At 45.1% G+C, this 144179-nt stretch overlaps 6 protein-coding genes and 1 long non-coding RNA gene across 7 annotated transcripts; all 7 read right to left on the reverse strand.

The window, feature by feature from the left end:
- Positions 1-14377: 14377 nt before the first annotated feature.
- Positions 14378-21619, reverse strand: LOC120935880 (zinc finger protein OZF-like). Its single transcript, XM_040347915.1, has 3 exons — positions 21584-21619; positions 21290-21428; positions 14378-18134 (listed from the first exon to the last, which is right to left on the reverse strand). The coding sequence occupies exons 2-3, from the start codon at positions 21414-21416 to the stop codon at positions 16834-16836; spliced, it is 1428 nt and encodes a 475-aa protein (XP_040203849.1). The 5' UTR covers positions 21417-21428; positions 21584-21619; the 3' UTR covers positions 14378-16833.
- Positions 21620-38072: 16453 nt separating this feature from the next.
- On the reverse strand, positions 38073-48902 carry LOC120935885 (zinc finger protein OZF-like). The gene is made up of 3 exons (XM_040347921.1): positions 48897-48902; positions 48622-48757; positions 38073-39717 (listed from the first exon to the last, which is right to left on the reverse strand). The coding sequence occupies exons 2-3, from the start codon at positions 48743-48745 to the stop codon at positions 38408-38410; spliced, it is 1434 nt and encodes a 477-aa protein (XP_040203855.1). The 5' UTR covers positions 48746-48757; positions 48897-48902; the 3' UTR covers positions 38073-38407.
- A 690-nt stretch (positions 48903-49592) lies between these two features.
- Positions 49593-54009, reverse strand: LOC120935890. Its single transcript, XR_005748557.1, has 4 exons — positions 53971-54009; positions 51619-51836; positions 49728-49910; positions 49593-49611 (listed from the first exon to the last, which is right to left on the reverse strand). It is a non-coding gene; the product is annotated as an uncharacterized LOC120935890 (long non-coding RNA).
- A 3524-nt stretch (positions 54010-57533) lies between these two features.
- Positions 57534-74210, reverse strand: LOC120935888. Its single transcript, XM_040347924.1, has 3 exons — positions 74072-74210; positions 58653-59153; positions 57534-58394 (listed from the first exon to the last, which is right to left on the reverse strand). Exons 1-3 carry the CDS (start codon positions 74156-74158, stop codon positions 57858-57860), a joined length of 1125 nt encoding a protein of 374 aa, XP_040203858.1. The 5' UTR covers positions 74159-74210; the 3' UTR covers positions 57534-57857.
- Positions 74211-75369: 1159 nt separating this feature from the next.
- On the reverse strand, positions 75370-95226 carry LOC120935511 (zinc finger protein 250-like). Its single transcript, XM_040347561.1, has 6 exons — positions 95180-95226; positions 95013-95085; positions 83490-83615; positions 83097-83232; positions 81241-81707; positions 75370-75606 (listed from the first exon to the last, which is right to left on the reverse strand). Exons 1-6 carry the CDS (start codon positions 95224-95226, stop codon positions 75370-75372), a joined length of 1086 nt encoding a protein of 361 aa, XP_040203495.1.
- A 6132-nt stretch (positions 95227-101358) lies between these two features.
- Positions 101359-120243, reverse strand: LOC120935881 (zinc finger protein 260-like). The gene is made up of 2 exons (XM_040347916.1): positions 120208-120243; positions 101359-104243 (listed from the first exon to the last, which is right to left on the reverse strand). The coding sequence occupies exon 2, from the start codon at positions 104140-104142 to the stop codon at positions 102181-102183; it is 1962 nt and encodes a 653-aa protein (XP_040203850.1). The 5' UTR covers positions 104143-104243; positions 120208-120243; the 3' UTR covers positions 101359-102180.
- Positions 120244-128059: 7816 nt separating this feature from the next.
- Positions 128060-130789, reverse strand: LOC120935512 (gastrula zinc finger protein XlCGF17.1-like). The gene is made up of 2 exons (XM_040347562.1): positions 130451-130789; positions 128060-130315 (listed from the first exon to the last, which is right to left on the reverse strand). The coding sequence occupies exons 1-2, from the start codon at positions 130787-130789 to the stop codon at positions 129584-129586; spliced, it is 1071 nt and encodes a 356-aa protein (XP_040203496.1). The 3' UTR covers positions 128060-129583.
- Between the last annotated feature and the right edge of the window lie 13390 nt (positions 130790-144179).

Raw genomic sequence — 144179 nt, forward strand, 5'->3', positions numbered from 1 at the left:
CTATTATCATTTAATGGACACTTATTTACACGTTACTGTGGTTTAATTGTATTTATCCATGGTTTTTCACTTATGCATTCTTTATAAGTGTTTATACTAGCGCTACAAATTTCTCCACCAGCACACCTTTGTAAGACCATGTTTTCTTCTTCATTCTCCCAGCCAGTGACGTGGTCTATTCCTACCTGTCCCAACATAGGACTCCAAAGTATTTTCAGAAAGTGTTACTGAGCAAATATTTATTTTCCCCAGCTTGTCTCAAGTGGTAATTCTGCACCTTTAAACTTAATTCTTTCCTTGGGCACACAGGGAAGCATCCACATATCACATTGGCCCAGATTCAAGTAGCAATTGCGCCTGTGTAACCATAGGTTACACAGCGCAATTGCTTACTTGCCCCGGCGTTACGAATGCTCCCGATTCAGAAAAATCGTAACGCCGACTGCAGCCTAAAATCTGCGTGGCATAAGGCTCTAATGCCACGCATATCTTAGGCTGCATTCTTGCGATGACCGCTAGGGGGCGTTCCCATTGTGCTCTGCGTATAGTATGCAAATTGCATACTAACACCGATTCACAATGTTGCGCGAGCCCTGCGTACGCAATTTACGTTGTTTCCGTACGGCGCGTTTAGCGTAAGGCTGCCCCTTCTAATAGCAGGGGCAGCCAATGCTAAAGTATACCCGTCGTTCCCGCGTCGCGACGTTCGAATTTTACGTAATTTGCGTAAGTGATTGGTGAATGGCGCTGGACGCCATTCACGTTAAATTTGAAGCAAATGACGTCCTTGCGACATCATTTGCCGCAATGCACGTCGGGAAAGTTTCCCGGCGGAGCATGCGCTCTACGCTCGGCGCGGGAGCGCGCCTAATTTAAATGATTCCCGCCCCCTACGGGATCATTTACATTAGGCGCCCTTACGCAGGGCAAGTTTACACAGCGCACACGCAATTTGCGGAGCTACTGCTCCGTGAATCGCGGGTAGCGCAGTAAATTTGCGGGGGCCCAGGGCAAAAACGCTGCCCTGCGCCTCCGTAAATAAGGGGCAAATCTACCTGAATCCGGGCCAATGTGTGCAGGAGAGGACCGACAATGGCTGTGAAATTAATGGGAAGTGACGTCACCCATAGACTTACTTTGGGGATTCCGTTGTCAATGCCTCTTGTGCACCCGCCTGCACAGAGAAGCTGCCGCTGTCAGCTAAATGGTGGGACCAGACCAGATTGACTGCAGGATAGGTAAGTACAGTGGTTTTTGCTTTACATGATTAGGTTTAGAATGTGGCACAGAGCAGGTTTAACGTTAGTTGGGTTTTGCCTAGAGCTCTCCTTTAAGCTCATCTCTAGTGTCCCATCAGGCAGCATCAGTGTAGGAACAGCAGAAATTCATATCAGATGGGCATGTTGAGGAATCCAGTTTAACCACTTAAGGACCCCTTCACGCCGATATACGTCGGCAGAATGGCATGGCTGGGCACAATCACGTACCTGTACGTGATTCCTTAAGCCCAGCCGTGGGGTTGCGAGCGCGCCGCCGGTGTCACGCTCGCCACCCGGTCTGAAGCTCCGTGACCGTGCCAGCGGAACTCGTGGACCCAATTGCCGCCGGTGTCCCGCGAACGGTCACCGGTGCTGAAGAACGGGGAGAGGTGTGTGCAAACATACCTTCCCTGTTCTTCATTGTGGTAGTGTTATTGATCGTCTGTTCCCTGATATAGGCAAAGATGATCACTGACGTAACACGTCCAGCCCCGCCCCCCTACAGTTAGAAACACATACAAGGTCACACTTAACCCCTACAGTGCCCCCTAGTGGTTAACTCCTAAACTGCAATTGGCATTTTCACAGTCAACAATGCATTTTTATAGGACTTTTTGCTGTAAAAATAACAATGGTCCCAAAAATGTGTCAAAATTGTCCAATGTGTCCGCCATAATGTCGCAGTCATGACGGGAAAAAAAAAAAAAAAAAAAAAAAAAAAAAAAAAAAAAAATCGCTGATCGGCCCCTACTTTGTAAACGCTATAAATTTTGCGCAAACCAATCGATAAACGCTTATTGCGATTTTTTTTTACCAAAAATAGGTAGAAGAATACGTATCAGCCTAAACTGAGGAAACATTTTTTTTTTATATATTTTTGGGGATATTTATTATAGCAAAAAGTAGAAAATATTGCATTTTTTTCAAAATTGTCGCTCTATTTTTGTTTATAACGCAAAAACTAAAAACCGCAGAGGTGATCAAATACCATAAAAAAAAGCTCTATTTGTGAGAAAAAAAGGACGCCAATTTTGTTTGGGAGCCACGTCGCACGACCGTGCAATTGTCAGTTATACCAACGCAGTGCCGAATCGCAAAAAGGGGCAAGGTCCTTTACCTGCATAATGGTCCGGGTCTTAAGTGGTTAAAGAGCCCCCGCTCTCTGCTAAGCACAGCGAGTCCAGCATAGGTGTGCGCAGCCTAATGCATTAGGGTGTGCACCCCAAAGCTCAAATATATTTGCATGTGCATATACAGTATACTGATGGTGTCAGCAGAGCAGTGGACAGTGTCAGAAGTTTTTTTTTTTTTATTATATATTTTTATTTTAGGAGCCACATTAGGGACTTTGGTGAAATATCAGGGGTCTATTTCTGTGTGTTACTGCACGTTTAACGCAGTATATTCCAGTGCGTTACTGCACGTTTAATGCAGTATATTTCTGTGCATTACTGCATGTTTAACGCAGTATATTTCAGTGTGTTATGTGCCATTTAATGCTGTATTTTTCTGTGCAGTAGTGCACATTTAACACTGTATATTTTGGTGCAATCTGTGCCACACAGGATGATTAGGGTGTGCCCAGGCACACCCTGTGCGCACGCCTATGGAGTCCAGTTATAGGGGTGTTGCTGTACTTATCTAGTCCCCATTATTGGCTGGTCTCAGGCCCCCTTTTTTAGTGAGGCGAAAAACTGGGCAAAGGTCCACTTCAGTAAACCCCAAATCCAACCAAATTTCATATCCTGAAAATTGGGGTCAAATTTCAGTACAACACGAATCCGACTCTCATCCCTCGTTACAAGAGACGCTAAGATGAAGAGAATGTTCATGCCCCTAAAGGGGTTAATCTAAGCTTCCACATTATATATGCGTGTATCATCATCTGCTGGAAAACCTGTAAACCTGGCCTGCTGGGGGTACTTGAGGTCAATGTTGAGATCCACTGGGTTACTGGGCGTTAATAGAAAAAAAGATCTTGTTACCTCCTCTGCTGCCACTTCTAAAAAACTTCTCCTCTATTTGCTACCACATGGAATGGTTGCGACTCACATGGAATGTGCCATCTTTACTTGACATCACTTCCTGTCTTTATCTGACATCACTTCCTGTCTTTATCTGACATCACTTCCTGTCTTTTTTTTTTCCATCGAGACTTCCTGTCCGGGTAAAAGTGAGATCACCATCTTGTGGAACTCAGAGAGACTGCAGCCCAGAGAAACGTCTCATAGCGTGAACACAGGGCTAGATTCACGTAGCTGAGCCCATTCGTACGGCGGCGCAGCGTATCGTATTTACGCTGCGCCGCCGTAAGTTTGAGAGGCAAGTGCTGTATTCACAAAGCACTTGCCTCCTAACTTACGGCGGCGTAGCGTAAATGGGGCCGGCGTAAGCGCGCGTCATTCAAATGATGTTGAGAGGGGTGCGTTTTATTTAAATTAGGTTGACCCCGCGTATTTTACGCATGCGCCGTTCGTGAAAGAATGCCAGTGCGCATGCTCGAAATTCCGACGCAAATCGTCATTGCTTTCGACGTGGACGTAAATTACGTCCAGCCCTATTCGCGAACGACATAATAAATTCAAATTTCGAAGCAGGAACGACGTCCATACTTAACATTGGCTGCGCCACCTAATAGCAGGAGCAACCTTACGCCGAAAAAGCCTAGCTTAAACGACGTAAATAAATTGCGCCGGCCGTACGTACGTTTGTGAATCGGCGTATCTAGGTAATTTGCATATTCTACGCCGAAAACAACGGAAGCGCCCCTAGCGGCCAGCGTAATATTGCACACAATTATACGCCGCCGCATTCAAGTTACGTCGGCGGAGGAAGCCTATTTGTTCAACGTATCTGCCTTGGAGAATCGGCGTAAACATACGCCGGCGCAGATTTGAAATTACGGTGGCGTATACCCCCCCCCCCCGGTACCTGCGGCGGTCCCCGTGGCTGTCCGAGCGATCTAGGATGAGGGGGCGGCTGTTTGTTTTTGTCCGCCCCCTCCGGATCGCTCCCAGCCAATCCGCGCGCTCCCCCGTGTGTCACTTCCTCTGCCTGTGTAAACACAGGAAGAGGGAAGTGATGTGATCTCTCCTCTCAGCGGTATTTTCAACCGCCGCTGAGGAGAGATCACATCACACAGTGAGTCTGCACAACACTACACTGACACCAGTACAAGCAGGCACATTAACCCCTTGCGATCACCCCCCTGTCACAGTGTCACTGAATGCAGTGATCATATATGTACTGATCACTGCATTTAGTGTCACTGTGACTGGCAGTTAGTGTTAGGTTCATTGTAGCCCCCGTACCCCCCCTAATAAAGTTTTAACCCCTTGATCACCGCCCTAGTTAACCCTTTCACTCCCTATTTCCAGTGTCACTAAGCGATCATTTTTCTGATCGCTGTATTAGTGTCGCTGTTCCCGCTAGGTAGGTATTTTTTTTTTTATTGCGATTTCTTTTTCACTAAAGACATGTGGCTGAATACATTTTGGCCTAAATGTTTGACCAAAAATTTGTTTATTTGATTTTTCTTATAACAAAAAGTAAAAAATACAGATTTTTTTTTCAAAAATGTCGCTCTATTTTTGTATATAGCGCAAAAAAAAAAAATCGCAGAGGCGATCAAATACCACCAAAAGAAAGCTCTGTTTGTGGGAAGAAAAGGACGCGAATTTTGTTTGGGAGCCACGTCGCACGACCGCGCAATTGTCTGTTAAAGCGACGCAGTGCCGAATTGTAAAAACCCCTTGGGTCATTTAGCAGCATATTAGCCCGGTCCTTAAGTGGTTAATAACTTAAAATGGAATAGCTGACAAGATACAGCGGTGCCTATTTTTTTGCAAATTGCTAAATTTACTATTTTGGTTGAACATTTGGTACCAAAGAGGATGTGAGGGTCTTTGGGGGGACTTAGAATCTAGATGCCCCTTTTATGATAAGGGGTGTCCCCAGATATTAAGTCCCCTCCATGTACATAGTACCAGTTATTATGCATTGGCAAAAAAATTGCGAATGAATACATTTGTGGTGTACCCCAAGGCTTAGTGTTATCACTGGGGGTACATCAAGGTATACTGTTATTTGTGGTGTACCCCAAGGCTTAGTGTTATCACTGGGGGTACATCAAGGTATACTGTTATTTGTGGTGTACCCCAAGGCTTAAGTTTTTTCTCAGTGGTGTACCCCAATGTTAGTTATTAGTGGTCTATCCCAATGTTCAGTGTTATTAGTGGTGTACCCCAAGGTTCAGTGTTATTAGTGGTGTACCCCAAGGTTCAGTGTTATTAGTGGTGTACCCCAAGGTTCAGTGATATTAGTGGTTCACCCCAAGGTTCAGTGATAGTAGTGGTGTACCCCAAGGTTCAGTATTATTAGTGGTGTACCCCAAAGTTCAGTGATATTAGTGCTTTACTCCAAGGTTCAGTGTTATTAGTGGTGTACTCCAAGGTTCAGTGTTATTAGTGGTGTACTCCAAGGTTCAGTGTTATTAGTGGTGTACCCCAAGGTTCAGTGTTATTAGTAGTGTACCCCAAGGTTCAGTGATATTAGTGCCTTACTCCAAGGTTCAGTGTAATTAGTGGTGTACCCCAAGGTCCAGTGTTATTATTGGTGTACCCCAAGGTTCAGTGTTATTAGTGGTGTACCCCAAGGTTCAGTGTTATTAGTGGTGTACCCCAAGGTTCAGTGTTATTAGTGGTGTACCCCAAGGTCCAGTGTTATTATTGGTGTACCCCAAGGTTTAGTGTTATTAGTGGTGTACCCCAAGGTCCAGTGTTATTATTAGTGTACCCCAAGGTTTAGTGTTATTAGTGGTGTACCCCAAGGTTCAGTGTTATTAGTGGTGTACCCCAAGGTTCAGTGTTATTAGTGGTGTACCCCAAGGTCCAGTGTTATTATTGGTGTACCCCAAGGTTTAGTGTTATTAGTGGTGTACCCCAAGGTTCAGTGTTATTAGTGGTGTACTCCAAGGTCCAGTGTTATTATTGGTGTACCCCAAGGTTCAGTGTTATTATTGGTGTACCCCAAGGTCTAGTGATATTAATGGTGTACCCCAAGGTTTAGTGATATTAATAGTGTACCCCAAGGATCAGTGTTATTATTGGTGCACCCTATTGATCAGTGATGTACCCCAAAGTTCAGTGTTATTAGCGCTGTGCCCCATTAGGGGCACACAGCTCTGCCCCCCCATCCATGTATCTGGCCCCCTTATCTACATATCTACATGCAGGGTGCCGGTTGCATGGATTCCATTTTCCTTCTTTTTTTTAAGCACGTGATTAGAGCCAGAGGCTCTAATAGGCTTCAAAAAAGGGTTGGCTTTGAGCACAGAGCACTGCTCCTTGAGCCCAGCGAAAGGGGTTAAAGGCGCACATGCAGCAAGTTACATTATCGGCAAAAAAAACACTATAAAGTAGCCACACACTGATAGAAAATGGCATGTTTTGGTTGTACAGAATCAGATTCTAAAGAACATCAGAATGGTTATATGGGGGGTGCTTGACTCATTGTAACCGGGTTGATGAGCTGGTGTTTCTTTATGTTTTGACTTTTTAAAATGTTGTAATCCGTTTTCCTACAGAGATTGTGGCATTGTGTTACCAGTGTCTGTATGCTCAGTCTTCCTACAGAGATTGTTGCATTGTGTTACCAGTGTCTGTATGCTCAGTCTTCCTACAGAGATTGTTGCATTGTGTTACCAGTGTCTGTATGCTCAGTCTTCCTACAGAGATTGTTGAAGAAAATTTCATGTAATAGGGGGACTTTGACATTTAGGGGCACCTAAGATGTGTTGTGGGGCTCTGAAGTGAAGTTAACCATTTGCCGACCGGCTCACGCCGATATACTTCGGCAGAATGTCACGGGCAGGCAAAGCAACGTACCTGTACGTAGCTTTGAATCTGCCGCCCAGCGAGCGCTCGATGTTCGTCAGTTTTTGCCATCATTAACAGAGTTTATATCCACTTATACCCTCAACAGCAAACACCTTTTGCTGCTCGGGGACTTTAATCTATGGGCTAACTCCGCACAGGATCCCATTGCGGACGCCTGCATCAATCATTTAGAGAGATTAGGGCTACAGCAACTTATATGCGGGCCAACACATGCTTCAGGTCACACACTTGACCAAATTTTCAGACAAAATCTGAAAATAAGCATTTTAGAAAATGAACCATTGCCATGGACAGACCACCATGCAATCAAGTTCATAATTTCCAAAATTCCCCCAGTGTCAAAGGCACCCAAGCCGGTGACAATACACTGGGCTAGATCTCAGAAGAAGCTCCACTCGGAACTCTTCAAATCTACCTTGGGAAACAGAATCAAAACAATCCAGCCTCAGCAAACAGCCGCAGATACACTGGACGCCATAAACGCAGCCTTGCTACACTCAGCCGACTTAGTAGCACCGAAACGCAAAATCGGCATCCGGAGAAAAAAGTCTGGCTGGTTTAACAACCAGCTATCGCTTCTGAAGCAAGAGCGCAGAAGGGCGGAAGCCGCCTGGAAAAGAAACCCTTCAGAGGATAACCTCTTCATCTACAAGGCAATAACAACACGATATCATAAAGAAATCTTCAAAGCCAAGAAACATCATTTTTCTATGGCGATTAACAGCGCCCTTAACCGCCCCCGCAAACTCTTTAAAATGGTCACCCAGACCATGAATCCTGGCTGTCTTGAAGTCCCCAACTCAGACACCCAAGAGTTCTGTAATGAACTATCGGATTTCTTCATTAACAAAATTGAAAGAATCCGGGAAAGTATTCTGCAAAACAATACCCCCCTCAACCCCACTGTCAATCAGCCACAAAATACCCGCAGAAACTTTCTACAATCAACAAAGTTCACTCTGGTACCTATTCCCAGCGATACCACAAAAAATATCATCGGTGCTTTGCGGAACAGCACGTCGCCCAATGATATCATTCCCACCAAACTGTTGAAGGATTGTGCCGACATCCTGGCACCACCCATCACACAGCTTATAAACCAGTCATTTAAGGAAGGCACAGTGCCATCCCTGTTGAAAGAGGGCACAATCCAGCCCATCTTGAAAAAACCTAACCTGGATCCCAAGGACCCAACTCACCGCCGTCCCATAACAGGCCTAAATGTTCTCTCCAAGATAATGGAGAAAGTAGTGGTACAACAGCTGCAACAGCATCTAGATACCCACAATCTACTGGATCCATTACAATCAGGCTTCACGGGACAGAAACGGCCTTACTCAAAATATGGGACGATGCCCTTGAGGCCGCAGACGAATGAGAATATTGTCTCCTGGTTCTGCTGGACCCTATCGCAGCTTTTGACACGGTAGACCACAAACTGTTACTGATGCGACTAGCTTCAGTAGCAGGAGTCGCAGAAGGTGATTTACCATGGTTTTCTTCCTTTCTTGAAAACCGATCACAAACAGTCAAATTGGGCTCTTTCACGTCGGAAAAGCGCACAGTGTCATGTGGAGTCCCCCAAGGATCCCCCCTGTCACCGGTGCTTTTCAACATCTATCTTCGCCCTCTCTTTGATATTATCAGTAGCCAAGAACTACTCTATCACTCTTATGCAGACGATACGCAATTGAACTTGCGCATCTGCAACAAAAAGGATCATCATCCCAGTTTAGAGAAATGTCTCTTTGATTGACAACTGGATGACTAAGAGTTATCTCAAACTCAACAGTTCTAAAACAGAACTCCTTATGTTTCACGCCAGCCGAAAGAGTGAACTGGCAACAACCTGGACACCACCGCCCATTCTGGGCCAAATCATCACCCCTAGCTCCAAAGTCAAAAGTCTCGGGGTCATCTTCGACACCTTCATGACAATGGACGCACAAATAGGGTCAGTAGTCAGCAGAACGCACTACCTGTTGCGCCTACTACGCAGACTTATTCCATTTATCCCCAAAGAAGACGTAGCAGTCGTGGTGGGAACAATCGTGAATTCCAGACTGGACTATGCTAACGCCCTGTACCTCGGACTCCCAAAGTACCAAATCTCCCGTCTGCAAGTCGTTCAGAATACGGCCGCCAGACTGGTGACTGGGAAAAAAAATGGGAATCAATCTCACCTTCGTTGAGAACCCTTCACTGGCTGCCAGTAAAAGACAGAATTGCATTTAAAGCACTCTGTCTGACACATAAGTGCATCCATGGGAAGGCTCCGCAATATCTTTGCGACAAGATAGAACCTCACAACTCGAATCGCATTCTGCGATCCACTGACCAAAATCTGGTCAAGGTACCAAAAACTAAGTACAAGTCCAAAGGAGAAAGAAGGTTTGCTTTCCAGGGTCCTAGACTATGGAACGCTTTACCAACCAGCATTCGGTTGGAGGAAAACCACCTGACTTTCAGAAGACGGATCAAAACTCTGCTCTTTTGATGTTGTGAGACGCAAACAACTACCGCCCAGAAGCGATTCAGTTCGCATGTGCCGCGCTCTATAAGTTTTTCATTCATTCATTCATTCGTCGGTGGCCCACGATTGCCAGAGGCAGAACGGGGAGATGTAAACAAGGCATTTCCCTGTTCTGTTTAGTGACAGGACAGTGATCTACTGCTCTCTGTCATAGTGTGTCCTAGGGAGTGATTCAAACTGTGGGGGGGGGGGGGTGGTCTCACAACAACATGACAGATCACTGCTCCCCATGACAGGGAGCAGTAGATCCCTGTCATGTTGCTAGGCAGAACAGGGAAATGCATTGTTTACATAGGCATCTCCCCGTTCAGGTGCTCTGTGACACGATCGCGGGCCTCCGGCGGACATCGAGTCCACGGGACCTGCAGGAACGCTCAAGGAGCACGCAACGGGTGCGCACACAATACCACGATTTAAGGGGACGTACAGGTACGCCCCTTTGCCCACCGCTGCCATTGTACCAACGTATATCAGTGTGCAGCAGTCGGCATGCGGTTAAAGTGGAAGTAAACCCTCCTATTGTTTTCAGCCAAGGAAGCTGCCATCTTGGCCTCTGTTTGAGCTACAACTGCCATGATGCTGCACATGTGATCAGCTATGACACCAGCCATTGGATGGTTTGACAGTTTGGTTGAGAGCACAACCAATGGGAGTGTTACATTACCGGCATGTGCTGAAAATTTTACTTTTTTAAAACTGTTATATGGATGAGTATACTTCCGCTTTAATGATCACCCCTCAGATGAGAAGTTTCTCCACACAGGTGAGGTCTCAAAGAGCAGAACAAAGACTTCTCATCCACTTGAGAATCACAACATTTCAGAGCTGGATCTTCTAGAATGTTATACAGCCTCTTCCTCTCTTCAGTGAATCTAGGCAGATTATAAACCTAGCAAAAAGATATTTAAAGGGTAGAAATGACAAGAAGAATATAAAAAATGCTAAAATTGCCTATTAATGAAATCAAATCACACTCTCCTTGGTCACAAATCACCAAGAATGTGGTGGTAACCTTATAGAATCCCTGTCAAATCACCTTCCCAATTCTTGATCTAGCACACCCCACGTTGGAGCTGCAGGAGCCCGTCCTCCTCGTAAAACGATGTGGTGACGTCAGAACGCATCCTCCCAGATGCGTTTCGTCATAAGTGACGTTATCAATGGGGAACCTTTTTTTTGGTTTGTTTGTAATGTTTTTATTACATTTTCAGTAAACAAAGATGAAGCACAAATAAAATCAGATACAGAAATACAATGAGCCGTCAACTGGCCATAATTTAAAACAAGTATTTAACAGATATAACAGAGAAAGATACGTAAATGGTAATAGTCCCGGGGGTTCTGTGTAGAGAGCCGATGTTGAAGTCCCTCTCATTTTTTTTTATAGGACAAACTGACAATTTCAACAATGTGTGTTTTCTTCCAACAGAGGACTTTCTCACAGTGTCAAAACACTGTCAGTCAGGTGTCCAATTTGTCCGCCGCAATATCGCAGTCCTGCTAAGTCGCTGATTGTCACCATTACTAGTAAAATAAATAAAAATATCCCATAGTTTGTAGACACTATGGGCCAGATTCAGGTACATTTGCGGCAGCGTAACGTATCGTCTTTACGTTACACCGCCGCAAGTTTTCAGCGCAAGTGCCTGATTCACCAAGCACTTGTGTGTAAACTTACGGCGGTGTAACGTAAAGCCATCTGGCGCAAGCCCGCCTAATTCAAATGGGGCATGTACCATTTAAATTAGGCGCGCTCTCGCTCTGTGCATGCTCCGTTTGGAAATTTCCCGCTGTGCTTTGCGCGAAATTACGGCGCCCCGACGTGTTTGTGAATGGCGACGTGCGTAATGTACTTACGCAAAAAAAAAAAAATTAAATTTGACGCGGGAACGACGGCCATACTTTAACATGGCTGCTCTAAAGTAAAGCCATGAAAAAGCAGGCTTAACTTTGCGTCGGAAAAAAACGACTTGCGACGACGTAACGCACGCGAGTACCTTAGTGGATCGCCGTAAAAGCTAATTTGCATACCCGACGCTGGAAAACGACGCAAACTCCACCCAGCGGCGGCTGAAGTATTGCAGCCTAAGATCCGAAGGCGTACAAAGCCGTAAGCCTGTCGGATCTTAGCCAAATGCCGTTGTATCTTGTTTGTGAATCACAAATTAATGCAGCAAATTTGAAAATACGCCGGAGTATCAGTAGATACTCCGGCGTATTTCTTCTGTGAATCTGGCCCTATGACTTTTGCGCAAACCAATCAATATAGGCTTATTGGGATTTTTTTTTTACAATAAATATGTTGAAGATTTTTTTTTCCATTGGGAATGTTTTATTTAAGAAAGAAAAAAATATTGTTTTTTCTTTTCAAACTTGTCAGTCTTTTTTTATTTATAGCGCAGAAAAAAAAATGCAGAGGTGATCAAATACCACCAAAAGAAAGTTTTATTTGTGAGGAAAAAGAAAGGACTTTCATTTTATTTGGTTACAGTGTTGCATGACTGCACAATTATGCAGTGCTGTATCACAAAAAATGGCCTGGTCAGTAAGGGGGGGGGGGGGTAAACCTTCCGGAGCTGAAGTAGTTAAGGTTTTGTCTCGCCTGCAGACCCCACAACCTCAAGGTCAGGGTTGTGGGGAAAAAGCCCTGATCCTCCTCAACATGGGAATAAGATGCTTTTGGCCAGCCAGGGCTGCATGCTTCAAAAACGGTCAGATGTGGATTGTGGGGGACCCCACACCTTTTTTTGTGTAGAGTTCACTGAGGGGTCTGGTATGGAATTTGGGGGGAACCCCACACTGGGTTTTTTTTCTGTAAAAATCCATTAAAAGGTCCTTATCAAGGATAAAAGTCTGGCATTTATTCTGCAGAGGGGCATGATTTGTATTTGTTTGTTTTCCTTTTTTTCCCCAAGAAAGTCATTGTTTGCTATGGTACACTGAAGCCTCGTACACATGCACGGTTTACTCGGCAAGAACCAGAAAGAAAACTGCAGAGTATACCGCGCGTGTGTATGAGGCTTTCAGGTTTCTCGTCAAGAAAACTGCCCAGAATCTCGACGCGAAAAATTGAGAACCTGCTCTCCATTTTCCTCGTCGTGATTCTCTGCAGTGTTTTTCTGCAGAGAAACCCAAGCATCTGTATACTTACCTGTCGCCGTGGAAACCCGTGCATGCTCGAAATGACTTCTGGCCCGAGTGTACAGGGCTTAAGTCTTGGTTCACACTGGGGCAGCTTCAAAATCGCCCAACTCTGAAGCTGCCCCCCACAGTGTGACTTCAGCGCGGCTTGAAAATTACTTCTTTAATAGAAGTCAATGCAAGCCTCTCTGAAGTCGCCCCCAAGTAGTACAGGAACCTTTTTCTAAGTCGGAACAACTTTAGTCGCTTCGTTTAGAACGGTTCTATTACACTGAATGGAGTGTGACTTGTCAGGCGGCTAAGTCACCTGACAGGTCGCCCCAGTGTGAACCGAGCCTAAAACCAATGACCATATGGCCACCGGTCAACTGTTGCTAAGATGTGGGTGACCATCCTGCACAGTGTCCTTGGTTGCTAGGATGCAGTCATCCTATTTAAAAAAAAATGTGGGGTTCTAAAATTCATATCAGACCCTCATTTAGGTTAAGTATCTGCTATGTATGAAGGGAATTCCCTTTATATACAAACATATGGAAGCAGCCAGCAATTTAAATGTTTATTTTTCTTTGAGTGAGGTCACTTTTGATCATTTACGTTACATGTGTGCCACGTCACAGGTAGATTTAAGGTATCTTCCAAGCAAATGATTTAAAGGAATTATATATTTTTTACATTCCACTTTAAACATTATTATAAGTACTATGTTCAGATTAACATTAAAAGTTTAGAGCAAGTATAGATGCCATAAGCTGTATGCCACCTTTTCATCAATAAATACCGTATTTTCCGACGACTTTCTGGATGCAAAAAAATGCATCCAAAGTCGGGGGTCGTCTTATATGCAGGTGATAGTCTCCGTGCTGTGAGCGTCAATGATTTAAAAGCCGCTCCTTCTCCTCAGAGTGTCCTGTGATAGGCGGAACACAAATCTTCAAAGCAGCGCCTCTGTTCTGTGTTCTTCCTATCACAGATGCCTTCTCATCCTCGGACGAGATGAGAAGATGTCCGTGATAGGCGGAACACAGAACAGAGGTGCTGCTGGGAAAATTTGTGTTCCGCCTATCACAGGACAGTCTGAGGAGAAGGCGCGGCTTTCAAATCATTGACGCTCGCATCACGGAGACTGTCACGGCCTGGTAGTCGATTCAGAAAAACGCGAGTGATTGCACTGTTTGCACAGTGGGGGGCAAGTTCAGGAACAGTGGGGGGCAAGTTCAGGCAAAGTGAGGGGCAAGTTCAGGCACAGTGAGGGGCAAGTGATGGCACAGTGAGGGGCAAGTGATGGCACAGTGAGGGGCAGGTGATGGCACAGTGGGGGCATGTAATGGAATGTAATGGCACAGTGAGATTTGAAAAAGCCTGTTTCTGTCAGCGGTTCTGGCTACCCCTCAGCTTCCAGAAAGACTAGTAGGAAGGGGGTAGTCTTATATGGCGAGTATATCCCAAAACCAACATTTTTGCTGGAAAATCAGGGGGTCGTCTTATATGCCGAGTCATCTTATACGCCGGAAAGTACGATACCTTTTTGTTGGTTAAAAAAAAAAAGCTTAGAGCAAGTTTAGTGACCCTCCCGCAAACTGATCCCAGGTACAGTCAGCTCACCGCCACACCCCTCCATGAGATCTCTGATGTCTAACAAGGTGACAGAAGAGGCCATCATGCCTTTTCCCATGACCATCCAAGAGAATCGGACCTCTGAAAAGTGGCCATCACAGAAAGGTACACACGGATCGCTGCCACCTTCTTACGGTGCGACAACCGAGGGCAAGGAAGGAAGAAGGACAATGTCCTCATTGAAAGGAAAATCTGACACCACCTTCAAAAGGAAAAAAAAGAGGGTGGCTGAAGCACCATCTTGTCCTTGTGTAAAATCAAATAAGGCGGCTTACAGGACAAAACTGCCAAATCCGACACCTGCTGAGCCAAAGCGATAGCGACTAGGAAGGCAACATTCTGCAAGAGAGTAAGCAAGGGAAAATTCCAAATGCTTTCAAACAGTGGCTTCTGTAGAGCCGACAACACCAAATTCAATTCCCACGGTGGCAACAGAGAACGCACAGGGGTCACCATATGACGAACCCCTTGAATGAAAGTGCGAACCAAAGAATGTGTGTCCAAGGGACGCTGAGAGAAAACAGCCAGAGCAGACACTTGACCCTTGATCGTGCTTAAAGTTTCTGATCCACGCCCTGCTGGAGAAAAGCCAACACCCAAGCCACTGAGAATGAGCAAGGATGGAACCCCAAAGCTTCACACCAAATGATGGTGAAAATTCTTCCGAGAAGTAGACTTATGAGCCTTTAACATAGTCGGAAACACAAGGCAGACAACCCCCAACCTTCAAAACCTGGCTTTCAATAGCCACCCAGTCTAAGCCAGCAACGATAAAGCAGGGTGGAATACCAGCCCTTGGGACAGAAGATCCAGTGTCTGAAGGCTGGGATAATTCACTTGCAAGTTTTTGATACATTGAATGTGTACGGCGGACAGAGCTGGAACAAACGTTTTCACGTTTTGTAGGATGGGAGATGCCTCCAGTGCCGCTGCCGCACTTCTCATACCTTATGATTGATATATGCCACCGCAGTGGCATTGTCCGATTGCATCCTGATCAGGAGACCGATAAGGTGAAGCATACCGTGAAGTTCAATTGGATGCTTCGATCAAACCCAGTTCTTGTAGACAAATTTGTCGGAATATGTGGGTTAAGGGAAAACCTTAGCAGCTCACACTGGCTTGTGTATACCAAAGGGAACAGGTACCACATCAGATGCCCCAGCGTAATCCACAGTTTTAGAATCAATGAGAGCGGTGACCAACGCCTTCTCCTGTGCAGCCACAAAGGCAGAGGAACCATCCTCCCCATCCAAGGATTCAGGGGATATGTCACTGGGATTTGCAGAAAATGTGGATCTGGCAGTGGTGAAACTTAACTCAGGCTCAGTACAGTCTGAGGAAAAGGGTGATGGTGGGGGGTGCTTCTTGCTTGCCTTGAGTACAAACGCCGCCTCCACTCGGGAGACAAATTACTCCAGAATGGTAGAGTGAGTTTTCAGACCCACCACCCAATGGGTGCTGCTGCAACCAGGGTCCCCACAAGGCACTAAGAAGGAGAGACCATCTCCAGTATACCTAGCAGAGAGAGAGAGAGAACCACCAGAGGTTGCAAGGAATCACCCACATGCTGTTGCTGCTGTGTCCTGCCCAGAACCATGCTCCATGAGTTCCAAGGCCTGCTGCTACATTCTCTGACCCTCAGAAGGAAGGACATGGTTACAAGAAAATGGCCACTCTGGACCTCCCTCAGCCAGCTCCTATAGCCTATACAGCCAGTCAGTCCCAGGCAAAATTGCCACCGGGCATGGAAAGTACAGAAATCTCTCCAAAACCCAGGAAAAATTTGTCTGCGGCTCCAGAAACATGGCAACATGGTGGCTGCATGCATGCATGTGAGCCCCCCCCCCCCAACAGTACCAATCCACTGGAGCGTAGGGGTAAGGCTCCCATGATAGATCCTCCTATCCACAGAAGTGGGAGGGCTGTTGGCCAGGGATTATTCTGTGACAAGGATTGTGACACTGGTCATATGTGTCGACACAAGGAGTTTAAGTGGGCTGTTGGCCAGGGACTAAAGGACTGTGAAATTGGTCATATGTGTCCCCGCGAGACGTTTAACTTGCTGGTCACCTCTGTTCAGGATGGGGCATGTCGGTGCTGACCCAGAGCTCAGCATGTGCCTGCTGGTCAGACTGGGGTGATCACTGTATGTAGATTATTCAGCCCATTGCCCAGCCCGACTGTTGATGATTCTCTGCAGGAAGGAAAAAATCTCAGGAAAGAAATTAAATGTAAAAAAATATATATATAGGACCACAAGTCCCAACAGAAAACCAGGTCCGTGTTCCTGAAAACACTTGGCTAAATGACTGGGTTGCCTATAGCAGAGTGGGGGTTTTAAACCCAGAGAGAACTGCCCAAAGGACATGCTGAGTTTTTTTTCAGCCTAGTGTCCCACTCCTGTCTGTGGGGCTATAAAACTCTGTTTGGTCATGGATAAAGAAGAGGCTGTGTCTGGCAATGAACATAAGAGAAAGGGCTTTTCCCCAGCATGAGATGGCTGATGCGAAATAATGCTTAATTTCTGTGAAAAACATCTCCCACAGTCGGGGCAGTCATACAGCTTCATCCCCGTGTGAGATCTCTTATGTGAAACAAGACTTGAGTTCTGTGAAAAAGATTTCCCACACTCAGAGCAGGAATATGGCTTCTCTCCAGTGTGAGATCTCTGATGTGAAACAAGACCTGAGGTCTGTGAAAAACATTTCCCACACTCAGGGCAGGAATACGGCTTCTCTCCTGTGTGAGATCTCTGATGTTTAACAAGGTCTGATTTCCTTGCAAAACATTTCCCACACTCAGGGCAGGAGTTTGGCTTCTCCCCCGTGTGCAATATCTGATGTGCAACAAGGTTTGATTTCTGTGAAAAAAAATTCCCACACTCAGTGCAGGAATACGGCTTTACCCCTGTGTGAGATATCTGATGTTTAACAAGGTCTGATTTCCTTGCAAAACATCTCCCACACTCAGGGCAGGAGTTTGGCTTGTCCCCCTTGTGCAATATTTGATGTGCAACAAGGTTTGATTTCTTTGAAAAACATTTTTCGCACTCAGGGCAGTAATACGGTTTCTCCCCCGTGTGAGATCTCTGATGGCTAAAAAGGTGTGATTTATCTGAAAAACGTTTCCCACACTCAGAACAGGAAAATGGCTTCTCCCTCGTGTGAGATCTTTGATGTCTAGTAAGTTTTGATTTAGCTGTAAAACTTTTCCCACACTCAGAACAGGAAAGCGGCTTCTCCCCCGTGTGGGATCTTTGATGTCTAGTAAGTTTTGATTTTGCTGTAAAACATTTATCACACTCAGAGCAGGAATGCATTTTCTCCCCCCTGTGAGATCTGCAATGTATGACCAGTTCTGATTTATGAAGAAAACATTTCCCGCACTCAGAACAGGAATGGAGCTTCTCACTCTGATGTACAGTAAGACTTAATTCAGAGTTAAAACTTTCCCCACGCTCAGGACAGGAAAATTTCTCCTCCCCCTGAATTCCGACACCATCCCTCACAGTACGAGGTTGCTCAGAGTCAGAGGGATTTGATGGTCTATCCACACTGTGAAGTCCTCCATCCATAACTGAGCTTGTGGTCTTTTCTCCTGCACAATCTCTTGTGATGTCCTCATCTTCCATTTTACACCCTGAAGATAAAGTGAGACGATCCTTTGAGGGTTTCTCCATGACATGTCCTAGAAAATATAAAAACATGATCGATAGATAGGAGAAGGTTAGTCCATATAAATTAAGATTCCATCTGGATCAGGTAGATTTTAGTAAGCAGATGTTCTCTGTGGATGTTCCAACCAGCTGTGACTTCCCCTCTTCAGCCAAAGAACCTTTGGTCCTCCTCTCAGATCACTTCTACATTTACACAGCCTTGTCAGAAGAGCAGGAACCAATGGGGACTGGGAGGTGAATGCTCTTCACACAACCACAATCATAGTCACTGGGTCATGTGATCTCTGATAATGTTCAGACTGGTAAAACCTTTAGCATAGAACAAATGACAACAGGACTAAGATTCTGGTGATATGTAGCACTGGAGGGAGCTTGAAGCAGTATTTACTTTAGTGTTTCAGTTTTTGGGCCAGATTCACAAAGAGATACGACGGTGTATCTACAGATACACCATCGTATCTCTGATTTTTACTGGTCCTATCTATGCACCTGATTCATAGAACCAGTTACGCATAGATAGGGCCGAGATCCGACAGTGTCACACTGTGTTACACTGTCGGATCTTTTTTTGGATTTAAAAATTAGCTATAAGTGTGCTTATAAAAGGCTTACTCTGTGTTATTATATTTATACTACTGTAACTAGGAATGAACCAGAATACTGCCAGATGAACCCCCAAAATGTACATACAGTATATCATATCAGAGTATAAAAATTGTGTCTGCAAGACAGAGAAGGGGGTTTATCTGAGAGAAAAAAATGAAATAATGTGTAGGACGTTATCAGTGACAATTGTCAACCTATTATTGGCTTATGTAAAACTCATCTCCCACCCTACTTTGGACTAGGGATGAGCTTCGAGTTCGAGTCAAACTCATGTTCAACTCGAACATTGCCTGTTCGGCGAAAAAACGAACAATTAGGGGTGTTCGCAGCAAATTCGAAAAGCCGCGGAACACCCTGTTAAAGTCTATGGAAGAAATCTAAAGTGTTCATTTTAAAGGCTAATATGCAAGTTATTGTCCTAAAAAGTGTTTGGGGACCTGGGTCCTGTCCCAGGAAACATGTATCAATGCAAAAAAAAAGTTTTAAAAATGGCCGTTTTTTCAGGAGCAGTGAATTTAATAATGCTTAATACATAGAACTGTCCCTGCACAAAGTGTCATTTCTGAAATAAAAAAAGGCATTTAAAACCGGCTTTGCGGCTCTAATGAATTGTCGGCTCTGGCAATTCAGAGATGATTCATTCATAAAAAAAAAAAAGCGTGGGGTCCCCCCAAATTCCATTAACAGGCCCTTCAGGTCTGATATGGATATTAAGGGGAACCCCGCCGTCAATTTAAAAAAAAATTATGTGGGGTTCCCCCCAAATATCCATACCAGACCCTTCAGGTCTGGTGTGGATTTTAAGGGGAACTCCACCCCAAATAAAAAAAAAATGGCGTGGAGTTCCCCCAAAAATCCACACCGGACCCTTATCCGAGCACGTTAACCTGGCCGGCCGCAGAAAACAGGGGGGACAGAGTGCGGCCCCCCCTCTCCTGAACTGCACCAGGCCACATGCCCTCAACATGGGAAGGATGTCCCCATGTTGATGGGGACAAGGGCCTCATCCCCACAACCCTTGCCCGGTGGTTGTGGGGGTCTACGGGCGGGGGGCTTATCAGAATCTGGAAGACCCCTTTAACAAAGGGGACCCCCAGATCCTGCCCCCCCTATGTGAATTGGTAATGGGGTACACTGTACCTCTACCATTTCCCGAAGGAAGTGTAAATAGTTAAAAAAAAACACACAGACACCGTAGAAAAAATCCTTTATTAATAAAAAAAAAAATCCAGCGGTGATAATTCACTCTCGATGCGGCTCCCTGCTCCAACGTTGTCTTCTATCCAGTGACATATGAGGGTGCGTCAGAGGGGGCGGGGTCACGTGACGGGTGGCCGCTTCCCCTATATAAGAAATGACAAAGCTCCAGCGCGTCATTCCGCTGGGCTGTGTCCAGCGGAGAGAGGATCTCGCCTGCTGTGCTCTGGACTGATGGATCTTCTCATCGCTGGACCGGACCGCTGATCACCCGTCGCTGGAGAGATCATCCGTCGCTGGATAGAAGACAACGTTGGAGCAGGGAGCCGCATCGAAAGTGAATTATCACCGCTGGATTTTTTCTTTTTATTAATAAAGGATTTTTTCTAGGGTCTGGTATGGATATTTGGGGGGAACCCCAAGTCATTTTTTTTTTAATTGACGGCGGGGTTCCCCTTAATATCCATATCAGACCTGAAGGGCCTCTTAATGGAATTTGGGGGGACCCCACGCTTTTTTTTTAATGAATGAATCATCTCTGAATTGCCAGAGCCGACAATTCATTAGAGCCGCAAAGCCAGTTTTAAATTCCTTTTTTTCTTTCAGAAATGACACTTTGTGCAGGGACAGTTCTATGTACGGGAAACATGCGCTTTTTCACATGCTGACTTTACACCCCCCTAGGTATGAAATTTAAAGTAATATTACACTTTTAGGCTCCATTCACACCGTTTTGTCGCCGCAAATTGCGGTACAAATAGCGGCGTTTTGTACCGCGATTTGCGGCGACAAAACGACAGTATTGTCTGCCTAGATGTGCCCCAGATTGACCCCCTCTATGGAGATGCTTCCCATCTCCTAGCCGAAAGCCGAAAGCCGCCTGAAAAAAAGGTCCGGGACCTTTTTTCAGGCGGCAGGCGTCCGGCGTTCAGCGTGGAGATGTGAACCATCTCCATAGAGGGACATGGGTTTTCATCCCTCTGGCGGCAGCGGCGTAGCACTACAGGCGTAAAAACGCCTAGGTGTGAATGGGGGCTTAGCATTATTAAATTCACTGCTCCTGAAAAAACGGCCGTTTTTAAAACTTTTTTTTGCATTGATACATGTTTCCTGGGACAGGACCCAGGTCCCCAAACACTTTTTAGGACAATAACTTGCATATTAGCCTTTAAAATTAACACTTTAGATTTCAAATGTTCGAGTCCCATAGACTTTAACGGGGTTCTAAAGTTCACACGAACATTTGGTGTTTTCGCAAGTTCTGATGCAAGCCGAACAGGGGGGTGTTCGGCTCATCCTTACTCTGGACCAATCAGTGTGCAGTAACAGAGCAGAGATAAAAGAAGAATATATGATGGCTCACCTGTGCTGATCTCTGTAGGAGTGTCCTCCTCCTCTTTGAATGTCCTCGTCACTCCAGCCTCCTTCATATATTGCTGATCATCCCTCACATACGTCTCTTCTACTTCACCCTCAACTTTCATGTTCATCAGATCTTCACCCTAAACCAACAGAATGGCAGAAAATAAAATCTGTAACATAGAAGTATTTATGATGTGAGATCACATAGAAAATATCATCTTGTAGAGTCCACACATCATCTCCACATGTCAGAGTGTTCAATCACTTTATGTTCCCGACCCTCAACTCCACCCACCTGATGATGGTGGGGGATGGGGTGACCTTCCTGTGTGGAATCCCCGGGATACAGAGGACGGGGACATCTCTCTGGTTCGTTTCTGTAGATGGATGACTCCACCATGATATGCTGGTACAGATCTTTGTGTCCTTTTAATATTACAGATTCCTCTGTCAAACCATCCATATCCTCCTCCTCTTTTATATCTTCTTTAGTCTCAACTTTAGAATCTCTCAGGTTTCCACTCTGAATATATAATAAAAATTATATCAATTGTAACAATACAGATAATGTACAGATCCTAATGATACTATCAGTGATTGTTCCTCATCTACCTGATGATGGTGGGGGATGGTGTGACCTTCCTGTGTGGAATCCCGGGAATACAGAGGACGGGGACATCTCTCTGGTGGGTTCCCATTACTGGATCCATCTGTAGGAAACACACACACTGACTGAATACATTGTTTCTATGTGTTTATCAGATGATGGGGGATCTAGGTGGAGCCTCCATACTGCGCTCTCCTTTACAATAAAGTCTCCTCTTACCCGGTGATGTGAGGGGCGGCTGATTGTCCATCATGACGTCCTTGTAGAGATCCTTGTGTCCTTCTAAATACTCCCACTCCTCCATGGAGAAATAGACAGTGACATCCTGACACCTTATAGGAACCTGACACACACAATGATACAGTCACCATCCAGACACACCCCTTGTCTGTTACTGGATAATGTCCCAGAATTCCCAGCACTGCTCACCTCTCCTGTCAGCAGCTCCATCATCTTCTTGGTGACTTCTAGAATCTTCTCCATGTCGTGTCTCTCAGGTTTTAGGGAGTCACATGGAGGCACTGTGATGGTCATATGATCTCCTGACTTCACAAGAGGAAATCTCTGTATTGAAGAACCAATAGGAATATCATGTTAGAATCCCAGAACCCTCCTCACCTCTCTGGTCAGGTCTGTTTTTTATTAATAGAGATAAGAGTAATGTCATGTGACCTCCCAGAATCCTCCTCACCACTCCGGTCAGGTCTGTGTTTTATTAATATAGATACCAGAGTAATGTCATGTGACCTCCCAGAATCCTCCTCACCTCTTCGGTCAGGTCTGTTTTTTATTAATATAGATAAGAGTGATTTCATGTGACCTCCCAGAATCCTCCTCACCTCTCCAGTCTGTGTTTTAATAATAGAGATAAGAATGAGGTCATGTGATCTCCCAGAATTCTCCTCACCTCTCCAGTCAGCAGGTAGATGATCTCCAGGGTGAGGTTTAGTATCCTCTCAGTCATGTGACTCCAGTCCTCCTCCATCCTCATTGATGTGGTCATGTAATCCATGCAGGCTTTCTGTAGATGCATACCAGAAAGTTATCTGCAGTGTATTGCTCATACAATTTTTGGATGGTGACATAAAGGGTTAAAAGACACACTGTTGGGGGTTGAGGCTAATGATGATAGCATGAAAAAGCAACAATACAGATCTCTGCATCCCTCAGCCCTTTCAGCCAATGATTCACAACCTTAGTTAAGAACTGCCCACCATCAGGCTGCAGATGCACTTACTTCCCACCAAAGCCAAGCTCAAAGCAGATCGGTATGCCTTTGCGCTACGCATTGAGGGGGCTGTACACAAACAACTTGCCGAAACCCGTGCAGATGTGACACAATTGCACACCAGGGTCATAGCACAGGAATCCTCCCCAACGGTTTTGGAAGCTAGAATTGGGGGCTTTAGAATAATTTTCCCCTTTAAATGTTTTAAATTGAGACTTGCATGCCTATATATCCTCTTTTTATATTACATTGAGGTTTTGTTTTCCCCTTATATTATTTAAAGATCGGCGCCAGTCTTATTTTATATAATCATGTATTATGAATATCTTTCTTTATGTCCGGTATTCTGTCTTTCGATGAACGGCTCTCCTGGTGTTAAAAGTTTCTTTATATGATGAGGGCTATGGTTGGGCCGCTCCATCAAGGAGTCCTATTCGCTGATTGATGGTTGCTATGACAATGTATATTCATCGAGGGCTGTCGATGTGTATCCAACCCCACGCTGAAGAAGTCCCGCCCACGGACATAACGCGTACGGGGGAGTCACGCCTGACGTCACCCACGGCCATCTTTTCGGTTGGAAACTGTTACACGTTTGTATGCCGGCACTCGGTTTGAGTGCTATACATTGTAAGTAGATTTTTTACCTTTTATTAATAAATCGTATATACGGAGAGCACTAGGTTGTCCTCTTCTCTTTTTGTCCATATGCTGTGGAGTCCAACAACAGTACTGAATTGTGATCGATACCCTAGGTGTGGGTCTAACTGCTCAGTGACCTGCTCATCACTGCACCAACGGATTTGTGATTTTTTTTCACATGCACTAATTGTTATTTTCATCATATGGACTATTTATGATTCATTATATGGACTTTTTATGATTTAATTGCGCTGCACTATTTTGTTGTATAGGCTTTAGAATCATCACAAAGGAACTGCGCTCTATGCAATTACTTTTGGAAGATGGAGAAAACAGCAAACGTAACAATAATCTCAGGACCAAAGGAATCCCAGAAGTCACATCTGGCAAAGATCTACAAAGAACGGTAACAGCAACTTTTAATATTCTGTGGGCAAATCATCAACAGATCTAATTGAGATAGACAGGGTCCTTGAAGTTGTTGGCTCACGTGTACCCATGTTCGACTGCCCAAGAGGCATTTTGTGCCACATTCATTTTTATACAATCAAAGAGACATTATGAGACAAAAGGTACCTTCGACTTCAATGGCACCACAGTTTAAGCGCTGCCAGATCTGGTGAGATTGGCCTGATAGCACCGCAGGATTTTGAGATCCCTCCTTGATTTAATTCACTCAGCTGGGGCATTATATATGGGGTCAGGAAATATAACAGACCCTTCCTATTACATCACCCTTCTGAACTCTCTGATCTCTATACCTTTCTAGATGTGAAACCCTATTTCTGTACCTTACTAGTTGGATGTCCATAGCGATAATCCCAGACCACAAAGAAAACAGGGATCCAATTTTAATTGTCCTAACTACCAAAACCTGAGAAGAGACCATGGAAAACCAAAACCATGGTCCTAGGTTGTCGGGTTTGAGGAAAATTTACTTTGACTCCTCTGTAGGCAGAGGAGCAAGGGTTGAGTTAGGAGGTTGTGCAGTGCTTCACAGACTGTGGGCCAGATCCACGAAGCGCGGCGCTTCTCTCCGTCCGGCGTAGTGTATCTCAGATACACTACGCCGCCGTAACTTACATTTTTTTTGTATCCTCAAAGAATTCCAGCCGTAAGTTACGGCGGCGTAGTGTAACTTAGGCGGCGTAAGGGCAAATGTATGTGATGGGGGCGTGTTTTATGTTAATACGTCGTGACCCAACGTAAATGACGTTCTTTTTGAACGGCGCATGCGCCGTCCATGGGGGTATCCCAGTGCGCATGCTCGAAATTAAACCGGAACAAGCCAATGCTTACGACGGTGACGTCATTCTACGCAAAGCCCTATTCGCAAACGACTTACGCAAACGACGTAACATTTTCAAAATTCGACGCGGGAACGACGGCCATACTTAACATAGGATACGCCTCATATAGCAGAGGTAACTATACTCCGGAAAAAGCCAAACGCAAACAACGTAAAAAAATGTGCCGGACGTACGTTCGTGGATCGCTGTATCTAGCTAATTGCATACTCGACGCGGAATTTGACGGAAACGCCACCTAGCGGCCAGCGTAAATAAGCACCTACGATCCGACGGCGTACTAAGACGTACGCCTGTCGGATCGATCCCTCATTCAGTCGTATCTTGTTTTGTGGATACAAAACAAAGATACGACGGGGGAACTTTGAAATTACGTGGCGTATCAATAGATACGCCGGCGTAATTCGTTTGTGGATCTGGCCCTGTGGTTCTGTTCCCTCTACCTGCATTCTGGAACTCACTGGAAGTTTCCAGAACATAGTGGGGGGGGGGGGGACAGAGGCTGCAGCCTGAATATTCATGAGACTTCCACGAATCCCTGGGGGGGGAGAGAGAGAGCGCGAGAGAGAGAGAGAGTCCAAGACAGAAACTTCCTTAAAGCGGAACTTCACTGTACTTCACTTTATCCAAAGGTGGATTTGGCTGATCCTCCTCCCCCTCCTCTTCCACTTTTGTCTTTTTTTTTTTTTTTTGGGAGCGGGTACTAACTTCTGGCAGATACCCGCTCCCGCTTCGTCTAGGCGATCCAAGCAGAAGTTCTCCCTCCCTGCAACTTCCTAGAACATGTCACGGGTCCCAGGAGGCTGCAGGACCATTCACAGGACACAGCGCAGCTCATGCATGTGAGCTGCATGGTGTCACAGCCGGCTTCTCACAGTCAATATGGTGGCGCCGGGGGGACCCCAAGACTGGTAAAGAACCACAGGGCCAGGTGAGGACAGTACTGGATCCTTGAACTGGAAAGTGTCTCTTTATTAAAAGCGCCACCCAGGCCAATTCTGCCATTTCTATCATACAGCAAAAATCAAATGTTTGGGAAAAAAATATACTTTAATGTATCTTAGAACACACAAACACAACATATTACCCATTTTTATCTTTTTGGTATGCCAAACAGATACCAAACAAGTCACACTTTAAAAGTGAGCAGGCCAGTGGAATGGCAACAAACTATGGTACATTCAATTATCCGTAGGCAGCACTTTAACCACTTCTTTACTGGGCACTTAAACCCCCCTCCTGCCCTAAAACGCTGTACCCAAATGAAATTTTTATCATTTTTTTCACACAAATAGAGCTTTCTTTTGGTGGTATTTAATCACCGCTGGGGTTTTAAAACAAAAAAAAGATGGAAAATTAAAAAAAAAAAATCATGTTTCATAGTTTGTTATAAAATGTTTGAAAACAGTAAATTTTTTTCCTTCATTGATATGTGCTGATGAGGCGGCACTGGTGAGCACTAATAGGTTGCACTGATGGGCAGTGATTGGCACAGATAAGGCGGCACTGATGGGGACAGATAAGGCGGCACTGATGGCCACTGATAAGATTGCACCGATGGGCCCTGATAATTACCACTGATAAATGGCACTGGGCACTGATAGGTGACACTGATGGGCACTGGTAGGTGATACTGATGGAAAGCATTGTTGATGAGTCACTGATTGGTGACACTGATAGGTGGCACTGTGGGCACTCATGGGTGGCACTGGTAGGTAGCACTGGCAGGGTGTACAGGTGAGCACAGATGAGCTGGCGGCAGCTCTCCTTGATCGGAGCCAATGTCCCTCTGAGAGCTGCCGGTGATTGGATTTTTTTTTCTCCTCACGCTATAAGCATGGGAAGAAAAAATAACCGATTACCGGCTCTGTTTACATCACATGATCAGCTGTCATTGGCTGACAGCTGATCATGTGGTAATTGGCTGACTCACTGATGATGGAGCGTGCCGCGTGCACCCTGCAGAGACGCGCAGGCCGCTCGAGAATATGAGGACATCCATGGGTGCCCTCCCGGCAAAGTATTTCCGCGATGCAGCCGTCTTTCGGCTATAGAGCAGATCTGAAGTAGTTAAAAGCCTTTATGGTGTACCAGTTTAGAGTTACACAGCAGCTTGGTACTAGAATTATTGCTCTCACTCTGACGTTCACGGCAATATCTCACATACTATGTGTGGTACGATCGTTGTTAACATGTGTGTAGGACCTACATGTGCGTGAGCACAGGATGATGAAGGTGCTTTAAATCTTTCTTTCTCTCATAGGGAAACATTGATTTTCACACGTCATGCGACATGAGCTCCCAATGTCGGAGCGTTTGTCGGACAAGTGTGAACCCTGCCTCATTCTTAAAGCGGGGGTTCACCCGGACATACAACTGTTTACCCTTAGATTCATGCTCATTTTGTCTAGGGGAATCGGCTATTTTTTTTTTTTTATCGAAGACTTACCGTTTTCGAGATGCATCTTCTCCGCCGCTTCCGCTTCCGGGTATGGGCTGCGGGACTGGGCGTTCCTATTTTTATTGACAGTCTTCCGAGAGGCTTCCGACGGTCGCATCCATCGCGCCACGATTTTCCGAAAGAAGCCGAACGTCAGTGCGCAGGCGCAGTATAGAGCCGCACCGACGTTCGGCTTCTTTCGGCTACTCGTGACGCGATGGATGCGACCGTCGGAAGCCTCTCGGAAGACTGTCAATCAGAAGAACAAAAATTCACCCAAAATTCAAATCCTGAATTGAGGTCAATTTTTTTTTCAAATATATTTTTTTATTAAATTCCAGAAAGGAGGAGGGGTTAGGCCCTTATAATACAGCAGTGAACATCAAACAAATAAGGATACAGCCCCACAATAGCATTTCCCACTAAGTACAGTACAGCAAATATTTGAAATGCTAGAAGTCTCAAAATTGCATTCTTTCAGCATGTGATGACACGTCTTTTAGTGCTGTATAGAGCACACAGGGAAATCCTTCTAAGCCCTCCCACTTCCCTATTTCTCTTAAATTTCACTAAATACAAAAGAAAGAAAAAAGGTAAGAGACATAGCATAAAAGGAAACGGGGGGGGGGGGGGGGGGGGGTTAGGGATTGGGTAACACCGTGATTCTGGACTGCATGCCTAATCGGGTGTCTGTAAGAGGCCTCAACTCATGTCCGAAGAGGGCTTTCCCCTCGTCTGAGAATTTGAACATATTCCAAAGATCCCAGGTTTTCTTGTACCGTATTTGCCGGCGTATAAGACGACTGGGCGTATAAGGTGACCCCCTAATTTTCCAGGAAAAATGTTGGTTTTGGGATATACTCGCCATATAAGACTACACCCTTCCTACTAGTCTTTCTGGAAGCTGAGGGGGAGCCAGAACAACCGCTGACAGGAACGACCACTGACAAATAGGCATTTTTTTAAATCTCACTGTGCCATTCCATTACATGCCCCACTGTGCCGTGCCATTACATGCCCCACTGTGCCATTCCATTACATGCCCCACTGTGCCGTGCCATTACATGCCCCACTGTGCCATTCCATTACATGCCCCACTGTGCCATTCCATTACATGCCCCACTGTGCCATTCCATTACATGCCCCACTGTGCCGTGCCATTACATGCCCCACTGTGCCATTCCATTACATGCCCCACTGTGCCGTGCCATTACATGCCCCACTGTGCCGTGCCATTACATGCCCCACTGTGCCGTGCCATTACATGCCCCACTGTGCCGTGCCATTACATGCCCCACTGTGCCGTGCCATTACATGCCCCACTGCTCCTCAGACTGTTCCGTGATAGGCGGAACATTAATTTTCCCAGCGGGGCCTCTGTTCAGTGTTCCGCCTATCACGGATGTCCTCTCGTCCGAGGATGAGAAGGCATCCGTGATAGGCAGAACACTAAACAGAGGCCCTGCTGGGAAAATGAGTGTTCCGCCTATCACGGAACAGTCTGAGGAGGAGGCGCGGCTTTAAAATCATGGATGCCCGCAGCCTGAAACATGGATGTCCGCAGCCTGACGGAGACAGATCTGGCGTATAAGACGATCCCCGACTTTGGATGCATTTTTTTTCATCCAAAAGGTTGTCTTATATGCCGGCAAATACGGTAAGTCTCGTTTCTGTCTTGTGCAGACATGACCAGGTCTTCCATCCTATTTACTTCCTCCACTTTCCCTAGCCAAGTCGCTGTGGTTGGTGGACACTGCTGTTTCCAGAGCAAGGGGATGCAAGATTTAGCTGCGTTCAGTAAGTGACGTAGTATGGATTCTATATAGATACTGGTAGGGATCGATGATATATGCAATAGGAAGAACGCCGAATTGAGGTCAAATTTAAGTCCAACCCAAATCTGAATCTCATCCTTCATTACAAGAGATGGCTAAGGTGAGAAGGTGACATGTCTCCAAAATGAAGAGAATGTTCCGGCCCCATAAGCGGGGAAATGTTCTGACCCTAAAGGTAAGGTGACCAGATTTTTAAAATGAAATCCGGTGACATATTTTTTTTTTACTAGTAATGGCAGCAATCAGCGACTCTCTGCCCATCGCCGCTGCCACCCGCCTCACAGCCTGTCAAGTCTTACTCTCCGGGCCCCGGCTACTACTGGGTGGGTGCGGAGGAAGATCACTCCGCCAGGGAAGGCATGGAGATAAGCAGGCAGCAGGCCGGGACTTGTGTCAAGGCAAAAGAACATGTGAGCGGAACTGGATGGGCACCCGAAACTGAAGAAATATTCCCTCCACTCCAACCAGCACGTGATCATCAGAAAGGGGCACAGATCATGGAAAAAAATACACCCCCTAAGCTAGTAGGAGGGGTAGAGCGGGGGCGTGTATTTAAGAATTAAATTTTTTTTAATTCTGCACTGACTGTCTTTGAAATTGCCCCAGCCCCTGTACAAAAACAATCCGGGGACAAAACTGGGGACAGACTTGGTCTGGGGACTGTCCCCTGAAACCGGGGATGTCTGGTCACCCTACCTAAAGGGGTTAATCTTGGTTTCCACACTATATATGTGTGTATCATCATCTGCTGGAGATAAAAGACGTCACAGTAACTATGGAGGAAGAGGACGGACATGACGGGGGTTACTGGGTGTAAATAGAAAATAAGATCTTATTACCTCCTCTGCAGCCACTTCCAGCAATGTCTCCTCACTACTTCTTCCCGACTCACCTCTCACCCGAAACTTCCTGTCTGTACCTGACATCACTTCCTGTCTGTCTTCCATAGAGATTTACTGTCTGGGTGGAAGTGAGATCACCACCTTGTGGCGTTTAGAGGAACAGCAGCTCCAATAAACATCTCATAGTGTGAACAAGGGCTTGCTCTGTGCATATTCGGTATACAAGATGCCTACTAGAGATAATATACAGGTTCACCGCTACTAATGTCTACAGGTTTTGAGATTCTTGATCCTGGCAAATTTTTCCACAGATTTGCTGTGGACACTTTTTTTAAACCTAATCATCAGGCTCAGAATTGCCAATAAGTGGTCTTTTGCATAAGCCAGCACCCTAATTCTAAAAGGATTAGCACAGGTTTAGTGTTATTAATAGGGTACCCCGGGATTCCATGTTATTAGCGGTACACCCCAAGGTTCAGTGTTATTAGAGGTATACCCCAAGTATCAGTGTTATAAGTGGTGTACCCCAAGGTTCAGTGTTATAAGTGGTGTACCCCAAGGTTCAGTGCAGTGTTTCCCAAGGTTCAGTGTTATTAGTGGTGTACCCCAAGGTTCAGTGTTATTAGTGGTGCACCCCAAGGTTCAGTGCAGTGTTTCCCAAGGTTCAGTGTTATTAGTGGTGTACCCCAAGGTTCAGTGTTATTAGTGGTGCACCCCAAGGTTCAGTGCAGTGTTTCCAAGGTTCAGTGTTATTAGTGGTGTACCCCAAGGTTCAGTGTTATTAGTGGTGCACCCCAAGGTTCAGTGTTATTAGTGGTGTACCCCAAGGATCAGACCCCTTTCACACTGAGGCGCTTTACAGGTGCTATAGTGCCTGTAAAGCACCTCTCCTCTCACTCCGGTGTGAAAGCCTTTCACACTGGAGCTGTGCGCTGGTAGGATGCGAATTAATAAAATATTTGGCGATACGGCATTGCGCTGCTTTAACAGACAATTACACGGTCGTGCAACGCTGTACCCAAACATAATTTTTCCCACAAATAGAGTTTTCTTTTGGTGGTATTTGATCACCTCGGCGGTTTTTCTTTTTTGTGCTATAAACAAAAGAAGAGCGACAATTTTGAAAATAACACTATCTTTTACTTTTTGCTATAATAAATACCCCACTTTTTTTTTCATAAAAACAAATTTTTTCCTCAGTTTAGGCCGATAATTATTCTTCTACATATTTTTGATTAAAAAAAATAAAGAAAAATGCAATAAGCGTATATTGATTGGGTTGCACAAAAGTTATATGCCCGGATTCACAAAGCACTTACGCAGACATATCTCGATATACGCTGCGTAAGTGTAACTATGCGCCGTCGTATCTGTGCGCCGTGCCCACAGAACTAGATACGCCTGAAAATAGACTTCATCCGACCGACGTAACTTTCCTACACCGGCGTATCGTAGCCGCATATTTACGCTGGTCGCCTCATTGCAAATGAGGGAGATAAGTCGATTCACAAACGTAGTTGCGCTGGCGCATAATCTACGCGGTTTGCATAAGGCTTATGTCCGGCGTATTGTTATTCCCCATCTATGAGGCGCAATTCAAGCAAAGGTATGGACCAGGGAACAGCCGTCGTATTTTACGTCATTTACGTAGTAGTACGTGAATAGGGCTGGGCGTACGTTCACGTCGTAGGCAGTGATCCGTCGTATCTTAGGGAGTAGTTTCGACGTGATTCTGAGCACGCGCACTGGGATACGTCCACGGGACGGCGCATGCACCGTTCGTTTGGTCCATCATTTGCATTGGGTCACGCTTCATTTAAATGGATCACGCCCACTTCCACCTACTTTGAATTAGGCTGGCTTACGCCTACGAATTTACGTTATGCCGGCGCAACGTTGGGAGCATTTGCTTTGTGAATTCCATGCTTGTCTCTCTGCGTTGCGTCGGCATAGCGTAAAAGAGATACGCTACAGCGGCATATATATGCGCCAATGTATGTGAATCTGGGTCATAGTGTCTACAAAATAGGGGATAGATTTATGGCATTTTTATTATTATTTATTTTTTACTAGTAACGGCGGCAATCTGCGATTTTTATCGGGACTGAGATATTGCGGCAGAAAATTGGACACTTTTGACACATTTTTGGGACCAATGACAATTATAGATCAATCAGTGCTATAAAAATTGACTGATTACTGATTAAGGTCACTGGCAGGGAAGGGGTTAACACTAGGGGGGGGTGATCAAGGGGTTAAATGTGTTACCTATGTGTGTGTGTGTTCTAACTGTAGGGGGGGTGGGACTGTCAAGGAGGAGAGAGAGATCGGTGTTCATACTTAGTATGAACACACGATCTGTCTCTACTCCCCTGAAAGAACTGGGATTTGTGTGTTTACACACACAGACCCCAGTTCTCGCTCCATCACGTGCGATTGCAGGTGCCTGGCAGTCATCACGCCTGCCGGGCACTTGCATCGGCTCCGGGCGCACCCCAAGTGATCAAAAGAAAAAGCGATGTAAGGTAATGCCGATTTGCCCAGCCGAGCCAACCTGCCACAGTAAAAAGGCATTTTTTTTAATTGGTCGTGAAAAAACAGTTGTGTGTATGCTTCAGAGTAGGGTTGGCTTGAACACCCCCCAGTTCGGTTCGCATCGGAATCTTCGAACTGACTGAACGTTCGTGCAAACTTTAGAACCCCATTGCAGTCTATGGGACGCGAACGTTCGAAATCAAAAGTGCTAATTTTAAAGACTAATATTCAAGTTATTGTCCTAAAAAGGGTCTGGGGACCTGGGTCCTGCCCCAGGGAACATGTATCAATGCATAAAAAAGTTTTAAAAAATTGTGTTTTTTCAGGAGCAGTGATTTTAATGATGCTTAAAGTAAAAAAAAAAAAGTGAAATATTCCTTTAAATATCGTACCCGCTGGGTGTCTATTAGGGTTGTCCAGATACCGATACTAGTATCGGTATCGGGACCGATACCGAGTATTTGCGGGAGTACTCGTACTCGCGCAAATGCTCCCGATACCTGAATAGAATACTTTTTTTGTATTTATCAACATGTTCTATGAAAATTCTTTGAGTTTTTTACTACTGCGTGACAAGCAAATAAAACATTTTTATTCATTTTTACTCATTTTTATTCTTTTATAATGTCTTGAGTTAGAGTTCTTCATAATTCTAAAGAAAATATCCTTAGTCTGTATTGTGGTTTGAAAACTGTCACATGACATTTAAAAAAAGTATCGGTATTCGGTATCGGCGACTACATGAAAAAAAGTATCGGTACTTGTACTCGGTCCTAAAAAAGTGGTATCGGGACAACCCTAGTGTCTATAGTATGCCTGTGAAGTGGCACATGTTTCCCGTGTTTAGAACTGTCCCTACACAAAATGACATTTCTATAGAAAAAAAGTCATTTAAAACTGCTTGTGGCTTTAATGTAATGTCTGGTCCCAGCAATATGGATGAAAATCATTGAGAAAAATGGCATGGGTATCCCCCCCCCCCCCCCCCAGCCCATTACAAGCCCCTTTTGGTCTTGTATGGATATTAAGGGATTAAGGGAAACCCTGCACACAACTTAAAAAAAGGAAAGGCGTTTTCTTGTGAAAAAAAAGGAAAGGCGCGTGGGGTCCCCAGGCCCTATATACTCTGAACAGCAGTATACAGGCGGTGCAAACAAGACAGGGACTGTAGGTTTGTTGTTAAGTAGAATCTGTTTGTAATTTTGAACTGGTACATTTTTAAAGTGTAGCTCCAGCCAAAAAATCTATTTTTAAGCTTTTTGGAAAACATAGGGAAGGATTATCACCCCTGTAACATTTGTTTTGCTGTCTGTGCCCCTGTTCAGAAGATTTCATCTCACATTCTGTCCCAATGACAAATGTTTTTTTGAAAATTTGTTTTCTTTAGTGAAACAAGGATTGGTGATAAAGCATCAGTGGATAGGAGACACCTCTTACAGAAGAGAATTTCCCTTCCTAGGGGTAGATTTCCTCTCACTTCCTGTTGTCTCCTTCCATTTGCAAGTGGGAGTTGTTTGTAAGTTGGATGTTTGAAAGTAGGGGCCTGCCGTATATACTCTGCAGAAATTTGGGCCCTAGGTGTTGGTGTTGCCACAACACTGAGCCCTCACAGTTAGTCTTGGTGGGCGCTGGAACACCCTGCTGTGTGAACTATTATATCAAAAATTGTAATTACATGCCATTGTTGAACAGTGGTAGAAAAATTGGGCCTTTGGTGGTGGTGGTTGTGCTGGTGCCACAACACTAAGGCCCCGTACACACGAGAGGATCGATCCGCTGAAATTGATCTGCGGATCGGTTTCAGCGGATAGATCCGCTGGTGTGTACGATCCAGCGGATATTTATCAGCGGATATATTTTGGGCCGACCGATTTCCAGCGGATAAAAATTTCCTAACATGCTAAGAAATCTATCCGCTGGAATCGGCTCCAGCGGATCGATCCAGTGGTCTGTACAGACTCACCGGATCGATCCGTCCGAACCCATCCCTCGCATGCGTCGTAATGATTCGATGCATGCGTGGAATTCCTTATAGGACAGCGTCATCATCGCGGCGACGGCGCGACACGTCATCGCGATGGGAATTCGGCGCAGATTTCGATCCGATGGTGTGTACACTCCATCGGATCAAAATCCTCAGAGGATTTATCCGCGGAAACGGTCCGGAGGACCGTATCCGCGGATAAATCCTCTCGTGTGTACTAGGCATAAGTCCTCACAGTTAATCTTGGTGGGCGCAGTTAAAGCGACGCAGTGCCGGAAGCTGAAATTTCACCTGGGCAGGAAGGGGGTATATGTGCCCAGTAAGCAAGTGGTTAAGGAATTTGACATTTTTAATGTTTCACTTTAAGCATTGTAAGGCCCCATACACACAAGAGAATTTATCCGCGGATACGGTCCAGCGGACCGTTTCCACGGATAAATCCTCTCAAAGATTTCCGCAGATTTCTATGCGATGGAGTGTACTCACCATCGCATTGAAATCCGTGCGGAAATCCTCTGGCGATGACGTGTCGCGCCGTTGCCGCGATTATGACGCGGCGACGGGCGCGACGCTGTCATATAAGGAATTCCACGCATGCGTCAAATCATTACGAGGCGTGCGGGGAATCCCTTTGGACGGATGGATCCGGTGAGTCTGTACAGACGAGCGGATCCATCCGTTGGGATGGACTTCAGCAGATGGATATGTTCTGCATGTCAGCAAATATCCATCTGCTGGAAATCCATCCCAGGGGAGATTTATCCGCGGATAAAGATCCGCTGACGTGTACACACCATAGGATCTATCCGCTGAAACCCATTTGCTGGGATTTATCTGCGGATGGATTCTATCGTGTGTATGGGGCCTAAGAAATCGCTGCTCCTGGCTGAATTAATCTTTTTCATTTTATGTTTGCATTAGTGCCCCCCCCCCCCCCCATGCTATCTTTTGACATTACCTTAGCATTAACCCAGAAAATGGGCAATTAAAATTTTAATTTACCATGTGATCATCTGTGTCCAATCACAGCTGATCCCATGTAAACAAATGCAGGTTATCTGCATTTCTTTTTCTCAGCTCTGTCACTGTGTGAGGAAGGGAAAGCCGATAACCGTCTATCCTGTGACAGCACACATTTACACTGATATTCAGTGCCCTGATTATCTCTGCAGCCTCATCAGTGCCCATAAGTGCAGCCTTGTCATTGCTGCCTCATCAGTGTCCATTAGTGCAGCCTCATCAGTGAAGAAAAAAAACTTATTTGCAACATTTTATAACAGAAACAAAGAAAAGTTTTTTTCTTTAAAATTTTCAAACCTTTTTCATTTGTTTAGCAATAAAAAAAAAAATCATCCCGTGACCACGTCCCTCTAGTGACGAAACGTTGGGAGGAACGACGTTCTGACGTCACCGCGTTGTGCGCCAGACCCGGAAGATACGGGCTGCTGAATCGAAGAGCCAGCCGGCTTGATTGTAATTTATATGCCTTATCTCACTTCTTCGATGTAAGTGTGCATTTTTATGTTACTCATTAAATTTTTAAGGGTTTTACGCTATGCTAGTCCCTTTCTTTTTTTTATGTGGTGCATCCTGAATTGCTACGTTATTTGAGACATCTTCTATGCAATATTGAACCACACTGAGGGATTTTTGCTACCAATAGAGACCCCAGGCTGGGATATCAACCATATGCGCATATTGATCTCCTATAATTAGAGATCACGTCAATCTGGTAAGCGGCAGTGTTATTGTTTGGTGGAGGCACTATCCTGTCAGCACTTTTTCCTGGACTATTGGATTCGTTGAACACTGGGGATATTTAAGTTTATATGGACACTCTGCATTAATTTTTATTATATTCACATTTTTTACCTTTGACGCTTTGTTGATGGTATTCCTAAGTGTTTTTTTGTTTGTTTGTTTACACGGACTGCTATTTATTCACTTGATATTTCTCAGGTTTCTACCTAATTTAGGAATTAACCCCTTCTTGTTATCCTATTGAGGTCTCACAGACCTATTTACAGATATAATTTTTTTCACTCAGTTGGTGTTTCATAATTGTAATTGATATTTGTAGTCAGAGTCTTCACCGAGCAATACGACATCCTAACTACCCAGGCCTGAGGTGTGCACAGAACAGAACACAGAAATCCCACCGACGCCGGAGATTAGAGGGGAGGAGGGATAAATAGCCCTCTGACTCCTCCTACAAACACAGGCTAACCTGCGGCTAGCCTTAACACTTATCTAGCACGTCATTATCAGTAGTGTCACATTTTAGCTTACAACAGCGCAGCTCTTCCTTTGACCGTGATTAAATACCACCAATAGAAAGCTCTATCTGTCTTAAAGCGGTTCTCCACCCTAAAGTGGAGTCCCACTGATCGGAACCCTCCCCCCCTCCGGTGTCACATTTGACACCTTTCAGGGGGGAGGGGGGTGCAGATAACTGTCTAAAGACAGGTATTTGCACCCACTTCCGGCCCGGCATTCACGGGCAAAAGACGGGCATTCCGTCACATCCCCCCCCCCCCCCCCCCGTTGTGTGCTGGGAACACTAGGCTCCCAGCACACAGCGGGAGCCAATCGGCGGGCGCGGCGCGACTCGCGCATGCGCCGTAGGGAACCGGGCAGTGAAGCCGCAGCGCTTCACTTCCTGGTTCCCTCAGCGTGGATGGCGGGGGGAGCAGCAGAGAGACGAGCGATCGCTCGACCTCTGCTGCGGTCGGCGCTGGACTCCAGGACAGGTAAGTGTCCTAATATTAAAAGTCAGCAGCTGCAGTATTTGTAGCTGCTGGCTTTTAATATTATTTTCCCATGGCACATACGCTTTAAATGATAAAAATGTAATGTAGTGCTGCATGACCACGCAATTGTCATTCAAAGTGCGATAGCACTGAAAGCTGAAAATTGGTCTAGTCAGGAAGGGGGTGAAAGTGCCAAGGAGGCATGTGGTCAATATCTATACCAGACTTGAAGGACCTGATATAACTATGAGGGGGACCCCACACCTTTTTGCATGGGGTCCTTTTTAAAATCCACACCAGACCTGAAAAACTATTGGGGGGGTACCCATGCCAATATTTTTTTTCCACAATCCATGCCCCCCTTGTTTACATTATACTGTCAACTGGGTGACAATTGAAGGGAGTGAACGGGGGTTATTCATGGAGCCTGAAGGGGAGTGGTCACATTTAGCACCAGCAGTAATGCTTAACTTGAAAAAACACCAGTTTAGTTGGGTCAGCTGTTGAACCTCCAAAACAAGCAAAATAAAATCTGAACTGGTAGTTAATGCCTACAAAAGACACATCAACCTTGTTCTCGCCACAAGAGGATACAAAAAAATGAACACTCCAGATAGGATGGGTAAAGCTTTATATTGTCCTCAAGGGGTTGAGCAGAGGGCAGAGTCAACCCATAAGTGATACCAAGAAATTGTCAGGAAAAACATTTTCTACATGTAGGAAAAAAAATATGGCTTCTCACCTTTATGTATAGCAAAGTCTGATTTCCATATATAACATTTTCCACACTCAGGGCAGGAATACAGCTTCTTCCCAGTGTGGGATACCTTATGTGTTACAAGTTCTAATTTTCGTGAATAATATTTTCCACACTCAGGAAGGAAAGCAGCTTTTCTCTTCCGTGGCACATCAGATGTACACATCAACTGCACGTCTATAATTTCCACACTTAGGGCACGACTATGGTTTCTATAGTGTGAGATCTTTGATGTCTAACAAGAACTGATTTCCGTGAATAACATTTCCCGCACTCAGAGCAGGAATACTTCTCCCCTGTGTGAATCCTCTGATGTTTGGAAAGACTGGACATCTCTGAAAAACATTTCCCGCATTCAGGACAAGAGTACGGCCTCTCGCCTGTGTGAGTTCTCTGATGTTTAACCAGGTCCGATTTCTGTGTATAGCACTTCCCGCACTCAGGGCAGGAATGCGGCTTCTCGCCAGTGTGAAACCTCTGATGTATAGCCAAGTCAGATTTTTGTCTAAAACATTTTTTACACTCGGAGCAGGAATAAGGCTTCACCCCTGTGTGAGATCTCTGATGTCTATAAAGGTTTGATTTTTTTGAAAAACATTTTTCACACTCAGGGCAGGAATAAGGCTTTTCGCCTGTGTGAGATCTCTGATGTGTGAGAAGGTTTGAATTCAGTGAAAAACATTTCCCACACTCAGGACAGGAATACGGCTTCAGCCCAGTGTGCAGCCTCTGATGCCTGTAAAGACTGGACTTCTCTGTAAAACATTTGCTGCACTCAGGGCAGGAATATGGCTTCTCACCTGTGTGAGATCTCTGATGTATTTGAAGATCTGATTTCTGCGAAAAACATTTCCCGCACTCAGGACAGACATAAGTCTCCCCTGTATGAATCCTCTGATGTTTGTAAAGAGTGGATTTCTCTGTAAAACACTTCCCACACTCAGGACAAGAGTATGGCTTCTCACCTGTGTGTGATCTCTTATGTTTAACCAGGTCTGATTTCTGTGCATAACATTTCCCACACTCAGGACAGGAATACGGCTTTTCACCTGTGTGAAGCATCTGATGTCTGTAAAGACTAGACATCTCTGTAAAACATTTCCCACACTCTGGACAGGAATACGGCTTCTCACCTGTGTGAGATCTTAGATGTCTAACAAGGTCTGATTTCTGTGAAAAAAGTTTCCCGCACTCAAAACAGGAATGTACTTTCCCGCCCATGTGAGATCTGTGATGTACAGTAAGATTTGATTCTGAGTTAAAATTTTCCTCACATTCAGGACAGGAAAATGTCTCCCCAAACTGAATTCCCACACTATGCCTCACAGGACGAGGTTGCTCAGGCTCAGAGGGATTTGATGGTCTATCCACACTGTGAAGTCCACCATCCATAGCTGAGTTCATTGTCATTTCTCCAGCACAATGTCTTGTGATGTCCTCATCTTCCATTTTATAACCTGGAGATAAAGTGAGACGATCCTTTGAGGGTTTCTTGATGTGTCCTGGAAAAATATAAAAACATGATCAATAGCAGTGTTAATTTTGGCAGCAAATTTCGTTTTAGTATTAGGACTAAAATGGCGTTTTAGTCCCATTTTAGTCTTCTGCAATTGTTTTAGTTTTAGTCGCATTTAGTCGACTAAATCTCCAGTATATTTTAGTCGACTAAAACTAATTTTAGTCGTCTAAAATCAAATGGGAGTAAGTAAATTGCAATGCATTAGTTAACATTTCTCTATAATTTCCAAACTCACTATATACTGCTGGATTGAAAAATCGAATATGTTATTATTTATGGTATTGCGGTATGAACATGCACTACAGACCAGAGTTCATTTTGAAGTAAAATTTCTATTTAGTTTGTCTTTTGACTAAAATGCCATTTTAGTTTTAGTCCCATTTTAGTCATCTCAATTGTTTTAGTTTTATTTGTATTTTAGTCGACTAAAATGTTTTGGTAGGTAAATGGTAGATAAATTGGAACTTGTCCAAATTGGCCCAGTATATGTATATATGTGTGTGTGTACGACTGTGTGTCCCAAGCGCGTCGAGATCCTACAGGGTAAAAACGTCCTCACCAGCCAAGCAGACACTGGCTGCAAAAAGCGCCTAGAGGCGCTTCAGTTCGCATGTGTAGCGCTATACAAGTCACTCATTCATTCAACAAAATTAACACTGGTCATTGGTCAATAGATACAAGATGGGATTGCACCTGGATCAAGTAGTCTTTATTGAACAGCTGTTCTCTGTGGATGTTCCATTCAGTTGGGACCCTTTGCCCTTCGGGGCCTTTGGTCCTCCTTGCAGATCACTTCAACATTTACACAGCCTTGTCAGAAAAGCAGGAACCAATGGGGGCTGGGAGGTGCATGCTCTTCTCACAACCACAAGCCTAGGCACTGGGTCAAAGGATCTCTGACCCCACACAATTTTTTTGCCTGGGGTCCCATTAAATACCTTACAAGACACCCAAGGCTTAATGTACACGGGACGTTAATACAACCTATACTGAACGATTTAACTGGACAGATAGTAACGTCAGTTTTACCGCGTTTGCGTATATATATATAGCCCAAAATGAAAACACTTGTAAATGAAATGCAGCTAAATGCGAGTTACCGCGTTTAGTTGCGTTTGAAATGCCTCTAAACTCAGCTGCTTAGAAACGACTGTAAACGACCCTGTGTACATGTATGATAAGATAACATAGAGGAGAGTTCAGGAGCAGTTGAAAAAAATGCCCAACTGCTCCTAAACGTCCGTTTGCCAGCAGCAGTGTACATGAAGACTAAGGCCTCGTACACACGATTGGTTAAACAGAGGACAACGGTCTGATGGACCGTTTTCATCGGTCAAAACCGATCGTGTGTGGGCCCCATAGGTTATTTAACCATTGGTTAAAAAAAAGCCAACTTGCTTTAAATTTAACCGATGGATTCCTAACCGATGGGAAAAAAATAGGGATGCACCGATATATCGGTGACCGATACATATCGGCCGAAAATAGCAATTTTAGAGACAAGCCGAAACACATTTAAAATCGCCGATAATGACCGCCCTCCGTGGGTGGTACCATTTCGTCTAGGAGGGGGCGCCATTCTTGTACAGATGTATTTGCGGCCGCCAGACCATTACAGAGTGCGGGCAGTGGCACTGTACAAATTGTGTGCCGACTGCCGATCCGCTCCACCGGAGTCCTCCTAGCTCCATTTCCTGATTTTTTAACTCCCCCCCCTATGGGGGAGTCTCTTGGTACAGTCCAGCGTGCCACGTGACGTCACGGCCGGAGGCGAGGGAGGACTCGGAGCTGCCTGTGACACAGGATAGTCACACTGCCTGCTTAGGAGGAATCGAACAGTGTGCTCCAAAAAAAGTAAGCACTAGCAGATCAACAGAACCTGTTAGAAAAGAAGTTATAACTTAGATCATGGAACAAACAAAATCACTGGATTGGGGGAGGGGGGGTTAATACTGACTGAGGTGACTGACCAGCACTTTCTTAATGAAAAAATGGCAGATAAAAAAAATATGTTATCTGCCATTTTTTCACAGTGGCACAGTGAGGCTGAAATTTATGTTTTTTTTGGTAGTCAGAGAAGGCAAGCATGGCTCAATAACACACAAATGTGTTTTTTTTTAAACTTTTGTGTGTTATTGAGCCATGCTTGCCTTCTCCGACTACCAAAAAAAAACCATTAATTGCAGCCTCACTGTGCCATCACATGCAGCCACTGTGCCAACACACATCGCCACTGTGCCCATCAAACGCAGCCACCGTGCCCATCACACGCAGCCACCGTGCCCATCACACGCAGCCACTGTGCCCATTCAAAAAAATTGAAATTAAAAAAAAAAAAAAGAAGAAGAAAAGTCAGTTTCGGTTTCGGATTGATTTTTTGGGTTTCGGTTTCGTTTCGGTTCTGAAATTTCCATTTCGGTGCACCCCTAACAATCGTTAGTAGGCACAACCATCGATTAAAAATCCACGCATGCTCAGAATCAAGTCAACGCATGCTTGGAAGCATTTAACTTCGTTTTTTTCAGCACGCCGTTGTGTTTCACGTCACCGCGTTCTGACACAATCGTATTTTTAAATGATGGTGTGTAGGCGCGACGGACCATCAGTCAGCTTCATCGGTTAACCGATGAAAACGGTCCATCGGTCCGTTCTCATCGGATGGACTGATCGTGTGTACGTGGCATAAGTGTTAGGCAGTAATAACTCAATGGTTGTTAGGATGCTGGAAAAATGCCAAATTCCGGCCAAACCTAAAAGCCCATCCATATTCCTTACCTTTCATCCGGATAAAACTGTTAATTGAGTCTCATCTTAATATTTAGCTAAAAATCTGCTAAAAAGAAGGGACCAACTTATGAAAGGCACAATCTGCTTTATATATTTATAATACTGTGCCTACATAAATCATGTGTAGCCAGGTACAGGACTGCAGTAGTCAAGTTAAAGACCTTGTTCCAAAATGCAGCTGTCTTGTTATAGTTGTGCTGTTGCTTTTTTCTCCTCCAGCCAGCAGGGGGTGAGTTAAACCATTCCAAGCTTAAAAGACTAACATAGGACACCTGGAACACTGGGTGATGTAGTTTGAGACATATTGAGGAGATGGTCCTTTTTTAAATTACAAATCCCCATGCCCTGTGTGCTGCAGGAAGAGGTAGGAGGGGCTTTACATTCTTTGCCCGGGAAAAGGCTGCTATCTTGGTAGACCGGACCTGTTGGAGGGAGCCAGCCTGGGAATAGGACAAAGCTGCTGGGGTAGGGAGCGCTACTCGTGCAGTCCACAGACCAAGGCAGCCGCTGTGAGATCGCTACCTTCACCAGATCTGCTGTCCCATCCTTATCCAAAAGGTCTGCCTATCCTCCAGACCAGCTGAACTGTTGATTGTCGCCACCTCGGGAACCTGCTCACGAAAGGAGCCCCCTTCCACCACATACACTTAAGCCTCATACACATGATTGGGTTTTCCACCGACAAAGCCTCTGACTTTTGTCCGAAACGCGTTGGCCTGGAATTTGTTTTGCATACAAACGGCAAAGAATTTTTGGACAACAAACACGAACATAGTGATGTACTACGTGTTGTTTCAGCCCTTACCGCCACACTTTGAGCACCTTTTTTCCCAATGCTGCGTTGGGTGAGCATTGCTTCCGAGCATGCGTGTTTGTACTTTTGTCTGACGGACTTGTGTACACACGATCAGAAAACCCAACAACAGACTGTTGTTCATGGAAAATTTTAAAGCCTGCCATCCAACTTTTTTCCACGCAAAAGGAAAAAGCTTACAAACAGTCGGATTTTCCGCCAACAGGCTGTCAACACACAATTCCCGTCCTAAAATCTGATCGCGTGTATGAGGCTTTACACCTGACATATCACTAAAAGCAGAACATTATTACTCTTCCTTATAACCAGATCCTTAATGTTGACGCCTCTATTTCTAGACTTCACCTCATATGCTGCCATCCATGGGTGCAGTTTTAATACAGCTCACCAAGCACTCCTCTAGTATTTGCATTGCATAGTAAAAAAAGAACAATACTACATCTAGTGCCTGCAGGATATATATACCACCATCATTAGTGCACAAACAGTGGCCTACAGGGCCCCAACATTAGCCGGCAAATTGTTTCTTAAAGACTGTCCCTCTTGCTCAATTTCAAACCCCTTTTTGTGTTTTTTTATGTTGTTTGACTAAAATTACATTTCCTAACCAGTCTAGGCCTAGCACAGGTACCAAAGTCCTGTTTCCTTGTCTATTGCCTGCTGGACACTCAGGGTAATATTGCTACTGTTTATGCTGATTTAGGGCTACTACACCACATGTATACCGCCCTTTGTTTTTCCCTAGGTTAGCCATCTACCCAGTGTGCATCTGTCTAATAACCATCTTGCCAAATAATAATCAATAAGTTCACTTTGTCGCAGTTTTTTTTTCATCTCACTCAAAATAACTGGGGTATAGAGTGTTATGGATTTTTTGTGTTTAATATTTATCTAATAGCCTGGTGTGTCCGTCTAGCTTAGGCCTGTGAAAGTTGGTGGCAGAGGACAGAAAAATTAGATTTTTTAATACAGCTTACCTGTAAAATCCTTTTCTTGGGAATTCATCACGGGACACAGAGCATATGTAGTCACCACAGGTAATTGGACACTGGCAAACCCAATTAAAATTGAGTTCCTGCCCTATATAACCCCTCCCAAATGGAGAGTACCTCAGTTTTGTAGCAAACCAATAAGTGTCCCACGTTTAACTCCGAAGAGGGGTGTATTCCCAAGAAAAGGATTTTACAGGTAAGCTGTATTAAAAAATCTTTTTTTCTTGATCATACATCACGGGACACAGAGCCTTAATTACTTAATGGGATGTCCCATAGCAATGCTAAAATTTGAGGGGAGGGAGAAACAGATCAGAAATAAGACCGCCATCGAGCCAGAGGATTTATACTGCTGCCTGCAGCACACTACACCCAAAGGCGGCATCCTCGTACCCTCTCACATCTACCTGGTAGAACTTAGTAAATGTATGGACCGAAGACCAAGTAGCAGCCTTACAGATCTGAGCCATGGAGGCCTGGTGATGCACTGCCCATGAAGCACCAACTGCTCTAGTCGAGTGCGCTTTCACCTGAAAAGGAGGGATCTTCTTTTCTAAACCATAGGCCTGAATAATGGATTTTGACGCTGCCTGGCCCTTCCTTGGTCCTTGTGGCAGAATTAACAGACAATCAGTCTTCCTTATCTGAGCCGTAGCTTACAGATAAACCTTTACCGCTCTTACAACATCTAGAGAGTGTAGACTGCGGATCTGGAAAAAAAGACGGTAGGACTATATCTTGATTCAGACGGAAACCTGAAACCACCTTAGGTAAGAAAGTTGGGCGAGGACGCAGCACCACCATATCATCATGAATAATCATATACGGTTCTTTACACGAAAGAGCCGCCAATTCCGATACCCTTCTAGCCGAGGATATGGCTACAAGAAAAAAATGTTTCTGTGTCAACAGACTTAGAGAAACCTGGTGTAAAGGTTCAAAAGGTAGTTTTTGTAAAACAGATAATACCAAATTCAAATCCCATGGGCACACGGGAGACTTAACCGGCGGATTCAAACGCAGTGCACCCTGAACAAAGGCCCTGACTAGGGAATAAGAGGCAAGCGGTTTTTGAAAGAATACCGACAAGTCCGAGATTTGGCTCTCGATAGTGCTCAAAGCCAACTTCATATTTAAGCCCAACTGAAGAAAGGCAAGAATCCTATTAATGGCATACGTCCTAGGATGCCATCTTCTGGGTTCACACCAGGAAACGTATGCCTTTAGATTCGTTCTGCCAGGCGTTTGCAAATTGCAACATCCTTCCGGCTGAGCTGGGGCATCGCTTCATAGGGAAGTTTTGGGGGTCTGCTTAGACTTTGAACCCCAAGTCCTTTTCTGCCCTTGGGCTTGGCTCTGGGCATTTCCCCTAGTGTTAGACTGGGGAGGCTGTCGCCACTGCCTGGAAAATGAGGTTCCAGGGGCTGGAGAAAGAGTACGCTTAAATGATGGACGTTTACTCTTCTTCTTAACCGACAACAGAGTAAACTTACCTCCGGTAATCTTTTGGATGTATTTATCCAAGTCATCTCCAAACAGGGGAACGCTGCCAAGTATTTATTGCAAGAAACCTCTGCCTCCCAATGTTTTAACCAAAGGGACCTGCGCATGTGTACCTGCAGGAGATTTAAGCGGGATGCTTGCTGAACAGAGTCCATAATCGCATAACACAAGGCCTTAGGAAGGCCCTCATAAACCTCAATCTCCTCTGTAGGGAAGAGGTTAATCATCTGCTTCATTTGTTCCTTGAGGAACTGACATACACAAATGGCTGCAACTGCAGGTTGTACTACAGCCCCAGCCATGGAAGAGGAGGCTTTTAATAGGGACTCCAGCTTTTTATCAGTTGGATCCTTAAAGCCCCGAGCATTGTCTATAGGACAGGTCAGGTTTTTGTTTGCACAAGAAATAGCTGCATCTATAGCAGGTACCCCCCATTTCTTAGTGAAACCTTCCTCCATAGGATAAAGGAGGGAAAACTGCTTAGGGGGAGAAAACAGTTTATCTGGGTGAACCCAGGCATCATACATCAGTTTATCCAGCAAGGGATGAACTGGAAAGGAGCATGCAGCCTGCAGGGATTTCCCCAAAGAGGAAACAGAGGGTCTAGAACAGTGGTTCTCAACCTGGGGGTCGGGACCCCCTTGGGGGTTGAATGATGATTTGCCAGGGGTCACCGAAACCTAGGCTGTGTTTGAAGCTCACACCACTCTCCCAGCCTTTTTGTGGCCACCCAGCAGGGCTGTTCCTGGAGCCTGCAGCCACCCACTCAGCCTCTTTGCAGGCGCCCATTCAGTTCACGGCATGGCTGGGGGCCAAAGACTAGAGGTCAGGTGACTGGTGAGGAATGTGAAGTGGGAGGTGCTGGAGGAGACCCCATCTCCTGATTTCAGCATAGGTGTCACTGCTACGAGACACCACAAAGTCGGAGACACAGTGAGTTACATTACCTGTGATTATAGTTGCCATTAAAAGGTAGTGCGAAATACTTGTCTTGCCTTGGGTGCCGACAACCCACACTACAAAAATAATTTTACTGTTAGGAGTCCCCACAACTTGGGAAATTTTATCAAGGGGTCACAGCACTAGAAGGTTGAGAACCACTGGTCTAGAAGCTTCAACAGGAGGCAATTTGTAAGTGGCATGCTCCAACTCTGCATAATATTGCACCTGCATCTTTACCGACGGAGAGGTAGCAGGAATCCTCTCATCCTCTGCACATGATCCTCATCTCAAGAGAGGGGTTTTTCACCCTCAAAAGGCTCATCTGATGAGAGAGCCAGAGCAGATGAAGGGGGATCTACCCCGTTTACTACTATCTTTCAAGGAGGTTGCGATAATAGTAGCAATCCTTCCTTCTAAGCCATCCAAAGCAACTTTTAAAGCGTCCTCAGTGACGTATACAGGAGCTGCCATAGGAGAAGCTGCAAAACCAGACAGGGGCTCATCCTGTAAGGCCGACAGAGGGGGATGGTAAACTGCAGGCTAGCTCAGAATCCTTAGCCGTACGCAGGGATTTTCTGGTCCCCCTTTTACTAGCCTGATGCCGAGTAGGAGTCTTAGGTTTGCCTTGTTCAATCCACAGGGATGCTTACAGCCCACAGCTCTGTGTCCATATCGCTTTACAGAAGGCTTCTGGCGTGCTGGGGTTTTTAAACCAGCCTCTTGGCGCCTGCACACAGGTGTTCCGTGTTTGCGCACGGGCACTAGCAACCACGGCCCTCCTCCATCCATGTCTCACTAAGACAGCTACAAACGTGTGCCGCTGTCATGGCGGCGCCCAGGAGAATGAGGAAAGGGGGGAGAGATTACTGGGGCATGATTGTGGACCCCTGTATGCGTTTTTGTGGTAGAGCCTGCAGCGGAAGGAGGCGAATGGTGTTTTAAATTTGACCGACTTCACTGAGCTTGTTCCTGGATGGCTTATGTAAGAATACACCAGGTATGCACTTACTCCCTCCACTGGCAAAAAAACAGAAAAGACATCCTACTCACAGAAGATAATACAAAATAAATTATCCTCCTCTTACCTCATCCACACCAGAAAAAGCTACTAAAAGTAGTTCCAGCGTTCACCCATCACGGCGGGCAAGTTGTGCCAACCTTCAGGTTTATCAAGGGTTCCATTAGAGAAATCCCCATACGTGGACCTGTAGAAAACTCTGCCAGAAACTTTTCGTGCCACAGATGTATTAGTACACCAAAGTCTGGATCGCAGAGCCCAGACCTCCGCAGAGAGACATTACAGGCAAACCTTGTTTCTTCATAAATTCAAGTCCTGGGTACCACCCATCTTAGGCTTTTGCTATTGGCCCGAGGTATGGATCTGGTTATAGCTCCTATGTCTCCGCAGCCAGATCATCAAAAAAGCAATTTTCTTCTTAGCACATTTGAACATGACCAACCACCTTAAACACTGGCGAAAAAAACTGAGGTACTCTCCTTTTGGGAGGGGTTATATAGGGGAGGAACTCAATTTAATTGGGTTTGCCAGTGTCCAATCACCTGTGGTGACTACATAACCCATTAAGTAATTAAGGCTCTGTATCCTGTGATGTATGATCAAGAAACCCATCTTTACTAGTGCCGCTTTGAGGGTAGCGCTATACATGTCTGAATACAAAAATTGTCAGCAACAAAGAAAAGGGGGTTTATCTCAGAGAAAAGAAGATCTATTGTGCAAGATGAGCATCAGTGACAATTATTATTGGCAGAGATCACTCATCTCTCGCCCAAATCTGGACCAGTGTGCAGTAACAGATCAGAGAAAACAGAAGTATATATTATGGCTCACCTGTGCTGATCTCTGTAGGGGTGTCCTCCTCTTTGAATGTCCTCGTCATTCCAGCTTCCTCTGTATATTGCTGACCATCCCTCACATACGTCTCTTCTACTTCACCCTCAACTTTCATGTTCATCAGATCTTCACCCTAAAACAACAGAATGGCAGAAAATAAGTATTTATGATGTGATATCGCACAGAAAATATCATCTTGTAGAGTTCACACATCATCTCCACATGTCAGAGTGTTCAATCACTTTATGTTCCCGACCCTCAACTCCACCCACCTGATGATGGTGAGGGATGGTGTGACCTTCCTGTGTGGAATCCCGGGAATACAGAGGACGGGGACATCTCTCTGGTGGGTTTCTGTTATTAGGTGACTCCATCATAATGTCCTTGTAGAGGTCCTTGTGTCCTTCAGAAACCTGCATCATCACTCCATACTCCTCATCCTCCTCTTTATACTCTTCTTTAACAATAATATTATAATCCCCGAGGTTTTCATTCTGAATATATAATAAACATTCATTGTAACAAATATGCTGCGTATAAATCATCACTACCAATAATTGTCACTCATCTACCTGATCATAGTGAGGGATGGTGTGATCTTCCTGTGTGGAATCCCGGGAATACAGAGGACGGGGACATCTCTCTGGTGGGTTTCTGTAGCTGGATGACTCCACCATGGTGTCCTGGTACAAATCTGTGTGTCCTTTTGGAGACTCTGACTCCTCCATCACCCCGTCCTTATCATCCTCCTCTTTTATGTCTTTTTTCACCTCAACTTTAGAATCTCTCAGGTTTCCACTCTGAATATATAATAAAAATGACATCAATGGTAACAATGCAGATAATGTACAGATCCTAATGATACTATCGGTGATTGTTCCTCATCTACCTGATGATGGTGAGGGATGGTGTGACCTTCCTGTGTGGAATCCCGGGAATACAGAGGACGGGGACATCTCTCTGGTGGGTTCCCATTACTGAATCCATCTGTAGGAAACACACACACTGACTGAATACATTGTATCTATGTGTTTATCAGATGATGGGGGATCTAGGTGGAGCCTCCGTACTGCTCTCTCCTTTACAATAAAGTCTCCTCTTACCCGGTGATGTGAGGGGCGGCTGATTGTCCATCATGACGTCCTTGTAGAGATCCTTGTGTCCTTCAGTTCACTGATCTTGCTTCTGACTTTTACAACCTTGTTTTGATTTCTCTATTCTGTCAGGGAGGGAGGTGGAGGCAATGTGATGGTCATATGATCTCCAGACTTCACAGGAGGAAAACTCTAGATTTGAACACAATTAGTAAAATCAAATGATACTCCCAGAATCCTTCTCACATCTCTGGTTAGGTCTCAATTTTATTAAGGCTCCACTTCTGGCTGTGGTATAATTTAAACACTTAAGGACTGGAATGATTTAACCCCTTAATGACCAGGTAATTTCTTGGGAGACGACACTGTGTCGCTTTAACTGACAATTGTTGTGCGATGCTGTACCCAAACAAAATTACAGATTTTTCGTTTTTGCGCTATAAACAAAAAAGAGCGTAAATTTAAAAAAAAAAAAAAACAAAAAAAAAATAATATATATATATATATATCTTTTACTTTTTGCTATAATAAATATCCCCAAAAAGGTATATAAAAAATACAAAATAGGGGGAATAGATTTATGGCATTTTTATTATTATTTTTTTACTAATAATAACGGTGATCTGTGATTTTTAGCGGGACTGCGACATTGCGGCGGACAGATAGGACACCTAACTGACATTTTGGACACTTTTCTGGGACCCGGGGACATTATTACAGTAATCAGTGCTAAAAATATACACTGTTATTGTACTAATGACACTAGCAAGCAAGGGGTTAACATGAGGGGTGATCAAGGGGTTAAATGTATTCCTTGCAGGTGTTTTATAACTGTAGGGGGGATGGGCTGCCTGGGGAAACACAGATCCATCTTCCTGCATAGCACAAAGACAGGATCTGTGTGATCTCCCCTGTCAGAACGGAGATCTGCCTTGTTTACACAGGCAGATCCTCGTTTTGTCACTGCGGGGAATGATCGCGGGTGGCAAGCGGACATCAAGTCCGCCCCACCTGCTGATTGGCTCCCCCGCTAGCCAGTGGGTGTGCACGCGTGCCCACAATATAGACTTCAGTATAGAGATCATAGTATAGAGTTCCCGAGACGACATACGATGACGGCGTTTCGCGATAACAAGCCGACCTGCCACAGTACAATGACAGCTGGTCGGCAAGTGGTTAACTACACAGCCCCCCCAACTACGCAGGTAAAAAGCCTATCACAGACATTCTAACATCATCATTACATACAATGCAAGTCCAACAGTGCTGCTTTGCACATGTGGATGCCAAGGTTCTGTCCACATTCTTATGCCGCGTACAGACGGTCGTTTTTTGTGATGAAAAAAAAAAACTACGTTTTAAATCATGAAATAAAACAACGTTTTTGAAACTTCATTTTCAAAAACGACATTGCCTACACACCATCGTTTTTTCAAAATGCTCTAGCAAAGCGCGGTTATGTTCAGCACTCTTTTCCATTGAAGCTAGCTTCATAACTTGCTTCTGAGCATGCGCGGGTTTAAAAACATTGTTTTAAACGTCGTTTTGCCCACACACTATCATTTTAATTGACACAAAAAAACGACGTTTTGAAAAACGACACAAAAAATTCAAGCATGTTCAAATTTTTTTTTGTCGTTTTTCAGAAGACATAAAACAGCGTTTTCCCCCCACACACGGTCATTTTAAATGACGTTTTCAAAAACTACGTTTTTTTCCCATCACAAAAAACGACCGTCTGTACGCGGCATAAGAGCATCGGAAAAAAGTCACAACACCCTTTAAAATCCTGCATAATCTTAAAAAAATTAAACAAAAACAGTTTTACAAAATGCAGTAGAATCTACACATGTAGGACACCCAACAGTAGAGGTAATGTATTCTTCCAAAGCAAACAGACCTTTGCAATCTGGTATTGACTTATATTCCAATGCTTCACTTGTCTCTCACTCAGATAATGGGACCCCAGTGCTGATGGAGAGGGGAAGGGCAAACAAAGATGCTGTGCTGTAGAGCTGCACGATTAATCGTTAAGAATCGAGTTTGTGAATTTTTCCCCTCGCAATCTTAACAAAGCATTTTCCGATTCTATGCAGAGTTCTCTGCTCAAGCCGACAGCTGTCAAAAAAAAAAAACATGCAGTCTGCCAAGTTTCACAACAATCCTCAGCCACTGAGCTAACTATAAACATTGTAATGTTTTGTTCTTTAGTTCAAAGGAATGTACTTCGGTCTGTAAATTAGGAAAGTTTAACCAATTAAAGCGGGAGTTCACCCAGTTATTTATTTTTTGACCTTTTCCCCTTAGATTCCTGCTCGTTTTGTCTAGGGGAATCGGCTAGTTGTTTTAAAATATGAGCAGTACTTACCCGTTTTCGAGATGCATCTTCTCCGTCGCTTCCGGGTATGGGTCTTCGGGACTGGGTGTTCCTTCTTGATTGACAGTCTTCCGACAGGCTTCCGACGGTCGCATCCATCGCGTCACTAGTAGCCGAAACAAGCCGAACGTCGGTGCGGCTCTATACGGCGCCTGTGCACCGACGTTAGGCTACTTTCGGAAAATCGTGACGCGATGGATGCGACCGTCGGAAGCCTGTCAATTAAGAAGGAACGCCCAGACCCGAAGACCATACCCGGAAGCGGCGGAGAAGATCGCTCTCTAAAACGGTAAGTACAGCTTCGTTTTTTAAAAAAAATAGCCGATTCCCCTAGACAAAATGAGCATGAATCTAATCTTAAAATTTTTTTTTTCGGGAGAACCTCCACTTTAACAAAGCATTTTCCAATTCTATGTAGAGTTCTCTGCTCAAGCCGACAGCTGTCAAAAAAAAAAAAACATGCAGTCTGCCAAGTTTCACAACAATCCTCAGCCACTGAGCTAACTATAAACATTGTAATGTTTTGTTCTTTAGTTCAAAGGAATGTACTTCGGTCTGTAAATTAGGAAAGTTTAACCAATTAAGGACTAAACCTTTTTCTGACACTTGTTGGTTTCAAGATAAAATCATTGGGGTAGATTCAGTAAGCAATTGCGTCTGCGTATCCATAGATACGCAGCGCAATTGCTTAGTTGCGCCGGCGTATCGACTTTTCTGTATTCAGAAAGCTCGATACGCCGACTGCAGCCTAAGATATGACTGGCATAAGGCTCCTTATGCCGTCGTATCGCAGGCTGCATTCTTACGATGGCCGCTAGGTGGCGTTCCCGTAGTGGTCAGCGTAGAGTATGCAAATTGCATACTCACGCCGATTCACAACCGTACGCGTGCCCTGCGTTCGCATTTTATGTCGTTTGCGTTCGTCGGTTTCTGCGTAAGGCTGCCCATGCTATCAGCAGGGGCAGCCAATGCTAAGTATACCCGTCGTTCCCGCGTCGCGATTTTTATAAATTACGTAGTTTGCGTAAGTGAATAGTGAATGGCGCTGGATGCCATTTACGTTCACGTTGAAGCAAATGACGTCCTTGCGACGTCATTTACCGCAATGCACGTTGGGAAAGTTTCCAGACGGAGCATGCGCACTACGTTCGGCGCGGGAACGCGCCTAATTTAAATGATCCACGCCCCCTACGGATCATTTAAATTACGCGCGCTTACGCCGGGCAGTTTTACGGAGCGCACACGCAAATTACGGAGCTACTGCTTTGTGAATGAAGCGTAGCGCACGTAATTTACGGAGGCGCAGCGTAAAAACGCCCCTACCTGAATCCACCCCATTATTTTTTGCTAGAAAATTACTTGGAACCTCAAATACACACACACATATACACATATATATATATATATATATATATATATATATATATATATATATATATATATATATAATTTTAGCAGAGACCCTAGAGAATAAAAGGGTGGCTGTTGCAATTTTGTTTTGTCAAACGGTATGTGCGCAGCGGTCTTTCAAATGCTATTTTTTGGGGTAGTTTTTAGGCATTTTGCCAAGGCACCCCTGAAGAAATGTGAAGGCACCCCAGTGTGCCTGGGAACCCTGGTTGAAAAAGGCTACTACAGACTGATGATGTGAGAAGATCATTGGTGGGAAAGGTGACACATCACCAAAATGAAGAGAATGTTTCGGCCCTGTAAGTTGGGGAATGTTCTGACCCTAAAGGGGTTAATCTAGGTTTCCACACGATATATGTGTGTATCATCATCTGCTGGAGATAAAAGACATCACAGTGACTATGGAGGAAGAGGACGGACATGACGGGGGTTACTGGGTGTAAATAGAAAATAAAATCTTATTACCTCCTCTGCTGCCACTTCCAGCAACGTCTCCCCTCTACTTCCTCTTGACTCACCTCTCACCCGAAACTTCCTATTTATACCTGACATCACTTCCTGTCTGTACTGACATCACTTCCTGTCTCCCATAGAGACTTCATGCCTCAGTATACGTGAGATCACCATCTTTTGGAGTTCATAGAAACTGCAGCCCCAAGAAATGCCTCACAGTGTGAACACAGTCTTGTCATTGCTGCCAAGTGTCCCCGCGATCTTGGCTACTGCCCCAGCACATGTCTCGCAGGTTCCAGGACTCTATGCAGAGTGGAGTGTGTGAACAGTTAAAGGGGTGGTTCACCCTAAAAACTACTTTTTCTTATTACACTGGCCCCCCACATTACAATACGATTGAGCCTATTATCTTTTTTTTTTATGCTGTACATACCTTTGTACAGCTATTCACCCGTGGCTTCCAGGTTGCAAGTCCCGCGGGAGTGGGCGTTCCTAACATGTCTGTGATTGACGTTTTTACCAAAAACGAGCTCCCCCCGTCGCGTAAGCCGCGTCACGGTTGGCGAAAGGAGCCGAATGGCGATGCGCAGTATAGCGCCAACTCGCCGTTCGGCTCCTTTCGCCAACCGTGACGCGACTTACGCGACGGGGGGGGGCTCGTTTTTGGTCAAAACGTCAATCACAGACATGTTAGGAACGCCGACTCCCGCGGGACTCGCAACCCGGAAGCCACGGGTGAATAGCTGTACGAAGGTATGTACAGCATCAAAAAAAAGATAATAGGCTTAATCGTATTGTAATGTGGGGGGCCAGTGTAATAAGAAAAAGTAGTTTTTAGGGTGAAACACCCCTTTAAGTACCATCACTGACCACCAACGCTGGGTGGTGGTTACACTTTGGTAGTACCGACACCAACAATGGGGCTCATTGTATCTCACCGACACCAACAATGGGGCTTATTTTATCCCACTGACACCAATGATGGGTCAATGAATTTTGGCTACTGTCCCATTGGGGTTGATTTACTAAAACTGGAGAGTGTGAAATCTGGTACAGCTGTGCATGATAGCCAATCAGCTTCTAACTTCAACTTGTTCAATAAAGCTTTGACGAAAAAAAAAAAAAACCTGGAAGCTGATTGATTTCTATGCAGAGCTGTACCAGATTTTTCACTCTCCAGTTTTAGTAAACCAACCCCATTGTGTCCTCATCCTACAGGCTCAGGACAAACTCCGAAAATTTAACTAAACACGTTTATGTAAAGAACAAATCGAAACAAAAGTTTTAATTCTGCACATGTCTAATCAGCAATAGGGCTTATTTTATCCCACTGACACCATCAATGGGTTCTATCAACAATGGGGCTTATTTTTATCTTATTGAACTTCCTGGGCCGGATTCAGATACAATGGCGTATCTGTCCGGTCCGAGTTCTTTATTCAGAAAGAACTTGCGCCCTTACTTAAGGCGGCGTAACGTATGTGTTGCGGCGTAAGGCCGCGTAATTCAAATGGGGATGTAGGGGGGGGCGTGTTTTATTTAAATTGGGCTTGATCCCGCATTTTTGACGTATTATTTGAACGGCGCATGCGCCGTCCGTAAAATATCCCAGTGTGCATTGCTCTAAATGACGTCGCAAGGACGTCATTGCTTTTGACGTGAACGTAAATTACGTCCAGCCGTATTCGCGAACGACTTACGCAAACAACGTAAAATTTCAAAACTCGGCGTGGGAACGACGGCCATACTTAACATTAGCTACCCCTCATATAGCAGGGGTAACTATACGCCGGAAAAGCCGAACGCAAACGACGTAAAAAAAAAAGCGTCGGGCGGTCGTTCGTTTCTGAATCGGCGTAAATCCTCATTTGCATATTCCTCGCGTAAAAATACGGAAGCGCCACCTAGCGGCCAGCCTGGAATTGCAGCCTAAGATCCGACGGTGTAAAACACTTACACCTGGCGGATCTTAGGGATATCTATGCGTAACTGATTCTCTGAATCAGTCGCATAGATACGACCTCCCGAACTCAGAGATACGACGGCGTATCAGGAGATACGCCGCCGTATCTCTTTCTGAATCCGGCCCCCTGTCTGTAAATACAATAGAGACTTCTTGGGTTTGCAACTCCTCGATATAAGTGAGATCACCAACCTGTGGAGCTCACAGGAACTGCAGCCCCAAGAAACTTTTCATACTTTGAACAGGGCCTTGCACGGTGTATGTACCATATATCATAAAGATGCCCACTAGAGATGAGGTTTGGGTTCACCACTGCCATGGGTTTGAGCTAAAGCCTGTGAGCTTAAAGGGGTTGTAAAGGTAATTTTTTTCCCCTAAATAGCTTCCTTTACCTTAGTGCAGTTCTCCTTCACTTACCTCATCCTTCGATTTTACTTTTAAATGTCCTTATTTCTTCTAAGAAATCCTCACTTCCTGTTCTTCTGTCTGTAACTACACACAGTAATGCAAGGCTTTCTCCCTGGTGTGGAGAAAGCCTCTTGAGGGGGGAGGGGGTGAGCAGGCAAGTCAGGACACTCTCTACTTTGCAGATAGAGAAAGGAGCGGTGTGTTAGTGGGCGTCCTGACACTCCTGCTCGCCCCCTCAAGAGGCTTTCTCCACACCGGGGAGAAAGCCTTGCATTACTGTGTGTAGTTACAGACAGAAGAACAGGAAGTGAGGATTTCTCAGAAGAAATAAAGACATTTAAAAAAAAATTTGAAGGATGAGGTAAGTGAAGGAGGACTGCACTAAGGTAATGGAAGCTATTTAGGGATTTTTTTTTTTACCTTTACAACCCCTTTAAGGCCCCGTACACACGACCGGATCTGTCCGCTGATATTTGTCCGACGGACAGTTTCAGCGGATATGTTCGGTCGTGTGTACAGCCTATCGGACCGTTTTCCTGCGGACATTTGTCCAGCCGACCGTTTTCCAGCGGTCCAAAATTGCTTAGCATGCTAAGAAATCTGTCCGCTGGAAACCTGTCCGTCGGACATGTTTGCTGGTTAGTACACAAAACCCGCGGACAAAAAACCCGCGCATGCTCAGACAAAATGAGGGGATGGGAGCGCTCGTTCAGGTAAAACTTGCGTTTGTTTGTGACATGGCACATTCGTCATTTAAAATATCTAGTGTGTCGTTTATTGCCTCGTATTTTTTCTGCGTTCTCTTGCTAGAATAAACCCGTTCTCTTGCTGATGCTATCTAGCCAGATGTTGTAACTTTCTTTTGGTCCTCCACATGTATATATTTATGTTATGTTCTTTTTAGTTAATGTTGATCTTATATATATTTTTTTTTTAGTTTTTTGGCAAGTTATGTCAACATTGTTTTTTATTTTGGACTTTTTTTTTGTGTGTTTTATTTTGTTGGCAAGTTATGTCAACTTTGTTATTTTTTTTGGACTTGTTTTGTTTGTTGGCAAGTTATGTCAACATTTTTTTGGTGTGGGTGTTTTTCCTTTTTTTTATGGTTTACCAAGTTGGCACACCAAATGTCCCCACCCCCCCCCCCCCCAGAGAAGTTTGTGTCCTTTGTAAATGACACATAGTATTTTTTAAAATGTTTGATGCCTAATCACCACAGTATTACAACTCAATAGACAATGTTTTTACGTAAAGAAAAAAGCCATTTATTTAGGCAAATCCAAAAATTATAATGAACTAGAACGGCAGCACTTGATCAGATATAACATACATGCAGACTTGTGTTCCAGACTGCACAGGCAACATGGTCAAGGAGAAAATGGGAAACCTTCAGGAGCACATACCGAACATTATATAAAGAACCAAAAAAACAAAAAACAGGAGCAGCAGCAAGTGAGCCAATGGAGCCCAAGCTGTGATAGTCCAAAACAAGTCCATTTTTTGGGTGAATCAACTGGAAGGCAGGGAATCACCTTCTCGTCTTCCTTGCAACCTTCCTTCCAGGCTGCCTTGCAGCGGAACTTGCACGGACCCTTCCACGGACCCTTGCAGGTGGGGATGATGTGGCAGCAGGAGGAGGTCGCAGGTGTTGAGCAGGCCGTTCTGGGTCACTAAGCTCAGTGTCCCTGGTCAGCAGGCCCCGGTGCATCCACCAAAGGACCTGATTGATAAGGTCCTTGGCCAGCATCCTTTGCTCCTCCCCCGCTTGGCTGAGTTCATGCGCGATTGAGGCGCTGTAGGCCTCAGTGGGGTTGAGGGGGGCCCTCATTAAGGCACTAGCCTCCCGGATCATCTCCAGGCTCTCGTCCTCCACTTGTCTCATGCGCCTCCTTCGGCCTGGTTGCCTCATCTGGAGGGGAGGAACTTGGCTGTTGGTGCTCAGCCTGGGCCTGGGGACCTGCTGACCTCCACTGGGCCCAGCCTCCTCCTGGCTGCCACTGACCCCTTCCGCCTGGCTGACATTTTCCTCATCAGGAGCTGCCACCTCCTGGCTGGTCTCTTCTTCCTGTGTCCAAAAAAGGGACATGTTGTAATATTTAGCACAATCAAATCACACACATTTTCATGCTCTAGACTGGTTTGTTTTTATTCATTTAACTTGAACAGACTCTCCTTCTGACCCCTGCACTTGGCATCCCTGACACCTATTTTTATGCCCACGACTTGTGTGTTTTTTTTTCCAAGCTTGTTTTTTTGTTTACAATATCAACTCAATAAACAAACAATAATTAGCAGCCAAGAAATATGTTGTAAACTACTATACCTCATCAGTGAAGATTCGCAGATCTGAGTCTATGTCAGCCAGACTCTCGGCAGACTCTGCAGGGGTGTGGGGATCCGTGGAAGTTCCGCTGCAAGGAAGCGTGGAAGGAAGGCTGGAAGGAAGACTTGAAATTGATTCCCGGCCCTCCATTTGATCACCCAAAAAATGGAGCTCTTTGAAGTACCACAGCCTGGGCTCCATTGACTCACTTGCTGCTGATCCTGATCTTTTTTCTTGGTGTTCTTTATATTTTTTTCGGTATGCGCTCCTGAGGTTTGCCATTTTATCCTTGACCATGTCGCCTGTGCAGCCAGGAACCCAAGTTTGCATATATGTTGCTATTTGATCAAGTGCTGCCGTTCGTCGGTCTTTTTTGTAGTAGCAAGGGTCCTTGGAATTCCAGAGGAGTGGCATTTCCCTATATTTGTGGATCAGCCTAAGGATATTCTGTGGTCCCTGCAATTGGTCCATCCTTTTGAAGGTTTTATTTTTAATTTTAGTCTAGATTAACAAAAGGAAAAAAAAAAACACGATTTAAAAAAGGCTCAGCTTTGTCATTGTCAGAATATGTGCTCAAACATTTTTGAGCTACTATACAAACACAGTGTCTCCTGCTGCTAAAATGCTGGCCAGCTCTGCCCCATTGTTGTACCAAAAAATGTTTTTACATGCAGACCCTTTGGTTCCATTTCACAAAATACGTGGCATCTATAACCATCCCCAATTATTATTAATGATAGCATTCATCAAGGCACTATTTCATGTGTAGATATCCTGCCCCTCAGCATTGATGACATAAGACACTTCCTAATTACCTCTGTCCAACCAACACAGAACAATACTTGCATGATCTGAACACACCAGACAAAAAATAAAAAGAGGTAGAGCATTCTTCACATCTAGATTTTGTGATGTGTCCAAGCATTTGTAGAACCAAATACCCTTTTAACGCTACAGAATAGCGTTAAAAGGGTGCAAACAACAGACCAAACCCCCATCCCATGGCTCTCAAGTTTCTAGGCCTCTGCTGATCCCATGTTGTTATTTTTTTACCATCGTCTCTGTAGCTCCTGGCTTAGATCGCTTGAATAATCTCTGCGTAACCTACGTAATCACGTAGTTTTCCTTTTATACACTCCGCGTATGCATGAAACGCCGCCCTCGTCACCTTTGCCATACCCCTAATCAATGTGAAACGTAAACATATGGCGTTAACTCTGTAGCTTCTCTAAAACGCTCGAGCAATCTCTGCGTAACCTACGTAATCACGTCGTATTCATTCTATACACTCCGCGTATGCATGAAACGCCGCCCTCGTCACCGCCCATGACGGAACATTTCCTCTTTTCCACGCCCCTAATCACTGTGGGATGGAAACATGGCGATGTCACACGAGCGTGCACGAAGCTCTCAGGCCGAAAATGAAGGGACAGAGGCAGGAACGTCCCGATCCAGGCCCAAACGCTATAAGGCCACTAATATGGCTTTAGAAGAAATGGTGGAGTTAGTTGACATACTGCGGAGGAAGGACTACGACGGGGAACATGGCCCATACAAGACCCCTAACCGCAGAAAGGCCCAAATTATGGACAAGGTGGCGAGGAGAATGAAGGAGATGTTTGGTGTCACCAGATCAAAAGAACAGCTCCGGAAACGTTGGTCCGACTTGAAACTGCGGGAGCCACATCAGTTGAAGAAGATCAAGAAAATTATTAAGAAAAGTAAGTCCTTTTATTTTTTTGGGGGTCAATTGTCTTGATTAATTTGTTGACATGTATATTTCTACATCTGCCTCCTTGGCCTGGTTGTACTTTTGAACACATTTTGAAATTGTATGTGTTTAAAGAAAATACCCATCTTTTTCAACGATCGTTAATAGTAAACATCGTAACATCACATCGTTTCTCCGAAATCCGATGTTGGTCCAGGAACAACACACCTGGACATGGCTATCTGGCAAAAAACAACGTTTGTAAACATTGTGTAAAAGCTATTTTTTTTAACTGAAATTAAGAGAATGTGAAAGGCAAACAGGATTCATTCTCAACAGTGATAATAAGCAGCTGTTTTCCCATCTGGAATCAAGAGCACCTGTGTCTCCCCAAAAAAAAAAAAAACATTTTTGTAGGGTCTCCGAGAAATAAAGTTTAGGGGGGACATCCATGTGTGTCACTTCGCTAAAAAGGGGCAGGATCAGAGCTTGGGCTAGAAGTCATCTAAAAATGTAGGTTTGGTGGAAGAAGACAAAAAAAGATACTAATTTAATGCCTCTTCTAAGCAATGTGTGCGATTTCTGCTTTCCAATATCTGTGTGCTGATGAGTATACCTTTTGTTTTGTGTTATTTAGGGGAAAGAAGACGACAGCATTTGGAGGAGGCAGGGAGGGCCAGACACGCCAAAAATAGACCATCTCGGCATGTGGAGGAGGAGGAGGATGTGGAAGGAGAGGAGGAAGGAAGAGAGGAGGAAGGAAGAGAGGAGGAAGGAAGAGAGGAGGAAGAAGCCATTTTGGAAGTAGCAGTTATGGAAGATGAAGGGGAAGTTGAGGAAAGGGAAGTTGGATTTATGGAAGAAGGTGGATTTATGGATGAAGAAGAAGCAGTTATGGAAGATGAAGGAGGAGTTGTTGAAGATGAGGGTGAAGTGGTGGAAGAAGGAGGATTTGTTGAAGATGAGGGTGAAGTGGTGGAAGACGGAGAAGTTGTTGAGGTGGAAATGAGCAGACCATCAGGTCAGTGTCACCCCAGCTTTATAGGGCAAAACAGATGTAGATAGGCCTGCAAAATATTAAATGTATTTTATTTCTTATTTTTTAGGGGATGAAGATGGTGTTCCGCATTTTTCTCGTGCAAGTGCACAAATAATAATACAGCAGATTATGGAGTGCAGCACAGAGATGGACAATATGCGGCAAAGGATGTTGGTCATTGAACAGAACTATAAAAATATAATTGACATGATGGGCCGTGTCAAAGACTGAAACCCCCCCCCCCCCGCCCATCCCCCGCCCCCCCCCAACCATTTTTAATTTTTTCCTCAACAATACGCCAAAATTTGAAGATGCACACACATTGTGCCAACATGTGCTATCTGCCATCACAGAATATCGATTGTCTGTGCTTTGTGGGTACAACCCCCTCCTTGATTCTCAAGTAGTTGAAAGGAAGGGTTTGCTCCCACAAAACACAGACATTGATCACCCATGATGGCAGATAGCACATGTGGCCATTTGTCTGTGTTTCTCTGTTGAAGAACTGACATTTGGCGAATTAACACTGAATGTGTGCATCTTCAAATTTTGGCGTGTTCCAGTGTGAAATCACACCATGACTGACTGTTGTTGTGAATAGAGAAAAGTTTGAACTTTGCAAGTTCTATTGGTTGTACATTTTAACATTTGTAATTCAAAACAAGTTGTGAAATCAACAACAAAGAAAAAAAATATATATATATATTAAAAAAAAAAATACCCCCAAAAAAAACCTAAAAAAATATATATATATATATATATATATATATATATTTGATACTAAAAAATATCGTACTAAAAGATCTATATTCTTGAAAAAAATAAATAAAAATAAGATATATTTGAAAAAAAACAAAAAAAAATACCAAAAGAAAAATCTTACTAAATTGTTTAATAAAACCTAAAAAGCCATGTTTTCAGCAAAAAAAAACTAATTTTGGGGGTAATGAACAAGCTGCAAATAAAAACATTGACATCAAAATCTGAAAAATGAATGGCTTCTTATTTCTATGCTCAATACCCATTTTGTAGATGAGTGAATAATGTGCAATTGTGGTTATTTACTAAAACAGGAGAACTAAATTTGTCACTAGAAGTGCACTAGTTATTTGGAGAACCAGGAAGACAGATAAAAAAAGAAAAAGCAATAATGACAAACAACTGTATAAAGTCCAATGGTCAAATTATTTATTGGAATATTTCTTTCTTTTGGGGGCCGAATTAGAAATAAATATGATCAGGCATAGCAATGGCCCCACGACCCATGAAGTACTCAACATATTTGTCGCGTACCTCACAAGCAGATTGGGTGGCCAAGCCAGCGCGACCAGTGTCCAGACTAGGAAGGGTATCTGAGGGTAGTCCTGCCTCAGCACCGATGTTGGTTAGGTACGTCTGGGAGTGCCTGCGTAGAAAATTGTGCAAAATGCAGCAGGCAAAAACAACGGTGTTCAATTTATATTCCGCCAAGTGTATCGCTGTCAGGAACAGGCGGAACCGGCTGGCGAGTATCCCAAAGGCATTCTCGACTACCCTCCGAGCTCTGGCCAGCCGATAATTGAACACCCTCCTCTCTGAGGTGAGGGTCCTCTGGGGAAAAGGCCGCATGAGGTGAGGTCCAAGCCCAAAAGCTTTGTCCGCTAAAAAAAGAAACGGAAGTCCTTCCACGTTGTCTTCATCCGGTGGCAGTTCCAGACCACCAGTTTGTAGACGCCTGTAGAATTCAGTCCGCGCGAACACTCCCCCATCAGACAGCCGGCCGTTCTTCCCCACGTCCACATACAAAAATTCGTAGTGTGCCGACACCACCGCCATCAACACGATACTACGATAGTTAAAATAGTAGGACCCCGAACGGGGTGGCGGCACTCTGCGGACGTGTTTTCCATCTATTGCTCCACCGCAGTTCGGAAAATCACACCGCTGGGCAAATTGGGAAGCCACAGTCTGCCATTCCTGTGGCAGACTGTGGCATCTGTGTCCTTAGTCCCTTTCCCTGTCTCAAAGGGGAGATATCAGAGGTCTGTTAAGACCCCTCATATCTCACCAAAGCCCCCCAACAGGGCTGATAAAAAAATTGCAATAATTACAAAAATTAATCGTAAAAAAAAAAAAAAACACACACTGACACTGTCCTCCAGTTTTTTTTTTTTTTTTTTTTTTTTTAAACAATGCTTTCCTGGTGCCTCCATGGCAGCATACCAATGGTCATGGCTCCGCCCCCGACTGACCCACAGGACCACGTAACTCTCTCAATAAAAAGAGCTCCCCCCCCCAGATAGGCATTCTTTTTTCTGTCCTCATCCCGCAGGATCATACTTCAGCTCTACCTCACCATCCATGGTGTAACCGTTGCAGGTTCATGCTCTCCTGCAGGACGGAGTCCTATGGCTTGGGCTGCTAAAGGTGCCAGATAAGTATAGGAGCCCATTTTTTTTGAGGATCTTTTTTGGGGCACTTGCTTTACCTCCAGGAGCTTATGGTTTTCTCCTCTTCAGGTACATAGGCTGACTGTTCCGCATCCCGGGTGGTTCCTCTCCGGGGGTAGGGCACTTCACTATTTAAATTAAAAGTTACCCAGCATTAGAAGTATCCCACTCACCGCCTGTATGTCTCACTCCTCGGCGGGACGCCGGACATCTATCCTCCCCACGAGCTGCAAGCGCTTCGCGCGGGTCACATGACTCAGATTTGTCATCTCGGGGGGCGGAGCCACGTCGACGCGGCCGCGCATGCGCACTGCGCGTTTGGCGGCCATCTTGGTACTCCCAAGACTTTAAAACAGCCTGTCTCTCAGTTGGGAGCAGACTGTCAGTGGGGTAGCATAGCCAGCACTCATCTCCTGCTGGATTCCTCTGCAGAGCGATATGGATCCTTGCCAAGGTACAGCCTTATGACTTGTCAGTGTATGCAAAAAAAAAAAGTATAAGGGGGATTTTTGTGTGACTCTCATATATATTTATATATATAGCTACTTGTATTTTTGTCCAGTAGTCTTTATATTTGGGGGTCTTGGACTGTTTTCTGTTTATATCTTGTCTAAACCAGATAGTAATCATAGAAAATTCTAAATTTGCCCTTAGCTGTCCTGGACATAGTCATGCCAATACAAAAAGATCCTCAACATTCTACTAGGTAAGGGCTGCTACAGACAGGTAACGTATTAGTAATAGAAAAAGAGCACTATAACAGACATACTATACAACCTGTGTTCTGGGATTTTGTCTCCGCAGCCCGCAACGAGACGCATCTCACAGATCCTCCCGCGACAGAAGCTCAGGAGGCCATAGAAGTTCAGGCCACCCCCACACTTCAGGCCGCAACTCAAGCAGCCATCGAAGTTCTTCCCACCATTCCTCATCCAAACCCAGAGGGGATGACTGTTGGGTCTGTTGGAAAAAAGCCCTGCCAGGCAAGTTAGCCTGCGGCCAATGCTTTTTGGAGGCTACTGCAGAAAAACAGGTGTCCGCAAACTCTATAAAAGATCTTATCAAAGAATCTATCAGGGAATTGGCTGCAGCACAAAGCACTTCTTCTCCTTCTTCTCCCTCGGCTGAGCAAGAGATCGCGGGCCCATCCACCCCGTACCCGGGGGAAGAGGGCTTGGAGGAGGACTTAGTATCAAATGAGGAAGAGATTTCAACCTTTGACTTTGGTCTGGTGGAGCCATTTGTAATGGCAGTCAAGGACGCTATTCAATGGGAAGAAGAGTGCCTTGAGCCTCCGTCCAAAACAAAAAAATACTTTCCGCATTTAACAAAAAGAGTGTCTAATTTTCCACTTATGGAGGAGATTAAAGGGATCATTCTAGGAGAATGGCAGAAAGTCGATAAGAGGCCTGTCGCCTTTAACCGCCTACAAAAGCTGTATCCGTTGGCCGAATTGGATGCTAAGATTTTTGAATCCATTCCAGCTGTGGATGCCTCAGTCATGAGGCTGGCAAAAAATACGACCCTACCACTAGAGGACTCGGTCTCCTTCAAGGATGCTTTAGACCGGAGGATCGACGCAGATCTTAAAAAGATGTACCAAGCAACTGGCGGGGCTTGCAAACCGGCGGTAGCCTTATCTTCTGTTTCCAGGGCCACCAGGGGGTGGACTGACAACATTGAGACAGCTCTCAGAGCAGGCATAGACACCGAGGAAGTCATTAAGGCATTAGATGAGCTAAAGCTGGCATCAGATTTCATGGCAGAAGCAGCGATAGATGTCTTAAGAAGTTCCTCCAGGGCCATGTTGTATTCAATCACGGCCAGAAGAGCCCTATGGTTAAAACCATGGGCAGCAGACCCATCTTCTAAGCAATCGTGGTGTCGCATTCCGTATGACGGGAAAGCACTTTTTGGGGAGAAGATGGATTCTGCAATTTCAAGGGTCACAGGAGGAAAGAGTGGTTTGATCCCTCAAGATAGAAACAGAAGGAAGAGATTTGCTCCCAGGCCTGGAGCTCAGCAGAGAGGAAGGGACTCAAGATCCTATCGCCCAGGTTATAGAAGGGGCTGGAAAGGGTCTCAAGCTTCTTTCCTTAAACTGGGGAAACCAAAACCCACAACTTCTGTGGGAGATTCCCAGAAGTCTTTTTGACTCCCCTGCCACCCAGACCAGCCTAGTGGGAGCAAGACTCAAGTCCTATGCGCAGGTCTGGGTGGAAGGGTGCACCGATCCATGGGTGGTGTCCACCATCCTCAGGGGACATTTTTGGAGGTTCAAATCCCACCCTCCTCCATACTCTTTCCAAGACACCAAGATCCCGGCGTCCAAAGAGAAAAGGGCAGTATTATTTCAGTACATCCAAATACTGTTACAACAGAAGGCAGTGTTACCAGTCCCAGCTTCGGAGATAAACTCGGGATTCTACTCTCCCGTCTTCTTAATTCCCAAGAAAACGGGAGGATGGAGGCCCGTACTGGATTTGAAAAAATTGAACAAGTATATCAGATTGGAGCGCTTCAAGATGGAGTCTCTGAACACAGTAATCTTATCAGTCCAGCCCGGGGACTGGATGGTCTCCATAGATCTCCAGGATGCATATCTGCACATTCCGATAAACAGCCAGTTCCAGCACTTTTTACGGTTCAAGGTGGGCAGCCTGCATCTACAGTTCCAATGCCTCCCGTTTGGAATCTCATCAGCTCCCAGAACGTTTACAAAAGTGCTAGGGGCCATTCTAGTGCCTCTTCGGGAAAAGGGAATACGAGTACTATATTATTTGGACGATATTCTAATCTTGTCTCAGCACAAAAGCATTTTAGAGGAGCACACCCAAACAGTACTAAGCACCTTGTCCAGATTCGGTTGGTTGATCAACATAGCGAAAAGCCAGCTAAGGCCAACACAGAAGATGGGTTACTTGGGGGCCCTATTCAACACCCCGGAGAAATCAGTTTCTCTGCCACCAGAAAAGGTTCCAATTTTGGTTCAAAAAGTAAAACGAGCAATGGGTTCCCGCTTCATGTCAGCGTCAGATTGTCTGAGCCTCATAGGCTCCTTCGCTTCATGCATCCCAATGGTAAAATGGGCCAGATGGCACCTACGGGAATTTCAGCTAGGGTTCCGAACTTCCTAGCCCAATGGGGGAAAGAACATCTCAAGCAGAAAATAATTGTGTCCTCTTCGATGAAATCCAGTCTATGGTGGTGGACAAGACCCTCCAATCTATTAGTTCCACGGCTCCTGGGACCAGTTGCATGGACCATACTTACTTCAGACGCCAGTCAGCTAGGTTGGGGAGCACACACCCAAGACAAATTGGTTCAAGGGAGGTGGCCATTCAGTGCGGAGGGAGTGATATCCAATATCCTGGGAGCTAAGGGCAGCCTGGATGGGGTTTCTGCATCTAGCACCTCTTCTCAGGGGCAAGCCGGTCCTTCTTCAAATGGACAACCGTGCAGCGGTGGCCTACGTCCAGAACCAAGGGGGCACGCACAGCAGGGCATTATTCAGCGAAGTAGCTCCAATAATCTCATGGGCAGAGAAGAATCTATGTGACATACAGGCATCCTATATTCCGGGACCAGAGAACCAGTTAGCCGATCACCTGTCAAGGTCATTCTACAACAACAACGAATGGTCTCTAGACCAAGGGGTCTTCAACAGGATCTGCCAACAGTGGGGGACTCCCCAATTAGATCTTTTTGCCTCGCCTCTCAACGCGAAGACTCCTCGGTTCTTCTCAAGAGCACCATGTCCGACAGCAACGGGTACAGATGCTTTGATCCAGACTTGGACATTCCAGTTGGGATATGCCTTTCCCCCAACTCCCTTGATTCTGAGATTCCTCCAGCGTCTGACAAAGGAAGAAGTAACCATCCTGGCGATCATTCCATATTGGCCAAGGAGGCCGTGGTTCCCGCTATTGGTCAGTCTGTCTCTGGGCAGTCCGACGTCTCTACCTCTCAAGAACAACCTGCTGACTCAGGGCAGTTTCATCCACCCGAATCCAGAGATTCTGGACTTGAGGGTCTGGATATTGAAAGGAGGAGGCTGGGGGATATAGGGTGTTCACAAGAGGTCATCCGAACCCTTTTGCTCGCAAGAAAGTCTTCCACGAACACCACTTACTACAGAATTTGGAAGAAATTTGTGGCCCTAGCGGAATCCAACCAGTTCAATCCACTGTTTCCTGAAGTTCATAATATTTTGTTATTTTTACAGTCAGGCCTAGACCTAGGTTTAGGACACAGCACTCTAAAGGTCCAGGTGTCTGCCATCTCAGCCTTAACAGATGTCAGATGGGCGCTTAATCCACTGGTGGACAGATTTTTGAAGGCGGTTCTGAGACTTCGCCCGCCCAGGAAATCTCTATACCCCAAGTGGGATCTGACAATCGTGCTGGAAGCCCTAACACGTTCCCCCTTCGCTCCTACAGAAGGTTGCTCACTGGAGGACATTACCTGGAAAGCAGCCTTCCTGATTGCAATCACATCGGGGCGCAGGGTGTCGGAAATCCAAGCCCTGGGAGCCCAAGAGCCTTATATCACATTCTTTCCAGACAGGGTAGTACTACAGCCAATACATCAGTTCATTCCCAAAGTACCTTCGGTCTTTCATTTCAATCAAGAATGGGTACTTCCAACATTTGAAGGAGAGCAAGCATCCTCAAACCTGCACGAGCTAGATGTAGCCAGATCCTTAAAACATTATCTTAAGGTAACTCAGGAATTCAGAAAGGACCAGCGCCTCTTCATCATCCCAAAAGGGGCAAGGAAAGGGAAAGCAGCTTCCAAGTCAACAGTGGCAAGATGGATTGTGGGACTCATTCAGAAAACCTATCGGGCTAGTGGTCTTCCTATTCCCAAGGCAGTAAACGCACATTCAACGAGAGGAGTCGCCTCGTCCTGGGCACCTTTAGCAAGGGTCTCCCCGGAAACTATCTGCAGGGCAGCAAGCTGGTCTTCCTTCAGCACCTTTATGTCCCACTATAGCCTAGACCCGGCAGCTCTCACCTCGAGAGACTTTGGGAGAAAATTGCTAGAACGCTCTACTCTGTAGTTATTAAATATATTTTTTTGAGCAGTACCCTCCCTGTAAAGCGAGTTATTTGACCATTGGTATGCTGCCATGGAGGCACCAGGAAAATGGAAAATTGAATACCTATCTTTCTGTAATTTTCCTTTCCTGGTGCCTACCCATGGCAGCATACACCCTCCCTTATGGACTGCTCTGCGGTCTGAGGGCTAGTAACTAGGAATGCCTATCTGGGGGGGGGGGGAGCTCTTTTTATTGAGAGAGTTACGTGGTCCTGTGGGTCAGTCGGGGGCGGAGCCATGACCATTGGTATGCTGCCATGGGTAGGCACCAGGAAAGGAAAATTACAGAAAGGTAGGTATTCAATTTTCCATTTTCTTTTTTTTAAAGGGGGGGGGGGGCTTTAAAAAAAAGAAAGCATTGTTTAAAAAAAAAAAACAAATAAAAAAAACTACTGACACATGTGCCGCTGTCACATGAGATTGACAAAAAAGTATCGGTAATCGGTATCGGTGAGTACTTGAAAAAATGTATCGGTTCTTATACTCGGTCTTAAAAAAGTCGTATCGTGACAACCCTAAATATGGCATATGGATTTGATCAGGACGTTGGTATAAGCTATGGTAGTGATCAGGATGCTGGTATGAGGTATGGCGGTTATCACAAGTTTTTGGAAAATGCAGAATGAAAATACATTATTTTACGCAAAGTTGTCAGTTTAACAAAATATTTCTCAAACACAGCATGGGCAAACATAGAATTACACAATCTGCTACTTCTTCCGAGTATTAGGATACCACGTGTTATGCCGCATACACACGATCATTTTTCGTCATTAAAAAAACGTTGTTTTAAAAAAATGTAATTTAAAATGATCGTGTGTGGGCTTCACATCATTTTTCGGCTTCTGAAAAACGACAATTTTTTTTTAGAGCATGCTGCATTTTTTAACGACGTTTTAAACAATGTTGTTTTTTGGGTTGTAAAAAATGATCGTGTGGGCTAAAACGACATTAAAAACCCGCGCATGCTCAGAAGCAAGTTATGAGATGGGAGCGCTCGTTCTAGTAAAACTACCGTTAAGCACATTCAGCACGCTGTAACAGACAGAAAAGCGTGAATCGTCTTTTTCTAACACGGAATCAGCTCAAGCAGCCCCAAGGGTGGTGTCATCCGCATGGAACTTCCCCTTTATAGTGCCGTCGTACGCGTTGTATGTCACCGCGCTTTGCTAGAGCATTTTTAAAAAACGATGGTGTGTGGGCAACGTTGTTTTAATGATGAATTTGGAAAAACTTCGTTCTTTCTACATGCCGAAAAACATCGTTTTTTTTCATGCCGAAAAATGATCGTGTGTACGCGGCATTTAGACTTTTTCACAGCTTAGCCACACAGAGGGGAGCGAAATACAGTGAGCACCTTAAGGCTTTCTAGGGGCAAACTATGCATCTAATTTCCTGAGCTTCATGACAGTAGAAACAATTGCGGACACTGGCTATGTTGACACTAGTACTGGTTTGACTGTGATCAGCGACTGGTATGGGGAATGGTGGTGATTAGAATGCTGGTATGATGATCGTGACAATGGCGTGGGCTATGGCATTGATCAGGACGCTGGTATGAGGTGTGGTGGTAATCAGAATGCTGGTATGAAATGTGGGCAGTGATCAGGGCGATGGTATAGGACATGGTGGTGATCAAGATGCTGGTATGGTATAAGGTGGTGTCAAGACACTTATATGAGTTATAATGATTATTAGGACACTGGTATGAGATATGATGGTGATCAGGGCGTTGGTATGGTGGTGATCAGGATATTGTTATGGGGTATGGCAGTGATCAGGAAACTGATGTGGGGTATGGCCATGATTAGGATGCTGGTATGGGGTATGGCAATGATCAGGAAACTGGTATGGGGTATGGCGGTATCAGGAAACTGGTATAAGGCATGGTGGTGATCAGGCTGCTGGTATGGGGTATGGTGGTGATCAGTATGCTGGTATAAGGTGTGGTGATGATCAGGATATTGGTATGGGGTATGGCAGTGATCAGGATGCTGGTATAGCTAAAAGGTGGTGATCGGGATGCCAGTATGGGGTATGACAGTGATCAGGACACTGGTATGGGATATGGCAATGACCAGGACACTGGTATGGCGGTGATCAGGATGCTGGTATGGGGTATGGTGGTATCAGGACACTGGTATGAGGTACGATGGTAATCAGGGTGTTGGTATGGCAGTGATCCGGATACTGGTATAGGGTATGGCCGTGATCAGGATTCTGATATGGCATATGGTGGTGTCAGGACACTAGTATGAGGTATGATGGTGATCAGGACGCTGGTATGGGGTATGGTGGTGATCAGGGCATTGGTATGGTATGGTAATCAGGATGTTGGTATTGGGTATGGCCATAATTAGGACTCTAGTATGGCATATGGTGGTGATCAAGCTTCTGGTATGGGGTATGGTGGTGATTAGGATGTTGATATGAGGTATGATGGTGATCAGGACACTGGTATGGTGTATGGTGGTGATCAGGGCGTTGGTATGGTGTTGATCAGGAAGTTGGTATGGAGTATGGCAGTGTCAGTGATCAGGATGATGATATGGCATATGGCGGTGATCAAGATGCTGGTATGTGGTATGGCAGTGATCAGGATGCTGGTATGGCAGTGATCAGGACACTGGTTCTGTGGTATAAAGGTGAGAAGGATGCTGGTATGGGGTATGGCAGTGATCAGGACACTGGTATGGGGTATGGCAGTGTTTAGGACACTATTATGGGATATGGCAGTGATCATGACACAGGTATGGGGTGTGGCAGTGATCAGGATGCTGGTATGGGGTATGGCAGTGATCAGGACACTATTATGGGATATGGCAGTGATCAGGACACTGGTTCTGTGGTATAAAGGTGAGAAGGATGCTGGTATGGGGTATGGCAGTGTTTAGGACACTATTATGGGGTATGGCAGTGATCAGGACACTGGTTCTGTGGTATAAAGGTGAGAAGGATGCTGGTATGGGGTATGGCAGTGATCAGGATGCTGGTATGGCAGTGATCAGGACACTGGTTCTGTGGTATAAAGGTGAGAAGGATGCTGGTATGGGGTATGGCAGTGATCAGGACACTGGTATGGGGTATGGCAGTGTTTAGGACACTATTATGGGATATGGCAGTGATCATGACACAGGTATGGGGTGTGGCAGTGATCAGGATGCTGGTATGGGGTATGGCAGTGATCAGGACACTATTATGGGATATGGCAGTGATCAGGACACTGGTTCTGTGGTATAAAGGTGAGAAGGATGCTGGTATGGGGTATGGCAGTGTTTAGGACACTATTATGGGGTATGGCAGTGATCAGGACACTGGTTCTGTGGTATAAAGGTGAGAAGGATGCTGGTATGGGGTATGGCAGTGATCAGGACACTGGTATGGGGTATGGCAGTGTTTAGGACACTATTATGGGATATGGCAGTGATCATGACACAGGTATGGGGTGTGGCAGTGATCAGGACACTGGTATAAGGTATGAAGGTGAGAATGATGCTGGTATGGGGTATAGCAGTGATCAGGACACTGATAAAGCTTATTGCGGTGATCAGGATTACGTTTTTTCTTTTTTTAAGAAACCAGAAATTAAATGTCATTTGCCAGCAATTTTAACTTTATTTCTTTGTAAATGTGAGCGCTGCTGCAGCACTTTCTATACATCACAGAGATGCCTCTTCAGAGGCAGGATTAGGACACCCCCAGGCATTATATTTAAAGGAATTTGACATTTTAAATGTTTCACTTTAAGCCTTTAAAATGTTCAGTGGCCAAATGGAACTCAATAAAAATGTTTTTTTTTTGCAATGGAACATGTTGCCCAGGGCAATGCCCACCACCTATAATACTTTTTTGACACTCCTTTGCCAATTAGCCCAGTACACAGGCATTTTCAATTTAATTGATTCAACTCCCATTGATTTTAAATAGGGTTTAGGTTTAGCATCCGAACATCTTCAAAGTTCAAAGAACCCAGTGCAGTTTGGCTCATCCCTAGTAAGAAGGAGACATCTCCAAAATGAAGAAAATTTCCCGGCCTTATAAGGAAGTAAAAGTTCTGCCCCTGATGGGGTTAATCTAGGTTTCCACACTATGGCCCGGATTCACATACCTTGGCGCATAGTTATGCCGGTGTATCGAATATACGCTACGCCGACGTCACGCAGAGCGGCGAGCACAGTATTTACAAAGCACTTGCTCCCTAATCTACGCTGGGTTCCCTCGGCGTTACTCGTCGTAAGTGGCAGTGGGCGTGAGCCATGCTAATGAGGCGTGACCCCATGTAAATGATGGGCCGAGCGCCATCAAGATACGAATAACGAATGGCGCATGCGCCGTCCCATGGACGTTTCCCAGTGCGCATGCTCAGAATCACGTTGAAACAACTGCCTAAGTTACGTCGAATCACTGCCTACGACTTGAACGTAACCTACGACTAGCCCTATTCACGTACTACGTAAACGATGTAAAAAACTAAGGCTGTGTTCCCTGGTGCAGCCATTTGCATTGATGCTGCTCACTTACACCTGCTTTATAAGGCTTAACTTTACGCCGGACGTAGGACTTACGTAAACCGCGTATATTAATGCGCCGGGCGCAAGTACGTTTGTAAATCGGCGTTAGGGTTGCCACCTCATCCCTTTAAAACAGAACACATATGAATTACACAGGTTCTGAGGCTAATTAAGGTGGTAATTAGACTCATTTGGTGCCTTATCTGCATTAAATTAGCCTCAGAACCTGTGTAATTCATATGTGTTCTGTTTTAAAGGGATGAGGTGGCAACCCTAATCGGCGTATCTCACTCATTTGCATATTCGAATAGTAAATCAATGGGAGCGCCCCTTGCGGCCATCGTAAACATGCGCCCACGATACGACGGCGTAGGAAACTTACATCGGTCGGATGAAGCCTATTTTCAGGCGTATCTTGCTTTCAGAGTCAGGCGCATAGATACGACGGCGCATATGTGCACTTACGTGGCGTATCTCGAGATACGTCGGCGTAAGTGCTACGTGAATCCGGGCCTATATAGGTGTGTATCATCATCTGCTGGAGATAAAAGACATCACAGTGACTATGGAGGAAGAGGATGGACATGAGGGGGGTTACTGGGTGTAAATAGAAAATAAGATCTTATTACCTCCTCTGCTGCCACATCCAACAATGTCTTCTCTCTACTTCCTCCCGACTCACCTCTTACCTGGAACTTCCTGTTTGTACCTGACATCACTTCCTGCCTCCATTGAGACTTCCTGTCTAGCACCTTGTGGAGCTCAGAGGAACTGCAGCCCCAAGAAATGTCTCATAGTGTGAACACGGCCTTGTGCTGTGTGTGTATGCACTGTATATCCTTATAGTTGGGGTCATCTCTGCTCCTTTAAATATAGTACCTTGGGGGTAGGGTTGCCACCTTTTCTTCAAGCCAAACCCAAGCCAAAACCGAACACTTTAGCGACGCACGGTTTGTAGTAAACACTATACATATATAGATTAGTGTCCCTTTATATCAGCTGCATATACCTCCCCTGGGGGCCCCCCTTTATATCAGCAGCATAGACCTCCCCCATGGCCCCCTTTATATCAGCAGCATAGACCTCCTCCACGGCCCCCCTTTATATCAGCAGCAGAGACCTCCCCGGTGGCCCCCTTTATATCAGCAGCATAGACCTCCCCAGGACCCCCCCCCCCCTTAGAGACACATAGAGTGAGACAAAACCCCCTTACCTTCCAGGAGCCGCTGCAACAATGTGTGCAAACCTGTTAGACTCCGCCCCCTAACACCATGCTCTCCAGTCCTTCTGCATAAGCGTCCCTGGTTGCTAGGATACGGTCCCTTCACTGTCTCTGGCATCTGCGGGAGAGAGCACAAGCCACAGACTGAGTGTGACCCGGCTGCACATATGACAGAGGGGGGTGGTTTACAGAGAGGGACGGACTTAAAGAGAGCAGCACGCTGACAGACAGACAGGCTGTGGAAGGGGAGATGAGAGACCTCAATCAGGACTCGGAGGAGACGAGACAAGACACACAGCATGCACCAGGCAGGGAGGCGGAATTCCACGATCACCCACAGTCCAGCCCCGCCCTCAAGTGACCAGTCACCAGCTGTGACAATCTTTGCAATACCATCATCCCTGTCCGTGGAGGCTGCTGAGAGGTCATGATATAAAGCGGGAGTAGACGTGAAAGGTCAGGAATGAGGAGGAGAAGAATTGTGTCCCTTTTGTTTGGCTTTCAGCTGCTCTTGCCAATGGGCTGAGTGGTGGGTGGTTAAATGTATTTGCAAGCATGTGGTACCCAAATGGTTGCTGCTTGCGGTAGAGATTGCAATAATGCGATTGGCTGCACATGTGCTAAAAAAGGCCCAGACAGCTGAGCTGTAGGAAGTGGGCCGGGACATAACTGCTCCACAATCTGATGGAATAGGGTGGCCACCCTCTACTCTTCATGATTACTGCCTCTAAAAGACATCCTGCCTTGTTGAACTTGTGCCTCCCCCTCACTTTCCTCTTCTGCTCTATCCGGCACCCAAGGCACGTCAGTGACCTCATTAACCCCTCCATCCTCTTCATCACTGGAGCCAACTTGGAAATACGCTGTGGCTGGGGGAACATGACTGCCAATATGTTGTTTATAAATGTTCTCCTTCCTGTAGGCTCGTGTTCCTACCTTCCTCTACCTTAGAACCAACAAAAGAATCAAGTAATGGCTGTGCATCAAGAAGTAGCTGGCGCTGTGTTAAAATAATTCAGCTGACTACTCTGTGCATATTGCTGGGGCTATGGCAGGAGTAGCTGTGGGCAAGGAGGCAGAATTAGCTGCTCTGGCAGCTGTGGTGGACTGCGCACTAGTCTTTGCTTGGGTCATAGAGGAGGAGGAGGATGAGGACGGTTTAGTAAGCCAGTCCACCACCTCCTCTGCATGTTGTGGCTGGATAGCACGGGCAACATCACTAAACACAGGAAATTATGCCCTGCCTGAAGACAGACCATGTCCACCTTTGCCTGTGGACACAGATATTGCTGGCCCCCTCACAGTGGCATGGGAACGTCTGCCTCTCGTTGTTGGCCTCCCAAACATGATGGGTGGGGGGGCTTATTACCCAAATTTAATAGAAACTGGAAAATGTGTGATTGGATGCACTTTGTTGAATGAAAAGTGTTTTTTGGTGCACTTTAAATTGACTGCCGCTAACAGAAATGTAAAAACTATAAAAAAAAAAATGGGGGAACACCAGCATCGCAGTCAGAAAAATGGCGGCTTAATATACTCTTGACCACTGCACTCTGGACAATTATTCACGGTCAAATATAAACGGAGGACATGTAAAGGCTTTTAAAGCGTCACCTATGAGCAATGTTTGGATACCAAAGTTTGTCATCATTTTACCACCACACACAATTATTTTTCTTTGATACATTTTTTTATTATAATTTTAATTTACTTTTTACATGATTGCAGTAAACAAAAAAAAAAAATTAAAATCAAGAAATAGTAATAGGTAGCAATCCAATTGGTCAGAAAAAATTACTTGTCTGGAATGTGGAGTTGGAGTAGTAATTAATTTGTGTACAATACAATACACAACGTGTTACATTATTATAATAAAGTATTGTAGAAAAGATCACACTATAGAAAATAGGAAAAAAGTAGAACATAAATCCCGGTATTAAGGTGATATTTGTGTACAAGGAACACCTTAACAATTACCACCATTTTATTCTCCAGGGCCTCTGCTTTGAGAAAATTTATGTTTGGGGGTTTAACTTATCTTTAGGCCCAAAATGTGCATTTTACATGTGTGCAAAAATAATGCAAAATCAGATCTGGCCAGGGTTGCCATCTGTCCATAAATTTACAAAGTTTGTAAAAATCTGCCAATTTTAACCATGTCTGTAAGTGTCTATTACGGACGGCGGCTGTTCATAAAAAATATGGCTGCAGGACAGCTTTGGAAGTGCACATGCGCAGTTCCGGAGTTGGCCAGGGGGTGGTCTGGGCAGGCACGCGGTAAGTGACGGCATGGTGCGCTTTACAAATTGTAGGAGTGGAGGGGGAGCCGAGTGTGGGATGGGGGAGGACTGTCCGAATGGAAAGGAAGGATCAAGAAAGGAGCATCAGTGGCAGAAGCTGGAGCGCCACGACGGGGAGGAGTCAGTCTGGAGGATAAGAGAATGAACAAGCAGAAGAGGAAAGTACCCGGCATGAACCTGCTCCAGTAGAGCTGTATTATGTATATTGTTTTTTTCATTAAAACCTCTTCATGACCTACACCATTGGAGCCCCCATTTTTTTTCTCTTTACATGAATTTGTGGAAGATAAGGTTTTTTTTGAGCCCTCTCCAGTTGGTTTCCAGTGGTGGCACTGATAGGCAGTACTGCTGGGCACTAATACATGGCACTGATATGCATCCCTGGTGGCACCGGTAGGAATTTTGGTTGGGCACTGGTTGCCAGCTGCCTGGGCATTGATTGGAAGCTGCCTTGGCACAGATTGTAATTTCCCTGGTGGGTCAGGATAACGTCCAGTCAGGATAACTGAACCACGTCCTATAGCAAAATGACAGCCGGGCGGGAAGTGGTTAATCGGAGTCAATTAAAATCCTGGGATATAGATCTGGTCAGTTAAGTAGCAAACGGGGTTGTTGATCAGTTTCAGCTGCTTTGGTGTTAATGAAATTAACAACAGATGTACTATATGGACAACAATGAGACGACCTCCAAAACAGGAATGGTTTTACAGGTGGAGGCCACTGACATTTTTTTCCCTACTCATCTTTTGTGACTGTTTTTCACTAGTTTGGCATTTGGCTAGGGTCAGTGTCACTACTGGTAGCATGAGGCCATACCTGGACCCTATAGAGGTTGAACATGCAGTCCAACTCCTCCAGGATGGCATATCAATACGTGTCATTGCCAGAAGGTCTCAAGAGCATGGAAGAGATTCCAGGAGACAGGCAGTTACTCTAGGAGAGCTGGACAGAGCCGTAAAAGGTTCTTAACCTATCATCAAGGCCACTCCTTGATAGAGTAACAGGAAGAGCACTGCCAGAGCCCTACAAAATAACCTCCGGCAGGCCACTGGAGTGAATCTCTCTGACCAATCAGAAACAGACTTTATAAGGGTGTCCGGAGGGCCTGACGTCCTCTTGTGGGTCCTGTTCTCACAGCCCGTCACTGTGGAGCTTAATTGGCATTTGCCAGTGAACAACAGTGGCGTCCTGTGCTTTTTACAGACGAGAGCAGGTTCACCCTGAGCATATGTGACAGACGTGAAAGGGTCTGGAGACGCCGTGGAGAACATTATGCTGCCTGTAACATCGTTCAGCATGACTGGTTTGGTGGTGGGTCAGTGAGGGTCTGGGGAAGTATATCCATGGAGGGACGCACAGACCTCTACAGGCTACAAAATGGCACCCTGACTGCCGTTAGGAATCGGGATGAAATCCTTGGACCCATTGTCAGACCCTACGCTGGTGCAATGGGGCCTGGGTTCCTCCTGGTGCACAACAATGCCCGTCCTCATGTAGAAAGAGCATACAGCCAGTTCCTGGAAGATAATGGAATTGATACCATTGAATGGCCCCCATGCATGCCTGACCTAAATCCAATAGAACACCTCTGGGATATCATGTTTCTGTCCATCCACCGCCGCCAGGTTGCACCTCAGTCTGTTCAGGAGCTCAGTGATGCTCTTTTCCAGATCTGGGAGGAAATCCCCCAGGACACCATCCGTCGTCTCATTAGAAGCATTCCCTGATGTTGTCAGGCATGCATAAAAGCCCCTTGCTGGCCATACAAACTACTGAGGACCATTTTGAGTTGCTGCAATGAAATTTCAGCAAAATGGACGAGCTTGCTGCATAATTTTTTCACTTTGATTTTCAGGGTGTCTTTGAATTCAGCCCTCTGTAGGTGGATAATTTTCATTTCCATCAAATGATGTGTCATCCTTTCTTTCCTAACACATTACCCAGTCCATATCAGTATAGATATCCAGCGTGAGATTTTTCCCCATTGAAATCTGATGTGTTTTCAAAGTGTTCCTTTAATTTTTTTGAGCAGTGTACAAAGTGATGGGATATTCAGGGTGATGTCACAGGGATCCTGGGTGACATGTCACAGGGTGATGGACATGCCCATATCTTGTCAGTGATGTCACAGGGATCCTACGTGATGTCATTGACTAAATATGGTGTACATACTGTAGTTCATCACACCCTTTGTTTACATTCAGCTAAGAGGACAGGAGCATTCATTTGTGGTGAGCATTCATTTGGAGAGGATGGGTCAGCATGTTTTTTTTTTTTGGGGGGGGGGGGGGGGTTGGCAGGTGCCGCACATCATAGTTGACATGTTTCTAAAATGTATGATGTTATTGATGATGGATTTACAGCCTTTTTTGTTTTAAATAAAAAAACTTTGTCCAACTTCAGCCCTGGAAGAATTTACTCCTTCCTGACGAGAGCACTTTTTGCGATTTGGCACTGCGTCGCTTTACTGACAATTGCGCGGTCATGCGATGCTGTACCCAAACAAAATGTATGTGCTTTTCCCCCCACAAATATAGCATTCTTTTGGTGGTATTTGATAACCTCTAGGGTTTTTCACTCTTCTGACTCAAGAAACAGTCTAGGGGTTGCCTTTTTAACATTTATTGCTGAACAAACTTAGATAGGGCATAGGGAGGTGTGGGATACTCCAGAAAGCTCTCTTCACCCTGTAGCTGCTTCTTAGAACAGTCTCTTCAGCAATAGCTCATGAAATGGACAGCACTGGGACACCATAAGCAATGTTCCAGGCCAGGCAAGCCTTAATGTTAGTGCACCAGGGTTTAACAGCAGCAACAGTCACCCAGGTCTTTCATTCAGATGTCTGCTCACAAGTCCTTGGGTGCCTCCCTCCAGTCCTTAGGGGACTCTGCAGGCCGAATCCTAGCTGAAATCCTTGATTTAGCTTCAGAGTTTCTTAGCATAGTAGGGACCTCCATGAGCTCAGATAATTTTCAGCTGCGCTGCCTGGGGGGGCAGCAGCCCACCAAGCTGGGAACTTCTCCTCCAGAACAAGACTGCTCCATGCCCCAGACTATTTATGTGCTCTGCAGCCACCTACTGGGCACTCCCTCTCCAAGGGATTGTCTGAGACCCATCAATATTTAGGTTGCCTTTCAACCTGCTCCACTCCTATGTTCTGGAACCTTCCAGAAGGCAAGGTGAATCAATCAAACCTGCGGGCGTGTGAGATCCTGATCAGTCCAAAGCAATCAACAACTGCTCCACCGATTACAGAGGAGACCAAAAATTTACCTGACAGCCTAGCACCTACCTAGGAAGGGGCTGCACTAGTCCCTCATTCAGAATTACAAACAGAGGGAAGCTGGCCAGGAAATGGAATTTAGCAGCTGACAATTTAAAAATGTTTTTCTTTGCTTATGTTAATTTTACTTGTTTACATCATGCATTTGTCACTTCACAGGAAGTTCTGAGGCATCTCCCAAGCATGTTATTTAAAGGAATTATGCATTTTTAATATTACAATTGGAGCAATAATAAAATAATTGCTCCCCACCGAACTGATTTTTTTTTCAATGTTTGCATTGGTACATGTCCCCTAGGGCAGTGGTCATCAACCCTGCCCTACAGTGCCCACTAACAGGCCAGGTTTTATGTATTGCCATGGGGAGATGCAGACTAGAATACTGCAATCACTGAGCAGCAAATGATATTACCTGTGATGTATTTCAGTTATCTTGCAAACCTGGCCTGTTAGTGGGCCCTGTAGGGCAGGGTTGATGACCACTGCCCTAGGGCAATGCCCAGCTTTGCATGCGTTGTGTGATGATCACTTGCCTATTAGTCCTAAACTGACTTCAGTAAGGTTCAGGCTTAACGTTCAGAACCTAAGTAGTTAGGTAAACCTCTCACAAACTGAACCCAGGTGCGTTTGCTCTTCTCTACATCCCCCTGTAAGATCGCTGCTGTATAACAAGCTCTGATTTCCGTAAAAAACATTTTCCTCACTAGGGGCAAGAAAATGACCTCTCCCTATGTGCCGTCTCTGATGCATAGCAAGGTCCGATTTCCATGGAAAAAAATTCCCGTACTCAGGGTTTTTGTCTGCGTGAATCTTCTGATGCGAGTAAAGTGTGGATAGCCGTGAAAAACATTTCCCGCACTGAAGACAAGAATACGGCTTCTCCCCTGTGTGAGATCTCTGATGTTTAAAAAGGTCAGATTTGTGTAAAAAACATTTCCTGCACTCAGGACAGGAATACGGCTTCTCTCCTGTGTGAGATTTCTGATGTCTAACAAGAACTGATCTCTGTGAAAAACATTTCCCGCACTCAGGACAGGAATACGGCTTCTCCCCCGTGTGAGTTCTCTGATGTGTGACAAGTTTTGATTTCCATGTAAAACATTTCCCACATTCCGGGCAGGAATTTGACTTATTGCCCTTATGAGATCTGCAATGTTTGACAAGTTCTGATTTATGAAGGAAACGTTTTCCACACTCAAAACAGGAATGAAGCTTCCCACCGGTGTGAGATATCTGATGTTTAGTAAGACCTAATTCAGAGCTAAAACTTTCCCCACATTCAGGACAAGAAAATGTCTTCTCCCTCTGAAATCCAGAACCATCCCTCATAATACAAAGTTGCTCAGTGTCAGGGGAATTAAATGGTCTATCCACACTTCGAAGTCCACCATCCATAGCTGAGCTCATTGTATTTTCTCCTGCACAATCTCTTGTGATGTCCTCATCTTCCATTTTACAACCTGGAAAAAAAGTGAGACGATCATTTGAGGGTGTCAGGATTATTGGGATTAAAAGAATTTATATTCATATAAAGCCAGTATATTGTATATTTTTCATAGGAACATGGGGGAAGCCATTTTCCCTCTAAAGTTGAAACTGAGTTTATAGCTCATGAATAGACATTGTAACAAGAAGTATCACAAGGAGACTTAAAGCAGAGTTCACCCATAAGAATTTTTTTTCAAAAAATCCCCTTAGATGGATGCTTGTTTTGTCTAGGGGAATCGGCTAGTTGTTTTAAAATATGAGCATTACTTACCCGTTTTCGAGATGCTTCTTCTCCGTCGCTTCCGGGTATGGGTCTTCGGGAGCGGGCGTTCCTTCTTGATTGACAGTCTTCCGAGAGGCTTCCGACGGTCGCATCCATCGCGTCACTAGTAGCCGAAAGAAGCCGAACGTCGGTGCGGCTCTATACTGCGCCTGCACACCGACGTTCGGCTTCTTTCGGAAAATCGTGACGCGATGGACACGGTCGGATTTTTGAACGATGGTGGCAAGACTGATGAAAGTCAGCTTCATCGGATATCCGACGAAAAAATCCATCGGATTAGATTCCATCAGATATCCGATCGTGTGTACAGGGCTTAAGTCTGTCAGTACCATCTCCCCAGGTTATAATTCAAAGGTTCTAGACACTTGGTAAAATAAACAAGATAAGAAAATGGTAAGAAGCTCTTGTTTCACATTTTGCATGAATGAAACCAGAGGGTGTATTATATATTTTAAATTATAATGTTTCTTTCATAATATCTTAACAATGTATTAGTTATTATGAAACCCATCAATACATATATATATTATTATGATAAAAGTTACGAACATGGCATTATATTAATGAAACTGTCCATGAATAACTGTTGGTATCTCGTTAGAGTCATGAATGAGTCATGAATGATCTTCACGCAACCACAAACCTAGGCACTGGGTCATGTGATCTCTGATAAACAAGAGGTTCGAAGATCGGCCTAGGTGCGGGGTTTTGGTTATTTTACCATTCACTTTTCATCCCAGCAAGACGGCAAATAGAGTGTTTTGTTAATGTTTAGCTAGAAATCAGCTTAAAGAAGAAGAGGGACCAACCTAAGAAAGGCACAATCCGTGTTATCATATCTGAGATGCTGTAACTAGGAGTGAAACACAACCTAACACTGCCGGATGTACCACAGAATGTACATAAATCATGTACGAGTACACAAATTGTGTCTGCAGCAAATAGACGGGGGTTCATCTGAGCGAAAATGAGACCTAATGTGCAGGATGGGTATCAGGGACTTAAGCAAACTATTATTGGGGGATATCACTCATCTCCCACCCTGCTCTGGACCAATCAGTGTGCAGTAACAGATCACCTGTGATAATCTCTGTAGGAGTGTCCTCTTCTTTAAATGTCCTTGCCATTCCAGCCTCCTCTATATATTGCTGATCATCCCTCACATACGTCTCTTCTTCTTCACCCTCAACTTTCATGTTCATCAGATCTTCACCCTAAACCAACAGAATGGCAGAAAATTACATCTGTAACATAGAAGTATTTATGATGTGAGATCACATAGAAAATATCATCTTGTAGAGTCCACACATCATCTCCACATGTCAGAGTGTTCAATCACTTTATGTTCCCGACCCTCAACTCCACCTACCTGATGATGGTGAGGGATGGTGTGACCTTCCTGTGTGGAATCCCAGGAATACAGAGGACGGGGACTTCTCTCTATAAGGTTTCTGTAGCTGGATGACTCCACCATGGTGTTCTGGTACATATCTTTGTGTCCTGTTAGAAACTCTGGCATCTCTATCACCCCATCCTCATCATCCTCCTCTTTTATTTGTTCTTTAATCTCCTCTTTAGAATCTTTCAGGTTTCCACTCTGAATATATAATAAAAATGACATCAATGGTAACAATGCCGATAATGTACAGATCCTAATGATACTATCAGTGATTGTTCCTCATCTACCTGATGATGGTGAGGGATGGTGTGACCTTCCTGTGTGGAATCCCAGGAATACAGAGGACGGGGACATCTCTCTGGTGGGTTCCCATTACTGGATCCATCTGTAGGAAACACACACACTGACTGAATACATTGTTTCTATGTGTTTATCAGATGATGGGGGATCTAGGTGGAGCCTCTGTACTGCTCTCTCCTTTACAATAAAGTCTCCTCTTACCCGGTGATGTGAGGGGCGGCTGATTCTCCATCATGACGTCCTTGTAGAGATCCTTGTGTCCTTCTAAATACTCCCACTCCTCCATGGAGAAATAGACAGTGACATCCTGACACCTTATAGGAACCTGACACACACAATGATACAGTCACCATCCAGACACATCCCTTGTCTGTTACTGGATAATGTCCCAGAATTCCCGGCACCGCTCACCTCTCCTGTCAGCAGCTCCATCATCTTCTTGGTGACTTCTAGAATCTTTTGCATGTTGTGTCTCTCAGGTGTCAGGGTGTGAGGTGGAGGCCCTGTGATGGTCATATGATCTCCAGACTTCACAGGAGGGAAACTCTGTAAACAAGCAAAAAGAGTACTTGTCACATTCCAGAATGCCACCCCCTCTGGTCAGGTCTGCGTTTTATTAATAGAGATAACAGCTATGTCATGTGATCTCCCAGAATCCTCCTCACCTCTCCGGTCAGCAGGTAGATGATCTCCAGGGTGAGATTTAGTATCCTCTCAGCCACGTGATTCTGGCTCTCCTCCTTCCTCATTGATGCGGTCATATGATCTAAGCAGTAGACTCTGTAGACAGAAAATTATCTGGACTGTATTGGTTGTACAATATTAGGATGCCGATGTAAGAGGTTAATAGTTGGGCTATCCTTAGTAGAAATTGGCACATGTATAGGGAGCTGCTTCCCTCTAGCGTTTGTATTTGTAAATGGCTGTTGCTAAATAATTATCACAAAGCCAATTTTTTATAAAAAGGTAATTCCTGTTAGCTGTTTCAGAAACCCTGATTAGTGGGACTGTAGTATTTTATAAAGAGGAGTTTTAAGGAAGTAGGAACAGAATTGGACCACATGACCTTCCAATTAGGAGCAGATGCTGCTGCATCTCATCTCAACCAGAAGAACAGACTATTAGGCAAGTGCTCCTGTGTTCTAATAGTTTAACTGTTGCTGCTTCTGTATCTGAAGTATAGTGACAGAAGTGTCTCTGTCCTGTTTTTATTATCTCCCATGCACAGTGCCAGATAGTTAGGTCAGTGCTACTGTTTGAGTGTAGTCGTCACCTTGTAGTATATTAATAGGTGAACCTTTTTTATTAAAATAAAGTTTAACGTTTAGACGAAGCTCCTGTTATCCCCCTTCAATCTATTATGAATGCTGCTGCTAGACTAATACATCAATGACTGCTGCCCCTCTCTGCTAATCTCTTCACTGGCTTCCTTTAGCCCAACATATAAAATTCTAAATACTAACCACAACATATAAAGCCACCCACAACACTGTCACCAGCTACATTACCAATCTCATCTTAAGATATACAGAATACTTTATTAATCCCAAAGGGGAATTGGCAAATTATTATAACATAGTTGTATAATTACAATAATCGCCCAAATCGTCCTCTCCGCTCCTTCCAGGACATGTTGCTCTTTAGCTCCCTTGTTACCTCTGCCCATGCTCACCTTCAGGACTTTCACAGAACCTCTCCCAGTCTCTGGAATTCCCTACCCCAGTATGTCTGGTTATCTCCTATCCTGTTTGCCTTTAAAGGATGCTGGAAAACAATATTATTCAGGGAAGTCTACCCGACCTCCACCCAAAAACTGTACTTGGGTCTCCTCAATCAGATCATACCCTGCAGCTATTTCTCTTGTACCACCTCTGCCTCCCTTTACATTGAAAGCTCCATGAGAAGATCTCTACAATTTATTCTGTATTGAACTGTGTTGTAATTGTCTTACCTACCCTTTATAGTATACAGTGCTGTGCAAACTGCTAGCGCTATATAAATCCTGTATAATAATAATTAGGGTTGTCCCGATACCGATACTAGTATCGGTATCGGGACCGATAACAAGTATTTGCGCTAGTACTTGTACTCGCGCAAATACTCCCGATGCCTGGTAGAATACTTTTTTTTTTTTTTTCCCGAGTGCGGGTGGAGAGGGGGTGGAGAGGGGGTGGAGAGCGGAGCAGAGCAGTCCTCTTATGGGGAAGAGGAGAGCTGCTGCCGCCTTAGACAAAGCCGAGTCAATCCCCCCCCCCTCCTCCCGCCGCTGCCGACATCTAGTTACTATGCGCTGGGGAAACACAACAGCTGTCATTTGCATTTGAATAGCTGTGTGTTTCCCCGCCGCGCCGTCATGTATAGCCCCTCCCCCTTGCCCGGGCACTTTGACACGACGGGTGACCTGTCTATCAAAGTTTCTGGGGGAGGGGCTATACATGACGGCGCAGCGGGGAAACACACAGCTATTCAAATGCAACTGACAGCTGTTGTGTTCCCCCAGCGCATAGTAACTAGATGTCGGCAGCGGCGGGGGGAGGGGGGGGGGATTGACTTGGCTTTGTCTTAGGGGACACAAGGCTGCATTAGGGACATGGCTGAATTTAGGGACATGGCTGAATTAAGGGACATGGCTGAATTTAGGGACATGGCTGCATTTGGGGACACGTGGCTGCATTTAAAAAAAAGTATCGGTATTCGGTATCGGCGAGTACATGAAAAAAAGTATCGGTACTTGTACTCGGTCCTAAAAAAGTGGTATCGGGACAACCCGAATAATAATAATTGATCAACTTCAACCAAAAATGTATTCCGGAAAATTGGGGCCCAGTTTCAGTACAACCTAAATCTGAACCTCATTCCTTGTTACAAGAGACGACCAAGGTGAGAAGGTGATTCATCTCTAAGGATGGGCTCAGGCGTGTTCGGAACTCCACGTGCCCACCAGGAAGCTTACACTGCTCAGCGCTAATCACAGGTAGCGAGATATTTCCGGATCTGTGCAGCCACGGATCAGGGAAATGTCTCACTGCCTGTGATTAGCGCAGTGTAAGATTCCTGGTGGGCTTGTAGCACATGGATCTGCGATTACGCTTGAACCCATCCTAAGACCCCTTTCACACTGAGGAGTTTTTCAGGCGGTACAGCACTAAAAATAGCGTTGCTATACCGCCTGAAAAACTCCTTCACTGCCTACTCAATGTGAAAGCCCGAGGGCTTTCACAGTGAGGCGATGCGCTGGCAGGAGAGAAAAAAATCTCCTGTCAGCAGCATCTTTGGAGCAGTGTATACCGCTCCTTCCCATTTAAAACAATGGGAAATCGCAGCAATACCGCCCGCAATGCGCCTCTGCAGAGGCGCATTGCGGGCGGTATTAACCCTTTATCGGTCGCTAGCGGGGGTTAATACCGCACCGCTAGCTGCCGATTCCCGCGGCAATCCCTATTTTTAGCAGCGCTATACCGCCACCACGACTCCCGCTCCAATGTGAAAGGGGCCTAACTTATCTCCAGAATTAAGGGAATGTTCTACCCCTGAAGGGATTAATCTACGTTTCCACATTATATATGTGTGTAGCATCATCTGCTGGAGATGAAAGACGTCACGGAGACTATGGAGGAAGAGAACGGACATGACGGGGGTTACTGGGTGTAAATAGAAAATAAGATCTTATTACCTCCTCTGCTGCCAGTTCCAGCAATGTCTTCTCTCTACTTCCTCCCGACTCACCTCTCACCCGGAACTTCCTGTCTGTACCTGACATCACTTTCTGTCCAGATTCCACAGATACTTCCTGGTTTGGTATTAGTGAGATCACCACCTTGTGGAGCTCAGAGGAACTTCAGCCCCCCGAGAAACATCTCAGTGTAAACAAGGCCTTGTCATTGTTGCCAAGTGTTCAAGGACACTGTGGCAGAGTGGCAGTAGGGTTAGGGTTGCCACCTCATCCCTTTAAACCCAAACACATACAAATTACACAGGTTCTGTGGCTGATTAAGGTGGTAATTAAACTTACTTGGTGCCTTATTTGCATTTATTTCGCCTTAGAACCTGTGTAATTCAAAGGTGTTTGAGTTTAAAGGGATGAGGTGGCAACCTGAAGTGGCAGTGAGGTGATGACTGCTGGAACACTCTCTGGGTTCCACCACCAGGCACTGCAATTAAAGCAGACTGTTGGGAGCAGTGATCTTCTTTCTGACAGTGAAAGTATAACTCCAACATCAGCAGAGAGGCAGGGGGAGTGTGGGATCAGGTAAGTATTAACACTGACCACCAATGCTGGGCTGGAGTTACATTTTGTCCTCACTGACACCAATTATGGGGCTTATTTTATCTCACAGATATCAACAATTAGAGCTGGGCGATTTTCTGGCCAAAAAAATCTGTGATCTAAAAAAAAAAAAAAACTTGATTCACGATTCGAATCAATTTTTTTTTTTTTTATGGACACCGCGCCGGTCCTGAGGAGTTTTTAGGCGAGGCTGCGGCTTCGGCCTAGTCCGCGGTGTCTGGCCTCGCTGACTAGGCCAAAGCCGCGGCCTCGCCTTAAAACTCCTGCCCGCAGCTCCTCAAGACCGGCGCGGTGTCAGCGCCGGTCCTGGGGAGCTGCGGGAAGGAGTCTTTAGGTGAGGCCGTGGCTTCGGCCTAGTCCACGGAGTCCGACCTCGCGGACTAGGCCGAAGGAATCAAAGAGCCCTGCTCGTTAGAGCTTACAATCTAAGAGGGAGGGTCAAGAGATACAAAAAGGTAAATGGTAACTGTAGGGAATAAAAAAGGTATTCCCGTATACCTGACAAAGACCACATAGGTATAATCACAACAATTACCACACTCACAAGACCCTCTCAATACTGAGGAGATAACTTCATTCTGGACACAAAGAAAGATGAGCCAGGTCTGTATCCAAAAGCCATCTGCTTTAATAAAGGGCAGGAATACAAGTTATATAGGGACATTTCCAACCAATCAATAACATGGAAGAGTGGGCGTGGTTGATAAAGGGGTGTACATTCCATATCATTACGCATCATTACATATCAAATAGCCAACCCCTTAAAACATGGCTGCCATACCCATGTCATCTGTTTCCATGACTCATAGTCATGTTTTTGTTTTTTTCCGTATTAAACAGGGAAAAAAAAGAAATGTTTTCAGACAGCCAAACACCGCAGAAGCTTTATATAGACAGGTACAGAGAAGTGATGTTTCTGTAAGCACCATTTTATGCATGATGTTATACCTGTGGGTTTTGCAGGAAACCTTGCAGAAACGTTGATAGCATGAAAATACAGAAGTTATTTATTTATTTATTTATTAAAATGCTTATTGGGAGCGCAGTCATTACCAGAAGGCCTCGATGCGCTCATAGTTATATACTACAATCCCTTCTTTCACACACGAAGGTCACAAAGGTGACTGACTTCTCTGCATTGTGACACACACACATAACAAACCCAAAGCAGGCACACATAAATAATACCAGGAGCAAAATCACTATAATACACACAGGAATATTCTTGATCCATGAAAATACTCCATTCAAAACCAAACCATCCCACGTTACCGGGGGGTCTCCAAGTAATCAGTTAACCTTTTCATCATGTCAATACCCCCTCCGGTTCCCGAGGGGAACCATGCCCAGGTCATGTCCCTTTCCAAAAACAATGACCCGGCATAACTGTATTTGAGGGGGGATTTTAGGATGAACATCAGCCCTGAGCAAGTGACGTCCTTCACTAGATGGCATGTCCCTCCACAAAAAATGTACGAGCTGTTGCCAAAGGCTAGTGGCTATCTGCTAAGGACCTGTTGGGCACCTTCAGAGAATCCTGCAGGTGGCAGGTGATAAAAAAGCATGTTCTGGTGCAGTGACCGTGGTGCCATTAAAACAATGTGACCCTCACTCACAGTGATCATCTGGCACCCCTGGACTGCCACTCCAGGGGCACATACACCAAAAGCTTTCTAGTCCCCAATCCGACCCCCCGACAGAGTCAGTGTAGCCCTCCATTCCTGCCAGATAAAGAGCCCTTCAAGGTTTTCTTAGGGAGAGCTGCCCTGCGGCTAGCAGCCGTCCACCAATACTAGCCCTTCCAGGCCCCCATCAACCTGGCGAATTTGCATGGCCATACCCCGTCTCATCCCAGGGCAGTACCAGCTCCTCCTACCAGATCGCTGACAGGGACAGCACTTACACCGACACCAGCCAGAAGGCCGGACTAAGACTCGGCAAAAAGACCAGACCCACTGCAGCAACCCATCCTCACCAGGAGCACCTTTCTGGACAGTTCGGACTCGGCCCCGCTGACGTCAACTAAGGGCGTCCAGACACTGACGAAACTGTCCTTCCAGGTGCTATGACACCATTGGATTTGCAGGTGTCCTCCCCACACTCGGGAGTAACTACAGCGCCTTCTCTGGCAACTGATAAGAACAGATACTACACTTGATCTTAGCCCAAATTTTTACACAAAATTCGATTTTAATCCATGTTAGTATATAATTCCAAATTCATAATTTGGCACTTATATGTGTTATATTATATTCTTGGCAAGCTTGCAAAATATATTTGGTTCCATTAAATCATAATATTAATATGCGTGAATGCCCTTGATCAGGTGATTGGTAAAATAAAGTTCTTCAGCTGAGTCAGTAATATATGTCAGATATTTCTGGTGTATGTAGCTAGTTGGAGGATGACATACAGTAAAACCTTGGTTTGCAAGCATAATTCGTTCCAGAAACATGCTTGTAATCCAAAGCACTTGTATATCAAAGCATTTTTTTTACAGGGTATAAAAAGAGAAGAGAGGCACCTCTTAGGCCCCGTACACACGACCAAACATGTATGCTGAAACTGGTCCGCAGGCCAGTTTCAGCATACATGTTCGGTCGTGTGTAGGCGCGAGCGGGCCGAATTCCAGCAAACATTTGCCCGCCGGGCCTTTTCCCAGCGTGCAAATATTCGTGGACGTGTTTTAAAACCGTCCGCTGGAATCTTGCCCGCTCGGACATGTACGGTCGTCAGTACAGACCTACCGTACATGTCCAGGCGCCCGCCGTCCCTCGCATGCGTCGAATGACTTCGACGCATGCGTGGAAGCGTTTAAATGGCAGGCCCGCCCACGTCTCCGCGTCATCGCCGCGTCATCCTCGCGGCGACGACGCGGACACGCCCCGCGTATTGTTTACGCGTGGACTTCTGTACGATGGTGTGTACAACCATCTTACAGAAGCCCTCTGGCAGGCATATACGGTGAAAACGGTCCGACGGACCGGTTTCACCGTACATGTTTGTTCGTGTGTACCCGGCCTAAGTGTAGCAATAAGTTGCTAAATGTTGTACCTTCATTAACCACTTAACCTCCGGACCATATTGCTGGTCAAAGACCAGAGCACTTTTTGCAATTCGGCACTGCGTCGCTTTAACTGACAATTGTGCGGTCGTGCGACGTGGCTCCCAAACAAAATTGGCGTCCTTTTTTTCTCACAAATAGAGCTTTCTTTTGATGGAATTTGATCACCTCTGCGGTTTTTATTTTTTGCGCTATAAACAAAAATTGAGCGACAATTTTTGAATATTTTTTACTTTTTGCTATAATAAATATCCCCCAAAAATATATAAAAAAAAGTTTTTTTCCTCAGTTTAGGCCGATATGTATTCTTCTACATATTTTTCATTAAAAAAAAAATCGCAATAAACGTTTATTGATTGGTTTGCGCAAAAGTTATAGCGTTTACAAAATAGGGGGTAGTTTTATGGCATTTTTATTAATATTTTTTTTACTAGTAATGGCGGCGATCAGCGATTTTTTTCGGTACTGCGACATTATGGCGGACACTTCGGACACTTTTGACACATTTTTAGGACCTTTGGCATTTTTATAGCGATCAGTGCTATAAAAATGCATTGGATTACTATAAAAATGCCACTGGCAGGGAAGGGGTTAACACTAGGGGGCGGGGAAGGGGTTAAGTATGTTCCCTGGGTGTGTTCTAACTATAGGGGGGTGGCCTCACTAGGGGAAATAACTGATCGCTGTTCATACATTGTATGAACAGACGGTCAGGCATTTCTCCCCTGACAGGACTGGGAGCTGTGTGTTTACACACACACAGCTCCCGGTCCTCGCTCTGTAACGAGCAATCGCGGGTGCCCGGCGGTGATCACGCCCACCAGGCATCTAGAATGGCGGCAGGTGGTCGGCAAGTAGTTAAATGTAACCATATTGCTACACTTAGAGGCTCCTCTTTTCTCTTTTATACTCAGTTGTGACATGACGCTACTCTTATATCAAGACATGGCTTGTATATCATGGCAAAATGTATTAAAACATTTTGCTTGTCTTGCAAAACGCTCTCAAACCAAGTTACTCTCAAACCAAGGTTTTACTGTATAAGGTATCTGGTATAGAATGTCATGGGAAGTCAAGAATAGACCGGATCTATGTAATGAGAAATAATACATATATTTGTTTAAAGACTGTTGGCAGCCCTCAAATTTTCCACTCGCTTACTCGCATTTTGCGAGTGGAAAATGAGGGCTGGCGAGGATGAGCTGCCTGGGAGCGAGAGGGGCGTGAGCACCGCCGGCAGGGGAAGAGAGAAGAGTAAGCCGGCCAGATGATCAGAGTGCAGGGAACTATGTAACATCATTGGAACAGCTTTCATTTCAATTGCTGAGTGTTCCCCCACACTCGCTGTCACATACAGCCTCGCCTCCTGGTCTCGGGACTTTGATAGACAGATCACCCGTCCAATTCCAGGACGTGTGACATGTATCAAAGTTCCCCGGCCAGGAGTGACAGCGAATGAGGGAAAAACACAGCAATTGAAATTAAAGCTGTTCCAGTGATGTTCATCTGCACTCTGACAATCCGGGCCGGCAATCCTCTTCCCCTGCAAAGGTAGGCTGCATTTATGGACACAGCTAGGCTGCATTGGTGGGCACGGGTGAAGCAGCATTGATGGGCACGGGTGAAGCAGCATTGATGGGCACGGGTGAGGCTGCATTGATGAGCATGAATAAAGTTGTTAATATTTTTATAACTTAATTCTGCATAAACCATTTAAATGTAATTTCATGAGATAATTTATGAGAGCGTGTTTAGGGGCGGAATAACGGGCACGGTAGGGGTTGGGTGGGGCAACTGGTGGAGAATAGGGCCCTGTACACACGACCGGATAATCCGATGGAAACGGTCCGCCGGACTATTTCCATCGGATATGTCCGCTGGCAGATTTTGGTCTGATGGTTGTACACACCAACAGACCAAAATCCCTGCGGAAAACATCCGCGGTGACGTGTCGCGACGTGGCCGCGCCGTCGCAGCGAGGATGGCGCGGCGACGTGCGCGACCCAGGAAGGTAAATACTTCCACGCATGCGTCAAATCACTTCGACGCATGCGAGGGATGGGGATCGGTCGGACTTATCCGGTGAGTCTGTACAGACAACCGGATAAGTCCGACGGACAGGCTTCCAGCGGATAGATTTCTTAGCATGCTAAGAAATTTTTATCCGCTGGAAAACGGTCGGCTGGACAAATGTCCGCCGAAAAATGTCCGCTAGGCCGTACACACGACCGGATTTATCTGCTGGAACTGATCCGCGGATAAATCCCAGCGGACAGATCCGGTCGTGTGTACGGGGCCTAAGGCCTTGCACACACGATAGGTTAAACAGAGGACAATGGTCTGATGGACCGTTTTCATTGGTCAAAACCGATCGTGTGTGGGCCCCATAGGTTATTTAACCATCGGTTAAAAAAAAAGCCAACTTGCTTTAAATTTAACCGATGGATTCCTAACCGATAGGTCAAAACCGATCGTTAGTAGGCACAACCATCGGTTAAAAATCCACGCATGCTCAGAATCAAGTCGACGCATGCTTGGAAGCATTGAACTTTATTTTTTTCAGCACGTCGTTGTGTTTTACGCCACTGCGTTATTTAACCGATGGTGGGTGGGCACGACGGACCATCAGTCAGCTTCATCGGTTAACCGATGACAATGGTCCTTCAGACCGTTCTCATCGGATGGACTGATTGTGTGTACAAGGCTTAACCCTTGAGGCCTGGCTAGTAGTTTTAGGACATGAAATTTTGAGCCCCGCTGTTGGGATTAGTGTAATCTCAGTTATAATCATTAGTATTTGTATGTTTTTATATAATGTTGTATAATGTGTGTTACTTAAAGTGGAGGTCCACCAATTTTTTTTTCTTTTTTTTTTTTAAAGTCAGCAGCTACAAATACTGCAGCTGCTGACTTTTAAAATAAGGACACTTACCTGTCTAGGGCGCCCGCGATGTCGGCACCCAAATCCGATCTATCGCTCGGCTCTTGTGTGCTGCCGCCATCATTTTCGGTAAGGGAATCAGGAAGTGAAGCCTTGCGGCTTCACTTCCTGGTTCCCTTCTGCGCATGCGTGACTTGCTCTGCGCTATCCCACTGGTCCCTGCTGACTTCTGGGACCTGTGTGTACCAAATGTGACACCGGAGGGGGGGTTCCAAAAAAGCGGAAGTTCCATTTTTGGGTGGAACTCCCCTTTAAGCAGACTTTTGATTATATGACATAACACGAGCAGCACATTACAAAACACGAATAGTCTGTTTCATGTGGTCTTGTCAATCAAAGTCCATAGATGACTCTTTAGTACCTCCTCTTGTATAGCAAATTGCTGAAGTTAGCAGAAATTATGTGGGCCATACAAGGTTTTGAGTGTTGTAACGTTATGACATCTACACCACATGTAACATATAAAGCCAAGACATTGATATTTAGGAGGACACACAATTCTTCAGACAATTCCACATACGCAGTCTCTTCAAATACCCTTTGACAAGTTGGAACAGCTGCCTTCTCTCAGGCCCCGTACACACGGCCGAGGAACTCGACGTGCCAAGCACGTCGAGTTCCTCGTCGAGTTCTGGGATGAAGCCGCCGAGGAGCTCGGCGGGCCGCCTTCTCCCATAGAACAACGAGAAAATAGAGAACATGTTCTCTATTTTCTCGACGAGCTCCTCGGCGGCTCCATCGAGCCAAAACTGTACAGACGACAGAGTTTCTCGGCAGAATCCGGGTTTTGACCGAGTTTCTCGGTGAATTCTGCCGAGAAACTCTGTCGTGTGTACGGGGCCTCAGAAGTTAACGTAATGCCCTGCTTCTTCTTGCTCCCACTAGAAAGCATGCAGACAAGGAGGACAGCCATGAGACACACAGCTTGATAACTACTTATTTTATTTCTTATATTTTTCCCTACACTGAACTATTATACTGTTTACATTGTATTTATGATACCAACTGTATGACAATAAATTCACACTTTGTTTTTAAGTCAGTCTGACTATCAATGCTAATCATCCAGAAATGCCTAAAAGATACAAAAATATTAGTTATCTTCAATATTTTTCCATCTGCTGCTCCAGATTCTTGTCACTCTTCTGCCAACAGTGCAACGCACATACGTTATTTCTTCTACTACTAAAAACGGGGTCAACTGGTCTACAACCATGGCGAGTGCAAGTTAGAACATGAAATAACACGATCAATTGCAAACGGCTGTGTGACTCACAACCATAGTGCTATGCCGTGGGCATTCTAGGAATTCCGTTGTCACACCCAGTATATTATTCATTAATTTACCGCCTCCCACCCGCCATACAGACAAAAGATGGCAGAGCGGGGAGGCTCTCGTTTTGGGATGCCGTCATATGAAGGTGCGCAGTCTCGCCCCGATTGTGGCTGTGGGTCTTTACCCATGCAATCTAATTGCAGCTGATCACATGTAAACAAGGAAATTGAGTTTGTCGGCTTTCCTCGCCTCACACTGACAGAATGAGGAGAAGAGAGCCGATCAGCGGCATTTCCTTACAGAGGAGACATGTATAGGTAATCAGGATACTGATCATCAGTGCCCTGATTACAATGCAGCTCCAATAGTGCCCATCTGTGGACCTATGCCTCCCCAACAACTGCCCATGCCTTAAAGTTATGGGATGCTTTAAATAAATCAGGTCAGATGGCCCCCCCATTTTCTCCGCTGGCACCCCTAGGAGGTTTTCCCCGGGGGGAGTACCCGTCTTTCTTTAGTACTTGGACTTCAGACGGAGAGTTGAGATGCGGTAGGTTCTTCCACAACCGGGGTTTGCTCCCTTTGAAGGAGCTTAGGGCCAGATTCACGTAGGTGAGCGGCGGCGTAACGTATCGTAGATACGTTACACCGCCGCAAGTTTTCATCGCAAGTGCCTGATTCACAAAGCACTTGCGATGAAAACTACACAGGCAGCCTCCGGCGCAAGGCGGGCCAATTCAAATGGGCGTGTGCCATTTAAATTAGGCGCGCTCCTGCGCCGGACCTACTGCGCATGCTCAGTTTTGCAATTCCCGTCGTGCTTTACGCGCCGTGACGTCATTTTTTCGAACGGCGACGCGCGTAGCGTACTTCCGTATTCCCGGACGTGTTACGCAAACGACGTTAAATTTTAAATTTCGACGCGGGAACGACGGCCATACTTTAAACAGCAATACGATTGCTGAGTAAAGTTAGGGCAGGTCAAACGACTACTAACTTTGCGATGGGAAACTAGACTAGCGGCGACGTAGCGAACGCGAAAATCCGTCGGGAATCGCCGTAACTCCTAATTTGCATACCCGACGCTGGTTTACGACGCAAACTCCCCCCAGCAGCGGCCGCGGTACTGCATCCTAAGATCCGACAGTGTAAAAAAATTACACCTGTCGGATCTTATGGATATCTATGCGTAACTGATTCTATGAATCAGTCGCATAGATAGAAACAGAGATACGACGGCGTATCAGGAGATATACGCCGTCGTATCTCTTTGGTGAATCTGGCCCTTAGAGCCTGGTATGGCGGATTTCCGATGAATGGCTGGAGATATGGGCAGCTTCAGCACTTTGCGCGTGGTTTACAACACGCCATACGTTCCCCCACATCCTCCACCCCCTTCGAGAAGATGTGCATGTCTTCCAGTCCAATCCCGCACTCTATATCTGTCCTTTACAAACTACTACAGAGACTGGGTCCCCTCGGGAAACCCGCCTATATTTCAGGAGTGGGAAAGGGACTTGCAACATGAATTTACCGATACTCAACTTGACCAATTATACCGCCTTACTCACTCCAGCTCTGTCGACACGAAAATGCAGGAAAACTGTTTTAAGGTGATGACTAGGTGGTATAGGGTCCCCACTAGGCTTAAACAAATTTTATCCGCTGACCTCGGATGCCTGCTGGCGGGAATGTGGCCATAGAGGTTCCTTTCTGCATATATGGTGGGACTGCCCTAAGTTACGCCCTTTTTGGCAAGATATTAGGGAACCAAATTAAAATCATACTAGATGTAGACCTCCCAGACTCCCCACTAGGCTTCCTCCTGCATGTCCCTGCCATTCCTCTCAGCCTTTACCGAAATTCAGTTCTGCCTCACCTTCTGAATGCGGCTAGGAGATTGATCCCCGTCTATTGGAAGAATAGCCAAATACCAAGCCGTTCGGACTGGATTCGGTTGGTGAATAATATTAGGGCTGCAGAGGAGTGGATGGCGAAGTGCAAGGATAGGTATGACAAATGGTACAGTATATGGGCCACATGGATCCATTAAACAAAGGGGGAACCCACGGGCTCACAACCAGCAGACCGGGCCCCGGCTCTGGCAGGAGTGGAGTGATTGTCAGAACAATTTCATTGCTATAGATGTGCTAGATAATTTGCTTGAGTACATTCGTCTTTGTTTTGTTTCCTCTTTTACCTCCCCCCTCCTCCTTTTTCTTCTTTTTTTTGTCTATGTTTGCCTGCCTGACGTGATGATATCTAACCTTATATTGCCCCCTGTGTCCACGAGAGTGATTAGAGACACTCTAAGGCCCCGTACACACGACCGAACATGTCCGCTGAAACTGGTCCGACGGACCAGTTTCAGCAGACATGTTCGGTCGTGTGTACGGCCGACCGGAAAATTGTCCGGCGGATCGGACAGTTTCCAGCGGACAAATGTTTCTTAGCATACTAAGAAACATGTCCGCTGTAAGCCTGTCCGTCGGACATGTTCGGTCGTCTGTACAGACTCACCGGACATGTCCGATCGGCCGAAAGCCCTCGCATGCGTCGAAGTGATTTGACGCATGCGTGGAAGCATTGACCTTCCAGGGCCCTGCACGTCGCCGCGTCATCGTCGCGGCGACGGCACGGCCACGTCACCGCGTATCGTGTCCGCGCGGATTTCTGTCTGATGGTGTGTACAACCATCAGACAGAAATCCGTCAGTGGACGCAGCGGACAGATCCACTGGTGTGTACGAGGCCTAACACTAATAGGATTTATATGTTCTTTTGACCACGTAATAGACGCCTCTGTCCCTTATACCCTCTATGTTGGATGGCCAATCGGGCCTATCGCCTTGTATGCTGTTTGGATACACGGTTGGACAGTTTACATGGATTTTGTCGTATTTGTTTGTTATGACATGACAGAACTGAATGCCTTTCTCGAAAATGATAGGCATATAGGGGGTTATTTACTAAAACTGGAGTGCAAAATCTGGTGCAACTCTGTGTAGAAACTAATCAGCTTCCAGGTATTCTTGCCAAAGCTTATTTGAACAAGCTGATGTTAGATGATTGGCTACCATGCACAGCTGCTCCAGTTTTAGTAATTCTACCCCGTAGAACTTTTGAGTGTGGTTTGTTGCACTTAAAACATTTGTAAACCCAACATTTCATTTTCCTGATATGTGCCTGCTGTACCATGTACTTGTATGAGTCTCCTTTTCTCTTTGTATTGCTTCCTTTGTATGCAATCAGGGCCGGCCTTTGCGTTGTGCGGGTTGTGCGCCCGCACAAGGCACCGTTGGGAACAGGGGCGCCGTGCATAGGGTTGCCACCTGTTTTGCCCGGGTACACATTCCACTGTTGCTTGTAGCAGCCGTGAGCCAATAGGATGAGATGGAGGCGGACCATCTCATTCCATGGCAAATCGCATTTCATGGCAATGCACCGAATCTCTGTCTCGGGCGGCGCGCATGATCCCGTACTCTGCGCTGCGCTCTGAGACAGTGGGTGCCCTGTGATTGGCCGAACGGGCCATGTGTGATGTGCGGGCCGGGAAGCAGATATGGGGTCTGTGAATGGCTGTGCTGGTCATGTGTGGAGGCGTGGGCGGGGCTGCAATGTGGATGGATACGAATCATCGTGCCTGCTTGCTCCCGGAGTCCTGCCTCACGATGTGAGTCATATTCATCTGCTCTGTCAGCTTACCTCCCCCCTCTGTAGTGTCACCCCCCCCTCTCCTCTGTAGTGTCACCCCCTCTCTCCTCTGTAGTGTCACCCCCTCTCTCCTCTGTAGTGTCACCCCCCCTCTCCTCTGTAGTGTCACCCCCCGTCTCCTCTGTAGTGTCACCCCCCTCTCCTCTGTAGTGTCGCCCCCCCTCTCTCCTCTGTAGTGTCACCCCCCCTCTCCTCTGTAGTGTCACCCCCCCCTCTCCTCTGTAGTGTCACCCCCCTCCTCTGTTGTGTCACCCCCCTCCTCTGTTGTGTCACCCCCCTCTGTGTAAGCTTACCCCCTCTCCTCTGTGTAGTCTGACCCCACTCTCCTCTGTGTCACCCCCTCTTCACTCTCTCACTTAGCCCCTCGGTCACCTCCTCTCTCCCACCCACCACTCTTTCTCTAATCCCCTTCTCTCACTTAGCCCCTCGCTCACCTCCTCTCTCCCACCCACCACTCTTTCTCTAATCCCCCCCTCTCACTTAGCCCCTCGCTCACCTCCTCTCTCCCACCCACCACTCTTTCACTAATCCCCCCTCTCTCTCTCTCATCCTCACCCCCCTCTCTCTCACCCCCCTCACTCCCACCACTCTTTAATCCCCCCTCTCTCTCTCATCCTCACCACCCCCCCCCCCCCTCTCTCTCTCCCCCTACTCTTTTTTTAATCTCTCCCCCCCTCCTCACTCCCACTCTTTGTTTAATCTCTCTCTCTCTCTCCCCCCCTCCTCACTCCCACTCTTTGTTCTCTCTCTCTCCCCCCCCCTCCTCACTCCCACTCTTTGTTCTCTCTCTCTCTCTTTCTGAATCCTGTGTTTAGCCGACACACTTCTCCACACAATGTAAGGAAGGAAAACGACACTACAGTAGAGGAGCTCCACCCCCCCCAAACTCCAGCTCCCACACTTCCTGGCTCAAAGCGGCTCTCAGTAAGGCAGTCTAATGGGGGTCTTTCGTGGGGAAGGGGACACTGATGGGTGGGTTCCCTGATATAATCAAGGGGGGACCAATATAAGGTAAAGGGAATCCTGGTGGACTACAAGGCCCAGCATTTTATTATAGGAGGCATTGGTGGGACTAAAATGCTGGGCCTTGTAGTCCACCAATACCTCCTATAGTAAAATGCTGGACCTTGTAGTCCATCAATGGATCTATAGTAAAAAGCACCAATGCTGTAGTGTCAGTGTGTGTATTTTGTAGCGGTCAGTGTGTATTGTCTAGCGCGGGGGGGGGGGGGCTCCACAGGATTAGCTCGCACAGGGCGCCTGAACACCTAAGGCCGGCCCTGTATGCAATCCCTGGTGTTCCTGACAGTTTTTCTATTAAAAACTGACCAAACTAAGCAGGAGAGCATACCGTGGTCAGTTCTCTAGCTATGCTGGGAAGTCAGCGCACTGTTCAATGATCAGACTTGTCCTGACTAGGGATGACCTTCGTATTCTAGTCAAACTCATGTTTGACTCGAACATCGTATGTTCGATCATTCGTCGAAATACGAACAAAACGGGACGTTCGCGGCAAATTCAAGTTACGTTTCACAGACCATAATTCACTGCGGCATCGCTGGCTGATGATTGGCCAAGCATGCACTATGACCCGCATGCTCGGCCAATCACAGCTTGCAAAAAAATTACTAGAGCAAATCCTGTTGAGCAGGGGTTCCAGATTAAGGTCGAAAATGAGAGGAGACAGCGGACATCCCTGTCTGGTCCCATTCCCAATGGGGAATGCTTCTGAGAGCACTCTGTTCATCTTAACTCGGGCCTCAGGACGGCTGTATAAGGAGAATATCCACGCAAGCATTTTAGGGCCGAGTCCCAGTCTGGACTGCATCGCACGAAGGTATGCCCAATCCACCCTGTCAAACGCTTTCTCAGCGTCAGTGGAGATTAGGAGACAGGGTGGATGGTCAGCCCGCTCCTGTACCCAATGGATCAGCCCTATTAGAGTTGTCCCTCGCCTTCCTCCCAGCAATAAACCCCGTCTGGTCAGGATGAATGAGAGAAGGAAGAATGGGTTGAAGGCGATTCACTAAAATTTTGATGTCCGTGTTCAATAGCGATGTTAGCCTATAACTACTAGGGGCCTGTGTGATCCTTCCCCTCTTTGAGAAACACCGAGATATGGGCCAATAGGCCTTCTTTAGGCATAACAGTGCCAGAAGCCAGTGCGTTAAAATAAGTACACATAGGTCCAGAGAGCAAGGGAGGGAAAGCATGGTAGAAGGCATTTGTATAGCCGTCAGGGGCATTCAGGCTTTTCACTGCTCCTTGGGACACAATCGCTGATCTATACACACACTTCCTTCAGGATGCCGAGTCAGTGAAGTGTACCACAAGAAAGTAGGAATCTTACATAGTGTAGTATTTTCATACCATATTTTATTAAAATACAAAGAAAAATACTCAAACAGATGCTGTTAGTATAAAACCGAGGCTATTCCACCACTGAGACTGCAGCCATCACCGCTACACACACTTTAATACAAAGATCAGCTGCTCCGAGTGTGTTAGGAACTCCTGATCTCTGTGGCTACAGCTTTTCGCCCTGGACTGTCGCTCTGTCCCTACGCGTTTCATTGCCGTTGTCAGCGGCGAAATTGCCTATTATAAATACATTTGAGTCCCACACTATCAGAAATTTTCTTCTTATCCTCTTGCGCCCATGATCAAAGTGATATGTCACGGGGAAGGGATTAGCTGCTGGTCTGGATTGAATTTTGCTTGTTTGGACGTGTGGCAAAACTAAATTAGTGTTTTTTTGCGAGTTGAACGTCAAGAATTACTACCACTGCTAAATGAGACTGCTTACCCCAGTCTCCATGAGTCCTTTTGACCCAGCCCATTCAGTTTTCTGCCAAGATTCCCCAAATCTATTCCATTCGTACATTATCCATTGGATAATGACATTGTATACATTTTGGGGATGGGGCTTTTTTTTTCTTCTACTTTATGTGAGCGTCCCACTTAAAATCCATTCCCCCTCTGTAAGATCTCTGACACATGAAAAGTTCCTATTTCCATGGATATAATTTCCCGCACTTAAGACAGGAACACGGCTTCTCACCTCTGTGAGATTTCTCATATTAGACAAGTTCTAATTTCCATGGATAAATATTTCCCACACTGTATATGGCACATTTGATGTACACTAACACTGGACTTCTGTTAAAAAGATTTTCCACACTCAGGGCAGGATTACATCTTCTACAGTGTGGGACCTTTGATGTCTAACAAGATCTGATTTCTGCGCAAAACTTTTCTCACACTGGGGACAGGAATACTTCACCCCTGCGTGAATCCTCCGATGCCTTTGAAGACTGGACCTGTCTCCAAAACATTTCCCGCACTCAGGGCAGGAGTACGGCTTCTCCCCCGTGTGACTTCTTTGATGTTTAACCAGGTCTGATTTCTGCGAGAAACATTTCCCGCACTCAGGACAGCAATGTGTCTTCTGCATGTGAGACCTCTGATGTATGTAAAGATGGGACACCTGTGAAAAACTTTTCTCACAAGCAGAACAAGAATACAGCTTCTCGGTTGTGTGGGATATTTGGTGTATACCAAGGTCTGATTTCTGGGTACTACATTTCCCAACCTCAGGGCAGTGATTGGGCTTCTCCTCGCTATGAGTTCTCTGATGCAAGACAAGTTTTGATTTCCGTGGAAAGCATTTTCCACACTCAGGGCAGGAATATGGCTTCTCGCCTGTGTGAGATCTTTGATGTATAACAAGGTCCGATTTCTGTAAAAAAGATTTCTCACACTCAGGACATGAATACGGTTTCTCCCCCCAGTGAGATCTTCGATGCCTCACAAGGTCCGATTTCTGTGAAAAACGTTTCACACACTCAGAACAGGAATACGGTCTCTCCCCTGTGTGAATCCTTTGATGTCTGTAAAGACTGGATGTCTCTGAAAAACATTTCCCGCACTCAGGGCAGGAATACGGCTTCTCCCCTGTATGAGATCTTTGATGTATCTGAAGGTCTGATTTTTGTGAAAAACATTTCCCACAATCATTGCATAAATATGGCTTCTCCCCTGTATGCGATCTGTGATGTATCTGAAGGTCTGATTTCTGTGAGAAACATTTCCCGCACTCAGAGCAGAAATGCGACTTTGTGACTGTGTGAGATATTTGATGTTTAGCGAGGTCTGATTCCTGTGAAAAACATTTTCTGCATTTATTACAGAAATAAAGTTTCTCCTCAGTGTGTGATGCTTGATGCGTAGCAAAGTCTAATTCCTGTGTAAAGCATTTCCCGCACTCGGGGCAGGAAAAAGGCTTCTCCCCCGCATGACATCTCTGATGTTGGACAAGTTGGGATTTCCGTGGATAAGATTTTTCACAGTCAGGGCAAGAAAAAGGATTATCACCTGTGTGAGATCTTTGATGTATAATAAGGTTTGATTTCTGTGAAAAACTGTTTCCGCACTCAGGACAAGAATATGGCTTCTCCCTTCTGTGAGATTTTTGATGTCTAACAAGGTCTGATTTCTGCGCAAAACTGTTGCCACAGTCTGAACAGAAATATGGCTTCTCCCCTGTGTGTATCCTCTGATGTCTGTAAAGACTGGACTTCTCTGAAAAACATTTCCTGCACTCAGAGCAGGAATAAGGCTTCTCCCCTGTGTGAGATCTTTGATGTATAACAAGACCTGATTTCCGTGTAAAACTTTTCCTGCACTCATGACATGAAAACAGCTTCTTCCCTTTGTGAGACATCTGATGATTGTATAGATGGGACAATTGTAAAAAACATTTCCCACATTCAGAGCAGGAATATGGCTTTTCTCCTCTATGAGCTCTTTCATGTCTAACAAGGTCTGATTTCTGTGAAAAGCATTTTCCGCACTCAGGACAGGAATACGGCTTCTCTCCTGTGTGAATTTTCTGATGTCTGTAAAGATTGGACTTCTCGGAAAAACATTTCCCGCAGTCAGAACACGAATAAAGCTTCTCACCCATATGAGACCTCTGATGTACAGTAAGACTTGATTCAGAGCTAAAACTTTCCCCACATTCAGGACAGGAAAATTCTTCCTCCCCATGATTTCCAGCACCAACCCTCAGAGTATGAGGTCGCTCAGAGGGATTTGTTGGTCTATCCACACTGTGAAGTTCTCCATCCATAGCTGAGCTCATTGTCTTTTCTCCAGCACAAATTCTTGAGATTTCATCATCTTCGACTTTACAGTTTAGAGATAAAGTGAGAAGATCCTTTGAGGGTTCCTCAATGGCGTGTCCTGAAAAAATATAAAAACATAATCAATAGATACAAAAAGGTTTGTTCACCTAAACCAAGATTCCATCTGGATTAGGTAGATTTGAGGCAGCAGATGTTCCAACCAGCTTCTCCCTGCAGTCAAAGGGTCTTTCTACAACATCTCTTCTAAATTTAAGCAGCTTTGTCAGAAGAGCAAAAATCAATGAGGACTGGGCGGTGCATGCTCTTTATACATAACCACAAGCCTAGACACTGGGTCATGTGATCTCTGATAATCAAAAGGTTCAAAGTTTAGAGCAGCAGAGCCTTTAGCATAGAGCAAGAGAATATAGGCTTATGGTACACACCATCACTTTATGTGATGAAAAAAAACGACGTTTTTAAAAATGTCAATTTAAATGACCGTGTGTGGGGGAAAACGTCGCTTTATGTCTTGTAAAAAACGACAAAAAAAATTGAAGCATGCTTCAATTTTATGTGTCGTCTTTCAAAACGTCGTTTTTTACTTCACAGAAATTGACTGTGTGTAGCAAAAAACGACGTTTAAAACTGCGTTTTTAAACCCGCACATGCCCAGAAGCTAGTTATGAAGCAAGCTTCCATGGAAAAAAGTGGTGAACGTAACCTCGCTTTGCTAGAGCATTGTGAAAAAACGATGGTGTGTAGGCAACGTCGTTTTTGAAAATTGAAGTTTCAAAAACATCGTTTTTTACTTCACAGAAAATGTTTTTTTTCATCACATAAAGTGATGGTGTGTACGCGGCATAAGGCTTCTGAAGGGCATTTTCAGAAGAAGTAATTTTTGCTGAAAAGATTTGTTTTTTGTTTTGTATGTTTCTCTGTAATCCTAATCCTAACAAGACTGTAAAGCCTCGTACACACGATCGGAAATATCTGATGGAATCTAATCCGATGGATTTTTTCGTCAGATATCTGATGAAGCTGATTTTCATCAGTCTTGCCTACACACCATCGGTCAAAAATCCGACCGTGTCAGAACGCGGTGACGTAAAATACTACGACGTTCTGAGAAAAATGAAGTTCAATGCTTTCGAGCATGCGTCGACTTGATTCTGAGCATGCGTGGATTTTTGACCGATGGACTTCCACACAGACGATCGTTTTATCCATAAGAAAATTTTAAAACATTGTTTATTTTTTTTCACCGATCAAAAACAAACCGATGGGGCCCAAACACAATCGGTTTGTCCGATGAAAACGGTCCATCGGTCTGTTTTCATCAGACAAACCGATCGTGTGTACAGGGCTTAAGTACAGATTTATGTTACCCTTCAGCTACAAGTCTGCTCAGAGAAGAGGGACCAAGGCACAATCTGTGCTATTATATCTATGTTACTGTAACTAGGAGAAAAACACAACCTAATACTGCCAGATGAACCCCGGAATCTACATAAACAGAAATGGCCAGAGCTTTTTTATTGGAGGTTGGGCAAACATGCCAACTATATAGGTATTCAGCTGAGCCAAACCTCTGGCTGAAGCGATAAGTGAAAAATTTGATCCCACCTCAAGCTGCATTTTGAGGGCCAGTGTCCCAATAGCTAGTGATGTATCCTGGCCCATTCAGTGATCAATTAAAGCGGAGGTTCACCCGCACATGACACTATTTCCCCCTAGATGGATGCTCGTTTTGTCTAGGGGAATCGTCTAGTTGTTTTAAAATATGATCCGTACTTACCGTTTACGAGATGCATCTTCTCCGCCGCTTCCGGGTATGGGCTGCGGGACTGGGCGTTCCTATTTTGATTGACAGTCTTCCGAGAGGCTTCCGACGGTCGCATCCATCGCGTCACGATTTTCCGAAAGAAGCCGAATGTCGGTGCGCAGGCGCAGTATAGAGCCGCAGCGACGTTCGGCTTCTTTCGGCTACTAGTGACGCGATGGATGCGACCGTCGGAAGCCTCTCGGAAGACTGTCAATCAAGAAGGAACGCCCGCTCCCGAAGACCCATACCCGGAAGCGACGGAGGAGATGCATCTTGAAAACGGTAAGTACAGCTCATATTTTAAAACAACTAGCCGATTCCCCTAGACACAACGAGCAGGAATCTAAGGGGAAAAGATAAAAAAAACATAATTGGGTGAACTCCCGCTTTAAGGCTTGTCAATGGACTGGTTAATGTAAACAAATGGGCAGGAATAGTGTAACAGAAATAAACAGGATAACATTATGGGGCCCCCAAAATTCATACCAAACCAGATTAAAGCCTGTTATGTATTTTAAGAGAGAACTCTGTGCAAAAAAAAAAGTGAGATCCCCCCCTAAAATCCATAACAGGCCCTTATCTGAGCATGCAGCCTGACCGGCTAGAACCAAATGATCTCAACATAGGGGTACGCTGGCAAAGCACTCTGTCCCCATGTTGATGAGGACATGGGCTTTTCCCCCACAACCTTGGCCTATAATTGTTGGTGTCTCGAGTGAGGGGCTCATCAAAATCTGGAAGACACCTTTAAAATAAATGGGGCCTCAGATATCCATCCCCATTCGCGAACGTGTAGTACTCCTACTTATTCCCAAAAACAAGTAAAGTAAATAAACACAGACATATTTTAATAATCCCTTCATTAACAACCTGTCGTCTGTTTACAGTAAATATATTGTGAGCAGATGGCAGGTGCAGTCTTGGCAATGTGGGGCACGCATGCACGTGCCCCCTGCTGACCCGGGCTGCGATTAGGCACAACAAGAGTTAGGCAGCAGATTTCAGCTAATGATTTCAGCTGAAACCTGCTAATAGGCTGCATCCAATTACAGCACAGAGTTCTGTGTGTACAAATGCACAGAACTCTGGTGTATAGAAAACAGCGATTTCGCAGTTTTTTCTCCCTGAAAAGCAGGGCGAAAAAAAACAGCCAAATGTCTGAGTAAAAGCAGCACACTTTACACATTGTTAGGCACAGTTAACCCCTTGATTGCCCCTTAATGTTAACCCCTCCCCAGCCAGTGTCATTAGTTCAGTATAATATCTAATCACTGTATTCGTATCACTCGCAAAATCAGTGTCAGTTAGTGACTCTCCCAGCCAATGTCTGTTAGCACCAGATTTCCCACCACACTATCACTGATCACTGCCATAACAGTATAGCGGGGGTCAGCAACCTGTAGATCGCATTCTACCAGTAGACTGTGGGCAGGTGACTTCTATCCCAGATCATCAGAGTCCAGTGTAAAGGGACTAATTGTAATGTTGGAGCTGTAGGGAGCCAACGCTGCATAATCCGATGCCTCCTCTGTAGTGCTGGCTCCTGTCCTATGCAGAGTGATACCAACTGCACTCCTATCCTATGTTTTATAATATATTTTTTTAGCTTATATTGCAAAAAAAAAAAACAACCGTGGTGATTCAAATACCACCAAAGAAAACTATTTACAGTATGTGAAAAAAAATTATATACATTTTATTGGGGTACATTGTTGCATGACTGAGCAACTGCCAGTTAAAGTAGTGCAGTGCTGAATAGCAATAAATTGGCTATTCATGTAAGGGGTGGGGTAAAACCTTCCTGGAGTTCAAGTGGTAAAAAAAAAAAAAAATACTACACTGAAAATCCATCATCAAATCATGTCCTCCAGATACAAGTCAATCATGATCAACGACTCTCGCTGACCCCCAAAAGAAAAGAAAAAAACTGCCAAAAACACGATCCACTCCTGACAACTGCTCACCACAAATGGCAGCCTTAGCTGAATTTAACCAAATGGGTGTACTAAAAGACCTATTATGGACATGAACAATTTAGGTCAATGATGTCAATCAGGATCCCCTGTGACATCACTGACCAAATATGGTCATGTCCACATCTGGTCAATAACATCACCCGAGAGATTCTGCCGAGGTTTCCATTCAGTTGAAGGGCCAAGGAGTTGTCATTCGCAGCAAGTGAGTGATGGGATTGGACGCGTGGCCAATATTCTTGCAGTGCGCCAACAAGTGTCATTTATTATTAACCACTTCCTGCCCTCCATATAATAGAATGACGTGCACAAGAGTGGTTAAGTTATCCTGACTAGATGTCATATGACGTCCAGCATCACCGATCTCGGCAAAGAGCCTCTGATGGATGCTCTTTACCATGTGATCAGCTGTGTCCAATCACAGCTGATCACATCTTAAACAGGAAGAGCCGTGTATCGGCTTTTCCTCCATTCGCGCTGACAGACGCAAGTAGAGGAGAGCCGATCGGCTACTCTCCTGACAGGGAGGGTCTGTGCCGATTGATTATGAGCACAGCCCCCCTGAGGATGCCCACCTAGGACCACCAGGGATTCCCACCCAAAACCACCAAGGATGCCAATCAGTGCCCGTTAGAGGAGCCAATTAGTGCCCAGCAGTAATGCCTGCCAGTGCCTCCTCATCAGTGCAGCCCATCAGAGCCATTTGTCAGTGCTGCCTATCAGTGCTCAGTGCCACCTATGAGCGCCCATCAGTGCCACCTATCAATATCCATCAGTTCTGCATATCAGTGCCCATCAGTGTCGCCAATCAGTGCTCAGTGTCACCTATGAGTGCCCATCAGTGCCGCCTATCAGTGCCACCTATGAGTGTCCATCAGTGCTGCATATTAGTGCCTCGTCACCAGTGCCACCTTATCAGTGCCCGTCAGTGCATTCAGCGCCCATCAGTGAAGGAGAAAACTTAACAAAATTTTAGAACAGAAACAAAGAAAAACTTTGTGGATCTGCATCGCATTACATCATAAGTGGTGATAGTTATACATTATGGGATGTTTTTAAATAAAATACTTCTCAAAAAGTGGGTGTGCATGTTTATTTACTTAACATTAGGGGAACTCATTGGGGAGGGGCAGTCTCTGGGGCCTACCTTAATTTTTTAAGGGGGTTTTCAGATTCTGACAAGCCCCTCACCTTGTCAGTCTCATAACTTCAAGCCAGGGCTGTGGAGAAGAGGCCAGTGTTCTTAAAAAAACAAGGTATACTCCTCAAGTTGATGGCATGTGGTCTTGTATGATATTGAGTGGGTGGGGGGCATGCCCACTTCTTCCTTTCTGGGCTGACCACATTGCATGCTCGGATAAGGATCTGGTATGGATAGGACCCCATGTTTTCTGTCCTGCATTTTGCAGCGGGTTCCAACTTGAAATCCAAACCAGATCCCATGGTTTACTAAAAACTTTACTTAAAATTTATATAAGACCTTAGAGGCCAGACAATGACTCGCTGGTTGTTAGTAGGGAAGAGCCGAACACCCCCCGTTCGGATCGCACCAGAACCTTTGAACGGACCGAACGTTCGCGCGAACATTTAGAACCCTATTGACGTCTATGGGACTCGAACATTCTAATTCAAATCTCAAAAATATTCCGATTGCACACCTTCCGGCAAAATGGCCAAGTAGTAAAAGGGTGCTGAAACGATCACCGGCTGGGAACCGGAAAGCAAATCATATATATATATACTCGCCAGCACACCAGGAATCATAACGTCCAAAGATTTAATGCATATCTATTATGTCAAAAAGAGCAACGTTTCGAGGCCACGCAGGACCTCTTCGTCAGGCAAAAAGATACAAATACAATAAAGCAAACAAATATATAAGAAGCTGTCACCAATGAAAATCTTTGAAAAATAAAACCCACCCACCCCAAACACCTCCTCCCTCTACCCACCCATCCAATCAGGAGTCTACATTAGGTATGTTATGCAAGCACCTATTAGTGATCAGTTAATCACAAACAGGCATGAGCAAAGAGTCACATGGGGTACATACCCCCAGCTGTGTTCACGATCAAAACAGTGATCGCATAGCTGCTCAGTTGTACATTGCCAGAAAAAATGTATAAATCCCCTACCTGCAAAAGGAGCTATCCATGTACCCCTCCGCTGTGTCATCGATCATAATCCCGATCGCACAGCTGATACCACGTGTGCTGTCCTGTGGTATCCCTCAGCCAGTGTCAGTCTGCAAAATTGTGGTCAGCGTCGTTGTGCGGCCGCCGTCGCCATAGAAACAATGACGTCGGCGCGTCATACGTCGGCTCAGCCAATCGGCTTCGACCAATGTGACAGTGAGGCTTGGAAAGCAAGCCTACGTCACATGTTACAAGGGGCCAACGAGAGCGCAGTTTAACAGTTCAGGTCTATGTGACAGCGAGGCTTGAAAAGCAAGTCCCTGTCGCATGGTAACAGGGGTCAAGGAGAGCGCAGCCTGACAATTCAGGCTAATGTGACAGCGCGACTTGTAAAACAAGCCGCTGTGATATGGTTCAATGGGAGGTACTAGAGAGGAAGCGTGCTATATTCACCCAGGATAAGATAATAAGTGAAGAAAAGAAGAAACTTTTTTTTAAAAAAAGGTAAAATGACTAATAATAAGCACCAATACAGAACCAAACACCTACATAGATAGACAAAAAAGAAGAAAAAAAGGAGAAAAAGAATAAAGAAAAAAAGAAAAAAAGTAAAATTAAACAATAATAAACAACTAGAAAAAATGTAAGAAATAAAGAATATAAATAAAAATAAAAATAGATATAAATTAACATAAATAAACATAAATAGAAAAAAATAAAAATAAATGTAAATAAATATAAATAAAAATAAAAATAAATATAAAAAATGAAAATAAATATAAAAAATAAAAATAAATAAATAAAAATAAAAATAAAAATAAATAAATGCAAATAAAAATAAAAATAAAAATAGAAAAATAAAAATAAAAATAAAGATAAATAAAAATAAATATAAAACAAAAATAAAACAAAAATAAAACAAAACAAGGAAGAAATCAAAAAACAAAACAAAGTGAAATTACTGAAACAGAAGAAAAGAAAAAGCAAAAGAAAATACCAAAAAACAAAAAGGTAAGAAAGCACCAGGGTGAACAGACTATTAAAAAAGTGTAAGATATGACATGTAGACACAATACAGAGGGCTAACGGTCCGGGTGAGAACACCAACAGACAAATGGTCACTCAAAAACGAGCCATATCGATGTACATCCTATATCAAACCTGCCTAAAGGTCTAAGTTGATAGGGTCATCGTCCATACATAGTCAAATGTAAAAATGTCTACAATGTCAACCATGAAAAAAGAAAACAAAATACAGTTAAAAGAAGCCCACGGGGGCTTGAAAAAAAACGATGGTATAAAAAATACCATATGGGATGTCATTTCTAATATACAATGGCAAGATAAGATCAGAGAATAACTTTAAATAAATACGATGGCGCAAGAATAATATGCGATTGAAGAAGAACACTAGATAGATAAGCCCAATCAGAGGCCATAAGGCATTGCATAGGGGAGCTTAATGGAAGTCACAGCGATCAATCAGCGATCATCTATAAAGCACGTCAGTGACAAATTCGCGTTCAACCCACCAGGTTGCACTGTCCCTAATGTGTGTATCCAATAGGCCTCGCGGCAAAGTAGTGCTCGATTCCGATCACCACCCCTATAGGGTGCTTTAACGTGTTCAATAACCATACCCCGGAGTTCGTGGATCTGGTGTTTGACTGTCACGAAATGTAAAGCCACAGGTTTGTTGAAGTCTACCTGTTCCCCCTTGGCGGTCTTAGTTAGGGCTACCCTAATGTCGCTCCTATGTTTTTGGAAACGCTTCTTAAATGGGCCTATAGTCTTTCCAACATATACCAATGTACAGGGACATTTTAGAATATAGACACAGAAGTCGGTGTTGCAGTTTAAATATTCGCGTATAGGATAGCGACCTCCCATATGTGGATGTGAAAAATATTCACCACAAATAAGGGAGTTGCATATATTACAGTTATAGCATCTAAAACATCCGGTTTTGAGGGATATCTTAGTTGCCGTCTTCGCGTACTTGTGTCGTGGGTCAGCCTGTACTAGATGGTCTCGTAGCGTTTTTCCGCGTTTGTACGCCATCATTGGTTTGGTCTTGATTGTAGGACTCAAAGATCTATCTGACTGCAATATTTTCAAATTGCGTTCCGTGGCGCATTTGATTGTGCCTGACTCTTGGTTGTACGTGTGAACTAGCATAGGGCACGAACTAGCCCTAGAACTTTTGCTACTACCAGTTAATGCCTTATCTAGAGCTTGATCCAGAATTGGTCTGGGATAACCACGTTCGAGAAATTTCTGGTACATGATATCAAGTTCTTTCCTTTTTATCTTGCTCATCTGAGCAGATCCGTAAGACCCGTACAAACTGTGAGATCGGCAAATTGTGGCGTAAATGCGTTGGATGTGCACTCTGAAAGTGTAGCAGAGTGTTTCTATCGGTGGGCTTAGTATATAGGGATGTGGTCATACTACCGCCAGTGATGGTGATAAGTACATCGAGGAATGGAATACATTCACCCGAAATCTCTGGGTTGAACACGATCCCTGGGAAAATGCTGTTAATATACTCCACAAATTTCACAAAGTCCGTCTCACTCCCCGTCCATATAAAAAAGATGTCGTCTATATATCTCATCCATTTTTTTACATATTGATGAAACAAAGGAGATGGATAGATATACACCTCTTCCAGATAGCCTACAAACAGGTTAGCAAAAGAGGGAGCTGCGGAGCTCCCCATAGCTGTCCCTCTAATCTGTGTATACATCGTTCCTTCAAATCTGAAATGATTGTTCACCAAAATAAATTCAAGACATTCAATAACAAAAGCCCTTGGTAACTCAAGGGAACCTCGTTTAGACAAGAAATGATCAACAGCCTGAAGACCAGCCTCATTGGGTATGCAGGTGTATAGTGAGGAAATGTCCATTGTGGCAAGCTTCCAACCGTCATCACATGTGGAGGAGGGACCAAGTTTGTCAAGGAAATCACCCGTATCACGGATGTATGCTGGTAAATCCTTGACTACCGGTTGTAGATAATAGTCTACAACCTGGGCCAATGGCTGGGTGACAGAACCAGTGCCGGAAACTATAGGCCGAAATTTAAGGGGCGTAATGCCCTTATGGATCTTAGGCAGTCCATATATAACAGGTGTACGAGGAAATTCGTTGTACAAAAAATCAGCAACCTCGTCTGTCAACCAGCCATTGGTCCGACCGATACCGATCAGTCTCGCCAAACCATTCTTGGTACTCAATAGGGGATCACTCCCCAATAATAAATAACTAGACGTGTCAGCCAACATGGAAAGCATTCCCTCCCTGTAATCACTATAGTCCATGATAACCACCCCCCCGCCTTTATCGGCGGGCTTAATTATGATGTTTCTGTCATTCTTGAGGGATTTCAATGCTGAAAAGTCCATAGGTCCCAAATTGGTCTGTGCGTTTTTAGAGGCTTTATGAACGACATCATGTTTGATCGTTCTGATGTAGCTTTCGATCGAATGAAATTGTCCTGGAGGAATAAACTTACTTTTTAGTCTAAATGGAGACGGTACTTTAGATAATGACATAGGTTGATTGTGAAAGAATTGTTTAATTTTCAAGGTACGTTCAAACTTGAACATCTCTACTTCAAAGTCAAATAAATTTAATCTGTTAGCGGGGCAAAATGACAGACCCTTGGACAACAATTTGGATTCACCCTCAGTGATTGGTCTTGAAGAGAGGTTAATCACCGGGCACGCCCGGTTCCCCGTCTCGTGTTCATGCGAGGTAAGGGGGGGACCGGATTTCTTGACGCCCCTCCTGGATCTGCGTTTCCGCCGGCAACCGGAAAAAGGTTTCCGTTACTGGCGTTTCCCGTGTGTTTGTTGCCTGCAGTGGTTCCGGCCTCACTGTCGCTCGATGGATTCTCGGTGGGTCGGTCACTCTCAGATGTTGGTGGTTGGCCAAATTTGCGTGTGCCACCACCACGTGTGCGGAGTCGCCTCCTAGCACGAGTGACACCTGATATCCAAGGGTAAACCCGTCCCTCCTGATAGTCTTGATTAACCAATCTCAACTTGTCACGTTTAGCCTGTTTCTGTTTGTCAGAATATGCTAAAATTTCATTGTCAATGGTCTGCAGTGCATTTGTTTGTGTATCATCATCAAGAGTAGTAATTTCAAACGATGATAATTCCCTGTTGACTTGGCACAGTTGCACCTTTACTTCCTCTATCACAATCAACATGTAATTAAGTGAGTTCTGTGTGGAAACCTCACACCACTTTTCACAAAACTCACGTTTGTGGCGTCCAATCGTGGGTTGGTTCCTGACAGTGTCATCTTAAGAGCATTATAGGCCCCCGGGCAATACAGTGCACAGGGGCCCTGTCTACACAATCACGCACGAGAATTTACTGGCAGAACCACATTTTTTACTGCCAGTGCAAAAAAAGTACCTAAAATTACAGTTTTCAGTGCCGAACAATGCAAATGTCAGTATTTAAACTATAAACATGTTGCTAGTGCTATTAGCAATGTGTTTAAGTTAAACAAAAGTAAAAAAAAACAATGTCTTCATTGACATGAAGGTTAGGTTACTATAACCCAGCCAGCACAGAGTTTCCTCTTACATCAGAGTCTGCAGGATTCCCCCTTACAGTGAAAGGGAACTCTTATGTAAAGGGGAACGCTGCAGATCATGATCTAAGGAGGGAACTCTGATGTGGAGGGGGGCTCTGGTGACCAGAGACCACCTTATATCTTAGTCCACTGCTTTCTCTTTCCCACTTACATCAGGGCCCACAGACTGAGTTCCCCCTTGCATTGTAAGGGGGAATCCTGCAGACTCTGATGTAAAGGGGAACTCTGATGTGGGGGGCACTCTGGGGACCAGAGACCACCTTCCGTAGAGTAAATACACTAAGGTAAGGGGGGTCACTAATATAGGAGGGGGAACCTTTATATCAGTGCCCCCTTACATTTTTGCATTCACTCCCCCCTTACATCAGCAACCCCCCGCACTCGTGGAGGACCGGATCTTCTCTGTGATTTCCGCAAACTGGGCATGGGCAGTTCTAACCCGTCACTCTCCACAATTTTTTACTGGAGTTGCTGGGCAGCCGGTGGGGCCCCCCAGGCAAGCGGGGCCCCCGGGCAACTGCCCAGCGTGCCCAATGGAAAAGATGGCCCTGGTTCCTGATACGAAAACCTCTTGGAATTTTCTTAGTCCTATAATACTCAGAGAGAGTCTGTCCATGTAATTCAAGATCCACACGTTTTCTCTTCAATCGTTTAATCTCGCGATGTATGTCGGTAACAGTATCGCTCCCAAACGCTCTGCTTTCACTAGCAGGAAACAAGATGGCGTCAATCTCCTCTTGATTGTAGATACAACCTGGAGCTCTGTTGAACTGGGAAGCTGTTGTCTCATCAAATGCCATTGATATTCGAATGATACACCCCAATCAGATTCAATTGGTGACACCGTGTCCCAACATGCAAGGGCACGGAAATGAATAAACCCAATCAATGGGCGGCATCCGGGGGTGCAAAAAGGAAACCCAAATAAGTAATCTCAAAAATATTCCGATTGCACACCTTCCGGCAAAATGGCCAAGTAGTAAAAGGGTGCTGAAACGATCACCGGCTGGGAACCGGAAAGCAAATCATATATATATATATACTCGCCAGCACACCAGGAATCATAACGTCCAAAGATTTAATGCATATTTATTATGTCAAAAAGAGCAACGTTTCGAGGCCACGCAGGACCTCTTCGTCAGGCAAAAAGATACAAATACAATAAAGCAAACAAATATATAAGAAGCTGTCACCAATGAAAATCTTTGAAAAATAAAACCCACCCACCCCAAACACCTCCTCCCTCTACCCACCCATCCAATCAGGAGTCTACATTAGGTATGTTATGCAAGCACCTATTAGTGATCAGTTAATCACAAACAGGCATGAGCAAAGAGTCACATGGGGTACATACCCCCAGCTGTGTTCACGATCAAAACAGTGATCGCATAGCTGCTCAGTTGTACATTGCCAGAAAAAATGTATAAATCCCCTACCTGCAAAAGGAGCTATCCATGTACCCCTCCGCTGTGTCATCGATCATAATCCCGATCGCACAGCTGATACCACGTGTGCTGTCCTGTGGTATCCCTCAGCCAGTGTCAGTCTGCAAAATTGTGGTCAGCGTCGTTGTGCGGCCGCCGTCGCCATAGAAACAATGACGTCGGCGCGTCATACGTCGGCTCAGCCAATCAGCTTCGACCAATGTGACAGTGAGGCTTGGAAAGCAAGCCTACGTCACATGTTACAAGGGGCCAACGAGAGCGCAGTTTAACAGTTCAGGTCTATGTGACAGCGAGGCTTGAAAAGCAAGTCCCTGTCGCATGGTAGCAGGGGTCAAGGAGAGCGCAGCCTGACAATTCAGGCTAATGTGACAGCGCGACTTGTAAAACAAGCCGCTGTGATATGGTTCAATGGGAGGTACTAGAGAGGAAGCGTGCTATATTCACCCAGGATAAGATAATAAGTGAAGAAAAGAAGAAACTTTTTTTTTTAAAAAAGGAAAAATGACTAATAATAAGCACCAATACAGAACCAAACACCTACATAGATAGACAAAAAAGAAGAAAAAAAGGAGAAAAAGAATAAAGAAAAAAAGAAAAAAAGTAAAATTAAACAATAATAAACAACTAGAAAAAATGTAAGAAATAAAGAATATAAATAAAAATAAAAATAGATATAAATTAACATAAATAAACATAAATAGAAAAAAATAAAAATAAATGTAAATAAATATAAATAAAAATAAAAATAAATATAAAAAATGAAAATAAATATAAAAAATAAAAATAAATAAATAAAAATAAAAATAAAAATAAAAATAAAAATAAATAAATGCAAATAAAAATAAAAATAAAAATAGAAAAATAAAAATAAAAATAAAGATAAATAAAAATAAATATAAAACAAAAATAAAACAAAACAAGGAAGAAATCAAAAAACAAAACAAAGTGAAATTACTGAAACAGAAGAAAAGAAAAAGCAAAAGAAAATACCAAAAAACAAAAAGGTAAGAAAGCACCAGGGTGAACAGACTATTAAAAAAGTGTAAGATATGACATGTAGACACAATACAGAGGGCTAACGGTCCGGGTGAGAACACCAACAGACAAATGGTCACTCAAAAACGAGCCATATCGATGTACATCCTATATCAAACCTGCCTAAAGGTCTAAGTTGATAGGGTCATCGTCCATACATAGTCAAATGTAAAAATGTCTACAATGTCAACCATGAAAAAAGAAAACAAAATACAGTTAAAAGAAGCCCACGGGGGCTTGAAAAAAAACGATGGTATAAAAAATACCATATGGGATGTCATTTCTAATATACAATGGCAAGATAAGATCAGAGAATAACTTTAAATAAATACGATGGCGCAAGAATAATATGCGATTGAAGAAGAACACTAGATAGATAAGCCCAATCAGAGGCCATAAGGCATTGCATAGGGGAGCTTAATGGAAGTCACAGCGATCAATCAGCGATCATCTATAAAGCACGTCAGTGACAAATTCGCGTTCAACCCACCAGGTTGCACTGTCCCTAATGTGTGTATCCAATAGGCCTCGCGGCAAAGTAGTGCTCGATTCCGATCACCACCCCTATAGGGTGCTTTAACGTGTTCAATAACCATACCCCGGAGTTCGTGGATCTGGTGTTTGACTGTCACGAAATGTAAAGCCACAGGTTTGTTGAAGTCTACCTGTTCCCCCTTGGCGGTCTTAGTTAGGGCTACCCTAATGTCGCTCCTATGTTTTTGGAAACGCTTCTTAAATGGGCCTATAGTCTTTCCAACATATACCAATGTACAGGGACATTTTAGAATATAGACACAGAAGTCGGTGTTGCAGTTTAAATATTCGCGTATAGGATAGCGACCTCCCATATGTGGATGTGAAAAATATTCACCACAAATAAGGGAGTTGCATATATTACAGTTATAGCATCTAAAACATCCGGTTTTGAGGGATATCTTAGTTGCCGTCTTCGCGTACTTGTGTCGTGGGTCAGCCTGTACTAGATGGTCTCGTAGCGTTTTTCCGCGTTTGTACGCCATCATTGGTTTTCTAATGTAATGTTTTCTAACATTCTAATTCAAAAACGCTCATTTTAAAGCCTAATATGCAAGTTATTGTTGTAAAACGTCTTTAAGAACCCGGGTCTTGCCCGAGAGAACATGTATCAATGGAAAAAGGTTTTAAAAACGTTTTTTTTTTTCAGGAGCAGTGATTTTAATGATGCTTAAATAAAATAAAAAAATGAAAAATTCCTTTAAATATTGTACCCGCTGGGTGTCTATAGTATGCCTGTGAAAACGTCTTTGAGAACCCGGGTCTTTCCCCAGGGAACATGTATCAATGGAAGAAAAGTTTTAAAAACTGTCGTTTTTTTCAGGACTCCTGAAAAAACAACAGTTTTTAAAACTTTTTTTCCATTGATACATGTTCTCTCGGGCAAGACCCGGGTTCTCAAAGACGTTTTCACAGGCATACTATAGACACCCAGCGGGTACAATATTTAAAGGAATTTTTCATTTTTTTATTTAAGCATCATTAAAATCACTGCTCCTGAATCTTTAGGTGCAAACTGCAGAGGACACGGCCAGTACACACCAAGTAGCTTTAGCTGCAAACTACAGAGCACACCAAGTAGCTTTAGGTGCAAACTACAGAGCACACAGGCAATAAACCACTTAAGAATACTGCAGCTAGCACAATCACCTGCCTGCCAGTAAATTAGGAAGAACTGATCTAGCTAAACTATACAGTGTATAAATATATGTACAACACCTGGGATGTATATATATCCTCTACACACTGTAACATTAACTGACTAGCCTGCCTGCTCTATCTACCTGCAAAAAAATACACTCTCTCTGTCCTCTCTTAACCACTGCAACACACTACACAAGGCCGACCTGCAGGCGGCCTTTTATTGTGTGGGGCGTGTACTAAACCCCCTGAGCCATAATTGGCCAAAGCCACCCTGGCTTTGGCCAATTATGGCTCTCCGTTTTTTGCAAGCTGTGATTGGCCAAGCATGCGGGTCATAGTGCATGCTTGGCCAATCATCAGCCAGCGTTGCCGCAGTAAATTATGGTCTGTGAAACGTAACTTTTGGCGCGAACGACCAGTTTTGTTCGTATTTCGACGAACGATCGAACATACGATGTTCGAGTCGAACATGAGTTTGACTCGAATACGAAGCTCATCCCTAGTTGTTAGAACACCGGAAAACATGCCCAATTAGAACCAAACCTAAAGCACATCCCTTCTCTTTACTTTTCATCCCAGTAAGACTGTCACTAGCGTTTTATGTTAACATTTACATATAAGTCTGCTAAAAAGAAGGAGGGACCAACCTCTGAGGCCCCGTACTCACGACCAAACATGTCTGCGGACCAGTTTCAGCAGACATGTTTGGCCTTGTGTAGGCCCGAGCGGACCATTTTCGGGCGGATCGGACAGGTTTCCAGCAGACAACTGTTTCCTGGACTTGCTTTAAAACAGTCCGCTGGAAACCTGTCCGCCCGGACATGTACGGTCGTCTGTACAGACCTACCGTACATGTCCTGCCGCCCGCCATCCCTCGCATGCGTCGAATGACTTCGACGCATGCGTGGAAGCATTTTAAAGGCAGGCCGCCCACGTCGCCGCGTCATTGTCGCGGCGACACCGCGTCATCGACGCGGCGACACCGCGTCATCGACGCGGCGACACCGCGGACACGCCCCGCGTATTGTTTACGCGCGGACCTCTGTTCGATGGTGTGTACAGCCATCGAACAGAAGTCCCCGGGCAGACATGTCCGATGAAAACGGTCCGCAATCTGTGTTAACATATCTGTGCTACTGAGCCTAAAACTGCCAGCTGACTCCCAGAATCTACATAAATCATGTCTGAGTACACAAATTGTGTCTGCAGCACAGAGAAGGGGGTTATCAGAGAGAAGAAGATCTAATGAGCAGAACAAGTATCGTTGACTATTATCAACCTATTATGTGCTGATAACACTCCTCTCCCACCATACTCTGGACCAATCAGTGTGCAGTAACAGAGCAGAAATAGGAGAAGAATATATTATGGCTCACCTGTGCTGATCTCTGTAGGAGTGTCCTCCTCTTTAAATGTCCTCATCATTCCAGCCTCCTCCATAGACTGCTGATCATCCCTCACATACCTCTCTTCTTCTTCACCCTCAACTTTCAGGATCATCAGATCTTCACCCTAAACCAACAGAATGGCAGAAAATAACATCTGTAACATAGAAGTATTGATGATCTGAGATCACATAGAAAATATCATCTTGTAGAATCCACACATCATCTCCACATGTCAGAGTGTTCAATCACTTTATGTTCCCGACCCTCAACTACCTGATGATGGTGGGGGATGGTGTGATCATCCGGGGTTGAATCCCGGGAATACAGAGGACGGGGACATCTCTCTAGAGGGTTTCTGTAGCTGAATGACTCCACCATGGTGTCCTGGTACAAATCTTTGTGTCCTTTTAGCAACTCTGACGCCTCCATCACATCATCCTCTTCCTCCCCCTCCTCTTTTATCTGCTCTTTATTATCAACTTTAGAATCTCTGAGGTTTCCACTCTGAATCTATAATAAAAATGACATCAATGGTAACAATGCAGATAATGTACAGATCCTAATGATACTATCAGTGATTGTTCCTCATCTACCTGATGATGGTGGGGGATGGTGTGACCTTCCTGTGTGGAATCCCGGGAATACAGAGGACGGGGACATCTCTCTGGTGGGTTCCCATTACTGGATCCATCTGTAGGAAACACACACACTGACTGAATACATTGTTTCTATGTGTTTATCAGATGATGGGGGATCTAGGTGGAGCCTCCGTACTGCTCTCTCCTTTACAATAAAGTCTCCTCTTACCCGGTGATGTGAGGGGCGGCTGATTGTCCATCATGACATCCTTGTAGAGATCCTTGTGTCCTTCTAAATACTCCCACTCCTCCATGGAGAAATAGACAGTGACATCCTGACACCTTATAGGAACCTGACACACACAATGATACAGTCACCATCCAGACACATCCCTTGTCTGTTACTGGATAATGTCCCAGAATTCCCGGCACCGCTCACCTCTCCTGTCAGCAGCTCCATCATCTTCTTGGTGACTTCTAGAATCTTCTGCATGTTGTGTCTCTCAGGTTTTAGGGAGTCACATGGAGACACTGTGATGGTCATATGATCACCTGACTTCACAAGAGGAAAACTCTGTATTAAAAAAAAAACAATAATATGATTGTCTCATTCCCAGAATCCTCCTCACCTCTCCGGTCAGGTGTGTCTTTTCTAAAAAGAGATAACAGTGATGTCATGAGACCTCCCAGAATCCTCCTCACCTCTCCGGTCAGCAGGTAGATGATCTCCAGGGTGAGGTTTAGTATCCTCTCAGTCATGTGACTGCAGTCCTCCTCCATCCTCATTGGTGTGGTCATGTGGTCTATGCAGGTTTTCCTGTAGACAGAATTATCTGGGCTGTATTGGTTGTACAATATTAGGGTGGAATTGTGAGTGATTAATAGGTGGGCTACCCCCATTGTGGGAATTGGCACATGTGTAGGAGCGGCTTCCTTCCATTGTCCCAATTTATAAATAGCTGTTGCTTGGTAAACATCACAATGATAATTGGTCACAGACCAGTACTTCCTGCCATTGCTAACTGGATCAGAAACATCAGATTGGAGGGATGTGATATTTTACAACATAAAGAGGAGTTTGCAGGAAGTAGACACAGAATTGGACCACATGACCTTCCATACAGGAGCTGCTGTTGCTGTATTTAATCCAGACCAGAAACAGAGACTATTAGGCAAATGTTCCTGTATTTTAATAGTTTAAATATTGTAGCTTCAGTATATATCTGAGGTATGGTGACAGAAGTGTCTCTGTCCTTCTGTTATCTCACACTCTGCTGCCCCCTGCCATCCTCGGTGAGGGAACCAGGGAATTAAGCTCTCCGGCTTCAATGCCCGGTTCCCTACGGAGCATGCGCGAGGCACGCTGCGCCATGCTGACTGGCTCCCGCTGTGTTCTGGGAGCCGAGTGTTTCCCAGAACACAATAGGGGGGGGGATCTGACGTCCTGCCCGCAGTCTACCCGCAGACTGTGTGGCCGGAAGTGGGTGCAATTATCTGTCTTTAGACAAACTCTAAAGTGAAGAGAATGTTTCGGCCCTGTAAGTGGGGAAATGTTCTGACCCTGAAGGGGTTAATCTAGGTTTCCACACTATATATGTGTGTATCATCATCTGCTGGAGATAAAAGACGTCACAGTGACTATGGAGGAAGAGGACGGACATGACGGGGGTTACTGGGTGTAAATAGAAAATAAGATCTTATTACCTCCTCTGTTGCCACTTCCAGCAATGTCTACTTCTTCCTCCCGACTCACCTCTCACCCGGAACTTCCTAGTTATACCTGACATCACTTCCTGTCTTTACCTGACATCACTTCCTGTCTCTATCCCATTGAAATTTTCAATCTGAGTAGAAGTGAGATCACCATCTTGTGGAGCTCAGAACTGCAGCCTCCAAATACATCTCATCGTGTGAATACGGTCTTGTCATTTTTGCCAAGCGTCCCGGATGCTGCAGGACAGTCTCAGGATGTTGGCTACTGTCCCAGCTTGTCCTCATCTCACAGGTTCCAGGAGTGCAGAGTGTCAGTGAGGTGATGACGGCTGGAACACTCTCTGGGTTCCCTCACCAGGCACTGTAATTATACCAGACTGTTGGGAGCAATGATCTCCTTTCTGAAAGTATTAAGCCTCATACACACGATCGGACTTCCATCGGACAAATCTGTGGATTTTTGTCCGAAGAGCGTTGGCAGTGAACTTGTTCTGCATACAGACGGCAGAACTTTTTCAGCCAACATTCACAAAACTACGTTGTTTTTCTGCTCTTGAACCCCACCCTTTGGGCAACTTCTGCTAATGTGGTCTTATGGTCTCAGGTTCCCCCTGCTCGCTGTGCAATGGCTTTTGGACCCCGGGAATCCTGTGGCCCCACCTGGCTCACAGCATCACTGGTAGGCGTCAACACCCTGACGCCACCATGGGACCCCATTCGGTCCCCTTCCCTCCCGGGTCCAGCACCATAAACTCCTTTGTGTGGAGGTCACAAGTGGCTCGAGATACCCTTACCTGGGCTCCCGTTCCCGGGTCCCCCTACTTGCACTACACTTCCCTGTACTCAAGTAGGTCCATTCGCCCATACACGCGCCCCATGGTCGTCATACGGGACCCTCTGAGGTGGTGTTCGCCTCCCTGCTGGCCCCACGTATGTGGGGGGGCTTTTAGACTCTTCTGATGAAGTGGCATGTAGCCACGAAACTAGTTAAGATGTCCTGATATGACCCTCTACCCACTATGCTTCTCCCCCCCCCTGGGGACTACTATACTGGCGCTTTGTTGGTCATATATTGTGTGTTGTTTATGTTGTATCCCCTCTTTTTTTGTCGTTATTAAGGCCGGGTACACACGGACAAACATGTATGGTGAAAGCGGTCCGTCGGACCGTTTTCACCATACATGTCTGCCAGAGGGCTTCTGTACGATGGTTGTACACACCATCGTACAGAAGTCCGCGCGTAAACAATACGCGGGGCGTGTCCGCGGTGTCGCCGCGTCGATGACGCGGTGTCGCCGCGACAATGACGCGGCGACGTGGGCGGCCCGCCTTTAAAATGCTTCCACGCATGCGTCGAAGTCATTCGACGCATGCGAGGGACGGCGGGCGCCTGGACATGTACGGTAGGTCTGTACTGACGACCGTACATGTCCGAGCGGGCTGAATTCCAGCGGACTGTTTTAAAACAAGTCCAGGAATATTTGTCCGCTGGGAAAAGGCCCGGCGGGCAAATGTTTGCTGGAATTCAGCCCGCTCGCGCCCACACACGACCAAACATGTCTGCTGAAACTGGCCTGCGGGCCAGTTTCAGCAGACATGTTTGGTCGTGAGTATGGGGCCTGACATTTTTTTCAATAAAAATTGTTTTTATTATTTACCTGTTTCTGTTTTACACTACTTACATATATTACTAGTACCGTGACAGTCCAACAATGGCCCAAAAAAAAACCCATTTGGCTCCTTGGTTTGGGGACCTTGGAACCAAACCCCTTATAACACAATGTGGTCTTATGGTTAGCATTGGTTCGGAGCATGCGCGTTTGTACTTTGGAGTTTAGTCTGACGGACTTGTGTACATTCAATCGGATAATCTGACGGAACACATTTGTTGTCGGACAATTTGAGAGCATGCACAGCCAACATTTGTTGTTGGAAATTCCGACAACAATTGTCCGATAGAGCATACATACAGTCGGATTATCTGACAGAACACGTCCATCACACAATTGTTGTTGGAATATCCGATCGTGTGTATGGGCTTTAACTCAGTAGAGAGGCAGCGGGAGCATGTGATCAGGTAAGTACCACCAATTCTGGCCTGGGGCTACATTTTGGGGTTTATTTACTAGGCAAATACACTGTGCAGTTGCTCCAGAGCTTAGTAAATGAGGTAAAGCTTCACTTTGCAAAGAATACCCAATCACGTGCTTGCACATGATTGGATGACGGAGGTCAGCAGAGCTTCTGCTTATTTACTAAGCTCTGGAGCAACTGCTCTTGCAGAGTGCACAGTGTATTTGCCTTTAGTAAATCAACCCCTTTGTTTTTACTGAAACGAACAATAGTACTTTTCTCAATGATACCAACAATAAGGTGTTTTTTTTTTTATGTCACTGACACCAACAATGGGACTTCTTTTTTCCAACTGACACCCAGTGTTAGTTTTGGCAGCAAATTTAAATTTAATTTAAGTCTTAGTCTTAAGACTAAAATTGCATTTTTAGTCTTCTGCAAATGTTTTAGTCATAATTAGTTGACTAAATCTCCAGTAAATTTTAGTTGACTAAAATGTCCTACATGCCACGCCACATTGAGGCAGTAATTGCTGCAAAAGGGGCCCAAACCAAGTACTGAGTACATATGCATGCTTATACTTTTCAGAGGTCTGATATTGTTCTATGTACAATCCTTGTTTTATTGATTGCATGTAATATTCAAATTTTCTGAGATTGTGGATTTGGGGTTTTCATGAGCTGTAAGTAAGGATGAGCCGAACACCCCCCTGTTCGGTTCGCATCAGAACTTGTGAACACACCAAATGTTTGTGTGAACTTTAGAACCCCGTTAAAGTCTTTGGGACTCGAACATTTGAAATCTAAAGTGTTAATTTTAAAGGCTAATATGCAATTTATTGTCCTAAAAAGTGTTTGGGGACCTGGGTCCTGTCCCAGGAAACATGTATCAATGCAAAAAAAAGTTTTAAAAACTGCAGTTTTTTCAGGAGCAGTGAATTTAATAATGCTAAAAGTGAAACAATAAAAGTGTAATATTACTTTAAATTTCATACCTGGGGGGTGTAAAGTCAGCATGTGAAAAAGCGCATGTTTCCAGTACATAGAACTGTCCCTGCACAAAGTGTCATTTCTGAAAGAAAAAAAGGCATTTAAAACCGGCTTTGCGGCTCTAATGAATTGTCGGCTCTGGCAATTCAGAGATGATTCATTCATAAAAAAAAAAGCTTGGGGTCCCCCCAAATTCCATTAACAGGCCCTTCAGGTCTGATATGAATATTAAGGGGAACCCTGCCGTCAATTTAAAAAAAAATGACGTGGGGTTTCCCCCAAATATCCATACCAGACCCTTCAGGTCTGGTGTGGATTTTAAGGGGAACTCCACCCCAAATTTAAAAAAAAAATGGCTTTTTCACATGCTGACTTTACACCCCCCCCTAGGTACGAAATTTAAAGTAATATTACACTTTTATTGTTTCACTTTTAGCATTATTAAATTCACTGCTCCTGAAAAAACGGCCGTTTTTGCATTGATACATGTTTCCTGGGACAGGACCCAGGTCCCCAAACACTTTTTAGGACAATAACTTGCATATTAGCCTTTAAAATTAACACTTTAGATTTCTCCCATAGACTTTAACAGGGTGTTCCGCGGCTTTTCGAATTTGCCGCGAACACCCCAAATTGTTCGTTGTTCGCCGAACAGGCGAACAGGCAATGTTCGAGTCGAACATGAGTTCGACTCGAACTCGAAGCTCATCCCTAGCTGTAAGCCATAATCATCACAATTATCACAAATCACTACTTGAACCATCTTGCTTTGCATGTAATGAGTCTCTCTCATATATTAGTTTCACATTTTAAGTTGCATTCGTGAAATAAATGAACCTTTGCACGATATTTACATTTTTCGAGTTTCACCTGTATATAACCCCCTTTCTAGCTTCCCTCAGTGCTACGCTTTTTGTTTTGGTCTTTGCTTGTTGTATACCCTTCTATACCCCACCCGGGACTGATATTGAATTTTGATGAAATCCTACATAGTTGGTATTATTTTTTTTCTACAATCCACACCAGATTCTTACCTAAGATAAGGGCCTGGTTTTCATTTTGTTTGTTTTGTTCTAGTGCACCAAACCCAGCATTGGCAACTGGTGTCCTAGCAACTGATGATGCCATTGGTTGCTAGGATGCCAGTGGAAGGCTTTCCCAGTGTCCTTGGTTGGTAGGATGCAGATGACCCATTTGTGTATATTTTGTGTGGGCCCTCTTTTATAATCCATACCAGACCTTCATCTAGGATCAGGGTCTGGTATGGATAAGGAAAATCCTCTTTGTTTATAGAGAGAAGCTGACCAGGAAATGTCATTTAGCAGCCAGCAATTTAAATATGTATTTTTTTGTTTGTAAATGTCACATTTTTTGTTTACATCATACATGTGTCACTTCACAGGCAGCTTTAAAGCCCCTTTCACATGGCAAGCCTGCTCGGATCCACCTATAAAGCCTCGTACACACGATCAGTCCATCCGATGAAAACGGTCTGAAGGACAGTTGTCATAGGTTAACCGATGAAGCTGACTGATGGTCCGTCGCGCCCACACACCATTGGTTAAATAACCGATCGTGTCAGAACGCGGTCACGTAAACAGCGTACGACAGCACTATAAAGGGGAAGGTCATATCCAATGGCGCCACCCTTGAGGCTGCTCTTGCTGATTCTGTGTTACCGTGTGTTAGTAAAAGTTTGGTTCGAGCCGATTCGCGCTTTTCAGTCTCTGTGCTTTGCAGATCGTTTTCTCAGGTTCAGTTTGTGCTTGTGGGTTCGTATCTGTTTTTCAGTGCTTGCAGTCAGGTCGTATCTGTTTTGCAGAGCGTTCCTGTCCGCTCAAATTCTGTTTTTCAGTGGGTTATTTACAGGTCTTGCTGTACTTGGGTGCTTTCTGTTTTAAGTGTTCTGCCATCATACAAGTGATACAGAAGGTCTATATTAAGGTGAGTTGTCTCCTTTCACATCACAATCTATATATGTCTTTAATGTATGCTAATGTATTGTATTTCTTGCATCATTCCCTAATTACCATGATTGTAATATGCTGTGAATGTCCCCTCTGCCCCCTTAAAATGTGTCCCAATGTATGTTTTCTCATTCAATTTTGGCAGAGTGCTAGAGTATTTATTTTTCTGGGCCCAAACTCAGTTTGAAATCCCCCCCCCCCCTTAAAATGTTTAATGGCCCATCAGAGGGGTGAGGAGTCTGATAATTGGGCCTATTTCAGTTCTGGAATGTAATTAGCACTCCACTAATAAATGTTATACTGATTTTGGACAAGGATGTCTTTTGCTTTGTGATTGCAATGTTTATGTGCCAAAGTACTAATTTTTATTTTTGAGAAATGTGAAAATATGCGCTTACCCAATTACATAAACTAAAAAGCAGCAGACTCAAAAATGTTATACAAACATAAATATCATAAGAAAAAAAAAAAAAAGGGGGAGTTGCGCTAAACATGTGAGTATGCCTTATCATAAGGTCATATAAATAATGTGAATGATGTGAATGGTTCACAAGCATAGAAAATAAATAAAGTCCAATAATAAATGTGAAGACACTACAGAAAAAGTCCACAGCGTGTCCAATCTATAATGATAATCCTGCTGCCAAGGTGAAAAAATCTGGAGCCATCACCCAATAAGAAATGTTGACCCTTACCAGAATTTCAGATAGTAGTGCAAGTAGTGCAGAAATAGCCAAATCAAATGGATAGCAGCGCAGCTTGCCTCCTGATTGGATCCTCCAAAGGGTCACCAGTCCACCGACGGAGCAGCCAAGAAAAATAATAAAAATGCTAGCATAGTGTAAATCTGTGCGATGATTAACACATACAGGACATCCCCCAGTGAATGATGGACAAAACAGTGTGCAATAGACAAAGAAACCACCACCGATGAACACACTTGACCCTTACCAGAGCCTTTGATCCCTAGGGATCAGGTAAAGCAGATCAAGTCTATCTTACATTGTAATCATATCCTCTTTTAGGCATCTCTTCAGAAAAAAAAACATAATCTATGTCATTGGTTCTCATAGCTGAGGTCCTCCATCCCCCTTATTAATTGTGTTGTCCTTCACTGAACCCTTTCTAATTCAACATCTTTCTTGAGGATTGCTGACCACAACTGAACTGCATATGAGATGAGGGGGAACCAGTGTCCTTTTTACTGCATAAGTGTAGTCTGCTTGCCTTCCATTGCCAAGTCTGTGATCTACAAGCAACTGTATATCCCTTTTCATCACCGATTCTCCCAGGGGAGCCCCTCCCAATGGATATTTTTGGCACCCAGTTGCATAACTTTACATTTCTCCATATTGAACCTCATCTGCCATGTGGCTACCCAACCCTTTATTTTGGTAAGGTCTTCCTATAAGGATGCTACATGTTGTGTCAACGTTATCTCCTAGCATAATTTGGTATCATCAACAAAAACGGCAACTGAGCTCTTGATTCCAAATATCGGTAATAAACAAATTAAACAGCATTGGCCACAAGATAGAACCCTGAGGCCCACCAGTCAGAGAATGGGTCGTTTATTACTACTCTCTGGGCCCGTTCATGTAATCAGTTTCCTCTCCATCTACATACAATTCCATCAACTTCAACAAACCTTATTTTCTTGGATTAAACATTTATGGAGGTGCAAAATCTAGATAAACTCAATCCACAGAACTTCCACAATCCAATTTCTCACTTCCTCATAGAATAATAACAGGTTGGTGGGTCAAGAACACTCTTCCATAAATCCATGCTGGTTGTCACTTACAATACCTTTTATTACAGACAAATTTCTGTATGGAGTTCCTCATCATTCCCTCAAATATCTTACATACTATTGATGTTAGGCTGATTGGTCTGTAGTTTCCTAGTAGTATACATCTCAATATCTCCAAGGGCAGTGCCCAGCTTTCCATGATCTTTGACAATCTCTTACCCATTAGAGTTAAAAATGGCTTGAATTAATTTTTAACAATTCTGCTCCCATTGACTTCTGCGGGGTTCAGATTCATTCGTGAGACATTTGATGTAGAACAAGGCCTAATTTCCTTATAAAACATTTCCCACACTCAGCACAGGAATACGGCTTCTCGCCTGTGTGTAATCTCTGATGTAGAATAAGACCTGATTTCCGTGTAAAATATTTTTCACACTCAGGGCAGGAATGTGGCTTCTCACCCGTGTGCAATCTCTGATGTATAACAAGACCGTGTTGCCATGAAAAACATTTCCCACACTCAGGGCAGGAATATGGCTTCTCATCTGCGTGAATTTTCTGATGTGCGTAAACTGAGGACAACCGTGAAAAACATTTCCGGCACTCAGGACAAGAATACGGCTTCTCACCTGTGTGAGATCTCTGATGTTTAACAAGGTCTGATTTTTTAAAAAACCATTTTCCGCATTCAGTGCAGGAATAGACCTTTTCCCCTGTGTGAGATCTCTGATGTATAACTAACCTAGATTTCAATGAAAAACATTTCCCGCACTCAGGGCAGGGCGATGGCTTCTCACCTGTGTGAGATTTTTGATGTTTAACAAGGTCTGATTTCTGTGAAAAACATTTTCCACATTCGGGGCAGGAATATGGCTTTTCTCCCGTGTGAGATCTCTGATGTAAAACAAATTTTGACTTGTGTAAATAACATTTCCCACACTCAGGGCAGGAATGTGGCTTCTCCCCGCTGTGAGATTTCTGATGTATAACAAGATTTGATTTTTGTGAAAAACATTTTTCGCACTCAGGGCAGGAATATGGTTTCTCCCCTGTGTGAGTTCTCTGGTGTATAACAAGGTCTGAATTGTACAAAAAACATTTCCCACACTCAGGGCAGGAATACGGCTTATCCCCAGTGTGAGATCTCTGATGTCTAACAAGATTTGACTTCTTTGTAAAACGTTTCTCGCAGTCAGAACAGGAATGAAGTTTCTCACCCGTGTGAGATCTCCAAGGTATAGTAAGACTTAATTCAGAGCTAAAACTTTCCCCACATTCGGGACTGGAAAATTTCTCCTCCTCCTGAATTCCAGCACCATCCCTCACAGTATGAGGTTGCTCAGAGTCAGAGAGATTTGATGGTCTTTCCACACTGTGAATTCCTCCATCCATAGCTGAGCTCATTGTCTTTCCTCCTAAACAATATTTTGTGATGTCCTCATCTTCCATTTTACATCCTGGAGATAAAGGGAGAGGGTCCTTTGATGGTTTCTCCATGACGTGTCCTGGAAAAATATGAAAACATGATCAATAGATAGAAGATGGTTCGTTCACTTAAATCAAGATTCCATCTGGATTAGGTAGATATTAGTGAGCAGATGTACTCTGTGGAGGCCTCAACCAGTTATGACTTCCCCTTTTCAGTAAAAGAGCCTTTGGCCCTCCTCCCAGATCACTTCTACATTTACACGGTCTTGTTAGAGCAAGAAACAATGGGGACTGGGAGGTGCATGCTTTTCACACAACCACAAGCCTAGTCAAAAGATTTTGGATAAACAAGAGTTTCAATGTTCAGACGTGTAGAAACTTTAGCATTAAACTAGTGACCTAGGCTTCTGGTGATAAGAACTGCTCTGCCCCACTATAATGCAATTTTCTGTGTAGTATTGAACTACAGCAGAGTATTATTGTTTTTCAGTGTGCCGACATCAAATGGACGTTTTGGGCCACTACAACTTGTTTTACTATATTATTTTCCTTTCGCCCCTTCTGTTTGATACTACAGTTAGTTCACTCATAACTAGATCTTTCCAATTTCTTCCAGGTCCCCTCAGTCAGTGTTAGTACTTTCCGGAGACAGGGCTTAGGAAAGTCGTTTTCTTATGCCGCGTACACATGATCGGAAATTCCAACAAGAAAAGTCAGATGTGAGCTTTTGGATGGAAATGTATGTGTGTATGCTCCATCAGACTTTTGCTGTTGGAATTTCCACCAACAAAAGATTAAGAGCTGGTTCTCAAATTTTCAGACGGAAAAAAATCCTATTGGAAATTCCGATCGTCTATAGCAATTACTACGCGCAAAATTCCAACGCATGCTCAGAAACAATTTGATGCATGCTTGGAAGCATTGAACTTCATTTGCCCGGGTCGTCGTAGTGTTGTATATCACCGCGTTCTTGACAGTTGAAAGTTCAGAAAATTTTTGTGTAACCGTGTGTATGCAAGCCAAGCTTGAGTGGAATTCCATCGGAAAAAACATCCGTGGCATGACACCTTAAAAGACTGGAAAAACATCTTCTGCACTGCAATTAGGTAAAATTGCATTCAATTCAACTTCTGTGTTTAGCTGCCTGTGGATGGTGCCAAGTCAACAGATGACCACACTATTAAGGCAGGCTAAACCTAAGGAGGTGGTCAATGTATAAAGCAGCATTTGAAATAGAACAAGAACAGCGGAGGAAGCTTGCAGCAGTATTTCCTGCTGGAAAGAGAAGTGTTTCCGTTTTTATGTTACTAATTATGTTTCATCCTGGCAAGACTTTAACCACTTAAGCCCCGGACCATATTGGTGCCTAAAGACCCAAGGTGTTTTTACAGTTTGGGACTGCGTCGCTTTAACAGACAATTGCGCGGTCGTGCGACGTGGCTCCCAAACAAAATTGGCGTCCTTTTTTCCCCACAAATAGAGCTTTCTTTTGGTGGTATTTGATCACCTCGGCGGTTTTTATTTTTTGCGCTATAAACAAAAATAGAGCGACAATTTTGAAAAAAATGCAATATTTTTTACTTTTTGCTATAATAAATATTCCCCCAAAAACATATATAAATTTTATTTTTTCCTCAGTTTAGGGCGATACGTATTCTTGTACCTATTTTTGGTAAAAAAAATCGCAATAAGCGTTTATCGATTGGTTTGCGCAAAATTTATAGCGTTTACAAAATAGGGGATAGTTTTATTGCATTTTTATTAATTTTTTTTTACTACTAATGGCGGCGATCAGCGATTTTTTTCGTGACTGCGACATTATGGCGGACACTTCGGACAATTTTGACACATTTTTGGGATTTTTGTCATTTTCACAGCAAAAAATGCATTTAAATTGCATTCTTTATTGTGAAAATGACAGTTGCAGTTTGGGAGTTAACCACAGGTGGCGCTGTAGGATTTGGTGTACACTGTGTGTGTGTTTACAACTGTAGGGGGGTGTGGCTGTAGGAATGACGTCATCGATCGAGTCTCCCTATATAAGGGATCACTTGATCGATGCAGCGCCATAGTGAAGCACGGGGAAGCCGTGTTTACACACGGCTCTCCCCGTTCTTCAGCTCTGGGGAGCGATCGCGACGGAGCGGCTATAAACAAATAGCCGCGCCGTCGTCCCGGATCGCTCCCCGAGGGGACCCGACCCACGTCTAGGCAGGGACGTACAGGTACGCCAATGTGCCTGTACGTGCCATTCTGCCGACGTATATGTACATGCGGCGGTCGGGAAGGGGTTAAATAGCATTTTATGTTAAAATGTAGCTATTAGTCTTCTTGAAAAAGAGGGATCAATCTAAAGGCACAATCTGTGTTATTATATTGTGCTACTGTAACCACAAGTGAAATGCAACCTAATACTGCCAGCTTGTGGGCGGGCCATCGGCACCCTGCATGTGGGAGCATTTTTTGCACTCATGTGAAGTCATGTGAAGAATCTAACATCAAGGAAGTTCCCCGACTTAGAGATGAACCTTTACAGTGTGCAGTAAAGTAACATACAGAGTTCCTCTGACAAAGTGCTGTGCCATGTCACTACACATTGTAACTTGTATGTTGCATATGGAGGTTCCGCCATGCACCTAGCATGGACCCCATGCATGCATCTGTTAACACCTTCTCTTTCCATACCTCATGATCAGGCCAAAGTCCTGGTGTCTGCAGCGGACTGCAAGGAGCAGCATTCCCAGTACTATGAGCAGAACCAATCAATTCAGCCAAGAGAGAGCTCACAGACTTTAGCCTTCCTCCATTTCATATCACAGGCTGGCTAGGACAAGAAAGCCCAAGAACTGAGTTTCACAATCTAACCTTTTCCCCAGTTTGGGATAGCCGCTAACTCACAGTTCAACCTGCTTACAAGCTGAACCCCAAAATATATACAACAAATGTCTGCAGCGTAGGGAAGGCTCAGAAACATGGAGGCTGGAGGGGCTGAGCTCTCCCTCTGACGTCAGCCGGGGAGAACACTCGGCCTCCCGCCGTAGCCCTGTCTCAGAGCTATAAAGCGGCCACGAGTCACGTGATTGGCCTGAAGATAGCTCTTAATAGGTATTTACAACGGTTGTTTTTAGAAATGACTTGCATAGTGTGTTATGCCAGGCTCTAATAGAGGGTCTGGCAGTGACCATTGTCGGCTTTTTATTTTTAATAATAGCGGCTATGGAGGGCGGAGACATAGACACAGAGAGGGAGCTGACAAGCAAGGAGGAGGCAGTGAGGGGGAGAGAGGACAGCAAAGAGGACAGCTGGGTATGACGGAAGGACGCACTCTGACCACGGTGGTCAGGGCTAAGAAGGGACCAGGATCAATAATTTTTTATTTTTTGGGGGGTTAATAAACACTTTAAAAACAGACACAAGTATATATCTCTGGAGACAATCCCCCCTTCTTGTTGGCATTGAGACACAGGGCAGGGTAATCTTCACATCCAATGGCATGAGGCACAGGTACATTCAAACTTTTCAACACCTCTATAAACAAAAACTGGGCACACAGCCAGCAACTAGTGGTACTGAAACATTTAACCTTTCAAAAACTATTTAAAGCGGGGGTTCACCCTTAGAGGGCACTTTTCCCCCTTCGCTTCCTGCTCGTTATTACTAGGGGAATCGGCAATTTATTTTAAAATATGTGCAGTACTTACCCGTTTACGAGACGCATCCTCTCCGTCGCTTCCGGGTATGGGCTTCGGGAATGGGCGGTCCTTCTTGATTGACAGGTTTCCGAGAGGCTTCCGACGGTCGCATCCATCGCGTCACGATTTTCCGAAAGAAGCCGAACGTCGGTGCGCAGGCGCAGTATAGAGCCGCACCGACGTTCGGCTTCTTTCGGCTACGAGTGACGCGATGGATGCGACCGTCGGAAGCCTCTCGGAAGAATGTCAATCAAGAAGGAACGCCCGCTCCCGAAGACCCATACCCGGAAGCGACGGAAGAAGATACAGCTCGAAAACGGGTAAGTACTGCACCTATTTTAATATAAATAGCCGATTCCCCTAGACCGAACGAGCAGGAAGCTAAGGGGAGATTTTTTTTTTTTTTTTAAATGGGTGAACTCCCGCTTTAAGACAGTAACTTGACGTGCAGACCACTTCTTTCATAGAGACCTGTTAAATTCGCTTCTCCTCTCCTATGACTTGGGAATGTGTGTCTGCATGCAGTTCAAATGTCCAATGTCAGTGTTCTAAACATAGGGCCGGATTCAGAAAGGAGATACGGCGCCATAATTTAAAATGTGCGCCGTCGCATCTTTAAGCCGATTCACAAAGCTATATACGCCTGAAAACATGGCTTCAGCCAACCGACGTAACTTGCCTACGCCGGCGTATCGTGGTCGCATAGTTACGCTGGACGCATTCGGCGTTCCCATTAAAAAATATGCAAATGAGTAAGATACGCTGATTCACTAACGTAGTTGCGCCCGGCGTATCAATATATGTCGTTTACGTAAGGCGTCTGACCGGCGTAAAGTTACCCCTGCTATATGAGGCGCAGCCAATGTTAAGTATGGACGTCGGAACAGCGTAGAATTTTACACGTTTTACGTCGTTTGCGTAAGTCGCCCGTGAATGGGGCTGTGCGTAGGTTACGTTCACGTCGACTAAGCATTGAGCGGGCATAATTTACAGAGACAATTCAACGTGATACTGAACATGCGCCGTTCGTTAAGCACGTAATTAATGTGGGGTCACGAGTCATTAACATACAACACGCCCACTACCAGCCTAGTTTGAATTAGGCGGGCTTACGCCGCCCCATTTACACTACGCCGCCGTAACTTAGAGTGCAAGTTCTTTGTGAATACGGGACCTGCCGCTTTAAGTTACGGCAGCGTAGTGTATCTGAGATACGCTACGCCCGCCTAAAGGCATTTCTTTCTGGATCCGGCCCATAGTGTAAACAACCTGGCTGGTTCAGGGGTAAAATGAAATGCTGAGTCCAGTGTGGTTGTACTAATTTTGATTAGTGCAGACCAGACTAGGCTTCTCAGGTTAGCCTGTGCCCCTAATAGACAAATGCGAACTTATACATAAGAAGGGCCTGGGGAGCTGAAAGGTGAGTTTCCTGACCCCTCCAAGGTAAGCTTGGTTTCACCAGCCCCCGCCCATTGACTCCCATCACAGTGACTATTAGCAACCTACTATTGGCTGATATCACTCATCTCCCGCCCTACTCTGGACCAATTAGTGTGCAGTAACAGAGCAGAGATAACAGAAGAATATATTCTGGCTGACCTGTGCTGATCTCTGTAGGAGTGTCCTCCTCCTTTTTGAATGTCCTCGTCATTTCACCCTCCTCCGTATATTGCTGATCATCCCTCACATACGTCTCTTCTACTTCACCCTCAACTTTCATGTTCATCAGATCTTCACCCTAAACCAACAGAATGGAAGAAAATATAATTTGTATAATAGAAGTATTTATGATGTGTCATTTTGTAGAGTCCACACATCGTCTCCACATGTCAGTGTTAACTTTATGTTCCAGATCCTCAACTCCACCTACCTGATGATGGTGAGGGATGGTGTGACCTTCCTGTGTGGAATCCCGGGAATACAGAGGACGGGGACATCTCTCTGGTGGGTTCCCATTACTGGATCCATCTGTAGGAAACACACACACTGACTGAATACATTGGCCCGGATTCTCGTAGCACTTACGCCAACGTATCTTGAGATACGACGGCGCATCTGTACACTTACGCGGGTGTTTCGGTGCGCTGTGCCCATAGAACTAGATACGCCTGAAAATAGGCTTCTTACGACCAACGTAACTTGCCTACGCCGGCGTATCTTGGGCGCATATTTACGCTGGAGGCATATGTGAATTTTGATTCCCATATGCAAATGAGTGAGATACGCCGATTCACGAACGTACTTGCGTCCGGCGCATTAATATACGCTGTTTATGTAAGTCGTACGTCCGGCGTAAAGTTAAGCCTCATAAAGCAGGTGTAAGTCATGTTAAGGTATGGACCAGGGAACAGCCATCGTATTTTATGTTGTTTACGTAATAGTACGTGAATAGGGCTGGGCGTAGGTTACGTTCACGTCGTAGGCAGTGAGCCGTCGTATCTTAGGGAGTATATGCGACGTGATTCTGAGCATGCGCACTGGGATACGTCCACAGACGGAGCATGCGCCGTTCGTTCGGCCCATCATTTGCATGGGGTCACGCTTCATTTAAATGGATCACGCCCACCTTCCACCTACTTTGAATTATGCGGGCTTACGCCAACGAATTTACGTTATGCCAGCGCAACGTAGGGAGCGAGTGCTTTGTGAATACTGTTCTTGCCTCTCTGTGTTACGTCGGCGTAGCGCATATGAGATGCGCTACGCCGGCATAAAGATGCTCCCAGGTATGAGAATCCGGGCCATTGTTTCTATTAGGGCTGCGCACCTTCACCGGTCTCACGATTCGATGCGATTACGATTATCAAGTCCACGATTCGATTCGATTCGGCGATGCATCACGATGCATCACGATTGCAGCGCAAGTGCGCATGGCTCTTCCCCCAAAATACTAAAGGAGATGATCAGAGACTGCAGACATAATACAGGAGATGGTCAGAGACTGCAGACATAGTACAGGAGATGGTCAGAGACTGCAGACATAGTACAGGAGATGATCAGAGACTGCAGATATAGTACAGGAGATGATCAGAGACTGCAGATATGCTACAGGAGATGATCAGAGACTGCAGACATGGTACAGGAGATGATCAGAGACTGCAGACATGGTACAGGAGATGATCAGAGACTGCAGACATGCTACAGGAGATGATCAGAGACTGCAGACATAGTACAGGAGATGGTCAGAGACTGCAGACATAGTACAGTAGATGATCAGAGACTGCAGACATAGTACAGGAGATGATCAGAGACTGCAGACATGCTACAGGAGATGATCAGAGACTGCAGACATGCTACAGGAGATGATCAGAGACTGCAGACATGCTACAGGAGATGATCAGAGACTGCAGACATAGTACAGGAGATGGTCAGAGACTGCAGACATGCTACAGGAGATGGTCTATATTTCTCCTCCATACAGCCCAGTCCCTGCAGTGACAATGACTTATCACAGGTGACACATCAGATTCCACTACATGCCCGTACCCTCCCTGTGTCCCCGGATAACAGCACCCCCTCCTCCTCTGTACTTACATGCTGTTCTGCGCACAGAGGATGATTGGAGGGAACAATGAGGAAAATACATGATTTTGCCTGTGCATTTTCAGTGTGTTTTTATGTGCTGACATTGTCATCAATACGCCCTTTAAAAATGCACAGATGACAATGAACCCTCAATAAAAATATCAGTACAGCGAGGACTACAGTGTTATTTATTTTCTATTACAATTTACACATTTCCAAGTCCTTGCTGATATTTTTTATTGAGGGTTCATTGTCATCTGTGCATTTTTAAAGGGTGTAAATAGGGTGAAACTCCCCTTTAAAAAGTGCACAGGAATACACACATGGCTGCTGGGAGGGGGGGGGGGGCAGGACTCAGGGATTAGATTCCACAACTGACAGCCCTGTGAGTTTCACTGCACTGCACTGTCTGCTGAAATTTCTCTGACTCTTTGCACATTCCAGCACACTAGGAGTTAACACAGTGGAATGTGCAGAGAGTCAGAGAAATGTCAGCACAGGCAGAGCACGTGTAGGAATCAGACTGCTGATAAAATACCTGTGATAACAAATGCTGTTATAGCCACTGCTGTAATGTGCTTTCTACAAAGAATCATACCTCATGTCTCCGTGTGTATATTACTTTCCCCTCATGTGACTCCATGCTCAGACCTGCCTCTTTCTCCTCTCATCTCCCCTGATGTCCGTTCTCAGCCCTGCCCATCGTCTATAGCTAAAGTAACAGATCACAAGAGAGGCGGGCGGGGCTGACATCAGAAGAGACTTTGAGACGAGGGATGTGAGAGGACAGAGGAAGAGAGAGGAGGGCCGGACCATGGATCACATGATCGCATGTACAGTTACTACACACGGAGCTACTAGGTATGAATCTGCATAAATTAAAAAAAAGCACACACAACGATTGCCACTTAATGGATTACAAACCGCATTTATCACAAATAAAACATTTTAAAAGACCTGCTCGGAGCGATCTCCCGGGAGGGGCGGGGCAAGTCGGGATGACGTCACCCGACATCGATTATTGGGGTCACATGCATCGATGCAGAATCGGGGGGCCCCGAATCGCGATGCATCGATGCATCGATTATATTCAACACCCCTAGTTTCTATGTGTTTATCAGATGATGGGGGATCTAGGTGGAGCCTCCGTACTGCTCTCTCCTTTACAATAAAGTCTCCTCTTACCCGGTGATGTGAGGGGCGGCTGATTGTCCATCATGACGTCCTTGTAGAGATCCTTGTGTCCTTCTAAATACTCCCACTCCTCCATGGAGAAATAGACAGTGACATCCTGACACCTTATAGGAACCTGACACACACAATGATACAGTCACCATCCAGACACATCCCTTGTCTGTTACTGGATAATGTCCCAGAATTCCCAGAATCCTCCTCACCTCTCCTGTCAGCAGCTCCATCATCTTCTTGGTGACTTCTAGAATATTCTTACTGGTGTTTATCTCAGGTGTCAGGGAGGGAGGTGGAGGCACTGTGATGGTCATATGATCCCCGGACTTTACAGGAGGAAAATTCTGTATTAAAAAAAATAACATTAATGTAAGGTAACTTTCCCAGAATCCTCCTCACCTCTCCGGTCAGGTCTGTGTTTTTAAATAGATATAAGAGTGATGTCATGTGACCTCCCACAATCCTCCTCACCTCTCCGATTAGCAGGTAGATGATCTCTAGGGTGAGGTTTAGTATCTTCTCAGTCACGTTACTCCGGCCCTCGTCCATTCTTGTTGATGTGCTCATGTGATCCATGCAAGTTTTCCTGTAGATAGAATTATCTGGACTTCATTGGTTGCATAATATTAGAATGGGGATGTTAAGGGGTTAATAGGCAAGCTACCCTCAGTGAGAATTTGCAAATGTGTAGGGAGCTGCTTCTCTATAATGTCTGTATTCGTAAATAGCTGTTGCCTGGTAAAAATCACTGGGCTAGATTCAGATAGGTTACGAGGATCTAAAGATCCGCTCACCTATCTCATTTACGTTACGCCGCCGCAAGTTTTTCAGGCAAGTGCTTTATTCACAAAGCACTTGCCTGTAAAGTTGCGGCGGTGTATTGTAAATCCCCCGGCGGAATTCAAATTCGGCGATAAAGGGGGTAGGGGGCGTGTATCATTTAAATGGAGCGTGCCCCCGCGCCGACCGAACTGCGCATGCGCCGTCCCAAAAAAATCCCAGAGTGCATTGCTCTAAATGACGTCGCAAGGACGTCATTGGTTTCGACGTGAACGTAAATTACGTCCAGACGTATTCGCGAACGACTTACGCAAACGACGTAAAAAATTCAAAACTCGGCGCGGGAACGATGGCCATACTTAACATAGGATACGCCGCACATACCCCTCATATAGCAGGGGTAACTATACGCCGGAAAAAGCCGAACGCAAACAACGTAAAAAAAAGCGCCGGGCGGTCGTTCGTTTCTGAATTGGCGTAACTCCTCATTTGCATATTCCTCGCGTAATAATACGGAAGCGCCACCTAGCGGCCGGCCTGGAATTGCAGCCTAAGATCCGACGGTGTAAGACACTTACACCTGTCGGATCTTAGGGATATCTATGCGTAACCTGATTCTATGAATCAGGCGCATAGATACGACGGCCGGACTCAGAGATACGCCGGCGTATCAGGAGATACGCCGGCGTATCTATTTTCTGAATCCGGCCCACTGAGATCATTTGTAATAGACAAGTGCTTCCTGTCCCTGCTAGCTGTAACCAAAACCCTGATTGAAGCATTGGAATATCTCATAAAGAGGACTTTGCAGAAAGAAGAAACAGAATTGCACCACATGACCTTCCATACAGGAGCTGCTGCTGTATTTCATGCAGATCAGAATCAGAGACTATTAGGCAAGTGTTCCTGATTTCTAATAATTTTACTATTGCAGCTTCTGGGCCAGATTCACGTAGCTCAGCGGATCTATAGATCCGCTCGATCTACGTGAATTAAGATCCGCTCCCGCAAGTTTAGGAGGCAAGTGGCTAATTCACAAACCACTTACCTCCAAACTTGCGACGGCGGATCCTAAATCCCCCAGCGGAATTCAAATTCCGCGGCTAGGGGAGTGTCATATTTAAATCAGGCGCGTTCCCGCGCCGATTTAAATGCGCAGGCGCCGTCCGCGAAATTTCCCGCTAGGACGTCAGTGGTTGCGACGCTTACGTAAACGACGTCCGTCCGTATTCGAGAACGACTTACGCAAACGACGTTAAAAAATTTAAATTTGACGCGGGAACGTCGGCTATACTTAACATTGGCTGCGCCTGATAAAAGAAAGGGTAAGTATATGATGGAAAACCGCTACGGAAACAACGTAAGAACACTGCGACGGGTCCGCGTACATTCGTGAATTTGCGTATCTCGCTGATTTACATATTATTTATCGTAAATCAGCGGGAACGCCCCCGGCGCCATTTTTAAATTGAAAAAAAGATCCGACAGTGTAACACATTGATAGGGCTAGGAGGAGATCTAGCCCTATCTATGCGTATCTGATTCTATGAATCAGGCGCATAGATAGGACCAGTTTACGTCAGAGATACGATGGTGTATCTGTAGATACACCGTCGTATCTCTTTGTGAATCTGGCCCTCTGTGTATATCTGAAGTCTGTGGACAGAAGTGTCTCTATCCTATTGTTATTATCTTACATGCACAGTGCCAGATGGCTAGGCCTGTGCTACTGTATGTGTATAGTAGTCACCTTGCAGTTTATTATTAGGTGAACCTCTGTATTAAAATAGAGTTTATTTGAAATTCATGTTAAGTTGGGTAACTACTGTCCTTTCTGGTCTAGGTTTCTATAGCTATCTTTAGCTCAGTGCTGGGTGAACTTCGTGTTGGCTTTAAAGAAATAAAAAAATAAAAACACAGCATACAGACCCCTCTAAATGTCCCCCCAAAAACACACAGTGGACTCTTGGAGGGGTCTGTTTGGCGCTTTTTACAAAAACAAAGAAGCTGCCAATGACTCTATCTTCCGGAAATATTTTAAACTCCTTTCTTTTCTTTGTAAATGTCAGCGCTGCTGCAGCACTTTCTGTACATCACAGAGATGCCCATTCACATGCAGGATTAGGACACCCCCAAGGCATGTTATTTAAAGGAATTGGACATTGTTCAAGGTTCACTTTAAACGTTTTAAAAAAAAAATGCCTGCTTCCAGTCGAATGAAATGGAAATCTTTAAAAATATTTTTGCATTGGTACATGTTCCCCAGGCAGTGACCTTTGACGTTCACCAAGCACTGGAACCGAACCGAAGACAGTTCATCTCATCTCCAGTCAGAAATTGACACATCCCCAAAATTAGGAGAAATTTTTCCGGCCCTGTAAGTGGTGAAATGTTATGAACCTGAAGGGGTTAATCTAGGTCTCCACACTATATATGTGTGTATCATCATCTGCTGGAGATAGAAGACATCACAGTGACTATGGAGGAAGAGGACGGACATGACGGGGTTACTGGGTGTAAATAGAAAATAAGATCTTATTACCTCCTCTGCTGCCACTTCCAGTGATGTCTCCTCTCTACTTCCTCCCAAGTCACCTCTCACTCTGAACTTATTTATACCTGACATCACTTCCTGTCTGAATTCCATAGACATGGGCCCAGATTCAGGTAGATTTGCCCATTACTTACACATGAGCTGCTCAGCTGAATTTCTCTGCGCTGGGGCAATTTAGCCAAATTGCCACCTGATTCAGGAATCGTTTGTTCAGTTAATTTGCTCCTGTTTAAGGCAAAGCTGAGGGCGCAAGGCCGCGCAAGTGAAAGTGGGTGTGCCCCTATGTAAATGAGCATTTTTCGGCTCAGCAGAGGTTTGCGCCGGGCGCGCGCATGCGCAGTTATGGCGCTTCCGTCTGCGCATGCGTCAAACTGCGCCTATCATACTTTCAGGGCAAATCCTGCTCAGCTGCTTGCACTGAGCAAATAAATAGGAGCAGACTTGCGCAGGTTCTTTTCTGAATTTCATCCTGCTTTTTCCAACCCCCCCTGAGCAAGGTAATTTAGCCCATTTTGAAGAGATGGCACCTCCCAAAGGAACGAAAAAAAGAAAGGCCAACTTCGTGGCTGCGGAGATGGACATCCTAATTGCTGCACTCCTGCGCCATAAAGAAGTCCTATATGGTGCCCAGCGGGCAAACACCACCATTGCCCAAAGGAGGGCTATCTATGAAGCCATAACCCTGGACATCAATGCCCTGGGTAATCAAGAGCATTCCTGGGATGACATCCAGAAAAAACTTAATGACATGAGTCGCAGGGTCCGGGAGAAACTGGCTCTTATCCGCAAACATACCGGTGGCACGGGAGGTGGACCACGATGTAAGATACGACTAAATCAGGAGGAGGAGATTATTGCCCAAAGTCTAGTGCAGGAGCAGGTGGAGGGACTTGCAGGGTACGACTCCACTGTTGGGAACTTGGGGACTGGTAAGTTATTTTTTTTCATATCTGCTGTGCATCATGGGAGGGGGTAGAAGTGAACATATTTGGGGGTAGAAGTGAACATGTGAGAAGTGTGTTGCACCAGCAACATTTTTTTTTTTGGTGTCATCCACAGGTGGTGATGAGGATGATGAAGCTGGGCCGTCTTTGGCTGCGGGGCGACCCACGCCATCCATACCTGAGCCAGCGGTCCAGTCAGGCCCCATGGACATTATGGCAATGCTGGTACAGGAGGAGATCCTACCGGGGAAAAGTATGGTGGAGGAAGTGGTTTTGGAGGAGGAGTCCTTTTTCATCATCCAGGAGGACTCTGGCTCCCTCCAGGAGGATACCACCATCCCTGATCAAAACCCACCACCCACCCGGCCAGCACGTCATCCCCCTCCAGGGCAAGCCCCTCCATTGTGGACCCCTCCCCTTCTCCCTCTGTCCGTGCCCGAGCCTCTCCTCCCAGGAAGGCTCTGTCCAAAACCAGGGATATACCCTCCAGCCTCCGTCAGGGTCTGCTGGAGGAGCAGGCCCTGCAGACCCGCCATATAGGGGCCATGGTGGGAGATGTAAGACGTATGGCGGACAGCATGGCATCCACCTCCACCTCTGTGCAGCATGCCCTCACCCTGCATGCAGACCGGGACAAACATGTCTCACGGAGCCTGGATGAACTAAGTGGCAACTCCAAGGCCATGGTCACCTGCTTGGTGGCTGAGCAGAACGCCCCCGCTTTATTAACCGCTGAGGTCAGCAGGTTGGCAGCTGCGGTGGAGGCCAACACCGCT

Source organism: Rana temporaria, chromosome 4 (genome assembly GCF_905171775.1).
Source record: "Rana temporaria chromosome 4, aRanTem1.1, whole genome shotgun sequence".
In the NCBI taxonomy this organism is placed as follows: Eukaryota; Metazoa; Chordata; class Amphibia; order Anura; family Ranidae; genus Rana; species Rana temporaria.

What these genes read in the sequence shown, in the direction of transcription:
- LOC120935880 (XM_040347915.1), bottom strand. Translation starts at nt 21,416, where the DNA reads ATGAACATGAAAGTTGAGGGTGAAGTAGAAGAGACGTATGTGAGGGAT. An exon ending in TCCTACAGAGATCAGCACAG is followed by an intron (nt 18,135 to 21,289) that starts GTGAGCCATCAT and finishes TATATTTTCTAG; the next exon opens with GACATGTCATGGAGAAACCC.
- LOC120935885 (XM_040347921.1), bottom strand. Translation starts at nt 48,745, where the DNA reads ATGAACATGAAAGTTGAGGGTGAAGTAGAAGAGACGTATGTGAGGGAT. An exon ending in CCCTACAGAGATCAGCACAG is followed by an intron (nt 39,718 to 48,621) that starts GTGAGCCATAAT and finishes ATATTTTTCCAG; the next exon opens with GACACATCAAGAAACCCTCA.
- LOC120935888 (XM_040347924.1), bottom strand. Translation starts at nt 74,158, where the DNA reads ATGTCAGGTACAAACAGGAAGTTCCAGGTAAGAGGTGAGTCGGGAGGA. An exon ending in TGGATGTGGCAGCAGAGGAG is followed by an intron (nt 59,154 to 74,071) that starts GTAATAAGATCT and finishes TTGTTAATCTAG; the next exon opens with ACTAAAATTAAAAATAAAAC. An exon ending in TGCGAATCTTCACTGATGAG is followed by an intron (nt 58,395 to 58,652) that starts GTATAGTAGTTT and finishes TTTTGGACACAG; the next exon opens with GAAGAAGAGACCAGCCAGGA.
- LOC120935511 (XM_040347561.1), bottom strand. Translation starts at nt 95,226, where the DNA reads ATGGTTGTAGACCAGTTGACCCCGTTTTTAGTAGTAGAAGAAATAAC. An exon ending in AATTTATTGTCATACAGTTG is followed by an intron (nt 83,616 to 95,012) that starts GTATCATAAATA and finishes TTATATATTCAG; the next exon opens with AGTGGAAACCTGAAAGATTC. An exon ending in TCCTACAGAGATTATCACAG is followed by an intron (nt 81,708 to 83,096) that starts GTGATCTGTTAC and finishes CTTTTTTTCCAG; the next exon opens with GTTGTAAAATGGAAGATGAG.
- LOC120935881 (XM_040347916.1), bottom strand. Translation starts at nt 104,142, where the DNA reads ATGAGCTCAGCTATGGATGGAGAACTTCACAGTGTGGATAGACCAACA.
- LOC120935512 (XM_040347562.1), bottom strand. Translation starts at nt 130,789, where the DNA reads ATGGAGAAACCATCAAAGGACCCTCTCCCTTTATCTCCAGGATGTAAA. An exon ending in TTACAAAGAAGTCAAATCTT is followed by an intron (nt 130,316 to 130,450) that starts GTTAGACATCAG and finishes TCCTGCCCTGAG; the next exon opens with TGCGAAAAATGTTTTTCACA.